This window comes from Ctenocephalides felis, unplaced genomic scaffold, assembly GCF_003426905.1.
Source record: "Ctenocephalides felis isolate EL2017-DRISC unplaced genomic scaffold, ASM342690v1 CF-g0.4_SCAFFOLD_01886, whole genome shotgun sequence".
NCBI lineage: Eukaryota > Metazoa > Arthropoda > Insecta > Siphonaptera > Pulicidae > Ctenocephalides > Ctenocephalides felis.
In genome coordinates this window covers 99,339,882-99,484,060 of record NW_020538040.1, presented here as the reverse complement: position 1 = coordinate 99,484,060, position 144,179 = coordinate 99,339,882, and the positions used below count along the sequence as shown (strand labels likewise).

Sequence of the window (144,179 nt, the reverse complement as noted above, 5' to 3'; positions counted from 1 at the left end):
CAACAATACGATTAAATAACGTATACTTGAAAATTATATTTATGTCTCATAAACTAAACAACAGTGCTCACAACTAAAAAAACTAAGAATGAAAGAAAATATATATTGTGGATTTTTTAACATTGGCGTTTATTTCTTGATAGCGACGTCTCAACTATCAAGGTGATTGCTAGTTATACATCTTTTGCCCTCTACTTTTAAATATATTATTATTAAAAAAAAGTCCTAACTTCACTTACTTTTGAGATATCGGTGGTGGACATTTTTACCCGCGGAGTATTACTAAATAATCATATATTTTTTGTTTCATCGTTTTTCCTCAAAAAAGCAACATCTCTTTATCCATCTACCATCGAACGTTTTGCGAGCGTTAGATTTTGTCGTAATACTAGAAATTTGTAGATACGACATCGAGGGCAGGAAATGGTCCCGGATAGCGTCCGCGTTGACATAGGAAGTGCGGACGAATGACATTGCCGATAACGGACAACGATGCCGTACGACAGGCTATTATACGAATGTTGCACATGGCACAGATAAACCCGAAATCGGTTACGATGACCGAATTCGCTTTTATCGAGGTATAAAACGCAGTCAAACCTCGCCGATCGAATGCTTCTCGTGACGAGTAATTTGACTAACGAACAAAGTTCATTACAAACATATACCCTGCGTTAACCACTTAACAGTGGTTAAAAGCGATGTTTCGTATATCGAAACATAAGCGTGGCTGAGGATAATTGTATCGTTACTATCAAAAATAGGAGCTGATCAAAATTTTGCTTTAAAGGTTGAATTTTATTACATATTCTACAAAAAAATTCTTTAAAAAATCGTAATATATTGTATTTTTGTAGGGTAGAGCGGATCTTAAGGGTCCACCAATATCTTAAGAACAAGTAAAGTATAGATTTTTAACGATACTATTTTAAAGCAGAGAGCAAAAGTTCTTATTTTATTTTATTCTCTGAAATTAAATAGAAACAAATGCGTTGTAAAAAAACAACAAACAAATCTATGTATAGAAAAATTTGATTTTTCTGTGTTTTGATTTTTTTTGAAAAGTTTGAACATTTTTTTCAAGCAATTGCGCTGCATAGCTGATTTGGAGTCGAAATATCAAAGCGCGTATGCGCCGCGTAGCCGTCTAACGTGTAAACATTGGTAATGATTCTATATAAATGTATACAAAATTTATACTTATCATTATAATCGTTAAAAATATCTGATAATATAATGTACATACGTCTAATGTTCATTTCTGGCCGCCCAATAGCATTATTTTTAACTTCTCGTAGGGTAAGTTATAGTAATCGCAAAAAAACGAAAATCAACCGATTTAAATAATTCAAAAAACATTCGATTCGTACTGATAAGGGGACGTGCTGATTAGTTTTTGGCGGAGGCAGGTCTGGCCGTTCCGAAGATACGGTGCAAAAAGTGCCAAAAACGGTAACACAGTTTTTAAGAGAATGGAGCGTTCGATTATAAAAATTCAAAAAACATTTATATTGACAAGATGAATAACTGATTAAATTTTTGGAAAAGCAGGTCTAGCGGTTATGGACTCTAAACAAAAATAAGTCAAAAAAATGCCATTTGGCGGTCAAAAATGTTCATTGGATATATGTACATCAAATTATCAGATATTTTATAGAGATTTTAATAATATGTACACACAGTATGGAATAACTGATTTGAATAATTTAGAAAACATTTGATTTGTATTGATAAGGAAATGTGCTGATTAGTTTTTGGCATATGCAGGTCAAGCCGTTTCGAAGATACGGGGCAAAAAGAACCAAAAAAAGTAATTCAGTTTTTGAGAGAACGAAGCGCTGATTTGAATAATTCAAAAAACATTTTATTTGTATTTATTAAGTGAAGAAGTGTTGAAATTTTTGGAAAGGCGGGTCTAACGGTTATGGACTCTCAATATTTTTTTTAAATGTAATTTGGTGGTAAAAATGTTTACTAGACATATGCACATCAAATTATCAGATATTTTATAGAGATTTTAATAATGTATACACATTTTGTGTCAATTTTTTTGGGTTCCGTAACAAGATTTTTATTTTGAAGTTTATGTATATGGTTCAAATAAATGTCCTCGACATTTTCGACAGTATGGAATAACCGATTTATATTATTGAACAAACATTCGGTACTTGATCGCGAAGCGTTTTTACAAAAAGCACATCCTGCCGTTCCGCAGGTATGGAGCGCAAAGGGTGTTAAAACGGTTTCGTCTTACAGCAAATGAATGAGTTTCTGGTCCAATTTGCATTACCATAAAGATCATCATTTTCAAAATCGGAAAGAAACCTTCATTGAATATGCAAACAGCAATAAAATTTGCTATTTCAATTACCCAAGATCGGGAATGAATACGTTTCGGCGCAAAAATCCAAATCAATGAATTTGTAGATTCATTATTGTTCTGAGTATCTGAACCTATACATCTAATTAATAATTCATCTGACGATAAACAGTAAATTGGTCCAATGGCTAATACATCAGTTTGGAGACCGGGTCAGTAAAATGCCTATATCTCCGAAAATAATTCAAATTTTCAAAAACCTTCTCGTACCCATATTCTTAGATAGTTAAGCTTTGAAAATATGAAACAAAAAAATTGTTTTTTTTATTTCTACACTAGAATACCCCTATAAAACAACAAAATTTAACTCAATTTATAATAAGTCTATTAAACGTCTGAAATCAAAAATAAACTATATATCCGATAACTTTTAATTAAATCAGTGCGTCGAACCATAACATTTCCAATAAATAATTTATTTTTCTCTAAATGATTTTTCCATCTTCTCATTTTCTCGCTTAGTGGTGCATTAATGACTTTTCCGATCGATGCGCAATACGATTCTCCTTTCCACTGGCGATTGATAGAGGAAGGGAAATTGAATTGAAATGCAAAGATTTTCCGATATCCGAGTTAATCGAATTCAAATCGGACGGAAGTCGCAATTAGATTGCTCGAAATGCACATCGACAGATACGGCACTATTGTCAGATGTAAACAATATATATTTGTTTTAATTCAGATCCAGAACTGCATTGTTTTTTTCAATTCCTTCACAAGTACTCGAGAATGTGCTGATAGAGATTTAAAATCTTGATATTGAATCGTAAGTTGTTGTCATCATTGATTATTGGCCTTAAGGCAAATTAGTCCAGCCGTTTTGAAGATATGGGGCAAAAAGTGCGAAAAATGGTAATTCAGTTTCTGAGAGAACGGAGCGTGCAATTTCAATAACACCAAAAACATTTTTCTTATATTGTCAAAATGGAGAACTGATTGAAATTTTGGGAAGGCATATCCTGCGGCTTCGGATATCCAATGAAATAAGTAAGAAAATGCCATTTGGCGGACAAAATGATCATTAGACATACGCACATCAAATTATTAGATATTTACAAATAAGATTTTAATAATAAGTTCAAATTTTGTTCATATTTCCATAGGTTACGTGGCAATGTTTATCCGTTAGACTGCGACGCGGCGCTTTAGCGCTTCGATTCTCTTCTAAAACAGATTGTTTTGAAAAAAGTTCTACATTGCCGAAAAAAAATCAAAAAATTTCAGAAGGTCCGTGAGCTCGATTAGGTTCCAACTGAATGCAAAATAGTGTGAGAAATTATCCATTGCCATTTCACACCGCAGTAACCGAAATCAGCTTATTTTTAATTGGAAATATATTTTGGATCTATATCTTCAAGTGATAATAGACATTCACAATGAAAACAATGAAATGTTTGTCGCTCCGTTCTCTCAAAAACTAAATTACCATTTTTAAATGTTAAAAATGGTAATTTAGTTTGCCCAGTTAATTCATTATTGTAAAACTAGTTTGTTTTCATACTTTTCAAACGTAACACGGTCCTCTTTATCCCATAGGCGAGGTAACATGGGACAGCCAATTGTCCCAAGATCCAATGTCTTATTTTTAATTTTAAAGGAATTTCACGAAATAATAGCTACAATGTTCAACCAATGCAAAATATAAATTTAATAATGAGTATATTTTTACTGAGATAACACTGTATATAACCTTGATCTTTCATTTCGCTAGAAATATTCATCAGCAGAGTTGGAATAACTTATTATATTTACTTATTATAATTCTTATTTTATTTCTTGTAAAAATGCGTTTATTAACTGAATTTACATTTTTATTTTCTATTTTTTATTGTTTACGCCTTTGCTAGAGTTCAGGTTGATCCTTTTTTACCCTATCCACATGTAAGCTTTCACAAAGTTTACAAAATAACTTCTGTTGAATCTAAATTAAAATTAACAATACATCTTATAAAACAATAAAATAACGTACACTTAAAGATTACTTAAAGCTCGCGTGTGCACAACAATAAAGACTAACAACGAAAAAAACACTTTTGTTATAGATTCTCATCGAGAGAATAATACTGTTTGTGTTTTCAAACAATATTTTTTTAAATTATTATATATGAATTTAGTAATTTTGATTTACAAAATTTACCTATTCGGCTGAAAAATAACTCATAAATTCATTTCTTGTTAATATCTTGTTTAGTGAAAAAGTGCTAACATATATTCAAACATACAGGTTATTAATTCAATTTTTGTCATTAACCTATTCTAAAAAAAAAAAATTCCATAACTTTTAAAAAAAAAATTTTATCATTTTTAATATCCTGTTAGATAATCCACTCATTTAATTTTATCATTTTCATTCTGATCATATTATCAAATTTCTGTACATTATTATTTTTTCAACTAATTATTATTTAAGAAAAATCCATTTTCTTTTCTTAAACATATTGTTTGCTTAAATCTCATCAAGATCATGTTTCTTGACAGATGTCCTGAAGATGGAACGTACCTAGTTCCGAAACGTCGACAGTAAATAAATAAATAAATAAAGAAATTGTTTATTAAAAAACTTTTCTTGTTTTTTATTACTTTTTGGATTCTTGTTCGAAACTCTACAAAATATACACAAATCCAAGACTCTACCATTATATATATATATATATATATATATATATATATATATATGTGTGTGTGTGTGTGTGTGTATATATATAATGTATGTTTGTATGCACACATTTATTTCTAACTTTGTGTTTATATTGAATCAATAAGGGTTTTTAATGCGGTAAATACAATATGAAAGCATAACCAGCTTGTATAACTCAAGTCTAGACTAATATTTATGTAAGGTAACGCAAATTTTACGTTATTGTAAATTTACTCCTTTATATTTCATTAATTTTAAGAAATCTAATTGAGGTTAATACTGTACTTTTATATAATATTATATTATAAATTAAGTTTTTAGGAAGTCTTACATTATCATACTATATTAAAAAATTGAAAATTCTAAATTCTTAAAGTTTATCAAACATTATAAATCAAATTACGGTATCGCACATAAGCATTCAGTGTTACATAGATCATCTTATTCAGAAGAAAATTAAGTTTTAAAATATGTTAAAATGATCAAGTTTTTTTATTTATATACTACCTCATCGCGTAGAATTTAAGATAAAAATTAAAAGCACGTGTAATGGAAGTATGTTTAAAAAACGAACTAGTGGTGCATGGCATCGTGCCTTAAGGCAAAATGCTGGAACATTTCGTACCAAAAATTTAATTTTTGAAAAATCTTTATTTTTTTTAACTTTGAAAAAAAAATACATTTTTGAACTTCGGGGAAACATAACCATAGTAGTATAGTACAGTAAGGTCGGAAGGAGCACAAACATCCAATTTGATTTTGAGCAACTATATTATAAAAACCAAACCGATTATATCACAATAAATGACAGATGTCAAAAAAATAACTATCTACTACATTCAGTAAAATTCCCAGCTAATTCATCATTGTAGAAATATGTTTTTTCGCTGTTTTTCAAAAATTTGTCACCTGATCTTTTTTACCCCATAGGCAGTGTACAATAAGACGGTCAAGGGGTAAGCAGATCCAGTGTCAGCAAAGCTGAAGATTTTTATCTTTTTTAATTTTTAAAGTAATTAAATGTAATATGAACGATGCCTGACTATGTCTAAAATGCATAGATTTTGACATATCGTTTCAAAGTGTTAGTTCCAAAGTTATTACTTGTATTGTCAGCTAACCCTTTTATTTAAATTTTTGACTGTTATAACGCGAAATAAGTTAACAAATAATGTCCCCTTCAATTGATTCTAAATTCAGGATCCTAATTTAAATGTCCTAAATAAAACTAATAATATAATATAAAAAATATTTTATAAATGCAAATGTGTATAAATTATACAAATGAATTCTTTAATAGTAGAGAAATTGGAAAAAAATATGATTTGCATAAAGCCAAAAACTTTGAATTTTTTGAAACTTTGAATTTTTCTGGAAAATTTTGATTTTTTTTTTAATTTTCGAAATTTCTAAATTATCTGTAAATGCATTTTTGCACACCATCTACTCAAGCAAAATGTTTTTTGAATTAACCTAATCGAATAATCCGTTTTCTCAAAAACTGCATAACCGTTTTTACACCCTTTACGCTCTATACCTCCGAAACGGCAGAATTGCCTTTTGCAAGAACGCCTCGCAATCGAGTACGAACCAAATGATTTTTCAATCTTACAACTCGGTTATTCCATACTGTCGAAAATGTCGAGGGCATTTGTTTCAACCATATAAAAAAACTTCAAAATTAAAAATCTTGGCACGGAAACCAAAAAAAATTACACAAAATGTGTACACAATATTAAACTTTCTATAAAAAATCTGATAATTTGATGTACATATGTCCAATAAACATTTTTGACCGCCAAATGACATTTTTTTAACTTATTTTTATTGAGAGTCCATAACCGCTGGACCTGCCTTCTCAAAAATTACCAATTGTTCGTTTCGTCAATACAAGTAAAATGTTTTTTGAATTATTAAAATCGGACGCTCCGTTCTCTTAAAAACTAAGTTACCGTGTTTGGCACTTTTTGCCCCGTATCTCCAAAACGGCTCGGCCAACCTTTGCCAAAAACTCCTTATCAATACGAATCGAATGTTTTTTGAAATATTCAAATCGGTTGATCGGTGTTCCCGAAATCGTCGACGAAAATTTGTATCCGCACTCACACACGCACACACACACATACATACACACACACATACATCCATTTTTTCTAAGGTATGCCAAAATATTCAGAAACCTTTGAAACGTAAAGATATATAAAAATTTTCTTGAGGCACAATGCCCTGCACCACTACTAGTTGATTTCAAATTACACACTAGATAATAATTGTGCTTTATACGCTTTGCACGATTTGCCATTCGTGGCGTAAATGTCACTCTTAAATTAAAATTCCATCGATCATCCTTAGAACTAGGTTTACGTATATGAAATTCTTTGCAAAAAAATATTTGCCTTGTATAATTCTATAAAATACTCGACGATTACAGCCTTGAAAATGTTCTCAGTAGAATAAAAATATAATTCAAACTGAAGTGAATTACACGATCACTGTATTAGCTATGAAAAATTAATACAAACGCTCGAAGCATGGAATTGTGAACTCTGATAATACGCATAATTCGCATTATTATTATTATTGTGTGTGTGCGGATACCAACTTATTCGTTGACGATTTCGGGAACACCGATCAACCGATTTGAATCATTCAAAAAACATTCGATTCGTCTTGATAAGGAGACGTGCTGCTTAATTTTTACGAAAGCAGGTCTAGCCATTTTGAAGATACGGAACAAAAAGTGCAAAAAATAGCAGGTTCTGAGAGAAGGCCTATTTCCTAATGTCTCTATTTCACCAATGCTTTCATTCAACGAACTTAAATTTGATTCATCACAAACAGGTGCATGTGGAGGTATAAGCGATAACATTTTCCATATAGTAAGGCCTAAGGAAAATGTCAACTTTATTTGTTTTATTTGATGCTGATAAATATTTCTAAAGAACCAACTCTGCTGATGAATATCTCTGACGAACTACCTGATCAAGGTTAAAATCGACTTTCAGCATTGATAAAATTGATTCAGCATCCTTAAGAACATTATTTTGCAACGTTGAACCTATTGCTGGAAATGTGAACCAGAGAATATTAAATTTCTATCTATATTTCTAATTTGGATCATTTTGATTTGCATTTCTATAACTATGCTTTAGTTTTATCCGGAAAATAAAATGTATTCCATTTTTTTCAGCAGCGTTTTTTCGGAAAAAAAATTTGTTGACTATTCATCTAGTTTTTGATATTTCTACCCTTATTAGAGAATCGCAAAGTAAAATATGTTTCATCTACATGCAATTATGAGATCACTCATATTACATCGGTCCCATAACCACATAGGCTAGGTCCAGGTCTAGGTATCAGTTAACTGGTATTTATACTCAATCCATGACGATGTCGGGAACACCGATCAACCAATTTGAATTATTCAAAAAATATTCGATTCGTATTGATGTGGAGACGTACTGCTTATTAAAATTTAAAATTAAAAATCTTGGTACGGAACCCAAAAAAATGACACAAAATGCGTACACGTTATTAAAATCTCTATAAAATATTTGATAATTTGATGTGCATATGTCTAATGAATATTTTTGACCGCCAAATGGCGTTTTGTTAACTTTTTTTATTGAGAGTTTATAACAGCTGTGGACCCTCCTTTCTAAAAATGTAAACAGTTCTTCGATTAGTCGATACAATTAAAATGTTTTTGTAATTATTAAAATCGGACGCTCCGTTCTCGTAAAAACTGAGTTACCGTTTTTGACACTTTTTGCCCTGTATCTTCGGAAGGGTTAGACCTGCCTTTGCCAAAAACTAATCAACACGTCTCCTTATCAATACGAATAGGATGTTTTTTGAATTATTTAAATCGGTTGATCGGTGTTCCCGACATCGTCGACGAAAATTTGTATCTGCACACACACACATACACACCATCACACACACATACATCCATTTTCTCTAAGGTAGACCAAAATCTTCAGAAATTTCTGAAACGTAAAGATATATAAAAAATTTCACCTTTGATTTTTTTGCGACTACTATAACATACCCTACGGGAAGTTAAGAATGTGATTGTAAGAGATGTCATAAAATAGTTTGAAAAAACTTTGGCCAGTCTCTTTAAAAATGTACACTATTTTTTAGTAGTAAAGGCTTATAATGAATCACATAATCTTTTATTTATAAGAATTTTTGTTGAATTTGCACACTTGTATTAAGTTTCGTTGCTTTAGACCAATTATTCCCAAAGTGGTCCACATGGACCCTCAGGGGTCCATGGCAACTTTCAGGGGGTCCACGGCGACAAAAACAAAATTTGGGGGTCCACGAAATAAAAATGGGGGTCCACGGCAGTGGATTACAATGCATCATGTTAAAATCTATTTATTTACGTTAAACGATAATATAATATATAGATTTTCAATAAATCTTTTAATATAGTTGGCAATATTTAGAAATGGTTCAAAAAGTAAAGAAAAACATTACATATTTATATAAAGTGTGTAAGTTGTAGCATGTAGGCATTTGAGTTGTGGTTAAACTATACGCTGGCTGTTGAAAAGCTCAATTTGGTAAGATTTTTGCCTTTAGAATTTATAAATGCCAAATATAGAGGTTTAAATGGCAATTTAACGAAGTGTGATATAGATACCACTTATTTGGATTCAATAAACAAAATTTTATTTGAATTTTAGTCCCTTCAGCAACAAATTTGGACTCAAGTGTTTTGAACTAAACTTTTAGACATTTAAATTACACAGATAATTTTATGCTTTGGTGGATAGTAAATTACAGATATAGTTTATTTCGGGGTTGGTTATTGAAGAAAGTTGCATATATGAAATGTTTACTGACAAATGTTATAGGTTTGGTAGTGCTTAATGATATTTCTGATTATTATAGCAGTTCTATCGTCATTTGTTCCACGTGGATTAATGTTGTAACTGGTTGCATGGCATCGTGCCTTAAGGCAAATTGCTGGAACTTTCCGTACGGTGAATTAATTTTTTTAAAAAACCTTTAAATTTTTTTGAAAACTCTAAAAAAAAGATTTTTGAGAATTTTAAAATTTCTGAAAAAATTTGAATTTTTTGAAAAAATTGATTTTTTTTATATTTCGAAATTTTTTATATGTACTTTTAATTTTTCTGAAAATTTTGAACTTTTTTTGAAAGCAATCGTGCTGCGTGGCTGTTTTAGAGAAAAAATATCGAAGCGCGTAAGCACCGCATTGCAGTGTAACGAATCAACATTGATACGGAACCCATAGAAATGCCAACAAAATTCATACTTATTATTAAAATCTGTATAAAATATCTGATAATTTGATATGCATTTGTATAATGATCACTTTTGACCGCCAAATGGCATTTTTTTACATTTTTCACTCGATCTCTGAAACCGCTAGACCTGCCTTCGCAAAAATTATTATACTATATATAAAAATGTTCATTTTCGATTTTTTTGCGATTTATTTGCTTAATTTAAAAAAGTCCAAGTTAGTAAAGCGTATTTTCGAAAATAACATATGATCAATATATTTATTACTTAAGTTTTGAAACTAAACTCATTAATATATTTATCTCAGCGAAGTCCATTTTAAATTCATTTTGTTGCTCGATATATCAAGTTGAGCATAGGACGATCTGTTAATAGTATCACAAATAACAAATATAGGTTACGTAGTAAAAAGATACCATTTAAAAGTACAATAAAAAACAGTTAGTTAAAAAATATTTTTTTCAAATTGCAATTGCGGACTTTTCGTAAGACTTTTAACTCGATTATATGTTACAATCATCTTTTACCATGCTTTTATATTATATCTTATATTTTTGAATCTATATGTTTTTTCGCATTTGAGACTTCTATAAAACTCAATTTTCTTCATAATTAACTTGAAAAAATTACTATTGGCTTGTTTGTTTTCTTTTTTTTTAGTTTTATGAAATTAAATTCGCCTTTGGAATTTTGTATTCACCAAGAGATAAAAAACACATTGATTCACGTAATTTATTTGATAAGTAGTTGTAATTTAATTTTAATTAAGAAAAAAGAAATTTTAATTAAGATTCAAACCTATACGGGACAAATAATGATTTTGAAAAAAACCGGATCAAAAGATGGAAACCCGGAACTGTCCCGGACAAACCGACCATAGGGGGTCCATGACCAAACGAAAAATATCGCAAGGGGTCCACGGCACAAACAAGTTTGGGAACCTATGCATTAGACCTTAACAATTATGTTCGTATAATTCATTGTTTTTTAAATTACTCTTCACACCAAAATCCATATACATTAATAGGGTAGGGCGGGGCTAGTTGAGCAAATTTTTACTTAAACGGATGTAGCTCCTCAATGAAAAGTCTCAATAAATTGCTATACGGCTTAATGGATTTGTTGTTTATCGCCTAACAAAAGTGTTAAAACTATTCTTAGGTAATAAGTAAAGTTTAAAAGCTACAGCTGTTTAAATGCAAAAAGTCAAGTATGCTCAATGTACCCCATAGGTGGGGCAAGTTGAGCACTAAGAAAGTATAATGAAATCATAGGTTCAATGTCTATTAGTGATGAAATAAAATAAATTCTTAATAACCAGTTCTATATTTATAGTCTTTATTGACAGAGAAAACAAAACTTATAGTAATTTGCTTTGAATAATTAACGAAAAGTAGAATCAACAAAACAATATCGTATCTTAGGAATTATTTTACCATTAAATTCAGTATTTTTATTTAAAATCATTATTTCTTTATATTATTACTCATAGACTTAGCTTAAATCTTAAAAATAATAATTAATTTCTGGAAGTTAATGGTAATTGTCTTAGTGCCAGAACAAGTTTAGCAACTATGCTCAACTAACCCCAACTCGGAATTTCAAAATAAAAGTGATTTTATAAAAAAACCGTGAGAATTATACCCAGAATCTCTATGCATATTAGAAGTACTATAATTATATGGAAGAATAACATTTACCTGATTAAAAACAAATAACATTTGACTAAACCAGACGAAAACTCGTGATGAATTACCTTTTCACTTTTTGGTCTCAAAATAAACGAAACGCCCGCGAGCCTCACTCATTTGTCCAGCGGCCACTAGCGATCGCGGGATGTTTATTTCTCCCAAACCTCTATCTTTCCGCCATATAAAGCCTAAACGGACGGTGAATAGTTTTCGAGATATTTCGATTGCTCAACTTGCCCCTATGCTCAACTAGCCCCGCTCTACCCTATGAGCGATGTTAAATGTAGAACTGCTTTAAATAAAATGATGTATCTCAATTCTCACACTATATTGGAAATTGAAGTCTTTTAAACGGTATAACAAATTCAGAAAAAATTAATATATAGTATCCGCAATAAAAGTACAATATTACCTAGGATTTTTTCACCCAAAAAATTTCTCCAATAATGTTGCCTATAATTTTTATAATCTCGTACCATATTTTAACGGGTTTTTATCTAAATGTCAAAATTACATTTTTCTAAGTAATAATTTAATATACATTATTACCAAACGCTCCTGGGGTCTTCAGCGCCCACATGCTTTTTATTTTCAATGTCAAACAATGATATGTCGTTTTTTGCAATTATTTCAATTTATTTCTACAATATTGGTATATTTTTATAATCACATACATCCTACAAGAATCCTTTAACAAACTTTATAAAGATTTATCAAAATCCAAATAATCGTTTAGGAGGAGTATATTTAAATACGTAATTACAGAAGAATTTTATATATAAGATAACGGTGTGACCGATTTCATATGAAATTTTATATTCGCAATTTTATTATCAGTATGACCGAGCTTGTCACCCTTAAGACTTTTTTACATTTTTTCTTTATTTTATTCATAATTAAAAAGCACATGGAGCCCTAATTTTTCACCCCCTTACCACAAACTCCTATTTCGTAAAAGTCATTTTAGTTATTAAATAATTTTTTATCCAGTGTGTAGTCAACGAATGTCATTAATTTAATTTTAGTTCAGATTGCTTTGAGTTTATCAAAAGAATTAAATATTACTTACCTACTTAAAAAAATAATTTATTTTTATCAAAAATTGTGCAATTGTTTTAACACTTGTTTTAAATTATGGGGTCAGTTTATATAATTCAGTTGTAATTCAGTTTATATAATTCTTATAAATATTAGCTAATGTTACAGTATAATAATCTATTTGAAGATTCGAACATTTCGTTACGGTACGGGAAGTTCTAGCAATTTGCCTTAAGGCATGATGCCATACACCACTAGTTTCTTATCCCCGTACAGTTCTCTACAGTTGTTATTGATGATTACCAGTTGTCTTTTTTTACAGAACATGACTTATAGCTCGTGCACTATTCTTAATTTTTCACTGTCTCGCATGACAATTGGAAAATGCACCAAACATTTCCATTAAGATTTAATCAACGGTGCGATGACGGACGATAACCAACATATCGTAGTAAAAATTCATATTATGGCGTACAATTAGTAACAGAAACTATCAGCATTAGAAACAAGGTCATTGTCAATGGTTGAATGGTCCATATTATATTCGTCTATTTTTAGCGTCGCATATAATGATTATATTATTGCTGAGTTCTGCAGTTTTGCAAAGAGTATGATATGCATTTACAAGCTTGTCATAGATGCTGTGATATTGCAGTGTTCAGAAAGTATTAATGCAAAAGCTCCTTTAAAATGAAGACAAATTTAGCCTTTTCAGATTAATTTATTGCGAGCATCCTTAAAATTCCCATCCACTATGCAACCAGACAAACGAGCAATTTATGAAAAAATGACCAATAAATGTCGAGTTGTAAAATTTTTCGGTGTCCCAGGCAATCGAACAAAATTTCATTAATTTTACTTGAACATTAGAGAAAAAAGTTTGTGCATTTCGAATGTGTAATGAGATAAAATCGACTTTTGTTGCAAATTTTAGTTCGCTTTAATTTTATTTAAACATTGATTTTTATATAAAAATTATATTAAAATCTTAACATTAATGTTGTGCATTTGCAACAGATGAATTCGGAATGATATTTGTCGCAAATGATTAGCTCGAAATATACATTTCGACGATTTATTATATATATATATATATATATATATATATATATATATATATATTAGTGATGTGCCAAGTCGAATCAAGTGATTCGAATCATTCGAATCAAGCCTTTAACGACTTGATTCGAATCAGATTTTACTTGATTCGAATCAACTCGCATCAAGCCGCGGAATATTTACTGTGATAAAATATGTATTAACTCAAATTTTTCATAAATATAAAATTTTTCATAAATATAAATATAAAAAAATGTTTTAATTTAATTCAATATTATAATAATATAAAAAAATAAATATCATAAATATAAAAAATAAATAATGAATTAAATCATGCGAGCCACCCGACTTTAATATGCTTAAATGTATCAGCCAACTCCAATCGTCTTTGTGTGACTTTAACCGCATTCATCGACTAACTATATCATCCGACTTCATATGACTCAAACCGAATCAAGCGGCGATATGAGTTGTTCCGACTTCATATGAGCCAACTCGAATCAAGCGGCGTTATGAGTTGTTCCGACTTCATGAGCCAAACCGAATCAAGCGGCGTTTCGAGTTATTCCGACTTCAATTCTGATTCGAATCATCCCGACTTCAAGCCGTTCGAGCGATATGAGTTAACCGTATGGGCGATACAATGCGTCGTCGTTCTTGCGTGTTTATTTATTTTACGGAGCGCTGAGAGCGATTTTATTCGTGAAATATCAATACCCAATTTTGATAATAATTAAGTGTTTTAGATTTTAAATGTTATCAGAATAAACCACTCGAAATTATGAAACGAGTTTCGGGAATCTTTCAATATAATTCTCTTTTGAAACAATTACTAAACACCAGAAAGTCAGTAAATAATATGTTAACTTCTGATTATGTAAGTAATGGCAAATTCACATTAATGAAATTAACTTTCAGCTCTCAGTTTAGATGCGATCCTTTACTGATTACATAGTAAAATAAACAATCGACCCATGATTCAAAATATTATTTTATATGCTTTAGTGATGCACAATTGTTTGGTAATCTATTATTGTAAATTAATTTGAAGATATGTTTTAGCCGTCCTCAAAATTACATCATTTTTAATAATTTTCAGAATATACTTTTTGATAGTGATTTATGTTTACAATTTCTACTTTGTCGGTTATATTGGTTAAACTGACAATTTTGATTATAAATTTGGATCACTTTTACTAAATCAATACATCCATGATTTTTTTTTGTCCATATATATACCTGATTCGAGTTGATTCGAATCATGATTCGAATCAGGTTTTTTTCTGATTCGAATCATTCGAATCGGGAATTTTTCGAGTCGGCACATCACTAATATATATATATATATATATATATGTATAAATTGATTTTTATATTCTTATTGTTACATAATTATTTGAAATAAAAAATTATATATTAATCTTATACCATTGAATTCACCGATAGATTTTTATTTTGCAAACTAAGGTGTTAACGGTTAATTTAGAGAATTTTGGGCTTTGGATATACCAGCTTAAATTCATTTGTGAACTTTCAGTTTGAATATTCCTGCTTGTTGTCATTTAGGACAATCATTATCATAAAAAGGATTAATGTTAAAAATGTTACCTCCTTCCAAAAGAAATATACCCAGACACCAGACATTTAATAATATAATTCAAATAATATTATTAATAAATGATGTACCTACTTCATTTAGCGAATAATAATGTTTACCAATGAAATTTAGCGTATTATTTAATAATGTGTAAACTAACAATAATGAAAGTAAAAAAAATATTTTAATTAAAATATGTATTTATTATTCACATAATCTATTGTTAATTTATATTTTGCATTTGAGTGGTTCTTAATACAAATACTTACCCTACATTTATTTAAATATAAATAAATTCTATATATTATGTACAAAAGGTGTAGTTTCATGTCATTTTATAACTAAGGTCTCATAAAATTGCCAATATATCTGGGTAAAATCTGGTTGCTCCGATCTCTCCGCCAAAGCTGCGGACTTGCTTTTGGTTTATTTTCATAATGCTTGTTGAAACAAATATTAGGTGATGTCTTGCGAAATCAAAAATATTGCTTTGGACATCATGTTACATCACTATTTTGTATTTGCTTCTTGCTCATTTTTTCGATTACTTCTATCATAAATGTCTTAGTACATGGATATCATTAGTCAATAATCATCACCATTATGGCATTATGTTTTTTTTTTTTTTTTTTTTTTTTATTTATTTATGGCTTTTAATCTTTCGATCATTTCGCCAGTTACATAGATATATACATTTATTTACAATTCCAAACTTATAAATCAATCTTAATACTAGTTATATACTTATACATAATTTTGTATATGTCAACATTATTGTAGGATATCAACACTTGTGAATTTATTGGGAACACGATTCATTTGTCCTGTAACATTTTATACATGGATTTTCTTTGTTTCATATATTTTTTACAAAAAATATGATCTATCGTTTCTTGTTCTCTGCCACACTGGCACATGGGATTTTGTATTATTCCTATTTTTGCAAAATGGGATTTGCTTCTTGTGTGTCCGAAATTCAGCCTTGATATAGTAGAAATAAATTTTCTGTCCTCTTTTACCTTTTTAAACCACGTTTTTTGTGTTATCTCCATATTTGTTAGAGCGTATGTTGATCCCTTATAATTTAAAGATTTGGAAAACTCTCCTCGTCAAGTTTTTGAACTCTGCTCTTTAACCAGATAATTTAATTCTATTGCCGGCAGCCTCGTGTATTCTTCTCCATTTTGACAAGCTTCTCTCGCCAGAAAATCTGCAGTTTCATTTCCTATGATATCCGCATGTGTTTTAATCCATATTAATGTCATAGAGTTTTCACTATAATTTATTATTTTCATTGTATTTATTATTTCCAAAATTAATTGGCTTGATCTTTTATTTTGCTTTTGTAAAGCCAATATGCTCGCCTTGCTGTCATTGAAGATAATACATTTTGGTATTTTCCTTTTCCCTTTTTTTTTTCTTAACTTCAATATTACTAATACAATTATACAACTAACTTATATTCAATACTATACAAAATGTTATTTCATAACAGTATTTTCTTTACCCTTATCTGAAAAATTTCTGAATGTGTTGTTTATTCAATACATAAGGAATCAATTTCCTCTTTTAAAGCTGTCCATATTTTGTCTGTTTCTTTACTTGTTTTATGTCTTAGTCTTGTTTGTACCTTATAAAATATTTCTCTGATGTATCGATTCCTCCTCTTTTCTTTCTCTTCATTATCGCTATCGTTATCTTCCTGATTATTCGGAGTTTTCCATTCAGTATCGTCTTTGTTTATTTCCCTCCTTCTATCGTAGTATTCTTTCACATTTCTTCTTCTGTGTGTTTCTTCAATTTTTAATATCGTTTGCTTATCACGTGGTATTTCGTTTTTCTCACTCCTGTCGTGTATTATGGGTTTTTGTGTTGTGTTATGATAATTATTTTTGTATCTATTTCGCTCCTGTGCGCTGGGTGGGTCTCCCGTTATTTTGTTGACATTACTATGGTTTGTACTGCTTATGTTATTGTTGTTTTTATATGCCGATTTAGGTACCGTTGTTGTTGGTCTTATGATTTCTGGCTGTTGATATATTTCTGTATATTTTTCTGTCTGTACGTCAGGCAGATCGGGAAATTTGATTTTATTTTTAATTTCTACTTCTGGTCTTATGATATCAGCATATGTTTTATTGTTTAATATCGCCCTGGCTTCCTTAAAACTTATATTATAGTCGGTCATTATATTTTTTATTTTGATGTGATATAAGTATTTACCACATTTTTTGTCTTTTGCCTGATGCTCTTCATTGCATAGTGCGCATGTCGGAGAATTTTCTTTGTTTTCACAGTCCTTATACTTGTGTTCGCCTGAACAATGACTACACCTTGTTTTACCCTTACACTGATAGGTCACGTGGCCGTAATTTTGGCAATTAAAACATTGTGTAATTTTATTGTATTGTTCGACCCTGAATTTGATTGCGTATATCGACACACGATCAGGTAATTGTTGTCCCCTGAAGGTTATTACACAAGTTTTTGTAGGCACTAATTTATTATTTACTTTTTTATTTATTCTTTTTAAATCTAAAATTTCAACATCTGATTTTATATCTTCTCTTATCTCTTGATCTGTCATATCAGCGTCTATGTCGTGTATGACACCCTTCCTAATTAGTAAGAACGTGGGTATATATGCTCGCAATTTGTTTTTAACGAACACCTCGTCCTTAATAATATTATTTGCTATATTATAGTTATTAAATATAATTTTGATTCTGTTTTTTCCTATGGATCTTATTTCAATTATATCATGTTTGTATTGTGGAAAATTTTTAAACATAAGTTTGCCTATTGCCATTTGGTGTACCACTCCATTGTTTATATTTTCGGATTCCACGTAGATAATGAATGGTCCTATGTCTCTGTTTGAGTAAGTCAAATTTTTATATTTATTATTATATGAATTTTTATTTATATCATTATTTTGGCTAATTTCTTTCATGGGTTCAATAATTTCTAAATTATCTTGATCTTCTAATTCTAAATCCATATTTTTGTTGCTATCTATTTCTGTACTAATATTTTCTTCTTCCATATTTTCATCCCAATTTGTTTCCGACTTTTCCGAGATATCTTCACTAGTCTTGTTAAAAGTTTTAACGTTTTCTAGTTTTTTAGAAGTATTTTTTAATCTTTCCGTCACTTTTTTAATTTTATCAGTTTTAACACTTTTAATTGATTTATTTAATAAGTTAATACTAACACTTTTTTTCCCACTATGTAGTTTATTGCCTAAATCACTTAATTTTTTAGAATATTCACTTTTCTTGTTCATTAAACTATTATAGCATTGTTGTGTTGAATTTAAATCTTCATTATAATATGTTTTCATTGCATCAGCAATGCTTGTTCCTAAGTTACTGATTCTATTGATATTGTACTGAGGCGGTGATGACTCACCGTTCTCGCCGTACTCACCACTCTCCATATCTTATCGATGTGCACGCTTCGAATGCTCGAATTGAACTTATGGCATTATGTTAAAAAGGCATATTTTTATATAGTCATTTTAGTAATTTAATCATTTTTAATCCCGCGTTCAGTCATTGAATATTTTTGAAATTTCAGTTTAGATTTTTGAGCTTGAAGAAAAAGCTTAAATCTTACTTTAAAACACAATTTATTTATATTAAGGATTATCAAACTTTTTTTTTTTTTAATTTTGGGATCAATTTTCTTTATTTTAAGTTTTTAAATGCGGGATTGACAAACAACTCTTTTTACTTCAAAACACTATTTATTTTTATCAAGAGTCCGAAGGGTGGACACCTAACATTTTTTTAAATTTTGGGACCAATTTTCTTCACTTTAATTTTCTATCATTTTAAATTGAAAAATACATAGAACTCTTTTTACTTCAAAATATCATATATTTTTATCAAAGGTTGTCGCCCCCTAACATTTTTTTTAAATTTTGGAATCAATTTTCTTTTAATTTTAATTTGACTTATTATTTTACATAATTTTAATTAAGATTTTTCAAACATTATGAAAATGATTAAATATTCCTTAAAAAAAACTGTTTAATGTATTAAGGGTTGTCCAGCCCTTAATAAAAAATTCTTTTTACGAAAAATAAAATTCTTTTTACTTCAATATACTATTTATTTTTAGCAAAGGATGTCCGCCTTTAACATTTTTTTCAAATTTTAGGACTAATTTTTTATTTCAATTTTTTATGACTTGAAATTGAAAAATACACAGAACTCTTCACTTCGGCAAGCTATTTATTTTTATCAAGTGTTTTCCACCCCTAACTTCTTTTTTTATTTGTGAATCTTTGTTTTTATTTTAATTTTCATAATGCGGTTGTGAAAAATGCATGCTACTCTAAATTTTCACCCTCCTTCTACTCATATATGTTTTGTTAGCTGCCCCTTTCACTTTGCAATCAGTTAGTTATTTTCATACTATATATTTTATACTAGAAATATTTTTATGATAAAACAACGGGTTTGTAAGTTTGCCGGGTTAGCGTATATATATATATATATATATGCTAACGTGCGAGCGCACGCCTTAGGGGGCGCCAAACGAGTTTCGGAAATTAAATTTATATTATTTATATTTTTTATTATTTATATAAAATCTAGAATACTTGATAAATTATAATGAGCACTCTAACTGAACTATAGATACGGAGACTGCAATGTGATATTAGTAGAAACAATTAACCTATTAATTACTCTGCAAATGAGTAAATAACAACTCTGTTTATTGCTTAATCTACTTATTCAATTTTTTCTTTGTTTGAAGTTACGGTGGAATCGAAAAAGAAATTATCTATTTTGCCCATAAGCGCAAAGCTGCGAAAGATTAAATTAATTATTGAGCATTATTGGCGAAAAATTACGAGCTGATTTTGTTGAAACAGAACTTGTTAAAAAATATAAATAAATTATAATCGGGAAAATGAAAAATGGGGAGTCATTTCTTAACAAATGGCATGTTTATTCCGAGAAATTAAATTGTAACTTTTGTTTTTGTTGCAAATGTTTCGCATCTGATGAACTTTGAATGTTAAAGACATGCGTGGTTAGAGTTATGGTAATGGAACAAATATGAAAAATGAAAGCAAAATTTACTTTGGAACGAAAATCTTAAGGCTTTTTTTATACCTTGTGGTGTCCATACTCTAAACTTAATAATTATTAACTCTGTAGAAATAATACATATCAAATATAATTAGTTTTTTGTCAATATAGTTCAAGAAATGAGTAATTTCTTTGCATTTTTTACTCATTTTTGGACAATACTTCCAAAATAAAAAAAAATAAAATAACTTTAAAACAACAATCTGATAATCTGAATATAACGAGAAAGCAAGGATGAATACAATTCGGCTCCTACGATATCAATAAGGAGAAGTTTACGACGAAATTTTGGATATTGTGAAAAATAAAATTAAATTAAAATTTAAAAAATCCAATATGAATGATGAGTGTTATGATTGAAAACGACAAGCTAGTTTTCTTTAGCAGTCTTGGCATAAGTTGCCCAATAGAATAAATCGCACAATAAATAAGTAAAATGTTTCAAAACCCAAATATTAATATTGCACATACGTTAAAAATAATTGAAAATTTAAATATATTTGATTAAAATCAACCCGCAAATTACCTTGATTTTCTACATACATTTAAAATCAATGTATTTTATACTCTTTTAGATTATATCTTATTTTTTGTGTACTAAATCCAATCAAATTAAAAATTACTTTAAAAATAAATTGTAAATATTTATATAATTTTAATGATAAACTGTTAAAACAGTTAAAATTAAGGGAATCTCCTCATCATTAGCTTACAAAAAAAGGAATTTTTCAGTATTTTTTTTGAACATGAAAACAACAAGAGAAACAAAAGATCTTTTGCATAGTTTTGAACACATATTTATTCAACAAAATAAAGTTTATTGTATGTCAAAATAAATAAAAATGGCTGATTTATAAACAATCTTGCGCAGCAGCTCGCGATTGACAACTCAAACTCCGTGCAAGGTACAGCCCGTAATTTTTATCTGAAACTAAAAATGGAAATACTTCTTTATTCAGAAGGCTTTTCTGCACATCATAGACTATTATGGTAATTCAAAGTTGAAATTTAAACATTTTTAAGATTTTTTTAAAAAAGTACTGGATTTTTAGGGCTTTTTTAAGGAGTAATTGCGTTAACAACATTGTAAAATGAAAATTTTCAATATATGTTTTTAGTTCAATCTATGGACAATAAAATTATCTAAAAAACGGTGTCTTACTTGTATATGTAGCTTTTATGGTTCATTTTTAATCGTGCACGGAATTTTAAAAAAATCGGTTTTCGGAAAATAAGCTTTAAAGTTTAAAGACGGAATACACTAATACAAACACGCGACTCTACTCGGACCTGTAAATCCTAAACTAGTTTGAGTTGGACTCTCAAACTTTGCAAGAATATTCTTAAATAATAAATCTAACGATTGAAGCAAAAAAAAATCGATTTTTTGAAACTGACTGATGAGGAGACCCTCTTAATAGGGGGGGACGCTAGAAAAAAAGTTGCATGCGAGCGCAAAGGACCCCAGGACCGGCCCTGTATATATATATATATATATATATATATATATATATATATATATATATATTTAACTTTTTAACTACGTTTGTATTAAAGTGTTGATATCATATTGAAGCTTATGAAAATATATTTTTTTTAAATATTAATTGTTTGCCTTAAAAATAATTTGGAAAAAGACATTTTCTATTCTAGCTGCATGAAATGAGATAAAAGACACGCTTTCAATTGACGTAGTTTGAATTGTGATGATTTAAATCATATTGTCAGTTGACACTTAGCAATCATGCAACAATAGCATTCAGTATACATATATATACATATATAATATATATATATATATATATATATATACATATATATATATATATATATATATATATATATATATTTGTGTGTGTGTATGTAAGTATGTGTACCATATATGTTTGTGTGGCTATGTGTATACATGGAGTATAATAAGCACATTGTCAGAGTAATCTAATTGATATTAATCCTACGTGCATTATATTTCAATTATCTGACATTGTCGATGCGTTTGTGAGACTATAATTCTCCCGGACAAGTGCCAAATAGTTGGCAGCTAAATAAACTAATTCTGAAAACCACTATCGTAATAGCACGATGGGATAGCACAAATTGAATAATTTTATGCCAATTATGTGTATAAATAAATATATTGTTTACAATTAATGATAAAGCAATTTATGCATATTATTTATGCATATTGTGGAAACAATTAAAAATCAATGCATGAAATCTCTTATTGAGTAACGCGAGCAATTTGCATTTTCAACAATGAAGAGAAACAAATTTTTGTTGCATTTTATATTAAATAATATTCGATTTAAATAATTTATTTATTTATTTGCACAATAATATGTTTTGTCGACGGCCTACTGACAAACGTAAAAAAAGAAAAAACGCCAACTTTATAAAAAAAAAGTTACGTCAATAAGTATGATAAAAATAATAAATATTATATGTTTTATGCGTGGGAAGTAACTGAATTTAACAATCTACAAAATACTAACAACTATAATTTAAATCATCGGTATGTTAAATCAGTGGTATGAAAGAAATAGAAAAATTTTAGTATGCACATATTTATTATTTGATTTTCACTTATAATTAATCATTTATTTTAAAAACTAATTTAAGCGTATGATATTATTAGAGTAAATTATTTGTGTCTGTTTGAAATCAAAGCTATTAGCAAATAACTAGCTTTAAATCCGATACTTTCAGTAACATCGTATTGGCGAACTAATATGTATAGTACATCGGTTTGAATTGCCAAATATTATAAGTGAACATAAACATATAATATTATTCATAATAACACTAGTAAAATAAACAAATCGCTAATTCATATTGAATACATTAATACATTTTACGTAGACTACATTATTGCGCAGCAAATCTAACTATTTCTGTATTTATTGATAATTTTAATAATATTTAGGTGAAATGTCAAGACCAGAGTTCGAAAGAATTGTTATATTTATAAGCCAAACAGAGTTTTTATTACTATTTACAATTTCCCAACAACATACATTTAACAATTACATTATGTATCCCTATTGAATATCTTATCATACAAATAAAAGAAAAATTCAATTATCGCATAATAATGAAGCTATATATATACATATATAATTAGATTACTATATAATTATATCTTTGATATTATTCAACTTATACCTTGCACTCTGTTAATTTTTCAAAAAAAAAATCAGAAAATATATTACGATTTATCGCAGTTTTATATGCATAACCTTCAATTGTGGTTTACATAGAATTAGTTACTGTTATGACCAAACGTGCATACATTTAACGTCAAACATGGACATTATATTATATTATATCAATATTGAAATGAAAGTTATCAAACATCATAACTCACCTTGCAATCATCGGTGTAGAATTATTTGCAACAATAAGCAACAAAAGCAAGACACAGTGACGGTAAATGCACAATACGTCAGTACAATTGACGAACAAAAATAATAAATTGAGTATAATCAAGTTATATATTTAATACATCAAACACAACATATAGTGGTGACACATAACACATACATAGAAATAATCGATAATAGGCACTGACTTGAAAAAAAGAAGTAATGATATATTCGTCTACTTAAAGAACAGGAAACCTATGAAAAAAATCAGTTAGCTTCGAACACAAAAAATGCGGAAACCGAACAAAAGTAGCGTGCGGCACGCGCGAGGCGGCAAGTCGCTTGCGCGGCGAGACACTGAATGAATGAACGAAGCTAACTGAATGAAATAACCCGAGTGCTTTGCGTAGGTTTACGTAGGGCCGCGTAGGGTGCTCTACTATTTTCACTACAACGACAGACGACAGCGTGCGATGGCCCGTTCCATGCTCCATCCTTGTGGCTTTTTGCTCGGCCCATTAATACTGCACTATGAAATTTGTATATTCTTCCGGGTTCTATAGCCGTAAAGTTCCAAAAAAATCTTCATGTTATGCGTACTCTATTCACTTACCTATTTATTAACTTCCCGTAGGCCAAGTTATAGTAATCGCAAAAAAAATCGAAAATGGAAATTTTTATATATTTTTACGTTTCAGAGGTGTCTGAACATTTTGGCATACCTTAGAAAAAATGGATGTATATGTGTGTATGTGTGTGTGTGTTTGTGTGTGTGCATACAAATTTTCGTCGACAATTTCGGAAACACGGTTCAACCGACTTCAATTATTCAAAAAACATTCGATTCCTATTAATAAGGAGGCGTGCTGATTAGCTTTTGGCATAGGCAGGTCTAGCCGTTTCGAAGATATGGGGCAAAAAGTGCCAAAAACGATAACTCAATTTTTAAGAGAACGGATCATCCGATTTTAATAATTCAAAAAACATTTTACTTGTATTGACAAGATGAAAAACTGATTAAATTTTTGGGAAGGCAGATCTAGCGGTTTCGGAGATCTAATAAAAAAAGTAAAAAAACTAGTGGGGCGCATGGCATCGTGCCTTAAGGCAAATTGCTGGAACTTCCCGTACCGTAATTAAACATTCGAGGAATGAAAAAATAATCAATAATTGTTTTGAAGATTTTCAAATAGATTTTATTTATTTGTATTTTATAAACAACTTATGTGTACGTTTACAAAAATCAATTTTTTTTTAAATTAGATTTTTTTGATAATTTAGAATTTTTTTCATTTTTTTTTTTTTAATTTTCAAAATCACTAAATTTTCTGTAAATGCATTTATTGCACACCTTCTACTCAAGCAAAATGTTTTTTTGAATTAATCTAATCGGATAATCCGTTCTCTCAAAAACTGCATAACCGTTTTGACACCCTTTACGCTCCATAACTCCGAAACGGCAAAATTGCCTTTTGCAAAAACGCCTCGCAATCGAGTACGAACCGAATGATTTTTTAATGATACAAATCGGTTATTCCATGCTATCGAAAATGTCGAGGACATTTGTTTGAACCACATAAAAAAGTTCAAAATTAAAAATCTTGGTACGGAACCCAAAAAAAATGACAAAAAATGTGTAAACAATATTAAAATCTTTATAAATTGATAATTTGATATACATATGTCCTATAAACATTTTTGACCGTCAAATGACATTTTTTTAAATTATTTTTATTGAAAGTCCATAACCGCTGAACCTACCTACCAAAAATTTTACCAGTTGCTCATTTCGTCAATACAAGTAAAATGTTTTTTGAATTATTAAAATCGGACGCTCCGTTCTCTTAAAAACTGTGTTACCGTTTTTGGCACTTTTTGCCCCGTATCTTCGGAACGGCTAGACCTGCCTCCGCCCAAAACTAATCAGCACGTCTCCTTATCAATACGAATCAAATGTTTTGAATTATTCAAATCGGTTGATCGGTGTTCCCAAAATCGTCGACGAAAATTTGTATCCGCACACACACACATCCATTTTTAACTTCCCGAAGGAGAAGTTTATGTTTTCATCAAAAAATCCGACGTTTCAAGCCATTCTGAATCGAATGAGACCAAATTTGGAAAAAGTATGTATGTGTGTGTGTGCGTGTGTGTGAACAGATTTTTTGCCGTAAATCGACGTTTTCTCAAAAACGGCTGGACCGATTTCAACAATTTAAAAGCCATTTGATGTATCTCGATGAGGACTATTGTTTGTCAGTTTTGTGCAACGATCGGCCAAGCCGTTTCTTTATAAATAGCAGAAAAGTGAAAAAAATTCATCTACGTTTTAGCAAGCAATTCTGAATCGATTCTGAAAATTCAAAAACCGTTCGAATGATATTGGTTGAGAATCGTGCTGATTAGTTTTTGGTAAAGATCGACCGGGTCGTTTTCTTGTAATAAAGTTTTAAAAAAAAATTCGACGATTTTTATGATTTTTTTTGGCGGTAGATACCATAGTCTTGTAGATCATACTAAAATATTACGGCCCTACGACAAGTCGTTTAATTTTAAAAACTTGTATCGTTTTTTGGCCTTTGTCAAAATTAGACCTTTGATCGACGTTTTCTCAAAAACGGCTGGACCGATTTCAACAATTTAGAAGCCATTTGATGTATCTCAATGAGGACTATCGTTTGTCAGTTTTGTGTGATGATCTGCCAAGCCGTTTTTTGTAATTTGGAAAAAAATGTTATACTTTTCGTCCACATTTAAGCTCAAACTACCGAATCGATTTTAAAAAATCAAAAACTGTTCGAAAGATATTAGTTGGGAATGATACTGATTAGTTTTAGGTAAAAATCTACCGAGCCGTTTTCTTGTAATTAACTGTTGAAAAAAAAATTTAAGCCGGCTTTTATGGAACTTTTTTTGGCGATATATATCACGGTCTTGTACAACTTATTGAAATATTACGCCCTTACGACAAGTAGTTTAACTTTAAAAATTCACCAAATTTTAAGAAAATGAGTACGTTTTCAGAAGTTTGTTAAAATTAAAATTAGACGATTTACTTGGTATAACGATAGAGTACTTGGTCTTAATGAACATACTAAACCATTATAAAGTCCTATGGAAACTGGTTCAATTATAAAAATTGTTGATTTTTGAAAATTTGCTTTTAGAAAATAATCCAACTTAACGTGTTCGTTCGTTTTCAATTATGTGTAATAAATCCACTCGGAATACTTTTAATGACTCATAAATTAATTGATTTTTATTGATTAAGTCGATTATTTAAACATATCGGGAAGTTCATGTAACTTGCCTCAAGGCAAAATACCAAACCAACTAGTTTCTAAGGTATGCCAAAATATTCAGAAACCTTCAAAACGTAAAGATATATAGAAATTTTCATTTTCGATTTTTTTTGCGATTACTATAAATTGCCCTACGGGAAGTTAAAAATTGCCATTTTGAGGCCAAAAATGATCATTAGACATATGCACATCAAATTATCAGATATTTTAATAATGTGTATCAATTTTGTTTACATTTCTATGGGTTTCGTAACATCGTTTGTCTGTTAGATAGCGACGCGGCGCGTACACGTTTTGATATTACGCCTTAAGGCAAATTGCTGGAACTTCCCGTATCAAAAATTATCATTTTTTTAAAAACGATTAACATTTTTGAATGAAATTCACTTAAAAAAATGAGATTTTTGAGAAATTATAAATTTGTCAAAAAATTACTTTTTTTGAATTTTTGACATATTCTGGAAATGCTGAACTTGTTTTCAAAGCAATCGTACTGCTTCAACTGCATAGAGACGAAATGTCAAAGCGCGTAAGCGCCGCGTCGCCGTCTAACGGATAAACATTGGTACGAAACCCATAGGAATGTAAACGAAATTTATACTTATTGTTAAAATCTCTATAAAATATCTGATAATTTGATGTGCATATGTCTAATGGTCATTTTTGACCGCCAAATGGCTTTTTTTTACAAGCGATATTAGACAATGTTACAGTATTTATTAACTTCCTGTAGGGCAAGTTGTAGCATTCGCAAAAAAATCGAAAATGAACATTTTTATTTTTGGAAGTAAGTATATTCGATTCGTATTGATAAGGAGACGTGCTGATTAGGTTTTGGCGAAGGCAGGTCTAGCCGTTCCGAAGATACGGGGCAAAAAGTACCGAAAACGGTAACTCAGTTTTTAAGAGAACGGAGCGTCCAATTTGAATAATTCAAAAAACATTTTACTTGTATTGACAAGATGAAGAATCGATAAAATTTTCATGGAGGTAGGTCTAGCGGTTTCGGAGATATGGAGGAAACGTAAAAAAATGAGCCATTTAGCGGTCAAAAATGATCATTAGACATTATAAAACTATATCAAACATAACTATTGATTATAAGAAAAAACTAGTTGGTTTGGTATTTAGCCTTGAGGCAAGTTACATAAACTTCCCGATATGTATAAATAATCGACTTAATCAATAATAAATAAATTAATTTATGAGTGATTAAAAGTATTCCGAGTGGATTTATTACACATCATTGCAAACGAACAAACGAACACGTTAACTCGGAGTATTTTCTAAAAGCAAATTTTCAAAAATCATTAATTTTAATTAATCAATAATTATAATTGAACCAGTTTTCGTAGGACATTGATTGTTCACTATGTTCAACACCAAGTACACTCGTTATACCAACTAAATCGTCTAATTTTATTTTTAACAAACGTCAAAAAAACTACTCATTTTCTCAAACTTCGATGAATTTTTAAAATTAAACTATTTGTCGTAAGGCCGTAATATTTCAGTATGTTCTATAGGACCATAATATATATCGCCAAAAAAAGTTTCATGATAATCGGCTTAAATTTTTTTTCAACAGTTAAGTACAAGAAAACGGCTCGGTAGATTTTCACTTAAAACTAATCAGTATCATTCCCAACTAATATCTTTCGAACAGTTTTTGATTTTTTAAAATCGGTTCGGTAGTATGAGCTTAAATGTGAACGAAAGGTTTAACACTTTTTTCCAAATTACAAAGAAACGGCTCGGCCGATCGTCGCACAAAACTGAGAAACGATAATCCTCATCGAGATACATCAAATGCTTTTTAAATAATCTGAAATCGGTTCAGGCGTTTTTGAGCAAACGTCGATGAAAGTTCTAATTTTGACAAATGCCAAAAAGACCATACTAATTTTTGCAAACTTTGATGAATTTTTAAAGCTAAACCAGTTGTCGTAGGGCCGTAATATTTTAGTATAATATATATAATACCGTTTGATTTATTGACTTTCGAATGTATTAATGTTGATAATTTTGAAATGGAAATTATCGAACTAATATCTTCAGAATTATGGTAAACAAAATTGAAGGAATTACAAAAAAAAAACTGAAAGATGACTCTATGGAAAAATCGACAACCATATTATATTGTTAAATGACATTGCCGGAAAAGATTTAATTGTTCAGAGAAAATTGTATGCGCTCTCCTTTCAGCTTTTGGTTCCACATATCTCAGTGAACAAATTTTTTCTCACATGAAACATATTTTGAGTTCACAAAGAAATCGTTTAACAACTAAACATTCAGAATCTTGTGTGAAATTAAAAGTTACAAATTATACCCCGGATCTTGAAATGTTACGGAAAAGGCACAAGGTTCGCATTAAAGTTGTTTAGTTTATATTCAGTGGCGGATTAAGCTTTCTGCCGCCCTAGGCCCTATCTGATCTTTTTAATAAACAATTTTTTACTTTTTTTAATTAAACTATTAAAAATTGATGTGTGTGTATGTATGTATGTTTCATTCTCATAGATAAGAAAGTTCTGATTAGTTTTTGGCTAAGACGGGTTTAGCCGTTTAGAAAATACGGAACAAAAGTGCAAATATTGCAATTCAGTTTTTGAAAGAACCGAGAGGCTGGTTTCCGAATAATTCAAAAAAAATTTACTTGTACTGAAGGAATGAATAATTACCTAAGTTTTTGGGAAGCAGGTTTAACGGTCGACCAATCTTTTTTTTTGTAATTAGTAAAAGAGAGAAAAAATTCGTCAAAGTTTTAGCCCACAATTTTAAGTCGATTTTAAAAATTCAAAAACCATTCGAAAAATCTTGGTTGGAAATCGTATTCATTAATTTTTGGTAAAAACCTGCCGGACAGATTAGGTTTGCAGGACGATCGGACGAGCCGGTTGTTTGAAATTAGCATAAAAAAGCAAAAATATTACGTTTTTGGAATAAAGCCAGAAACCGATTTTTAAAATTGAAAAAAGATTTCTGAAAGATATCAATTAGGAGTCAAAATATTTGACTATTTTAAAAATTCATCAAAGTTTGATAAAACTTCATAATCAAAATTTGTGTTAAAAGGCGCTTTTGTGATGTGATAAATCAAAATTTAATTTTTAAAAACGCCTGAACTGATTTCACAAATTAAAAAGACATTAGTCTAAACTCGATAAATAGAACCGAGATATTCAAAAATTTCGAGTTTTTTTTTTAATTCTAAAGTAATTCGATTATTTGAAAATTTTAGATATTTTAATTTTCTCAAAATTTTGAAACCAGTGGACTTGCCGTTTTGGAAAACTAATCATTTCTTCATATAGGATAGCGATCCTTCTCACGCAGACAAATAATATATAACTGTAACAAATGTAGCTGAATGTACTTTGTATAGCTTGCTATAAAAAATAAATCAAAAAAAAAAAAAAAAAAAAAAAAAAAAAAAAAAAAAAAAATCTTTATATCACTAAAATACCACGAACAAAATATTTTTTGAGTCATTCCAATCGGATGATCTGTACTCTCAAAACCTTCATGACCACTTTTGCACCTTCTGCGCTCTGTATCTCCAAAAATGCTAAACCTGCCTTTGGCATAAACAGTACGCCTCTAAGTCAAAGCCAAGTGAATAGTTTTTGAATCATTCATGATGATTGATCCTTGCAAAGGACAATTAAACTATCTAAGAAGTAAACTTTGAAAATTAAAAATCTTGGTACGAAATGATTCAAAATAATGAAGACAAAATTTGTAATAATTAATAATTTTTTTATAAAAAATCTAATAATTTGATGTCAATGATCATTTTTTATCACCAAATGACACCTTTTTGGGTCACCAAAAACGCTGACCATGCTCTCGCAAAATTTTCGATAGTTCTTATTTCGTCATACGAGTAAAAAGTGTCTTGAATTATTCAAATAGGACGCTCCGTTTTTGAAAAATTGAATTAGCACTTTTTTCACTCTTTGCTCCCTATTCCGAAATGGATGGAACTGTCTTTGCAAAAAACTAATCAGCACGTCTTCCCGAATGCCAATTGGCAAAAAATTGTAACCGCATAAACACATGCATACATCAATTTTTTCTAAGGCATGTCAAAATGTTCAGGAGAACTTGAAGCGTAGAGTTATATAAACAATTTTTTTTATGATTTTTTAGGATTATTATAACTTAGCCTTCCTGAAGTTGAAAAAAAAGCCAATTGGAGGAAGCATACCAAATTGTCAGATATTTTAGTTTAAAATTTAATTTTATACTACAGGCATATTTAAAAAAATATATTTTCACATACAAAAAAATGACATAAATTAATTAACAACAATGAATATATTGTGTTAATTCGCCATTGTTTGATTTAATACCGAAAATAAAACTAGAAACAATCGAACAGTTTTTAAAGCGTTTTAATTATAAGATTCACCTGAACAAAATTACAAAAAACGAACAGTTTTTCAATATTTCTTCAAAAAATCTTATCAGTTTGATAATTATTATATTAAATATGATACATCAAGAAAATATCAATGCGGCACCCACGAATAATAAATTTGATTAGAAAACGCATTACGTTCTATTTCATCGAAAATGATCTCTAAATTTACAAAAAAAAATTTCAGGATCTATCCTTAAAATGAATTGTCGTGTCATTTCATCGAGTTTAAAATATTTACATTTTGAAAAACTTGCCGCCCCCTAAATTATGCCGCCCCAGGCCCGGGCCCAGCACTGTTTATATTAAAAATTCATGTTATTTGTTAATAAAAATGTTTAAAAGATAAATTTGGTTATAATTCTTCTCCCCTAGAACCTAACTATATATTTCAAAATTAAGGTGGCACTCTAAATCATATTGGTAGAGTGGCTTGGCACACTACAGTTAAAAGCTTGCCGACCCCTGTTCTAGATCATACTAAAATATTACGGCCCTACAACAACTCGTTTAACTTTAAAAATTCGTCAAAATTTGCAAAAAATAGTATCGTTTTTATGTGGCATTTGTCAAAATTAGAACTTTCATCGACGTTTGCTCCAAAACGACTAGACCGATTTCAGAAATTTACAAATCCTCTGATGTATCTTGATGATGATTATTGTTTGTCAGTTTTGTGCGACGATAGACCGAGCCGTTTCTTTGTAATTTAGAAAAAAGCGTTAAACTTTTCGTCCACATTTAACCTCATACTGCCGAATCGATTATAAAAAATCAAAAACTGTTTGAAAGATATTAGTTGGGAATGATACTTATTAGTTTTAAGTGAAAATCCACCGAGCCGTTTTCTTGTAATTAACTGTCGATTTTCATGGAACTTTTTATGGCGATATATATCATGATTTTGTAGAACTTACTGAAATATTACGGCCTTACGACAAGTAGTTTATATTTAAAAAATCATCAAAATTTGAGAAAATAGTTTTTTTGACGTTTGTTGAAATTAAAATTAGATGATTTACTTGGTATAAAGATAGAGTACATGGTCTTAATGAACATACTAAACCATTACAGTCCTACAGAAACTGGTTCAATTATAAAAATTATTGATTTGTGAAAATTTGCTTTTAGAAAATACTCCGAGTTAACGTGTTCGTTCGTTTTCAATTATGTGTAATAAATCCACTTGGAATACTTTTAATCATTCATAAATTATTTTTTTATTGATTAAGTCGATTATTTACACATATCGGGAAGTTCATGTAACTTGTTTTATTTGAAGTTAACGTGGAATCCCATAAGCTCAAAGCTGCGAAAGATTAAATTAACTATTGGGCATTATTGACGAAAAACTGCGAACTGATTAAGTTGAAACTAAAATTGTTAAAAAAAATCGATACAAATTATAACATACAAAAATGGAAAATGGTTAATCGGTGCTTAGAAAATGGCTTATTTATTCCGGGAAATTGAATTGTAACTTTTGTTTTTGTTGCAAATGTTACGCATCTGATGAACTTTGAATTTTGCAAAAATAATACAGATACAAATATAATTAGTTTTTTTTGCACAATAAAATTTAACTTTAAAATAACAATCTGATGGGAAAGTAAAGATTGATTCAATTCGGCCCTTACGATATGAATAAGGAGAAGTTTACGATGCAATTTTGTAAATAATAAAAAAATAAAGTAAAATTAAATTTAAAAAATCCAACATGAAATACTAGTGTTATGTTTAAAAATGAAAGGAAAAGGAGATAACGCTTTTACGTTATATCTAATTTTTTATGTACTAAATCTAAATTGATTAAAAATAATTAAATAATTTACGTAAATATTTTTATAATTTTAATGATAAACTGTTAACCCTCCGTCGGTCAGAGTGGTCTGGCCAGACTTTTTTCGACTTCAATTTAAACAAAAAACTTCTAGTAATCCTATTGACTTGAAATTTCTTGACTTGCCCTAAAATTTTATTAGCTGTCGATCAATGAAAAAATCAGGACGAAAAAATGTACAGAAGGATATTAACTTTTTTATACTTCGAACGGTCGGAGTGGTCTTCTAGACCACACAAACATTTTGTATGTTTTTTTTTTATTCAAACTGCGTTTTATATATTCTTTGCTATGTTTTGTAACATGAATGTTAGTATTTGCACGCACACATAGGAAAATGCCTTGAAAACCTATCAAGCTTATTGGTTATCGCCAGGGCCATGCCTGGGTATGTGGCCGCCTGCGTGCGAGCATATAAATGGCCGCCCTTAAAAATAGCATAATAGGAAAATATCCAATATGTTCTCACAAAAAAATTCGACTTGTAATTTTCATGTTTTCTCGACATTTCAAGTCATTCTGAATCGTTTGAGACCAAACTTTAAAAAAAGTGTGTATATGAGCCAATTTTTGCCTTTTCGACAACGTTTTCTCAAAAACGGTTAAATCCAATTCAAAAGTTTAAAAGTAAAATTTGATGTAACTAGATAATTACTAGCGTCTTTTAGTTTTGTGCGACGATCGGCCAAGCTGTTTCTAATCAACAGAAAAATATAAAAATTTCCAAAAAAATGAGCAGCACTTTTTTACGTGAGTCTAAATTTCATCTTTAGTCGACGTTTTCTTAATAATGCAAAATCCTATCTGAAAAGTCGTTGAAATTCGCAAATTCGATAAGCACTCGTGCTGGTTAGTTTTGCCTCATGATCGGCCGAGCCGTTTCTTTAGAATTTTCAAAAAAATCTCAAATTTTTTGTTCACGTTATAGCTTACATTTGTGAATCGATTTTGAAAATTCAAAAACCATTAAAAAAGTTTTCTATTTGAAAATCGTGCTGATTAAATTTTGTCAATAATCGACGAGTCGTTTCTCAGTTATTGATTAACAAATTGCTTTGGAAATTTGGATCTTGTTTTTAATTTACTACAGTTTATTTTTTGTTCAATAATATGTAATTTTTAAACTATTTATAAAAAATAATTCACATTTTTAGAAAATTTGTACAAAATTGAATGATCTGCGATAGGTTTTCACATTGTAATGTACTCATGAATTAATATAATTTTTATTGATAAGTCGATTATTTACACATGTTCGATAGTTCATGCAACTTGCTTTAAGGCAAAGTTGCCACTTACACCAAGTTTATACACTTATAAATTATTTGGAAACAGAGCCGCATTCAATGCGGCCGCCCTTGGCTGATTTTTTCTACGGTACTTTGGTCTTCTAGATATATGTATACAGCGGACTTTACGGCAGCGAATGAGTTCAGCGGACTTTGAATTTGGCCGCTTCTTAATCCAGCAGTCTTTTAATTTGGCCGTCTTTTAATTCAGTGGAATTTTAATGCGACAGCTGTTTATTACGACTACTTTTTGTTATGGCCGCTTTTGAATTTGTTCTTTTTTTGATTTGGCCGCCCCTCGGCCGGCTCAAAACTTACATTGTGTTTATAATACCTCATTATATATAGCATTCAAACAACATATTCTTATACACCTCCGTCGGTCGGCGTGGTCTGGCCAGACTTTTTTGACTTCAATTAAAAAAAAAATACTTCTAGTAATTCTATCGACTTGAAATTTCTCGACTTTTCCTAAAATTTCATTAGCTGACGATCAATGAAAAAATCAGGACGAAAAAATGTGCAGAAGGATAATTATAAGGATATTAACTTTTTCATACTTCAAACGGTCGGAAAGGTCTGTCTAGACCACCCATACATTTTGTATGAAATATACGCTTTTTGATATATGTAAACCAGTATTTTGTCTTTTTTCATGGTATTTTCTATTCAAACTGCGTTGTTTATATTCTTTGCTATGTGTTCTAACATGAATGTTAGTATTTTCATGACGAGAGTTCCTTGAAAACCTACCAAACTTATTGGTAATCGCAAACACTGAAAATCGGATGAATAATGCACACATTATCAACAATTTTTCTACCCGTACCGCGTTCGAAATTTTTTTGGCAAACCTGTAGTGAAATTATTTCACTTTGAGTTTTACAGCTCATTTCAAATGCGACGCACCTCATTTTGTTTTCATTTGAATTTCACATTCATTTCAAAGGCGCCGAAAAAGCATAAATATTATTTTTCATTGATTTAAAACAGAAAAATTAACAAAAAAAGTAACGATTTTTTTATATTTCTTGATTTTTTTATATAATCGTTAATATATAAGACACCAAAAACTCATTTATCCCATATAAATGCATGTAAAATGAATGGTGGTCCAGCCAGACCTTTCCGACCGTTCGAAGGTGAAAAAATATCCGACCGACGGAGGGTTAAAGTATTAACTTTTTTGATTCTCTAGAAATTGTTTAAAATATACTTTACTTATCAAAACAACGTTTTCCGGGTCAGCTAGTATATATACAAATATATATATATATATATATATATATATGTATATTAATTTAAACAAATTTAAGAAAGGTAAAATTTACTTTGACATGCACTTATTGCTAATTAATACATGTCAGATTTGTATTTTACTGAATTCATTACAATCATTATTTTTAATTATTTCGTTTTTTTACTAGGCTTTTTAATAACGAGAAGAAATTAATCAATGTTTATAATAAGTTGATTCGTTGTGCTTGCTTATATAACTGATATCTAGTTCCTTTTCATTTTCTTCGGAAATGCAAAGCGTTCTTATCTGCTGCTTACGTAATTTTTACCTCACACATGCTCTGTTGCACATATTGTGAGATGATAGAAGTTATATCATACTGTGACTACGAACGCAAACAAGAATTGGGTATATCGCAGTAAAATAATTTTTCTCGGTAATTGTTTTTTGACTTGTTTTAACAAAGTCATAGTTTGAAGAAGCTTTTTTAGTATGATATGATATTATTTCCCAGTAAATAAAATTTATCAGATAATATGCAACCTTTGTATCATACATGCAGGCAATGTTTTTTCTCAGAATGAAATGAAAACCTGATCTATTTTAAAGCTAAAATCACCTAGATCTTATTATTACTTTTCTCGGCCACTGTTGTAGTCGATCGGATATTTTAACCGACCATTGGCAAACACAGATTTTCATGTCGTTTAAACTGGTGACGGCATCTACAATATCATTTGTTTATTATTAAACATAAATTTAAAAAATCTTTACTAAATAAAAAAACTAATTTTTATATAGACTCAAAAAGCCTTAAGAACATTGGATCGACACTTTAGCGCCAATACCACCGAAAAAAACTAATAATGCGATACATGTAACTTAACAATAAATTTAAGTTTGATGTCAATTTAAATGACATTTGACATCAAATTCACTCGTTATAAAATTTATGTGTATATAAATGTATATATGAAATACATACATATTTTGTGTCCGTTTATTACATGCAAGTATTGATGTTCTCATTGTGATTTTTAACAAAATGACAAAAATCATACGTGCTTAAACAATAGCAAATTTTATAGTTGCATTTTGTATTTCATAGTTTATGGGTAAAATTATACTCGGTGGAAGTATCTAGTTAAGTATTGCAGATGATGCGGACAAGGAAATCAGCCCTTTTAATCAAGTATTTATAAAACAACCAGTAGTTGATATGCACATTTAAGAAATGAACTTATTCCGAAAGTAATATATATATATATATATATATATATATATATATATATATATATATATATTGTATGATTCTGAATTTGATGTTGACATATGTATTAACAAAGTCTAATAATCGGGCATAACATCAATATAAAACATGAATTTCTTTCAAAAATTTATTTTAAATCCATACGTTTCGGCTATAATCCTAGCCTTCATTCAGTGGAAACTAAAAATAAAATTAAAAACTAAAACAATTGAATTGGAGTGAAAAGAAAAAATAAAATAGTAATTAGTACTTACAATTAGTTGATCTTAGTGTTAATTTGGAAAACTTTAGTAATCCATGGTATTAGGATATGGTAATGCACTACACTATGTATTATAAACATTAACTTGAAATTACACAATATTTTCACAAAATACTGATTTGAAAAAATCACAAATGGATAGTGTGTTATTCGTAGACTGGTTGAAGATGTAATGGAGAAAGACATTTTTCTAAAAAATATTTTTACCAAGATTCTGCACTGTGTGGAACGAATTGTAAAACCTTTGCGCGAACGCTTTTATTGTTTTGTAAGAAATTTGGAAATGTTATCTAAATAGAAGAGATTTGTGTCGCACAGCGTGTTGAGTTCATTCCGTTTATTTATTGTCTTATTGTTATAAATAGTTAAAAAAGATCCCTCTATAATTCTTCGTTTAAATAAATTTTGTTCAAATTGTAGTACAGTCGAATTAGAAAAGTCCATATTGTGTTTTAAAGTGTATATATGGTCTGCAAGAACTGTTTTGAATTGTTTGGGGTTTTTTGAATTGTTTTTATGTTGTTGTAACCGTTTATTGAGGTTCTGGCTAGTTTCTCCTATGTAAATTAAATTACAGTCTAAACCAGTGATTCCCAAAGTGGGCGCCAGCGCCCCCTTGGGGGCGCTGCGGCCATTCTGGGGGGCGGTGATGGGCTTTGGTGTATTTAGGGGGCGATGCTTAGTTGTAAGGGGCGTTTAAAGCACAAAACTAAGTAAATATTATAATATTAATATTATATATAAATAAATGATTAAAATTAACACTGAATTATATAAAGATAATATTTTAGTTAAAGTTATTCAAACATATCTGCATAGGTGTATTAGTAAATACATTCGTTTTAAAGCTGTGCACCGCCAATTCTTGTTTCGCAGAAGGTTTAATGAAAAGAATGGTTCATACGTTTCTATATGTATCGATAATTTGTATAACTTTTCAAAAGCGTTTACCAAATTTTGTAAGAGATTCTTTAAGAGATTTTTTGTAAGATTTAGTTCATATAGTCGTTAGTTAGTCGATATTTGTGTTAGCACAAAGGCATTTATATTTTTTGCAAATGTACCATCTTCATTAAATATTTCTAAATTTGTGAAATTTTTCTATTTCGTTGAAATTCCAACAACACCGTGGAGCTTAAGGCTCGTGGATTGAGATTTAACGCGTAATTTTTGGAATAGCGATTTTGATATTGTATTAATTTCCGAGTCTAAATCCAATATTGCTCGAATTTTAACGCGACTTCCTTTATTACTTTTTGCGAACAAATTTACCGTCGGTACGAGCTCACTCCCGTCATTCCTCTTCCCTCACATTAAAATTATAATCGAAATACATCGATTGGCTTCTAAATTTTTAAAATCGGTTTATGCGCTTTTGAGCAAACATCGTTGAAAGTTCTAATTTTAACAAACGCCATAAAAACGATACCAATTTTTGCAAACTTTGACAAATTTTCAAAGTTTAACTTGTCGTAGGACCGTAATATTTTAGTATGATCTATAAGACTGTGGTATTTCCCTCAAAAAATACATAAAAATAGTCTAAAAATTACTACTACTTATTAATTACTACTACTTATATTAATAAAAACACTTTATTACAAGAAAACGGCCCGGCCGATCATTACCAAAAACTAATCAGGTCGATTCCCAACCAATATGTTTCTAACAGTTTTTGAATTTTCAAAATCGATTCCGAATTGCGGGCTAAAACGTGGACGAATTTTTTTTCACTTTTCTGCGATTTACAAAGAAACGGCTCGGCCGATCGTCGAAGAAAACTGAGAAACGTTAGTCCTCATCGAGATACATCGAATGGCTTTTAAATTTTTGAAATCGGTCCAGCCGTTTTTGAGAAAACGACGATTAACGGCAACAAATCTAAACACACACACATATACTGCTTTCCAATTGTTGGTCTCATTCGATTCAGAATGGCTTGAAACGTCGAGAAAACACAAAATTAGCGAATCGGATTTTTTTATGAAAACAAACTTCTTCTTCGGCAAGTTTGTAAGGGAGGCGCTGAGTAACATTTTTTCTGGAAAGGGGGCGGTAGGTGAAATAAGTTTGGGAATCACTGGTCTAAACAATTTATTTGATAGACGAGATTTCTGAGTCGTTCAATATTAAATGGGGTTTTTGTCTTGGTAAAAATAGTGCTAGTAGTTGTACTAAAATTGGTTACAAGTCGAAGTCCAGATTTATAAAAAAGTTTTTTCCAAGGAACATACAATTCTTTAATGTATGGCAAACATATTACACCAGAATGAGTTTCTGAGTCAGGTAAATCGTTATGTACTGTGCAATTGTCCATTTTATTCAAAAGGTACGTTCGTCTGTTACTAGTTACGGAATTTATAAGTTTTAGGGGATAAGAGTTATCTGTTAAAATTTTTGTAATTAATTTGATGTTGTTGTCCCAAAATGTTTTGTCCGATAGAAGTATTGCGTGGTCCGTTAGATTTATTATAGTACCTATTTTCATTTTGAGTAGATGATAAGAAAAGTAATTAAGGTAGCGTCCGGAATTAGTCGGTTTTTGGTACCAATTTGTTATTAGTTTGTTATCTGTAGTACGTATAAGTTTTATGTCTAAGAAACTGATCGAGTTCATTGTCTCCAATTCCACTGTAAATTTTAATTTTTTATTGACGTTATTAAATTGATCAATTATCATAGTGACATCATCACTAGGGATACAAGTGATAATGTCATCTACATAACGGTAATAAAAAATATGTTTATTGTAATTTTTGAAAATTGTATTTTCAAGGAGTTGTAAGGATATTTCTGCTAGAGATGGACTTGCTGGGGACCTCATTGGCGCCCCAAAAATTTGATAATAGAAAGAGCCATTGAATTCAAAATAAGTATTAGAGACAATGAACTTGACGGTTTCCCTGAACCAGTGTAAAGATAAAGAAGTCAACGGAGAAATTTCATTCCATCGGATTGTTATTGCGTCTAAAGTAAGGTCTAGGGGTAACAACATCAAATTAATTACAAAAATTTTAACAGATAACTCTTATCCCCTAAAACTTATAAATTCCGTAACTAGTAACAGACGAACGTACCTTTTGAATAAAATGGACAATTGCACAGTACATAACGATTTACCTGACTCAGAAACTCATTCTGGTGTAATATGTTTGCCATACATTAAAGAATTGTATGTTCCTTGGAAAAAACTTTTTTATAAATCTGGACTTCGACTTGTAACCAATTTTAGTACAACTTCTAGCACTATTTTTACCAAGACAAAAACCCCATTTAATATTGAACGACTCAGAAATCTCGTCTATCAAATAAATTGTTTAGACTGTAATTTAATTTACATAGGAGAAACTAGCCAGAACCTCAATAAACGGTTACAACAACATAAAAACAATTCAAAAAACCCCAAACAATTCAAAACAGTTCTTGCAGACCATATATACACTTTAAAACACAATATGGACTTTTCTAATCCGACTGTACTACAATTTGAACAAAATTTATTTAAACGAAGAATTATAGAGGGATCTTTTTTAACTATTTATAACAATAAGACAATAAATAAACGGAATGAACTCAACACGCTGTGCGACACAAATCTCTTCTATTTAGATAACATTTCCAAATTTCTTACAAAACAATAAAAGCGTTCGCGCAAAGGTTTTACAATTCGTTCCACACATGTGCAGAATCTTGGTAAAAATATTTTTTAGAAAAATGTCTTTCTCCATTACATCTTCAACCAGTCTACGAATAACACACTATCCATTTGTGATTTTTTCAAATCAGTATTTTGTGAAAATATTGTGTAATTTCAAGTTAATGTTTATAATACATAGTGTAGTGCATTACCATATCCTAATACCATGGATTACTAAAGTTTTCCAAATTAACACTAAGATCAACTAATTGTAAGTACTAATTACTATTTTATTTTTTCTTTTCACTCCAATTCAATTGTTTTAGTTTTTAATTTTATTTTTAGTTTCCACTGAATGAAGGCTAGGATTATAGCCGAAACGTATGGATTTAAAATAAATTTTTGAAAGAAATTCATGTTTTTTATTGATGTTATGCCCGATTATTAGACTTTGTTAATATATATATATATATATATATATATATATATATATATTTATACAGGGCCGGATTTAGAAATTCGTCGCCCTGGGGCACTGGCAAAAATGCCGCCCCATCCCTAAAACGTCACTTAAATATTTTTTATAAATATATCATTTTTTTAAATTAAAATAACTGTTTGATTGCAGAAAATTTATTACGCATTAGATACTATTTGCCTTAACGCACAATAACATAGTTTCAATTTTTTTGTTGGCGCAATAAGATTCGAAGTGAACAAATTTGTCTCTTTTAGAGGCCTCGAGATCTGAAGAGCATATTTTTCTCTAACTTTGTTTACGAATCTCTATATTAGCCACATTGCCAAATTTGATAATAATATATTAACCAATTAAATAATTTTCGTTCGGAGAGCTAGACAAGGCGAAATAATGATTATTAATAATCGGTTATTTGAACCCAAATTTTGTAATGCAATCGTATTATGGTTTGTTAATTATATTTCTTGAAATAAAAATTTTATTAAGAAGAATTAGTTAATTATATTATACACATACAATTATATTTTCTCACTTTCCAAATTTTGTCGCCCCTGAACATTTGCCGCCCTGGGCACTAGCCGCGACTGCCCCTACTGTAAATATATATATTCTTAGTTTATTACAGTGATGCTAAAAAAATGGCTCGGAAATTCTCATCTTTGAAATTTTTACATATCCCATTCTTAGTGTGAAAATTTAAAACCATGAGACATGAGACCTGAAAAAACGTCGCCAGGATTTTGAAAATTACCAACTCACCGCGTTAAATTTGGGATATGAGACCGCACAAAGCGTTCGCCTACCCAGAATCGGCCCTGTCGTCTATATGATTATATATACGTGTTCCGGTAAAAAAAAAAATAGCACAGCTGGAGCTCGAACCGAACTGAAACAAATATGAGAACCGGTTTTTTAAAAAAATATTAGCACAATACCACTGTTATAGGGTGGGGCTGTGCACAAGGTCCAATTTGACATTGAGTAATTATATTTTGAAACACATATCAAACAAGCAACTATCTGACTATGGTCAGTAAAAATTTCAGCTAATTTATTATAGTAAGTATTGTACCTCATAAGCGGGGTAAAACGAGATGGCCAAGGGGCAAACGGGTCCAATGTTTTATTTTAATTTTAAAGAGATTTTAAAAATAATAACTACATTATCCAATCAATGCGAAATATAAGAATGACTATTTATTTAATTATTTCCTGTAAAATTGTTTTTTCTATTTATTTATTTTTTTATTTGATATTTTTTAATTTTTTATTTGTCTTTGCCAGGGTAAAGGTTTAGTTGGTTTCTTTTACCCCACCCTAGTGTAAGCTTTAATAGAGGTTATATAAAAAAACTTCTGAATGTAACTTAAAATTAACAATATCAAGGTCTCGTGAATAAAACAGCAGTGCTCACAACTAAAAAAAAACTAAAAACGAAAGAAAAAAATCGTAAAAATTGAAGTGATGGCTTGATATATCATACATCTTTTTCCCCCTAATTTCAAATATTGCTGTTAAAAAATTCTAAACTTTACTACAGTAAAACCATAGTTTTTGAGATATCAGTGGTGGACCTTCAAGCTTCACTCTACCCTATATATATATATATATATATATATATATATATATATATATATACTGGATGACCCGACAGACCTTATCTTGTACCCACGTCTACCATTCAAAAGTTCCAAATTTTTTAATATCCTATCCTTTACTTTTTAATATCCTATTTGATATCCTACCTTTGTGATTCATTTATGGTCTTAGCATCAGCAGTATAAAAAAATTCAAAAAAAATAATATAGTATTTGCGGTAAAAGAACAATATCACACTTGATTTTACCGCACAACATAATTGCTTCAATAATTTAGTCTGTAATTTTCATAATCTTCTTAATTCAATTTTTTTGAACTGTCAAAATTTTGTTTATGATTAATGTTATATTCAACATGTCGCTTTTTCATTGTGATCTATAATGTTTTGAGGAAGTTTTCGAATCCGAACTAATATGGTAAGCAAACCAAATAAATATAAATTATAAATCTATTTATCTAATAATTTTCATAAATATTGACAAATGACATTTAACTTTTTTTCATGTCAACATTTTTTTTTTTTTTTTTAATTTTTTATTTTCAATAGCAATCAGAATACATGACCATTCTATGAGCTATTTGGCTTATGTCATTCACTCACACACATACACACACACTTTCAAACACACATATAAATTTATCGGATCAATATTACAATCATATTTAGAGAATCACTTCAATAAGTAATTCTACTATTCTGTTCATATAAGGTTGTGGTAGTTTTAAGGTTCCTCCATATTATCTTCGGGCAGCTTCTTCTTCAGTCTTCTTGAAGTTGATATCTCAAGAAGCTGAGTGACTATCTCGTATGGTTTGAATGATGTTGTAGTCAACAATGTCAGCATTTATTTAAATTTAAAAACATTGATTTTTTTAATTAGATTTAAAACTATAAACAGCGATTTTGAATATAGCATTTCATCTAATTTGGATATAAATGTTGGATATATCTATATATGTATATTTTTCTAATTATATTTTTTGAACTGTCAAATATTTTGTTTTTCAAACATCATTAATCTTTTTTTCTTGAATTTGTCGTTTCAGTGTTTTGTTTTTTTTTAGTAAATATCTGTCAAAATTTATTGAAATTTATAAAATTTATACATTTATATTTTAAATTTTTGTTTCAAAATTTCCTATAACCTAATTTGGATATATATGCATACGTTGAGCCAATAAAATTTAAAATCGGTTCAGTAGTTTGGGCGTTCATCGCGAACCAACATCGTGACACGAGGTTTATATATATATATATATATATATATATATATATATATATATATATAATATACATTAACGTTACATTCTAAAATTATTCAACATGTTCAAATATAATAATAGCATCATTTAATTCGATAAACGTAAAATTATCAAATTTCAGATGGAAAATCAAAATTGAAAAGACTGAAGCATCTCATAAGCTACGAAATGATAAAATTACATTTCTGAAATGAATTCGATTATTCGTGGTACGTGTACCAATCAATTACATACATTGCCCCACAAATTTTATAATTTGTAATTTATGTTTAATATTAAAAATTTAATATTAGCCAATAATATTTTTCACACACAATAAAAGAGTTCATAACATTTTTCCCTTGATTTAAAACGAATTTGTTCTAGTTCTCATTTCTCATTTCACTCCGTTTGTTGTTTGTTAAAATTACAAAATTTAAATAAGTGAGATACATTTGTGCCAGAAACATGCCCATCAGTATATATATATATATATATATATATATATATATATATAAACACGTAATATATCATATTAACATATAAGTGCATATATAATATGGTACCTGACTACCTGCTGATGGTATGATATATACGAGGGTCGTTCAGTAAGTACTTAGCCTACCGATGTAAAAACAAAAATTTTGGAACAGTGACAATTTATTTTTTAACATAATCTCATTCGAGCTCGATACATTTGGCGCAACGATGCTCGGACTTTCTCAACCCGTTCAAAAAATACGTTTTATCGAGGGCTGCAAAAAAGCGGTGATGACCTCATCAGTCGGTCCAAATTTATTTCCGGCAAGTGACTTTATCAGATTTAGAAACAAAAAGTAATCACAGAGGTTCAAACCTGGAGAGTAAGGTGAATGAGGCACCAATTCGTATCGCAATTTGCTCAATTTGGCCATGGCCAAAACGAAGGTGTGAGCCAGCGCGTAATCGTTGTGGAAACAGCACTTTTCTTCGCGAAACGGGGCCGATTTTTTTTTCAATTTGACGTCGAATGAGCCCAAAAGATCAGCATAGTATCTTCTCGTGATTATTTTATGCCTCTCGAGATAATCGATGTGAATCACACCTTGCAAATCTTAGACGAGCGTAAACATCACCTTTCCAGCCGATTGAGCCGCCTTCGTCTTTTTCGGAGCACATTTGCAGTTAGAAGTCTACTATTTATGGACCAGTGAATTCATGTTTCGTTGACAATTACAAAACGACACAAAAACTCCGCCGGAATGCTCTGAAAGGGAATTGACTGAAACTTTAACAATAGGCTGATAAAACCTGCGGCTACCTGATGGTGAAACTTTTTCGTTATAGAAGCGTCATCTGGCGGTGAGGCTAAGTCCTTGTTGAGCGACCCGTGCAAAATCATTATATTCTCAATTTTTGCTTTGTTAATTATTCAAACAGTTTAAAAGCAAATTAAAAGTCTTAAAAATTGCAATTTTAATTATTGTACTTCAAATTATGTTATACATAGGGCCAGAGCCGGTCCTGCCTTGCATGCAATGCATGCAAAAAATGCGGGCGCACGCCTCAGGGGGCGCCAAAACGAGTTTCGGATATTAAATTTATAATTTAATATTTATATTGTTTTATATAAAATCTAGAATCATTTATTTAAAATTTACAGTACTCAATAAATTATAATAAATAATTTATCTTAACTTATTGCTTAATCTACTTATTCAATTTTTTCTTTGTTTGAAGTTTACCGTGGAATCGAAAAAGAAATTATCTGGTATTCAATCCCATAAGCGCAAACCTGCAAAAGATCAAATTAAATGTTGGGCATTATTGACGAAAAATTGCGAGCTGATTTAGTTGAAACGGAACTTGTTAAAAAAAAATTATAAAAAAAGGGGAGTCAGTGCTTAGAAAATGACTTGTTTATTCTGAGAAATTGAATTGTAACTTTTGCTTTTGTTGCAAATGTTTCGCACATGTTGAACTTTGAATGTTGAAGAGATGCGTGGAACAAATATGAAAAATGGAAGCAAAATTTACTTTGAAACAAAAATCTTAAGGCTTGTTTTATACCTAGTGGTGCTCATACTCTAAATTTAATAATTATTAGCTATACAGAAATAATACATATCAAATATAATAAGTTTTTTTTTTATTGTTCAAGAAATGTGTAATTTTCTTGCATTTTTTACTGATTTTTGAACAATACTTCTAAAATACGTTTAATTTAAATTTAACTTTAAAACAACAAGCTGATACTCTGAATATGACCATTCTTGCGATATCAATAAGGAGAAGTTTACGACGCAATTTTGGATATTGTAATTCCAACATGATATATTAGTGTTATGTTTGAAAATGAAATGCTAGTCTTTTTAAATATTAAAATTGTACATACGTTGAAAATAATTGAAAATTTCAAAATATTTGATTATAATCAACCCCCGAATCGCCTCGATTTTCTAAATAAATTTAAAATCAATATATTTTATACGCTTTTATATTATATCTAATTTTTGTGCACTAAATCCAGAATAAATGAAAATTAATTTATTTATTTCACTTAATATTCTTGATAATTTAAAGTTATAAAATTTAAGAAATGCATTTATATCAATGCATTTTATATCAAAATAATAAATACTATTTCTGAAATGCATTTCTTAAATTCTATAACTTTAATCTAACAAAAATATTAATTCTTTTGCTATGGTTGACGAACTCATATAAAGTATATTGAATATAAACTATATTGAATATTACTGAAATGTGACATTATGACAGGGATTGTTTTATTTATTGATATCGATAATAATAAATAAATTTAAAATTAATATATTTTAAACCCTTCTAGATTATATCTAATTTTTTGTGTACTATATCCAGAATAATTAAAAATTAATTTTTTACAAAATATGTAAATATTTATATAATTTTAATGATAAACTGTTAGAACGATAAAAATTAATAGGGGGGCGCTAGAAAAAAATTGCATGCGGGCGCTAAGGACCCCAGGACCGGCCCTGCATAGGGCACATGGCGCCCGCATGTAATTTTTATTGTATTAGCGTCCCCGATAATTTTACTTTTGTAACAGTTTGCCATTAAAATTATATATTAAATCATTCTTAGTAATAGCTAACGACAACCTATTTAGCCTATCTTATTGTTATATCGAACGTAGTTCGAATTTCAATTCAGAAAAACTAACTTGTTGCTTGCTACGCTGACACGTAAATTTAATAATATTCTTAAGGCAATTAAAAAGTTAGATTTTTTTTTATTATTCTAATGGCATCTGATATGAATCATATTGCCATAGATAAATTTAAATAATTGGATACAACATAATTAAGAATATCGAATGAATTTTTAATAATAAAATCAATCTTCTGAAAAATATCCTGGAATGCACACATAATGGCTAAACTGATCAATTGCATTTACATCTCATCATACTGTAGCCTTATTTTAAAATAATTTTTACAATAAAAATTACTAGATCGTTACGATACTTACTTTTAAATATTCATTATTAATTTTAAATTAAATATTCAAAAAATCGAAATTCCCAAAATAATCTTGTCGAACATAAGCCACATTTACAACTTCATTCTCAAGAGAAACAAATCGTACAATAATTGTTACTTGTTCTGTTTTACTTGCATTGGGTGTACAATCTAATTTTAGAAGATTGCAAAGGTTTACTAAGTTCTTGAGACGCAAAAAGTTTGCAACAAAGCCATGTTTTCATGCTTTAACTACCAATTTTCCATTTTTCTAGTGTAATAAGCATCTTTTTTCTTTCAACAGGACGCGTTTCAACTAGATAACGTCTCGAGCTTTCTGTCAAAACTGCCCCATTCAGATGGGTTTTACGAATTTTTAAATGCTTTCATTTGTTTAGCTTTTTTTTAGCAACTACAATTAAATATAACTGTTGCATTACACAGAACACATATTGTAGTTTTGAATAATCTTTAGAAAAACCTATGTAAGTACATCACATATTAATTCTAATAGAACTTCAATACAACTCAAAAGAATTTAATTTCTTTAATAAAGTGACTTGAAACCCTTTTTTTAATACTTGCGTCTTTCACAGTATTACACCTTTGGGTTTGGGCACCAGATAATTACCTATTCAGTTCTATGTTTACTTCAAATGCAAAAAAGATAAAATAGGTAAACTAAGCACTGAACAAAAGAATTTAATAGATTGTGCAGTTATTAACTAGATAATGATATCCACTGATATCACATTCCAAACATATATCTCCATATTCATAGTTAGGTCAGATTATTATGATTTAGTAAGTATTTTATTGATTCTATATTATAATAAAATTATAGTATACACCTAAGTCTGTTTTTACACGGTCTTTTTGTACACGGTTTTGATATAACTTGGTTTGAAAATTGAATATTTTTAAATTTTTTACACGAATTTATTCCATTTAGCACGACTTGAAATTTTATGTACCTAAATTTTTTTTGTCAAATTAAATTTTTGCAGAGTATGTTCATTCACAAAAAAGTATTTATGAAAGAAAAAAGTCTGAAACCATCGATAGTATCGATAGTTTGCAAACACTAGCTTAAAGATTTAAGTGAATTCCCCTTTAGCGCATACAAACAATTTTTATTGGTCAAAGCAAATGTGAATAGCACTAATTTAATTCTTGTTCTTAAAAATTCTTGTTTTTCACCAATTTTAATAGGTTTTAGAGATTAGGAACAAATCACCCATTTTTGTATAAGGTCAATGTCTTTTTTTACACATTTTTTTTTTACACGGATTCTTCTGGAACCAATCTCCGTGTAAAAACAGACTTAGGCGTTCAATCAGACACCCATGTTATGTATTATATATACCCTGCATGTGTTGCATGCGATATCCTGCCACGCATATAAATATGTTATATATGCATTCATTTTATAAGAATATTGAAAACACAAATATTAAGATCTTAATTTATTATTTTGAACTTCAAGATATTTACAAATTTGTTCCTATTTCTTCATTCTACTTTATTCTGTTGAAAATTACTCATCAGGTATAACTTCAAGTCCCTGAAAGTGCAAGAATTTAAATTAACTGGATAATTAAAAATAATTTATAATATCTAAACAATAAAGATTATCATGTGCTTACATTGGAGACATAAGGATCCTTTGTCAGCATTTGATCTCTTTGATACAATCTCCTTTGATATCTGTTATTTAAATCTCGCAGGTATGGCTGAAAATAAACAATTATTATTAATATTTATTTTGTATTTAATTTAATTATAGCTTTATCATGTACTAATGTTGGGTATACAAGAATTACGAAGTTCAATGGATTTCGGTCTATACAAAGAAGACTAAAATTTAATCGAATAAAGCAGGAACAAAAGACATCATCTCAGAAATTATATCTAGGTAAATAAATACTTCAGTAATCTAAAGCAACAAACTGAATTTTGAGAACAATTTATCATGAATTTTCTGAAAAGCAATACATTTGTCAATTGATGATATAATCTTACATTGCCATTTACTAGTTTGTGCATGTGGTATGAAGCGAATGATGGTAAAGCTAACGCTCCTACAATGATACCAAAACTTGGCAAAATCTCGAACCACATCTTTTTAGTTAAAGAGAAGCAGTAAAACAATACGTGAGTTTGACACTTCACAAAAATTAGAAGTGCTTAGAAAACTTCGCGAAATTTAATAATACCATAGACGAGCTTATAAATATGACATCATTTGATCAACTTCATATAGTTCTCGTTGATGGCGCTTCTATCGGTTTTTGAGCTTTACTAGCAAGTTGAAAATTCATTTCTAAGAATTATTTAATAAAAATACAAATTTTAACCAAATTATTTGATTTAACTAAATAATCAATTTATAAAAAAAATAGTTACAGTTAACATAATCAAGCACACTATCATACAGAAAGTTTTTGAGAAAGATATACTCATAGATAAATAAGTATAAATATTTGAGTGCATATACTCTTAGATAAATAAGTATAATAACCATTTTTCTTAATTACAATATTTGTTACAACTGAAGTATATTAATATACTCTTTTTTTATCTATGCAATAATTTCTTTTTTAAGAATAAAATAGACTTTTTGCTATTAGTGGGTTCCATAGATTGGTGGGTACGCACGTACATAGATAAATAATTTTTTAATAGATAAATAAGCATAATACTAATAATAATAATATTATTAATAATAATAATAATAATAATAATAGCGCATATACTTGTGTACTCAGCTATACAATAAATTATATTCAAATATGTAATAATAAAAATAAATTATATTATAATGAATTACATTTCAAAAAATATTTTTTATTATTTAAATCTAAATGGGTGATAAATAATGGGTCTTAAATAAATTCATTTTTGTAGAAGAGTTCGGAGCATAGATAGGTAAAGTTTGGAGTTTCGTTCAGTTTCGTTTACGCTTGAATCTCATGGAAATTTCTTGTGACAATTATCTTTTATTTAATTGTTGGTAGTTCTGATTTCTGTCTGCATTGTAGTTTCTCCTCTAGAAGAAGAGATATGGATGTAGAATGACATTGAAAAATTGTTTTTGTCATTTAGTGTATGCTTAAATATGGCTACCGTTATAGAAGGAGACTTTCCTGTCGCCGGTCTTTTGCCGAAAAAAGAAACAGGAGTTACAAATTTTTTAAGCAAGTACCCCGAATTTGATGGTAGAGGATGCATTATTGCGATATTTGATTCTGGTGTTGATCCAGGAGCGGCAGGATTGCAAGTATGGAACTTCGAAAATATTTTGAATTTGTATTAGCTATCAGTTATAAATCATGTATAAGATATATAAATATATATATTTAAAAATTAGATTAGAATGATACATAAACATTCATTTATAATTAGGTTACAAGTGACGGAAAGCCAAAAGTTATAGGTCGATTTGATTGTAGTGGCGCTGGTGATGTTGACACATCAACAGTTGTAGAAGCTAAAGATGGAATTATTACTGGACTGACTGGTCGTAAGTTAAAGGTAAAGAAGAAAACAAAACAAATTTATTTTAAATACTAAGTGTACTTTGATTATATTTGCTTCTCATTGTAAAACAATGATTTGTAAGTTAATTCTTTACTCCTCCAAATATTGATGCATCTATTGTCAGTTCATTTTGTTAAATATTTTTCTCTATTTGAATTATGAAGAAAAAGTACAAAGAGAATACTGATGATCAGCTGTGAGAATTTTAACATATGAAATCTAAATCATAAATTTTATCAATGTGCATATTTTTTCTTTTTATTTATTTATGCTAAATTTAATGTTTCTTTAGTTGGATATTTGTTACTTGAGGAAAGTGTAAAATATTCCGGTATATTAAGGAATGATTGACTTCAAAGCTGATTTTTAGAAAAAGTAGAAAAGTGAATGGACTAAAACTGTTCTATTATATATATTAGGCTCATATGATTATTATAAAACAAACTTTTGCATTGTAGAACGTCATTGTTAGTAATAATTAGTGTTTTGCTGAACCACGAGTTTTTCCCTAATTTTTTGATAAAATTTAGCTTATGACATAATTTCGTACGTCATTGTACATTATTCCATAATAGTGTAAATAACAAAAATTACAACAAGAATAAATTACAAATAAATATGGTTATTGAATATAAGCATTTGTATATAATTTTGAGTGCTTATTTTATTTATTTTTATGAAAATTTTGCTATCTATATATATGCTAGCTATATATATAAGTTGCTATCATTAGTAATAGTTATTATCAATACTACATGTAAAAGTTCATTATCCAAAAATAAATCAAATAAATGATATAAAACAATGAACAAGGTACTATATAGGTTTACAAAATTGATTCTTTATATAATTATAGTATTGAAATCTATCAATCGACAAATAAAATTCAGTCATGAAGCCTTTTCAAGGTTTTTGTGAGCCATTATTATCTTAAAAGTTGAAGAGAATGATGATTGACTTAATTAATAAGAAATCAATGTATTAATTTATGTGTATGCCGAGTTGGTGTAGAGCTTTATAATGCGAGAAACTATTGCAGATTATTCTTTTTTTTTTATTACACAGTATTGAAAAACGAACACGCGCTATGGAATATGTTCTAAAAGCATGGCCGAATAATCCAAATTTTAATTAATTTTTAACATTGATTCACTTTTCCTAGGACTATAATATTTTAGTGGGGGTACATTAAAACCAGGTACTCTATCGTCAGACAAAGTTTAATTAAAATTGTCAAACTTTTTTTTTTAACTAATAATTACGAAAAAAAAAACGGTCCGGCCCATCTTCGTCAAAAAGTAAACACGATTCCCAAATGATATGTTTCGAATAGTTTTTGGATTTTCCAAAATCGATTCAGAAATTTTGGCTAAAATGTGGACTTTTCTGCTAATTGTAAAGAAACGGCTTAGCCGATCGTTTTAAAAAATTAACCAGTGTGAGTACCTATCAAGTTTCATTGAATGGCTTTTAAATTTTTGAAATAAGTTCAGCCATTTTTGATAAAACGTAGCTCCAATTTTAACAAACGCCAAAAAAACGATACTCACTTTTTTCATGATTTTTTGAAATTGAACGACTTTCCGTAGAGCCGTAATATTTTAATACGTTTATAAGACTATGATATTTATCATAAAAATTGTCGAATTTTTTTTTCAGTAGAGAACGATCCGGCCGATCTTTACCAAAAACTAATCAACACAATTCCCAACCAATATTGATTTTCGATTCAAGATTGTGAGCTAAACAGTGGATGATAAACTTTACACTTCTCTGATAATTACAAAGAAACGGTTCGGCCGATCATCTCGCAAAACTGATAAATGCTAGTCCTCATCGACATATATCGAATGGATTTTAAATTTTTTAAATCGGTCCAGCCGTTTTCGAGAAATCGCTGACGAAGGTCAAAAATCGGCTCTATCTCAAACTTAATTATAAGGGTTAAAAAATCAAAAAAGCAACGCTGAATTTAACGATAGTTAAAAACAAAAAACAAAAATATTTTGATTCAACTTTTTGTTATTCCGTGATATGCACGCAATTCATGGACCTGATAATACATATTGTATTATAAGGTCTATGACGCAATTACGCACATTATTAATCTCAGTTGTGTGAACATAATTACGGCATTCATGAAATTGACTATTTCTCTAAAAATATGTTTAATTTTTAGCTATATAACGTATTGCATATTATTTTAATACTGATCATTAATTTTATAGATTGATTAATCTTATCAGCATCAAAATCATCAATCAAGTTTTTTTTAAGCTAACCAACAAACATCCCGTACGGAACTAGAGACGGGTTACGCACCCATAAAAGCTCGATACGGCTTTAAAAAATATTTAAATTCGAAAATCGTGTTATTATATACCGACTATACTCAAATGGTATTTTATAAAATTATTATTTACCGACGCGTTTTCTTATTTTGAGACGAAAATCAAAATTTTACGGAATAATGTACGCTTACCTTAATTTATTAACTTCCCGAACTTTTTCGAATATTGAATCGAATGAGACCAAATTTGGAAAGTGTGTGTGTGTGTTATGTGAACAGATTTTTTACCTTAAATCGAAGTTTTTTTCAAATACGGCTGGACCGATTTCAAAAATATAAAAGCCGTTCGATGTATCTCAATGAAGACTATCGTTTGTCAGTTTTGTGCGACGACCGGCCGAGCCGTCTCTTAGAAAATCGCAGAAAAATGAAAAAATATTCGTTCACGTTTTAGCCCGCAATTCTGAATCGATTTTAAAAATTCAAAAACCGTTCGAAAGATATTGGTTATTGGTTGGGAATCAACCTGATTAGTTTTTGGTTAAAATTCGCTGGCACAAAAGTGTAGAAGTCTTTGTCTACGTTTTAGCTCACAATTCTGAATTGGTTTCAACTCTTTGGGGACGGGACGGTTCCAAGTGAACCATACCGTGGTGCCGAGTCGTCATAGTCATTTAAAATTGCCAACGCATATTTTTGGCACTCTACCTCAAATTCTAGCACTCCAACTTGAATATATGGACTTATGAATGTAGATTTTCCACAGGACAAATAAAATGTTGGTTTATAATCAATTCAGTTTGGTTTATTAACATCGAGTTCCTCGGCCATCGACATGTATTCAGGTGGGATACTTATATGCGTTACTCGGCTCTAATAACTGACTTCGCCAAACGCATATATGATTTTTCTGTTTGATGATACTGGCATTGTATAAAACGCATATATGCGGCGCGCGTCCTCAAAGGGTTAAAAAATCGAAAACTGTTTGAAAGATCTTGGTTTAGAATGATATCGTTTAGTTTTAGGTAAACATTTATCGAGCCGTTTTCTTGTAATTAACTATTGATATTTTTTTTTTTTTATGAAACTTTTGGGTCTCATTGAACATACTGAAATATTACAGCCCTACGACTAGTAGTTTAGTTTTAAAAATTCACAAATGAAAAAATATGATAGTCAAAGTGTCAAGAGATTGCTTTTGTGATGTGATAGTCAATGAAATCAATTAGAAATGGTTTTGGAATTAGAAAAAAATAAATGAACAGCCAACAAAACTTCCCTAGTTTTGTAAAAAAATGTTACCATTCATTTATTTCTCAAAGTGGGCGATATCGCTATCCGGTGGGTGATTGTACTATCCAGGGAAGCGATAAGAGGCCTCTAAATAAATTTTAATACATGCATACACTGTTTTGAGTAGCGTTTTTTTGCTCTCACTGGTAAAATTGTCTAATTTAGAATGTAAGGTTACATCGACTAATATACCACGCTAAAAAAACTAAAAATTATAAATACTAAAATTGAAAAAATGTTTTTTTAGAGATTATATAAATATACAAAATTTGAGAGGGGAGCAGCGCTACAAACAATTTGATCTTCAAAGGGGGCGTTAGAAGAAATAACTTTGAGAAAAATTGATTTAAATCATTAAATAATATCTAGAACATGATTTACGTAATTGTGAAAATTTCATCTAAATTTCTAAATATCAATTTTGATTGATTTTAAGTAAATTAAAATACACCTAGTGAAGTTTATGCAACTTGCCTTGAGGCCACTTTCAACTAGTTTCTTTTCCTTCAATTTTTTTTTTATAATTTTTTTATAAATTGTGAAATTTAATTAGTTGAATGATTGATCTATTAATGGTTTACAGAAAACTTGTCGGGTAACACGATGCTCCAAGCAACCAGTTTAATTTGAAATCAGTTTTTTGTGATTTTTCTATTTGTTCATAATATCATATATATTTTTTATTAGATTCCAACTTCATGGAAAAATCCTACAGGTTCTTATCATATTGGTGTTAAAGCTGCTTCAGATTTATATCCTGTGAAAGTTAAAGAACGAGTAGAAGCCGATTATAAAGAAAGGCTTTGGGATCCACATCATAAAAAGGCTTTTGCTAATGCTATTAGAGATCTTCAAGAATATGAATCCAAAACAGGTAATTTTGAATAATTTATCTATTAATTTATACTATTGACTTTATCTATTAATTTGGAATGACATATTGTTTTAGTGATTTCAATTTTAATTATTTCAATTTTGTTATATATTAATATATTCTTGCATTTATTCATTTTTTTCATAAGAGCATTTTACTTCTAGGGCAATCGGCAACTTTGGCACCTATTGAAAAGCTTTACAAAGAAGATTTGGAGACACGTTTGGAATTGCTTAATGGAATGGAAAAGAAATATTCAGATCTTGGCTGTGTTTATGATTGTGTACTTTATCATGATGGTGATAAATGGATGTAAGTTTTGTTTTCAATATTTGTAAATTAATTATCTGAGTAATTTTGCATTTATTATAAACCATATTGTTAAAATTACTAAACATAAATTTTTTTTTTATTGAATTAATCAAATAGAGCATGCATTGATACATCTGAACAAGGTGACTTAGGATCTGGTGTCATTCTTAGTGAATATTCCATAACCAGAGAATTTAAACCGCTGACTAAAGTTGATCAAGTTAGTGTTAGTATCAATGTTCACGATGATGGAAATACTTTAGAAATTGTGGGCATGTGCTGTAAGTACTAATTTCTGATAGAAATGATATTATCATTAATAATTTTTTATTTTTCAATTTATGAAACCTAGATGTTTTAATTTTTTTCTATAAGAATTATCTATTGATGAACAGCTTTTTTGTCATTTGTTTTCTGATAACTAATTATATTCTCATATATGTTGTTAACAGCCAGTCATGGCACTCATGTGTCCTCTATTGCTGCTGCGTATTTTCCTGATGATCCTGAAAGATGTGGTGTTGCTCCAGGTGCACAAATTATTTCGTTAACCATTGGTGATGCTCGTTTGGGTTCTATGGAAACTGGTCATTCTATAGTTCGTGCCATCATAAAAGTAATGGAACTCTGTCAGAAGGAACAAGGTGTTCATATTATTAATATGAGTTATGGGGAACACGCGCATTTTTCAAATTCTGGGTGAGTTATTAACAGTTCAACAGTTGTATAATTGTATGAGCTATAGTTCAAGTTTATGGTAATATTTAACATGGTTAAACTATTTATTGTTAAATATTAATTATTTAGATTTATATCATAATAATGTAATAACCCAGTAAACATCGAGCAGTGGCAGCAATCTAAAATCCACATAAATTCCACATCAATATCACAGTGCTGAAGACAAGCTTGTGGATTTCAGATTGCTACTGCCTCTCAGGTCACACAATGTTTATTTGGAAAATATGTGGTCATTAATTTATTTTGTATTCAGGCGTATAGGTGAACTGATGAATGAGGTTGTTAATAAGTATGGTGTTATATGGGTTGCCTCTGCTGGAAATCATGGGCCTGCACTTTGCACTATAGGGACTCCGCCGGACATAAGCCAACCTTCACTTATTAGTATGTTTATTAATGTATTATGTTTTCAACATTGGATTTTTTTTAAAATATCATTATATAAATATATACCTTGAGAGAATATTTATTTTTGAATCTTGTAGGTGTGGGAGCATATGTCACCCCTGAAATGATGGTTGCAGAATATGCTTTAAGAGATAAATTACCAGGAATGCCATACACTTGGACTTCTAGGGGGCCAACTATAGATGGTGATATTGGAGTTACAGTTTGTGCACCGGGGGGAGCTATAACTTCAGTTCCTGCTTTTACACTTTCTCAAGCACAGTTGATGAATGGTACTAGTATGGCTGCACCTCATGTTAGTGGATCTCTAGGTAATAAAAAAAAAACAATTCATAAATATTACAGGACTAGTTGAATAAGTCTTTCTGTAAAAACAGTATTAATTTGTTAGTAAAATTACTTATTACAAGGAGAACCTTAGATTTACTTCTCTGGGATTTTGATGAAACTTTGCATGATGCTGGAGTCGATAGTCAAATCAAACACCTTGAAATAATATAGGTCTATGAGAAGTGGTTTAATTATAAAAATTATTAATTAAAGGTGCAAAGAATAGAACCTGTGCAATAGGTACGCGTATAGTGTTCCCTATCAATATTCCTGAAGCACTTGCTCTTACTTTCTTGAATTCGGATTCATAGTTTGAATCCCGTCAGCTTATCATTTGTTTTATATTTTTTTTAAACCTATTTTTATGTTTGATTAATTAAATATCACAGAAATATTAACTAATTTCATATATTTTGCAAATCAAAGCCCATTTTTTAAACAAATCTATAAGTTTATTTAACTATACAGTGATGATTATACTATTATTTATGTTTAGTTTGCATTTTATACATTTACAAAATTTTCTTTACTTTTATTTATAACTATGAGTTCTAAGAAAAGAGCCATATCTTTTAGATTATAGTGTAAAATCATTGAAAAATATGAGGGTGGCAAGAATGTACAAGAGTCATATATATATATATATATATATATATATATATATATATATATATATATATTTCAAAGTAACTGGCAGCCCATTCGTCGAAATAAAAAAGGTATAAAGTATAAAAACTTTTATTTATACGTTTCGACACAAGATGCGTGTCATCATTCAGCAACTACAACATTTGAAAATATTATTAACTAATATGAACAACAATAAAAATTAATTATAGCATAGAGAAACATTATACACATCACAGGACAAAAACACTCAACAAAAATTTATTTTAAAAAATTAAACTTAATAACATATTAGAGAAAAAAACATTTTTTAGAAAAAAATTATGTATAACTAAAAGATTTGAAAACTAATTTTACTAAAAGTTATGAAATACATCATTGTGAAGCTAGAAGCACGCCCATACCGAGCATCTAGACTCGACTGAATTATTTCAATAGGCGTGTTGATAGGAATGGGAGGGGACGCATCAAGGACAAATTCTACGAGGCAAGAGAACGCATCGAATACAGAGGTTGAGCTGGGATTGATCAAAAGGAAAAAGCAAACCAAGTAAAAGTTAAAACAAAAAAACAAAATTGTAAAAAAATAATATAAAAGAAATAAGCAAATTAATTTTTTGTTTTTTTAATAAAATCAATAACTATCTGGTAACTATCATGTAAAAGGTGGGATGAATTGCGTTTGTTAACACAAGAGGAGGAATTTAATGAAATAAAAAAGGATTCAGCAAATTTTCTAAGGTCACTATTTTTTTCGATATAAAGAATAACAGGATGTGTGATTCAGGAGGAATTTAATGAAATAAAAAAGGATTCAGCAAATTTTCTAAGGTCACTATTTTTTTCGATATAAAGAATAACAGGATGTGTGATTCTTTATATCGAAAAAAATAGTGACCTTAGAAAATTTGCTGAATCCTTTTTTATTTCATTAAATTCCTCCTCTTGTGTTAACAAACGCAATTCATCCCACCTTTTACATGATAGTTACCAGATAGTTATTGATTTTATTAAAAAAACAAAAAATTAATTTGCTTATTTCTTTTATATTATTTTTTTACAATTTTGTTTTTTTGTTTTAACTTTTACTTGGTTTGCTTTTTCCTTTTGATCAATCCCAGCTCAACCTCTGTATTCGATGCGTTCTCTTGCCTCGTAGAATTTGTCCTTGATGCGTCCCCTCCCATTCCTATCAACACGCCTATTGAAATAATTCAGTCGAGTCTAGATGCTCGGTATGGGCGTGCTTCTAGCTTCACAATAATGTATTTCATAACTTTTAGTAAAATTAGTTTTCAAATCTTTTAGTTATACATAATTTTTTTCTAAAAAATGTTTTTTTCTCTAATATGTTATTAAGTTTAATTTTTTTAAATAAATTTTTGTTGAGTGTTTTTGTCCTGTGGTGTGTATAATGTTTCTCTATGCTATAATTAATTTTTATTGTTGTTTATATTAGTTAATAAAATTTTCAAATGTTGTAGTTGCTGAATGATGACACGCATCTTGTGTCGAAACGTATAAATAAAAGTTTTTATACTTTATACCTTTTTTATTTCGACGAATGGGCTGCCAGTTACTTTGAAATATGTTTCAACGTCGAAAAAGCTATCGATATATATATATATATATATATATATATATATATATACACTATAATCTAAATCTAAAAGATATGGCTCTTTTCTTAGGACCCATAGTTATAAATAAAAGTAAAGAAAATTTTGTAAATGTATAAAATGCAAACATATATACTGTGTTTAAACAAAAAGAGTTGATAAAGGATATAATTCCAGCTAAGGGTCTTACAATAATTTATAAGCAGCTTTCTAAGATCTAAATTTCATGGATGAAAATCACCCTGAAAAAGTTGCAACAGTTGGTGTTGTTTAACAAAACATATCCAACTCATTTCTGCAATTTATTGATGATTTAATGTTATTGCTTCCACAATTTTATTTTATATAAAAAATTCACCATTTTCTACTTTTCTTAAATATATTGTTTGTTTAAATCTTATCTGTTTAAATCTTATCTAAATCATGTTTCAATGACAGATGTCCTGAAAATACAACGTACCTAGTTCTGAAATGTCGACAGTAAATAAATAAAAAAATGTTTTTTTAAAATTCATTATTGTTTTTTATTACTTATTGGATTTTTTGTTCGAAGCTTACAAAATATTTACAAATCCATATATATATATATATATATACTAGACAATTATTTGTCTTAAATGTATTGTACATATATATGTATTTCACTCAATGTTTTTAGTTTTTATAGACAATAGTATTGTTTACTAAAAAACATCTAGATATTTAAAAAATATTTTTTTTTCTGCATGAAAACTTTAGTTGGTGCCTCTCTCCCCCTCCCTCAGAGTTTTCCAGATTCACGCATCTAAATTCTGGTTACTTCATATACACTATTACATAAATATATATTTTATTTAATATGTATTGAATTATTTACATCTTAAATGTATTAATTTTTTTTAGGTGTTATTTTATCAGGTGTAATACAACAAAATATTCCCTATTCTCCATACAGTGTAAAACGAGCATTAGAAAATTCAGCAATGTATATTAACTCGGCAGATCCATTTGCTCAAGGCTTTGGTTTACTTCAGGTTGAGAAAACATTTGATCATATTCGAAATTATCACAAATGTGTAGAAAGAGATGTTAGATTTAATGTTTCTTGCGGTCATGGAGGTAAAGGCATTCACATCAGGCAGGGTCCTCAAGAATCTTTTAAAGATGTGCTTGTTACTGTTGAGCCTTTCTTTAAAGATGAAAAAAACATAGGTATGAAATATTAATGTTTTTATGCTATTTAGTAGAAAATAACATTTTTTCATGTAACTTAACAATATTTTTTGTTCAAGATGCTAATAGGAAAATAAACTTTGGCATGCGGCTCACATTAATATCAGATGCGACATGGGTGTCGTGTGCATCATACTTAGATTTGTGTAATTTATCTAGGGCATTTACTGTGCGCATAGATGGCTCTAAGTTGCAACCAGGTGTTTATAATTCTACAATCAAAGCTTATGATACGGCTTGTATTGAAAAGGGTCACATTTTCCACATTAATATAACATTAGTACAGCCACATGTGTTTCCCGAAAAAGAAGTTAATTATCAACTTGCATGGAAGGATCAATTCTTTCCCTCAAATTCATTAAAAAGGCATTTTGTTTTAGTTCCTGAACTAGCAACATATGCAAGTAAGTGCCTTTAATAGTAGTAAATTTTTGCTTTTAATAAAAGTTATAGTTATATTCTATTTTATCATATTTATAATTGTTAACAGTACTGAAAATGCAATCAATATCTGACATAAAGGGGAGATTTGTAGTTCATTGTATGCAAATACGTCCCCAACAAAGTTGCAAAACATTAGAATTTCAAAAAATGTTCCATGTGAATCCAAATGGAGAATATATTTTATCATTTCCATGCAAGGTAATACACAATTATATTTTTTTACAATATTTTTTAATGTATTTATTTCACATATGTATTATATGGGTTTTTCATAGGCAGGGTTGATTTTGGAACTCGTAATTTCAAAATATTGGACGCATTCCGATGATCTACCAATGAATTACTCTCTAGAATTTCATGGTATTTCACCTAATGGGTCAAATTTTACAATGCATGGTGCTGATGGTTTATTCCCAATAGAAGTAAGATCCTTGCTTGCAGAAGACATGGTTCCATCTATTTCACTAAAAACTGCAGTACAAGTAATAAGGTGTGTTATAATTACTTTTATCAAATTTATTCAAATTACATTTATTTTTAATATCATTTTACATAACTATACTAAATAACATTTTATTATGGACTTTTATTGAAATTTATTTATCACAAATGTTTTATAGGCCTAATGCCGATTGTAAAGTGCTGCCACTGAGCAATAGACTTGTTATACCTCGAGGTCGACAAATATTTGAATTAATTTTAACTTACAATTTCCACATATATAAAAATTTGGATGTCTCTCCTAATTTTCCTTTGTTATGTGATCAGCTTTATGAATCTGAATTTGAGTCACAAATGTGGATGTTGTTTGACTGCAACAAGCAATTAATGGCAACAGGGGATGCATATCCATCTAAGGTATAAACTAATTATTATATTTTTACAGTATAGTAGTTGAACTGTTGCAAGATATACTGGTTGTGTGTTATAATTATTGTTGCTTTTAAATTAAAACAATATAAGGTTTTTCTCCAATATTAACTTCGTGAAGGAGAAGTTTATGTTTTCATCAAAAAATCAGTTTTGCTAATTTTGTTTTCTTGACGTTTCAAGCCATTCTGAATCGAATGAGACTAAATTTGGGAAAGTGTGTGTGTGTGTGTGAACAGATTTTTTGTTGTAAATCGATGTTTTCTCAAAAACGCCTCGACCGATTTAAAAAATTTAAAAGCCATTTGATGTATCTCAATGAGTACTAGCGTTTATCAATTTTGCATGATCAGCCAAGCCGTTTCTTTGTAAATAACAGAAAATTAAGAAATTTTTTGTCCACATTTTAGCCCGCAATACTGAATCGATTTTGAAAATTCAAAAACCGTTTGAAAGATATTGGTTGGAAATCGTGCTGATTAGTTTTTGGTAAAAATCGGCCGGGCCATTTTCTTGTAATGAAGTATTAAAAAAAAAAACTTTCGACGATTTTTATGAATTTTTGTTTTTGACGGTAGATACCATAGTCTTGTAGATCATACCAAAATATTACGGCTCTGCGACAAGTCATTTAATTTTGAAAATTCGTCAAAGTTTGCAAAAATTAGTATCGTTTTTTTGCCGTTTGTGAAAATTAGAACGTCTGATCCGATTTCAAAAATTTAAAAGCCAATTGATATGTTTTTAAGTGGATTATCTTTTCTCAGTTTTGTGCGACAATTGGCTGATTCGTTTCTTTGTGAATTCAATTCTGGATGGATCTTAAAAAATTAAAAACTGTTCGAAAGTTATTAGTTGGGTTATTAGTTAAAAATAAACAAAAATTTTTTTTTCAACAGTTAATTTCACGAAAACGGCCCGGTAGATTTTCACCTAAAACTAATCAGTATCATTTACTGATTAGTTTTAGGTGAAAATCTACCGGGCCGTTTTCTTGAAATTAACTGTTGAAAAAAAAATTTTTGTTTATTTTTATGAATCTTCTTTTCGCAATAGATATCTTATAAATGATACTAAAACGTTACGGCCTTATGGCAAATAGTTTAATGTCAAAATTTGTCTTTTGTGATGTGATGAGTCAAACATTATCAATTCACTAAAATTTAAAATAAGCTACAGTTTTAGAGCGTACAAGCACGTGTCTGTGCAATATAATTAATATAATTATAGTTAATTTAAAGATGTTTGAGAAAATTCTATTCGAAATCGCAATATCTAAATTTAATTGAAAGCAACAACTTTATTTTTGAAATAAACAGTTGAATATTTTATCTAAATATCTAAATTTCAATTTCGATTGATTAAGTTTTACACATTTCCTTAAGGCTAAATGCCACTTTCAACTAGTTTATATATTATTACATAAAAGATTATCAGGCAGTGTTTCATGTTTTTTACTTAGCAATTTTACAAGTCTGCATGTGAAAAGCGCTTGAGGAAATATACATTTAATTTTTATGCTTGCAGTATAATGTAAAACTGGATAAGGGAGATTATGTTTTACGATTAAGTGTTCGTCATGATAAGAAAGATCTTTTGGATAAATTAATTGATGCTCCCATTTTATTGCATCATAAACTAGCTACTCCAATTGCATTGGATGTGTATCCCAATCAAACTCAAGCTATCACTGCAGGAAAAAAATTAGTATCAATTCAAATGGAACGTAACTGCACAAAAGTACTTTATGTTGCTCCACCGAGCCATGAGAAGTAAATATATTTTGAGTATTTTTATGGTCATGTTATATATATTATATATATATATATATATATATATATATATATATATATGGTTTTACACATTTGATTTTTTATATTAATTTTAGAGTGACCAAAAATTTGCCTGTTGGACAATATATGCTCGGAACCGCTACTTTCACCAAAGATGATTTAGGAAAGAAGGTTGATATATATAGCTTTAAATATATTTTACCAGAGGCACCTAAGAAGAATGGTTCGAAGCAAGATAAAGATAAAACCAAGTGGGAAGAATATTGTGACGCTGTACGTGATACTAAGACCTTATGGTTAGGAAAATTAGGTAAAACACAAATTTAACTAAGTCATCCTGAATTGAATGAGACCAAATTGGAAAAATTTATTTATTATTTGTGTGTGTATAAGAGCCGTTTTTTTTTAATTTTTTCATTCACGTTTCCTCATGAACAGCTAAACTGAATTCAAACATACAAAAGCCATTCTCAATAAGGACTTGCACTCATTACTTTTGCATAATAATTCGCTGAGCCGTTTCTTTGTAACAAGCAGAAAAGAGTAAATGTTTTCATTGATGTTTTAGCTAGCAATTCTTTAATTTTTTTTTTTTTCATTTTAAATTTTATATACAAATTCAAAAACTTTTGAAAGTAGTTTTAGTTTTTGGTAATGATCGACCAGGCCGTTTCTTCACCATCAACTGTTGAAAAAAAAATTTGATTTTCATAATTTTTTTTGTTTATAGAATCATGGTCATACTACACACACTTAAATCTTATGTGTTTGAGAGATAACAATTGAAAATCGCAATGTTTAGTTTTTGTAAAACTTATTTTCAAAATAAACAGTTCAAATTTTCATGTAAATAGCTGATTAAGTCCATTATTACACATTTCGGGAAGTTGATGCATCTTGACATAAGGCAAAATGCCACTTACATCTAGTTTATTCCCTAAGTGCTGTTATCATCTCACTAGAAGCTGGAGATGATGCCAACAAGTTGTATGCAGACCTCTGCTCTGTGTACCCGGATCACCTACAAATTCACACAGCCATGTTGCAATGTTTAGAACCAAATGAACCTAAAAAATTATTACCAGTGCTACATGCAAATGATACAGACAATAAGGGTGAAATTTGTTCCCTTGCCAAAAATATTTTAGAAGTAACATCAGTAATTTTGAAAGGTTTGGACCAAGATAAACTTCTAACATATTATGGAATGAAAACAGATACAAGGGCTGACGCCACTAAGGTTAAGGGGTATGTGTAAATTTACAGATTGATTGATTTATTTTATGTAAGCAAGTGAGAAAACGACTTGTTGAAATGCTATATAGAAAACGATATTTTTTTAGAATAATGGATAAAAATAAAGCAATTTTACTGGAAGCTTTGTGCAAGAGGGGAATAGCTTTATGTAGACTTTACATGTACCAGCAAGATTTTGAAGGCGATGGAGATAATAAAGAAGGTGTTCGTGAGCAGATCACCGCTGTATGGGATGATATATTGAAATTTACAGATCCCACGGATACTAAAGTGAGTAGATCATTTGTTTCAATTTTTTCAATATATAATGTGTGAATTTTTCAGATAATTTATTTCTCTTTGTGGTATGCTTCAATGCACAAACATTATGGTCGAATGCTTAAACTGTTAGGTAAATTATCAGAAGAAAAGCCAGTTAAAGAAATTGATGAAAAGATAGCTGAAGTACAAAGTGAACTGAAATGGCATTATGCATCTCGGCATGTTCTGAGATCATGTGCCAATAAATATCCCCACGCGTATAAACCATTTTAAATGTAATATTTTATGTGTATAAACTTAACCTATAATTTTCATAAGTTTTATAAAAGAACTGTAAAAATAGTATTATCTACCTCTAATTGCATGAATAAAAATGAAATAATTACTAAAACTGTGTTATATTCTTCAACAAGAAGTTCTATATCATTAGTCCGTGTCGGGATGTGCGATCAGTGGTTTAGGACAAATTTACTGTTGCCACTATTGAAGAAGATTGTCATGCATTATGCAATAAGAGCTGTTAAAAAACAACTTCTTTTATTATGACACACATTTTATACAGATGACAAAGTATGCAAAAATATAAATAATTTTATAAATTTAATGTTATAGTGAAAATTGCATTTTTTTCTATTGAAAATTTTTTGTATAATAATAGTAATTTTTATTTTCTCTAAATAAAATAAATTTGAATTATGATAAAGAATAAATATGCTATGTTTAATTTTTCAATACTTTTTAAAAATGCAATTTTGTGCTGTAAATGAATGCATATTAGTCTTTATATAAGCTCAATATGTATATCAGATGATTGAAAATATTTAGTACATTTCTTTTGTCAAATTACAATAGAAGTTGTAAATGAAATCTCGATATATTGCACTGAACAGTTTTTATACATCGTCTGTTTCATATTTTAACCCTTTTTGGTCGTTTGTCCACTCTCAGCCACCAAAGCTTTTTTTACCGTTCCGGTCGTATGTCCGCCTGCTCCATCATGGCAAGTTACTATACGAATTATCTAATGTATGTATTCATACAGCATACAGTAATAATATAACTTTTATACAAAAACAACACCAGATAATGAAATGTATTAAATAAAAAAATATTTAAAGTTCACAAACAATTATTATATCTTGTTTAAACGTCCTAAACTTTGTGTTCTGCTCTACCAACGCAAAATTATTCTGAGTACTACGATACCCATCTCCAAATTTAATTCGACCGAAAAGGTTAAAAATATGATTAAAACAAAATCGACATAAAATATAACATTAAAATTTTTCATATATTGTTAAAATTCTTGACACTTGATACATCTAAAATAAAATAGACTTCTTAATAGTTTATAGGGCTCTTCTAAGTGTTAGAGTTTCAAAATAATAAAATATATTTAAAATAATAAATATCATAGAATAAAACTTCCATATTCATTACTTACCTAATACTTGAATGGCCTTTAGTCATTTTGAAATAAAATATTTCCACATTCTCCATGATTTTAAAAGGGACAAGTTAATAACGTTCAATATAAATATTAAACATGCAATAATACGACATGAATTTGTGGTGACATAACTACGGTGGGTCAGCAAACAATCAATTTCTGTATTGCATCTTAATTTAAAATATTATTGATTGTTTTAATTTTACAATGGTCTTATTAAGTTTTAATGTTACATTGTATTTGTTGGTGACAGTAAATCAATTTTTTCAATCAATATATAAAATAAAACATAAATGAATGAACATAACTTAAAATACACTAATATACAATTATTGAATACATTCATTCACATTTATATGTACATAACTAAAAAATGCATACAGCGTTTTAAAATTCATCTTTAAAATTATTTTAAAACAAAATCATTGTATTGGTCCCTTACATTAGTGATAAAAACGTCAATAAAGTCATTTAAAGTAACTAGTTTTCTCATATTTACATAAATAACTACTAATGTTAAGTAAAGCTAAATTATAAACAACTCAATTTTATCATTTATGGAACCAAATTTAAAATTGCATAAACCCAGTGTTGTACAGCAACACTTCGCTTGCCTTAAATTGACTGATCTGTTAAATTGTAAAATTTCTCACTGCAGTTTCAGATCATTGTTTATGATTTGGTGTGACTGACCTGCTCTAATATGGCGTAAGAAAAGAGTAAGGTCACAAACACATCATATTATCAATTTTAGACAGATTTTTTTTAAAACATAGAAATCATACAAGCAAATTAATCCAGTAGAGATGCTTGCATGATTTCTGAAACTAAATTAATGTGTGATTCTTTTTTTTTACTTCTATATGACTTCAATATCACTTGCGTCATTTGAACTTCCTTGTGATGTGATGTTATCATCCTCAAAAATTGAATTCGGCGAATCTTCTTCCATTAATATTGATGTGGGTAGATTAGATCCTACGTCTTGTAAATGAGTTGTATAAACACCAACAACTAAACAAAAATATAACCCTTAACATCAGTCAAATCACTATACATGACTTAAAACCCTTTCAAAACCCAAACTGTTATTCTATTATTTAAAAAATTTAAAACAAATTATCCAACATAGTTAACTTGGCTTGTTGTAATGCCAGACCTAAATTAATAAATCACACTATTGTATATATCTTTGGCAAACAAAGGATTGATGGATATGAGAACAATTAAATACCTTCTCATTTGGAAACCAGCAATTCAAGTCTAAGAATGGTGTTAGTTCACTGGAGTAAAATGGTAATCATCCTAAACAAATCAACAATTTGTTCATTACTAACAAAGTAACTCCTAGACCCCAAAAGGATTATATGACTCTTGAAGTTAAATGATATGCAAAACTGCACCAAAAAATTAAATCAATGAAAAAATTCTGTTTTAAAATATGTAGGTACTTCCATCCCTTATCCCAAATAACACATATACAAAAACTTAATTTCAAATTTCATATGAACCACCTTTATGCATTCAAGCCAATTTCAAACAATAAAATATTTATATATAATGCACTACCATGGATTTTAACACTGATAGTTTTTGTCGAGGTTTTAGAGGTACAATTATGCATTATGTACCTTGTATATTAGAAGAGTCTATATCCATGGCATTGAATAATAATGAATCATCTAATGTTATTTCATCAGAATTTAAATGCAGACTTGGAGGTGAACTGTCCACTTTTTCTTGTTTTACTGAATTCACAGGTAAGTCTATTTTTTGTAACCTTTGTATGTTGTGTAGTTGAGGAATATGAGGGCGAACCTGAAGAATATAATATATTAATTAGTCTAAAATAAAATCCTGTAGTGGACTTTGTAAATTAAATGAAAAAATATCTATTTGAATGTGTATTTAAGACATTTACTTTAAAGCCATTTGGCCTGTGAGGATTTCTACATCCACGGCATTTGCATTCCAAACAAGGTTTAGATTCCACATAACATGGGCAACGCTGCCCACAACATGTCAGCTTTCCAGGAGTAGGGGTTGCATTACCACAGCGACATCCCTTTCGTTTGTTATTCACTCTAGATCTAGAAGTTGGCTTTTTAAACCCAGACGATGTCTGAAAATAAAAATCTGGTGATATTATTTCTGATGCTAAACTTACTTAAAATGCTAAAATATATGTTGAAATTGCAGACTACATTTGGTATTTGCTTTTCCTTGAAGCATTTGTGAATAAATTTATATAAAAATATATCAATACATATGAGTATATTATTACTTACGACTAATTCCTTTTTATTGGTTATATTTTCTGTTGGAGTTTGATCATTTGTTTTCATATCAGTAGTCTTCCTTTTGATTGTAATTTTATTGCCATTACCTGCATACATTACTGAATACAATAAATTTTCATTATTGCTTGGTTGTATACCTGTATCATTGTTTGTGACTGGGGTATCCGATTTTACATTTGCATTTGATGTTGTTTGGGTAGAAGAATTTGTATATACACAGGGTAATATACTGTAAGCTGACTTTGTTAATCCCGAAGTACTTTTAAAATCATCAGTAAAACCGGCTCCTTCTTGTATAAATTCTATCAAACTAAATGTTGAAGTAGTAATGTTACGAGGTGAAGAAGCATCTACTTGAGCAGCTAATTCTCTATATATTTGAGTGCTCATCAAATATTCGCAAAGTTTTTTATAACATTGTAACAATATTCGTAATTGGATATTCTCAATATATATGTTATAATCGAAGCACCAATTGCAAGAAGGCTTTAGCTTTTTGCGACCCCATTTACATTGCTTGCATACGTGATGTTGACAAGCATTATCGGACGGGGTTTGAGGGTCTATCAATAGATTTTCGCAAACAGTGCATGATAAAGACTGTCTCAAATATGGAACCAAGCGATATAAATCGCACCAAGAAGATTGATCGTCTAAATCCGATTGAATAATAAGCCGACAAGTCGACACATATAAACTCGATGCATTCATGGCCTTCAACAGTTGTTGGATTACACTAATTACGGAATCACAACATAATTACAATTTCACAATCTGCCTTTATTATCTTTTACGTCAAGCTGTGTACTCGCAGTGTTGATGTGTTTTAATTTTTTGTTTTAACGTTGCTATGCTGTCATATTGACAAGTGATAACTTCATCTTTCTTCGACTCTATATGGTTCGATACGAAGTTGGTTGAATTAACGTTAAATCGAATGCATAGTAATTATTTTTTTTGAAAGTATAAACAGGGTATAAACGTTTGTGTCAGTATTTAAAAAATGTAAATATAAAAAAGTTCTCAAAAGCAAGCAGAAGCACTATAACTTTTAAGCCATATTAATTTTATTCTCTGATCCATAACTAAATTTAACCACTGATTCTCAATAACATCGAATACCAAACCCATACCATATAAACAACTTTTAAGATGTAGAATCTGTGATATTTGTGACCGGCACCAATCACAGAAGTCCACGAAATTTGAGAATTTATAGGGTGTTTATAATTTATCACTCATAGGGACGAGTCGAACAAATGAATAATTTATTTTGTTTTATGTCAAGAAAATATAGTTAAGCTTACTAAATCCAAAACGAAACATAATAGTGTTGTCGAAAAAGATATAAATTTATGTTTTCATATGATTTTCTCACAAATTGAGATTGAACTTTAGCGACGTAGACATGATTCGTTTACTATGTAAGTGTTCGTAGCATATCTTATATTATGTATTTTATAGATTTTAAGAAATATGATATTTAATTTCTAACTTACTATCTCACTAATAATTTATTTTCTAGATGTTGTCTTGATGATAGGGGCTTCCACGGCTCTTTATCCTTCCAATAGTGATGTAGTGGACCTAACACCTGATAACTTTGATAAATTAGTTTTAAATAGTGATAAAGTTTGGATTGTGGAATTTTTTGCACCATGGTGCGGACATTGTAAAAATCTGGTACCTGAGTATTCGAAAGCAGCTACTGCCCTTAAAGGAGTGGTACAGGTAGGGGCAGTAAATGCTGATGAGCATAAATCTCTAGGTGGACAATATAATGTGCGAGGATTTCCAACAATCAAAATTTTTGGTACAAACAAAAAGTCACCACAAGATTTTAATGGGCCGAGAACTGCTCAAGGCATTGTTGAATCAGCATTTTCTGCAGCAAAGGATCTTGCTTTGAGCAAGTTAGGTGTTAAATCTGGTTCGAGGGTAAATATATTTTATGTATTGAAGATTCCTATGAATAATATATTAGATATGTATATATATATATATATATATATATATATATATATATATATATATTAACAAAGTCTAATAATCGGGCATAACATCAATAAAAAACATGAATTTCTTTCAAAAATTTATTTTAAATCCATACGTTTCGGCTATAATCCTAGCCTTCATTCAGTGGAAACTAAAATTAAAATTAAAAACTAAAACAATTGAATTGGAGTGAAAAGAAAAAATAAAATAGTAATTAGTACTTACAATTAGTTGATCTTAGTGTTAATTTGGAAAACTTTAGTAATCCATGGTATTAGGATATGGTAATGCACTACACTATGTATTATAAACATTAACTTGAAATTACACAATATTTTCACAAAATACTGATTTGAAAAAATCACAAATGGATAGTGTGTTATTCGTAGACTGGTTGAAGATGTAATGGAGAAAGACATTTTTTTAAAAAATATTTTTATGAAGATTCTGCACATGTGTGGAACGAATTGTAAAACCTTTGCGCGAACGCTTTTATTGTTTTGTAAGAAATTTGGAAATGTTATCTAAATAGAAGAGATTTGTGTCGCACAGCGTGTTGAGTTCATTCCGTTATATTCCGAATTATAGAGGGATCTTTTTTAACTATTTATAACAATAAGACAATAAATAAACGGAATGAACTCAACACGCTGTGCGACACAAATCTCTTCTATTTAGATAACATTTCCAAATTTCTTACAAAACAATAAAAGCGTTCGCGCAAAGGTTTTACAATTCGTTCCACACATGTGCAGAATCTTCGTAAAAATATTTTTTAAAAAAATGTCTTTCTCCATTACATCTTCAACCAGTCTACGAATAACACACTATCCATTTGTGATTTTTTCAAATCAGTATTTTGTGAAAATATTGTGTAATTTCAAGTTAATGTTTATAATACATAGTGTAGTGCATTACCATATCCTAATACCATGGATTACTAAAGTTTTCCAAATTAACACTAAGATCAACTAATTGTAAGTACTAATTACTATTTTATTTTTTCTTTTCACTTCAATTCAATTGTTTTAGTTTTTAATTTTAATTTTAGTTTCCACTGAATGAAGGCTAGGATTATAGCCGAAACGTATGGATTTAAAATAAATTTTTGAAAGAAATTCATGTTTTTTATTGATGTTATGCCCGATTATTAGACTTTGTTAATACATATGTCAACATCAAATTCAGAATCATACAAAAATATATATATATATATATATATATATATATATATATATATATGTTGAAAATGTTTAAATTTGATGTTGAAGTATATGATTGATTTCTTGGAGGGTGTAACATCAAGTAAAAAATAAGTAAAGATTTTTTTAGAACATCTTTATTTTTCCATACGTTTCGACGTAAAATTCTACGTCATCATCAGTGGTTTTGAATTTCTTCGATTATCACTAACAAATATTAATATAACTTGTAAAAATTAATAATTAGAGACAAGCACTAAATGTCAGTTATTTCTTTTTTATAAATGTATATATATATATATATATATATATATATATATATAATACAATTGTTATTGATGAGCCAACTCGAATTATGTCTGTAACCTCTTAACCTGCAATGACGAGTAGAACCAAATGTAAATATTACGGGCATAGCCCGCATCTGATAATCAAATATTGCGTATTACGATGATCGTAAGTATTACAAAATTTTTATTTTTGTGGTATACTGTACATTGTGTGGGAAAATAATAACAAATTCTGCGCAGGCTTGTACATCTTTAGCCAAACGTTTTCGAATCTAAATCGTAAGTTAGGGGCTTACAACTTAATTCGAATGTACTAGTAACAAGCCGAAAAATATTTACTGTGATACAACATGTATGAACAAAAATTTCAATAAAAATTAAGATGATAATTTTGTTAAATATTAAAAAAAAAATTAAATCATGCGAGCCACAAGTTACTAGCTTGGTTCGAATTGAATCGAATCATTCGTGTTACTCTCTTGAATGCGAGTCATTCAACTTCTGAACAGATGCGCAGATACAACAGCGTCTTTGTCTTTCTTGCATTTATTTATTAGACGGAGCGCTGAAAGTGAATTCAGTAGTGAAATATTAATACTTTTTTTTGATAATAAATGTGTTTTAGAAATCATCTGTTAATTCAAAACAGGATTTGTATTGTTTTGTCATATGCAGTATTATGGATTTTAAATGTTATCAAAACAAACAAGATCATGAAATTATAGTTCAAATTTTTCAGTATAGATTCTTTTTGAAACAATTATTAAACACCCAAAGGCCAATTCTCAGCATTGGAGTAATAGCAATTTTTATGGTAGTGGAGTGATTTTTTAGACACGATATTTGTAGGTACTATTATTGACTTGAAATATTAAGGGAATGACTTTACAATCAGCTCTCCTTTTAGATAAATAAAACAAACGTGGTATCATATGACCCAAGATACGTTTGATTATATTTTATTTGAATTAATTTAAAAATATATACAATCGTCCTCAAAATTAAATCATTTTTAATAATTCTTGTAATTTATATTTAAAATCTTTAATGTATTTAATATATAGGTTAAACTCAACACTTTATCATAAATTTCTATCGTGTTTACTGAATAAATACATCTATGGAGATTTTTTTTGTAGGTCCGGTTTTAGGGTCCTCAGCGCCCGCGAGCCATTTTTTTGTAGCGCCCTCCTCCCTATTATTTTAACAGTTTATCATTAGAAATATATAAACATTTATGTTGATTTTAAAAAGTTCTTTTTAAAACTTTTGGGTTTAGTTAAATTTATTTATAAGATCGAGGCAATTTGCGGATGCTCATAATCAGATTGTCTTCAATCATTGTCGCACTACCAAACTATTTTTAAATTCTTATTTTCATTCCAAACTTTTTAGAACATCCAAAAATTTCAGTATGTTCATTAGTGCTTGCAAGAATATTTTTAAAATTTCATTTATCTAACGCATGTGTAATATTAATATTTGGTATTTTACTTATTTATTTTAGGGATTTTATGCAATTTATTCTATTGACCAAATCAGAAAGCAAACAAATTCTAGTCTTTCATTATTAAACATAACACTAGTACTTGATCTTGGATTATTTTAATTAACTTCCCGTAGGGTAAGTTATTTTAATGGGCCGAAAATCGTAATTGAAAATTTTTACATTTTTCGACGTTTTGAAGGTTTCTGAACATTTTGGCATACCTCAGAAAAAAAAGGATGTGTGTGTGCGTGTGTGTGTGTGTGTATGTATGTAAGGATACAAATTTTCAGTCACGTTTTCGGGCGCACGGATCAACCGATTTGAATGGTTCAAAACGCATTCGATTCCTATTGATAGGGAGATGAGCTGATTAGTTTTTGGCAAAGGCAGGTCCAGCAGTTACGGAGATAAAGAGCAAAGAGTGCAGAAAATAGAAATCGAGTTTTTGAAAGAACGGAGCATCCGATTTGAATGTTCTAAAAACATTCAATTAGTAATGATTAGGAGAAGTGTTTTGGCAAAGGCAGGCCCAGCCATTTCGAAGATACGGAACTAAATGTGCAAAAAATGGCAGTTTTTGAGAGAACTAAGCGTCCGATTTGAATGATTCAAAGAACTTTCTGCTTGTTTTAACAAAATAATTGATTTTGGAAAAAAACAATTTTTGTTTCAATTTTTTTTTTCAATTTTTTTTTTAAAAAAAAAAATTTTTTGTATATCAAAAATAATTCAGTTTTTATTCAGTAGTACTACAGCCTCGGGCTCGGTCAAATAAACTACGTTCTCTGTGCAAAATATATTATATATTTCACAAATATTTTACTATGCTCTGTTCAACAAAATAATAATAAAAAAACAAGTTAGTGTATATATAATAGTGCAAAATTATGTGCCTTGCGCTAGCTACTGATGTAAGACCATATTTATATCCACTGATGATGACATAAAATACTATGTCGAAACGTTTGGAAAAATTAAAGATTAACTTCTAAATCTTTGCCTTTTATTTGATGTATGCCCTTGAAGAACTTACTCATATATATATATATATATATATATATATATATATATATTAAGGTGGTCCTTAATATGGTCATTTTTGAATTTCCTTGCTCCCAAGGGCTCAAATGGTTCTAAATTGATAAAAAACAATTTTCTGAAAGTTTTAGCTCTTAATATTAAAGTTTAGATAGAGCGCAATTCAATCAAAGTTTTGTATATATATATATATATATATATATATATATATATATATATAGTTCGCTCCGCTTTAGGGAGGATGACTCGAAACCTACTCGATACAAATGTGTTCTATAATATTTTGTTCATATATCTACGGATTTATTAAGAATTTGATAATTGTTTATTGATATTTTAAACATTTTTGTTCATATTATTATAAGAAAATTACTGTCTTATGCATTTCAATATGTATTTTGGCGATTGAATCAATGATTCATATTTTTTGCAGTGTTGACCAAAGTAAAAACGGAAAACTTGATACCCAAAATCAATTTTTTACTATTACTTTTGAAGAAAAAAAATAGATGAAATATGACCCATTACTATTGAATTTAGGCCGTTCACATTTCAATAAAATTTTGTTGTTCTGTATTTTTTGCTATATTTTTTTTATTTTATGGAAAATACAAAATGGTATTATAGTATATTTTGAGTCATTTTATAATTAGAAATTGCCTGTGAGACAGGAAAGCGACCGCTTCTTTCGATGCAAATTTTTGTATTGGGTAAAAAAAAAGAAGCAAATATCGGTACGTGTTAATAGATATGGGATTAAGTTTAGGGAAGTCGGAAAACCTTCGATACAACTCCGCTCAGAATCGCTCCGAAATATTTTGTCTGACTCCTTTTAATGACACTACTCATGATGGATTTTATAACTCTAAAGAACAAACAAGATTTTAACAAGTTCAATTATATTTTTACATGTTATGTGTTTTGTAAACTCAATTATACATACATTTATGATTTTTATCTAACTAAACTAAATATGTTTTGTTAATTTCTTTTAGTAGAAAATATATGGTTTAAAATAACTAACAAGTATATTTAATTTATTTAGGATGATTCAAAGGATGTAATTGAGTTGACTGATTCAAACTTTGATAAGCTGGTTACGAAATCAGATGACATGTGGTTAGTTGAATTTTACGCGCCTTGGTGTGGTCATTGTAAAAATTTAGCACCGCATTGGGCCAAAGCAGCCACAGAGTTAAAAGGCAAGGTAAACATTCTATTTGTTACAATTCATGTTGTGAAATATTAAGTTTAAGGCATTTTCAATATGATAACTGTTTTTGTATTTTATAAGTACCTGTGATGTTGTATTTTAATAGGTAAAACTTGGAGCACTAGATGCAACTATACACTCGAGTAAAGCTAGTCAATATGGAGTACAAGGATATCCAACAATTAAATTCTTTGCACCAGGCAAAAAGCATTCTGACTCTGTCTTAGATTATGATGGTGGTAGAACTTCTAATGACATTGTTACCTGGGCACTTGATAAATTAGCAGAAAATATTCCTCCTCCAGAAATTGTTGAATTAATTAATGAAGAAGTAGCTTCCAAAACTTGCCTGAAGGCACCTTTATGCATAGTTTCAGTCCTACCTCACATTTTAGACTGTAATGCAGAATGCCGCAATAAATATATTAGAATACTAAAAATTATGGGTGAAAAATATAAGCAAAAAATGTGGGGATGGCTTTGGACAGAAGCCGGTGCACAATCTGAAGTTGAGAATGTTTTAGAAATCGGAGGTTTTGGATATCCTGCTATGGCTGTAGTGAACATTAAAAAGAAGAAATACTCTTTGCTAAGAGGAGCATTCTCAGAAGATGGAATAAATGACTTTTTGAAGTAAGTATTTTGAATCCTAATATAAATTCTATTTTGTCAATCAATTTTGAAATTATCTTTTTAATTAAATTAGTTGAGTTCAAATGAATAATTTTTAATTAAATCACTAAATAAAAATGTAGTTTATGTTTGAAGATTGATTTAATTTTATTAAACAATTCATTTGCTTTATTAGCGATAACATGCAATTTGGTTAAAAATGTTATTCTTTTATCTTAGGGATATATCTTATGGTCGTGGTCATTCAGCGTCAATTAAAAATATAGAAGGGTCTATAATTAATTCTGTAGAGCCTTGGGATGGAAAGGATGGAGTGTTACCTGTTGAAGATGATATTGATCTTTCTGATATAGATTTAGATGAAAAAGATGAGTTGTGAGCGAAAAGACTTATTTGTAATATAAGTATATAAAATTAAATTTGTATGTGATGTAAAATCATTCTAACAAAAGCTTCAGTTGAGGTATTAATTTTCTAAATTTATCTTTTAGTTATGCATTATTATGTACTAATTTAAAGCTTTTTTTCTGGTTTCAAATACTAAATATACAAAGCATTACAAAACGAGAAAAACATGTCAATTTAATGTATATGAAATAAGTTAGAATAATATAAATAACATTTAAAAAAAAATGTATAAAATTTTATTTTTGAACACAAAATTGCTCATACATGAAAGTGATTTACAGGATATTATACTAATACAATTCTGTAAATATAAAATCAGTCTCTGTATTTGTTCAGTCGTGCTTATTGGAATTAAAAACAGTTTATTCTAAATTTTGGAATGACTTATACGGGTACAGGTAATACATTATTATATAAAAATAAATCTTAAGATTAAAAATTTACTTGATGCAAGTCGTAAAATTTAAAATTAAACTAATTATATGTTTATGTGTACATATGTATGTACATACACATATGTATGGGATTATTATGAATACATAGCCATTTTACATGCTATATTAAGATGAATTAGCATATATTTGCAATAATTAGACATTACTTATCGCACGCATTTTATCATAGCGGCGCTCTTTTTTGCACAAGATAGGATAGAAAACTGAAGTGTAATATATGCCCATTATAGCTAATATTCCTCCAACTATAATGCCAATTATACCCCAAGCTGAGAATCCCAAACCTCTTCTGCCTGTAAGGAAAAAATAAATCGAGAATTATTATATATTTAATTGCTATTACGGCATTTAACTTGCTAACAACGTAAGTCAGCATGCTTAGAATGTTTTCCAATAAAAAAAACTTAATTTTTATCAGAGCTATGCAAGTATCATAAGACTGAATAATAATTTTTTTTTTTTCGCTAATCTATCATGCATAATTTGTAAATGTTATGACCTCTTTTCATTATCAATTGTAACTGAACATAGCAATTATATCCATAATGAAATAAAAGTTATGATATAAATTGTTAAAACAACCATAATTTCTCATTACCTATAATGAAAACATAAAAATTGCAATTGTCAGTCTTAGTGACAAAATATTTATTTCGAACTAAGTATAATTTTACATTACCATCAAATTTAGGGCCTAATGAATTTCCTTGAGCACCAGCACTAACATACTTATTATATAAATTTCTACCACCATTGGTGACAGGTTTGGCGTTATTTACACGTGAACCACCCCATCCTCCCTCAATATATTGAAATTGCAAAACTAAAAGGATAGCAAACATAAATTTCACATATAAACGTATAATTTTTTAAACACCGCCAAATTACCTGCTAAAATAAACAATACAAATACACAATTCATTTTGTACTTAATTATATTTCAGGATAAATGAAAAAATTAACAAATCTGACAGCTAAACAAAAGTTGACATTAAAAGACTAAAATTGACCACTGGTTCTTCAACTTTACATCTATATAAAAATATATTATATATATATATATATATATATATATATATTTATATATATATATATGTATATATATGTATATATTCTAATATATATTTTTCTAAGTATATAAATATATATATATATATACGACAGGGCCGGTCCTACCTTGAATGCAACGCCTATACAATATTTTTATATAGATGTAAAGTTGAAGTCATTATTAGTATATTGTCTAGGGTTGAAGTTATTAGGTTGTCAAATTTCTCCCTTTCGCCTTTTTGTATTATAAACCAATAGCAAAAAAGCGGAAGGGAGATATTTGACAACCTAATATAATAATGTTGGGCGCACGCCCTAGAGAGCGCCAACACGAGATTTGATTATAAAATTTTTAATAATAATTTTATTGTACCTTTTATTAATCTTTGGACAATATTTTTAAAATACATCAAAAATTTAACTTTAAAACAACAATCTGGTATACGAGGGAAAAGTAATGAGCTAGAAAAAAAGGCGTGCGGGCGCTGAGGACCCCAGGACCGGTCCTGTATACTCTTCTTTTATCTATGCCTGTTTCCAGTATATATATATATATATATATATATATATATATACAAAAAATGAATAACCATAAATTATAAGCATTTATTTTGTGCTCTTCATACGCATTTGATTCACATAATTATTTTATAACTTAAAAATTATTTTTACCATTTACTTTTTCTTAACATTTAATTTATCTGATTAAGAAACTTTTTTAATATTCAATATTAACCTATTGTACCAACATGCTAAAAATGCCTATTAAAATATAATATGTATATCAATTAAATATTTAGAAGTATATCTACAACTACAACTAGGGTTGAAAGACTAACAATTATTTTTAATCTTTTTGAATATTAATTGCATATTGTTAAAAAAATTAAATTATTAATTTTGATGAAAATGATTACGAATAATTATAAATAGTAATAATATATATAATTTAAAATTTCAGTTTTTTAAAATAAGTAAATAATAAATTTTAATGCAGTAAATATAATTTAATGCATGATATATAATATTACAATTACTATATTATAAAATATGTTTTATTATATATTATATTATATTATTATTGCATTGTTTTGTTGTCATTATTTTATTGGCCGAATATAACTTTATCGTATTAAAGTAACCTAGTTGAAGAATCGTCATGTGGAATCTATGGAAGTGACCTCTTGTCTAAATTTGAAGGTTACACATGATACTACATACTACTATTGTGTTACACGGTGTCATAAATTTTACAAATTTTGCTGGAATATAAAGGTAAAAAAATGTGGGTAATGTAATTTAAACACTAATAGATGTGTTATATTCAATCATAAGTATTTTATGATAATAAGAAATTGTTTGAAATTTTGTCAAATTATAGCTTAAAATATCAAAATGCCTCCAACATCAGCAGTTTTGAAAGAGAAGTTTGAAGAAGAAACGCTTGGAATTCGTGCGATTCTTTTAGGACCACCAGGATGCGGAAAAGGAACTCAGGTCTTTCTATAACTTACTTCAATACTTTTTGAAACAAGTCATTTTTTATGCTTATGTAAGTGTTATTTATTTAAATAGGCGCCCATGTTAAAGAAAAAGTATTGTGTGTGTCACTTATCTACTGGAGATATGTTGCGGGCTGAAATCTCATCAGGATCCAAACTTGGTACTCAACTCAAAAAGATTATGGATGAAGGAAGACTTGTGAGTGATGAACTCGTAGTTGATATGATCGACACAAATTTAGAGAAACCTGAATGTAGTAATGGATTTTTGTTGGATGGTTTTCCACGCACAGTTAGGCAAGCTGAAAAGGTGAGATATGTCAAAATACTTAAACAAATTATAAATATTATTTTACTATGCACTTGCCAAAGATAATTGTGTACATATGCACTACATTACAAAGAGCTTTTCCTTCTTCTCATTTTATTTTTTGTAATGTTAACTGTTTACCCTAACCAAAAAGTTTTTTTTATGGTTTGGGTAAAATATTGAAACTTCAGAGCTTGTGTAATTTTAGGTATTCAATATGTATTAATGTGACATGAAAAATATATTTTTCTTATATTTTCCTAATAAAATAATTCATGTGTTTAATTTGAAGCTTGATGGACTCTTAGCTAAACGAAATACTCCATTGGATGCTGTTATAGAATTTAACATTGATGATTCTTTGCTGGTGAAGCGTATCACTGGCAGGCTGATTCATCAAGCCAGTGGACGTTCGTATCATGAAGAATTCCATCCACCGAAAAAACCAATGACTGATGATGTTAGTAATTTTAATAACAGTAGATTGTAGGTGTTTTTAATGTAATATTTAGGGATTATAAATATCGATCATTTTACAGATAACAGGAGAGCCGTTGATCAGACGTAGCGATGATAATGCTGAAGCATTAAAGAAACGATTAGTTACATATCATGCGCAAACTAAACCTTTGATAAGTTACTATTCATTGCAAGGATTACATAACAAAGTTGATGCATCACAGGCCGCATCAGATGTTTTTGCCAAAATTGATTCAATATTTCTTCGAAAACAAGCTAAACAAGCCAGCAGTTTACAAATATAGTATTGTTCCTCTGATATTCAAACATATCATACATTAGCACAATTTTATATTAGTGTTTATTTAATTGTGTTTTTGAAAAAGTTTAATCGTCTTGTTGGAAGTATGGGATTATAAAGAAACATCTATTATTATATTACTGTAGTTTATTCCAATATGTTGGCAAGCAAAATGAATTTATCTGAAATGTTGGCTTTTTTTTAACTCTTGTATGCATAATTTGAAATTTTCATAAAGCTTTACAAAAAGTTTTAATACAAATTTTTGTAAGCATGATTATTGTTAATTAATGGAATTCAAAGAAATAAGATATTCATCATACAACCCCCGTTAACCACGGTACTTACGTTTCAAAAAAGTACTGTGCTATATGAAATAAAGGACTTCTTAAAAAGAATTCTTAAAAATCACACTACATGTTATATTTTCAAAATAAATAAATATATTCACCCTTTTTTTAAAAAAAAGTAAATACATATTAAATGAAATAAATAGTTTCTTTTTCATAACTAATCGTAAGTGCTGTTAAATATGAGCATTTTCTTTCTGGCTAGATATTCTTATACAGTGTGCATTTATCTTTACAACCTTCTGATCTATGCTCTATTTTTTGTGAAAAATCTTTCATTTTTAATTTCTTACCTTTAGGTAAAAAGATCTTGTAAGGGCCTCAATTTTCAAATTGTGTTGTAGAGAATCCATGTTTTAGAATATTATAAAATTGAAAATACGTACAACATTTAAAATATTGATGATGATATTGTGGAGTCGTTTAAATGTTGAATATTTAACCACAGTGCTTAATTTCCAGACAGAAATATGCTCTGTAACTGAAGTGAATAATCTTAGGTAGTTTGTCTTGACATACATGCCGTAGACATAAGAAATTTGGCATTCGGAAAGGAGGAAACAAATAACAGACTATCTCTACATCAGTTGAAATTTAAGGTACAGTAAAAACAAATCCATTATTTTTGCACGAAATATTTGAAAGGTCATAAAAAAGGCATTTTTATGCAACTGATGAATCGTTGTTTTAAGAATGTAGAAAAAAAATTAAAAAGTCAAAGTTTTAATCCCAGAAGATGATGAAGTGAGAAGTTTCAAGTAATTGGCACTCGACTGTACATATATATATATATATATATATATATATATATATATATATATATATATATATGTAATATAATATAGTATAATCATAAATAATAGTCTGCCCGAAGGCAGGTTCATGGCATGAGATCAATTATTTTCTTCCTCTCCTCTGTTTATTATTTCAATCGTTTTATTACTATCAATTAATGACCATTAATCACTTTATATTCGTTTTATGAATTTTTTCTCTCAAACTTCTGCTTCCATGCTTCCTGGTCCTGTGCTTTGGCTTTCAGTTCTCTGTATTTTTCCTTCTTGCATAATTCATCAAGCATCTGCATTCTTTGTTCTTCACAAACCTTTCAGTCCTTCTATTTTGCCTTCGACTACGTCGTGCAGGAGAAGAGTATCAAGTCGCAGTCTTTTTGACAGTAGCTCATTGTACGGTTGTGCATGTATAGGTGTGTAAGAACACTGCGAAGTTGGCTGTGTAAAATTCAAGTTTGCCGACCATAATTGTGCTTCGCGCATGGGAATATCAAATTTGTCATGTCGTTCTTAATGGCCTTCTCGATCGGTACGAATTTTATTTTTTTCTTTGAGTAGTGTTGTAGATAGAGGTTAGGCCAGTTTTATTATAAGATTTTTATGTGAATGGAGTTTATCAATCATATTATTTGTTTTTTTATCTTATGTTTTTTCGATATAGGTGCATAGGCTAAATGTCAAAGATAGGTTAAATATTTCTTTTAAATAGGTTAGGTTGTGTATTGTTTATTTCACCTTTAAAATTTCATTACAATTATGCATTTCATTGTTTTTGTTTAAATCCCATATGAAATATCAATAATATATCAGTAAAGTCAATAATGCACTGACAAATTTACAAGTCATACAAATTTATGTTATGTTGAATTTTAATAAAATATTCAATCAAACTTGAGAAAAAAATTAAACTGTTTATAAATATTCATACATACGAATTATATATATGCATGATATATTTTATGCAAGTAAAAATCAAATATTATATGACCATTTGTCAATATAATGTTAGGTTAAAAATAGCTTAGATAGCCGCATCAGGCATCATTCTACATATTACTGTTCGTGATTTTTGTTGATCTTTGTTGTTGGTACACCTACATTTTTGACATTTTCATGAATTCTTCTTTCTCTTTCGTTTGACCGTACAAAGAGCAAGGTCACAAACTTCAAAAAGGCTGCGGTAATCCGCGTGTGTGCAGGAGGCACTCTTTTTGCAAAATAGGTTAGATCCAGTTTCAGGATCGTGCTTAGTAGAGTCTTTTCTTCGCCCACTCTTCTTAGGACTGCATCATTCGTTATCTTGTCAGTGCACTTTATCTTCTCGATTCGCCTCTTGCACCACATTTTAAAATTCTCCAGATAGTTCTTGTTGGCTTTTCTTAGAGTCCATGTCTCTGATCCGTACAGAGCTATGCTCCAGACATAACACTTTATCAATCTCTTTCGCAAGTCGAGACTTAGTTTGCTTGTCAGTAGCGTTCTCTTCTTCGTGGACGAAACTAAGTCTCGACTTGCGAAAGAGATTGATAAAGTGTTATGTCTGGAGCATAGCTCTGTACGGATCAGAGACATTTGCAAAGGAGATTTTTCGATTGGAGGAAGAAGAATCGCCACCGTGAAGCACGCTGATAATCTAGTGGTGATATCGAAAAACCAAACTGAGTTGCAAAACAAAATGAGCAGAATCGTCGAAGTTCTGATTCTGCTCATTATGTTTTGCAACTCAGTTTGGTTTTTCGATATCACCACTAGATTATCAGCGTGCTTCACGGTGGCGATTCTTCTTCCTCCAATCGAAAAATCTCCTTCGCCTTCAAGTGCCTCGTTGACGAGCCATTCTCCATAGAGATTGAATAGGATCTGTGACATGCAGCATCCTTGCTGCAGTCATCTCCAGTGGTGTTGTGCTAAAAATTCTTTTGCCGGAACGCTAAAATTAAAAGAACCGGTTCTCATATTTCAAAGAAAAAAATCATTACAAAACCCAATTTAATGTATATTATTTTGATTGGCAATAAAACTATGCAAAAAAAAAACATTTTGTGCATATATATGTTTATTACAATAATTAGAACGTTTCTTAAAAATTGTTAAATCAAATTGTAAAATACAAATAGTATATTAAAATACACTGAATAAATATTTTTAACAGTTTTAACATGAATTAATGTTTTAACATTAGCAGGGCCGGATTTAGAAATTTGGCGCCCCGGGGCACTGACAAAAATGCCGCCCCATCCCTGAAATTTTACGAACTTTGGAACTTTTTTTAAAGCAATCGCGCTGCTTTAGCTGCGAGGGACAAAATATAGAAGCGCGTAAGCGCCGAGTCGCAGTCTAACGGATAAACAATGTTACAAAACTTATATAAATGTAAACAAAATTTATACTTATTATTTTAATATCTTTAAAATATCTGATAATTTAATGTGCATATGTCTTATGATCACTTTTGTCCGCCAAATGTTTCTTTTTCAAATTTTTTTATTATCGAAACCGCTAAACCTGCCCCCCACAAATTTAAGCAGTTATTTATTCTGTAAATTTTTTTGAATGTTATTCGACGCTTTTTTCTCAAAAACTTTGCAAAAAGTTTATAATTTTCGAAAAATTTCAAAATACAAAAAATGTATTTTAGAAGTTTTTTTTCATTTTTCAATAAAATTTAAAGCTCTTTATGAAATGTAATTTTCAGTACGGGATGTTTCAGTAATTTGTCTTAATGCACAATGCCATGAGTCACTAGTTTAAATTTTTTTCGACGCTATAAGCTTGGAAGTGCACAAATTCGTCATTTTAAGAGGGCTCGAGAACTGTAGTAAATATTTTTCTTAAACTTTCAGCTTGTTTACGGATCTTTATATTAGCCAAATTGTCAAATTTAATAACTTATGAACCAATTTGATAATTTACGTTCGGAGAGGGAGGCAAGGCAAAATAATAAATTTTAATAATCGGTTATTTCAACCCAAATTTTGCATTGCAATCGTATTATGTTTTGTTAATTATATTTCTTGAAATATAAAAATGTTGTTAAAAAAATTTGATTATATTGTATAGAATTTTTTTCTCACTATCCAAATTTTGCCGCCCCCAAAAATTTGCCGCCCTGGGCAGTAGCCCCGATTGCCCCTACTGTAAATCCAGCACTGAACATTAGTGTGATGTTTTTTATAAAATATTCCAAATAGGATTATGTTCAGGATCTTGGAGTTCAATCTTTCTTGTTTGGTTGTCATCCGAACGATGAGACCTCAACCAAGTTTTTACATAATTATCTGGATTAGATAATTGTTGTGGTGGGCCACTCATTTTTATAAATAAAAGATTTGCTAAATTTTCAATTAAAATTCCATTTCTCTGTTCATGTAAAATAATATTCATATCGAATCAAAATTTCAATATCTTCAGGAACTGCTTTGCCTCCAGTATCAATATAATCTCTAAACGCATTGATGGATCGCATAGGTGATGTTAAATTAAACCTGGTGCATAAAGACTGGATTTTCTTTTCTTAATAGCCTATTTCAATATCTCTTTCCACTCCGTTGAATCTAATACTCGAAATTCACTTATTAAATCACTTTCTGAATGTAGTCTTCTACTCATATTATTAATGAGACTTACAAGGACTTGATTTCTATTAATAATAGTAATTTTTTCATTATCTGTTAAAGTTAATGTCCCTAATTTCATCACTTGTACAGCCTCTGATGCTTCTGAGTTTGTATCCTTTTTTAACATATTTTAGTGATTCCAAATAGCGAATTGTTCGACGGATTAGTTTATCAGCATATATTATCGTGACATTTTTATTCTGTAACGCTTCAGACAAGATGGAAAGTTCATACAAAACGTCATACATTAATGCCAAGTTAATTATAAACTGTTTAGACATGATATATTTTTTTAGACCCATGTATACACTCTGATCAGTTTTTGAACGAGTTTCATCAGTTTCGGCTTGATGAAAATGTTCAGCAAGAGATTTTAAATCCTGCCAAACTGCATTAACTGTTCTGAATGTTAGGATAGGATAGCTAATGCGCCTTATTCCTAAAACACGTCCTATTTTTGTAATTTCTTCTCCCAAATTTTCCGCACATGAATCTAGTTCGCGTTGATTTTTAGGAGATTGGTGATAAATGGTATATAATTTATCCATAAATTTTTGAAAATGGTTAATACCATTTGCTTCCGCGACAGCATCGTTAACAGAGAGCTCCGGTCGATGATTCAAACAGTGCCACGTGATTATTTTTAGGAATTTATTCAATAATTTTGTAGCCACTCCTGACTTTTTTCCTAACATTACGCTTGCTCCGTCACTGGTAAATGCAATTGAATTTTGTTGCAAATAATTATCGTCAAAGCCATATTTTTCCAAATTATTTAAAAGGCATTCTGTAATGGTGGATGCTTTTTGATCGCTCAATTCTATTAAATCGAAAAAAATGTATCGCGGTTCGCTGATTTCATTTATTTCAAATTTTAAAAATATAAACAAAGTAGATTTTTTACTTAACGTTGTAGATTCATCAATGAGAATCGAAATCTTTCTATTTTTTTTAATAATTTCCGAACAAATTTTTAATTTCATATTTTTTGATATCTGGTTAATTATATTTGCGCAAGTTTATCTCGACCGTAAACCAGGTGCAAAAATTATGCCATTTAAATTTTGCAACTGCAATAAATTGAAATAATCCGAATATGGTCGGTCATGTTTGGCTAAATAATAAGCAGTTCTAAATACTAAAGACGTGCTATTAATTGATGTCTTATTTAAGGCGTCTTTTACATTTTCCATTGGCTGACGCTGTTCGCTGTTTAAAATTTTTTCCGAACTAATATGCGTTGTTGATTTTTCTTTATGACGTTAACTGCGATTTTTTATCTTTACTGTAGTAAGAAACGGATGTGGAACTCTATTCTTTAGAAATATTTAAACCCCGGGCCTTAGATACCCCCAAGTGCTGGACTTTGTTACAAAAAGAGCAACCTAATTTTCCGGATTCGGAAAGTAACCAAGGAAACTGTTTTTTTTTCTAACCATATATCCGCACACCAAATAATAGGCCACGATACTTCTTCAGAATTATTATCATCAAATTAACATGTTGATGTTGGCGTTGATGCTATGGTTGCAAGTTCAACAGATTCCAGTTGATCAATGTTGAAGTTGGTGTTGGATACTTGGCTTAATGTTGCATTTTCCTCGGCGATTGAATCACCTTCGCTGCTAGTTTTTGGTTTCTTTTTGACAAAATCAGTGATGTTACAGTTTTTTCTTTTTTCACTCGGCATATTGAAATTACTAATAAAATAAATACAATCATTTAATAGAAAAACCAAACATTTAGAAACACTATATGAGTAACGTACGGCCCGTAGACTGCTTAAATAAAAAAAATGAAAAAATAATCAGAATTTTTTCTTAAATTCTTTTGCCGGAACGCGTTCCGGCTCAAAAATGATTTGCCGGAACGACGTTCCGGTGCGTTCCGGCTCGACAACACCACTGGTCATCTCCCTATTTCAACACTGTTTGTGTCTCCTTGATTCACTCGAACCTTCATTTTCTGTCCATGTTCTGTCCCATATAAAGATTCTGGATCAACCTGCGGTCTCTCCAATCGATGCCAATAGATTTTAAAATTCCCATAAGTGTATTCCAGTTCACTCTGTCAAAGGCTTTCTGCTATAATCTATGAAGCAAAAGCAGATTTTCTCGTTAACGTCGAGACATCTGTTTGACATTATCCTTAATACTCCAGTGGCGACTCTGGTGCCTCTTCCTTTTTTAAAACCAAACTGGTCTCCGCTTATGTGCTGCCTGATCTTATTTTCTAGTTTTCTCGTGAGGATTTTGGCCAGAACCTTTCCTGTGGTCGCTGCACTTATTTGCTTTGGGCTTTCTCTGAAGAGCTGTCGCTGTGACACCCAGAAAGTTTTTTGGCCATTCTTCCGTTTGGTATATTTGGTTCAGCTGTTTAGTCAGCTTCCTTAATCCGTTGATGCCCAGCTCTTTCAGCAGGTCCGCCGGTATGTCATCATCCACCTCTTTCTCTTCTTCTCGATCTCGATGTTGTCAGGACGATTTTCTCTATCATACAATTTCTCGATGTATTTTTCCCACACGTTGAGAATTTTCTTGTGGTCACTTAGTCTATTTCCATTGTTGTCTTCCGTTTCGTCTGTTTTCCTACTTTTTCTTTCAATCCAGTCTATCTTTGTAGCCTCAAAACATTAGATCCATTTTGTTTTTGATGTTCTAATATCCTGTTGCACGTTTTGTATTTCTCCTTTGCCTTCTCTGTTTCTCGCCTTAAATCATTGTTTATTTTTTTTACATCCACGAATCTGTATTCTTGTACTTTCTGCGCTCATCCATTTTCTTTATCATCTTCTAGAGGTTATCCAAGGCTTTCTAGCTTTCCGACGTAGTCTTCCAGTCTTTCCAGAAGTACACTTATTACCTTATTCCAATCTTTCTCTACAGCCTTTTTCCCATTTTGTAATCCACAGAATTTTGTCTCCATTTCTCTCTTCACTTCAATTCTATTATTTCTCAAGTTCTCCAGATTCCATCTCTGTCTCCTTTTACTCTTTTTCGGATATTCTTCAGCTTTGTCTCTATATCGGCTGTCAGCAAATTATGATCGGAGTCTACATGGGCTCCTGGAAAAGTCCTTTGCGCTATTTCTGAATCTGGTTTTGACAATGGTGTAAGTAGTCAATTTGATGTCGCTGGCTCTCTCCCGGACTTTTCCAAGTATTCTGTTTTGTCTTTCGCTTTTTGAACCACGTATTTGTGATCATCAGCTTGTTTCTGTGGCTGAAATCGATCAGCATATTTTCCCTATCGTTCCTTCTGTCCAGTCCATATTTTCCAACTATCTTTTCCTTTGATCCTTTTTCGACTACTCCATTAAGGGGGGCGATACATATAATCGCCTTAATTTTTACCATTTTTTGAGGACTTTTTAAACTGGGAAGGAATGATTGAATCTTTTTGAACTTTTTTAGGGTTATTTATTATATATTAAAATACACAAAAAAATTTTTTTTTTAATTTTTTTTTTTTAAATGGCTGCCGTAAAAATAAATCTGCCAAGACCCTCTCGGAAAACGCCATCAATTTGCGGGCGTTCTCACTTTTCGTACGGTGATCTGAATTTAAAAAAATTAGTTTGTACGTGTTCATAAAACATATATCTTCTAGTTAAACCAAAAAAAAAATAAAAAAAGTCACAAAATCGTAAATTGGCACACCTTAGAAAAAAAAAGTTCGATTTTTCACCTTTTTTTCAATGTTTTTTTTTGGTAAAAGGGTTAATTTTTGAAACATTTTTTGGAATGTTTGAGGTTTAACTAGAAGCTATTACTGTAAAGTAGATGTGTGCAAAATTTCATTGGAATCGGTTGAGAACTTTTTGAGTTATCACGCCCGCAAATTTCAAAAATGTCGTTTTGAGAAAAACGCGTTTAAAGTTTTGACAGATAAGAGTACAATAACACTCAAGATAAGAGTACAGTTTTGACAGAAACAGATAAGAGTACAATAGCACTCAAGCGTCGAGTTGAGGCGTGGCACTTAAATGAGTTTTTATTGTATAAATAATGATAATTTTGTTTTGAATATTTACAGGCATATTTTTGAGATGTTATTGTAACGATTTATGAAAAAAAAAATCGATTTTTTTTTCTTGTTACATGTATCGCGCCCCTTAAAATCTCCCGTGATCACCACGTTGACTTTCCTTTTCCTTCCTGAGATAGCATCTCGTCTATCTGTTCGTAGACTTGCTCTACCTCCGCCTCGTCGTGGCTCCATGTCGGCATGTACTATCTGCACCACCAGCAAGTCCACCGCATCCGTTTCCAGTTTCACACTCATCAGACGATCACTCACGCAGTTCACATTCAGCACACTCCTCATCGACTTGTTCCTTACCATGACCGCCCCTCCCCTCTCTGATTTGTCTCCACCGGAGTGGTACATTGTACACCATCCGATTCGATTTTACCCTTTCCTTACCACCTTACCTTGCTCAGTCCCACGACATCCACTCTGCACTTGTCCATTTCCCTCTTCTCAAGTTTACCTGCCCTTATCATTGTCCTGACCGTATTTTTATTGCTACTTTAGATGGTTTCCCCCTCCATAGCCTCCACCCAGACATTTGAACGGGAGGTTATTACTCCGGAATATTTTACAGAATTCGATGCAACTTAAAAATTTAATAAAATTTGCTGTAAATATAAAAACAATTTTTTATATTAATTTTATTTCATATTTTATTTAAGAATTTACAAAATTTTCATAATAGATACTTAAAATTACAAAACTACAGAATATAAAATTGAATTTTAAAAATTTGATTACATTAATACAAAAATTAACAATGCGAACAAATTTCTACTTAACCCCTTAACTTAAAATGACGAGCAGAGCCCGCGTGCTATTGCTAGGCCAAAAGTAAATATTACGGGCATAGCCCGCGTACGATATTCGGGCCAGAAGCAAATATTACGCATAACGGGCATGGCCCAGTGTGGTGAACGCTAGTATTACAAAATATTTATACGAAACTATAAAGCACAAAATTATTTTTATTTTTGTGATAAACCGTACACTATGAGGGAAATAGTCACAAATGCCGCGCCAGCTTGAACAACTTTGGGCCGACATTTTCGAATCTAACTCGTGAGTTGAGGGGTTAACAGGATGGAATCAACTGTTTTATTTTAATTATAAAATTTTAACCATTGAAAATAAGTATTGTGTAAAGTTCTTAGCAACCTTTGTTTATCAAATTGAAACCATTTCACTGCTTTCTGTTTGTTAATGTATCTAAAACAGAACCAAACAGGTTAGAAACAATTGGAACAAATTGTTTATTGATAATATTGATTTAAATTTTTTGTTACATTACCTCTAATAATATTCATTATTTTCAAGTTATTGACAGCTAGGCAGTTCTTTCAACAATACCAAAAACATCATATTAATTCTTCATCGAATTATACTTGAGACAATAAGAAGATTTCAATCTCTTAATTTTTAAATATATTTTTGCTATAGTAAAAACAAAAGAAAATTATGAATTGCGAATATTGTGATTATTAATATAAATTGTAACAATACTTCTAATTACCTCTTTCATTATTTATTCAGAACATATAGCAGCTAATTATTTAATGAACATATTGCTCAAATATTGTCTTAATTGTTTCTTGTCAGTTCAGCCGAACTTTATCCACTGACTTCTAAATCATAATTTTGCTAAAACTAAATCATAAAAAATTAACACTAAATCATCTAATCATCTCTAACTACCATAATGGGGTATAGATGAGTGTCATCATTTAATGTTGTAAAAAATGTTATTCTTCTTCAAATAATTTTTCTTGATGATGGTGAATTATTATATTCTAACTTTGCATTCATATTCTTTTTTTGAGCAAATTTCTTTATTATGGAATACTTTTTTGCAGCTGCATTATGTAATGCATAATGACTCATAAAACATATGTTCTATGAGTCATTATTATTCAGTTGAAAACCAATTGTATTAGTTTTTGTTCCTGTTTAGCCGTACCATATTATTGTTACTAAAAGGCTACAAATATTAAATATGTATTTGTATATCTCATTTTTACTGTTTAATAACTTTTTGACTCAACAATAATCATTGAGGTTATGATTTTTTGTAGAATTTAATTATATTTTATAAACATTTGATGAAGACATCTTCAAATAACAAATACGCGAAAAGAATTTCCATTAATGACCAACTATATACTGAAAATAACTAATCATTATCATAATAATATATAGTAAAATTATTTACAGATGTTTTATCTTTATACTTACCTTGATCGATTCCATTTTAAACATTTTATAACTATAGTGCGTGTATATATCAATTGACAGCATCGTGCAATCTTCAGCAACACCTCAACAAAGCTGAAAAATGGTTTTCACTGTGGCGAATGGAGGTCAATAGCTCAAAATCGGTCCATATGTAACATTCACACTATGCAATCAAATATGCCCTGCAGTTAAACTTAACAATACAATGATTCCTCCCAAGGAGTCGGTGAAATACCTTTGCATCCACCTGGATAGGAAATTAAATTGGAAACAACATATAATTAATAAAGAACAGCAATTAGATCAAATCTTTAAAAAAAATTACTGGCTACTAAATAAAAATTCTGAACTCTCAGTTTACAATAAACTGTTAATATACAAGGTGGTACTCAAGCCCATATGGACCTACAGTCTCCAACTTTGGGGTGCAGCAAAAAAAGCAATCTAAACATTATTCAACGTGCTCCAAACAAAATCCTGAGGCAAATATTAAACGCTCCTCGCTACACCCCTTCATGGATCATTCATCAAGACACAGGCAAGCTCACAATAGAGGAACAACATTCAGTGGTTGCTTCTGAATATAAAAATAGGATTGACGTACATCTCAATGAATTGGCCAGCAGAGTTTACCTGGATGGTCAGCCCACCAGACTGAAAAGAAAGTTGCCACGAGACCTCATCTAGTCCAGTTAAACCTAATTACTATTTATTATTATTATTATTATTTTATGTCATATTTGATTGTTTTTTTTTCTTATCGTTTTTTTTGTCTTTCTTTTCTTTTTTTATTTTTTTCTTCTTATTAATATGTTTTATATATACCTAGTAGACACGCCGCTGGGTGTTGCTACTATCTTCTGGCTTATATTGTAAGATAATTATTGTTAGCAATCTCTGCTTAATGTAATTAATCTTCTATATTTACATTATGTGCGTGTATACATATATATACTATTCTCTTCTTCATATATTTTTTCATATTTTATAAGGTCTCTTATGTTAATTCTCATACAAAAAATGTTTGTCTACTAATTACAGCTTAAATCCAAAAGCTATATTTTCCATATCCTTACTTCGTAATTTTTTCGCCGGCCAAAGCGCCACAAAAACTTTCCTATCTCAGTCTTTCAACCAATAACGAAACAGCTCTTCGAGTTTCCTTATCTTTACATAGAAACACACAACACAATTCACTAGTAATTTTTTTTCCAAACATATAACACGTCTCGATGAAAAGAGTTTATTTTTTAAAACCTTTTCATTTATTTTATTTTAATTTAATATTTGTTTTAATTTAATAGTTTTCAAAATTCGTGCTTTGACAATTGTATAGTAATTGGTGCATTATATTTTCCGTGTTTTTTGTTTTTTCTTCAAATTATTTGTATAGTGAGTTATTGCATATTTTTCAATTATTTTAGTTGTGTCTTACCTTTATATACAACAAAATATTTTAGTCTTATAATAAATTTCTTACCATATTGTTAAAAAAGTTAATTCTCATTTTTTTATTTATATCTTCGTATTTTTATTGTACTTTTAACTCTGTAATCCTTTAATGTAGCACTGAAGATGGGTCAAATCAGGACCCGAAACGTTTGACAATAAAACATTTTACTTAAATAAAATAGTTTTAATTAATGGATGGATGCCCAAGAACAACTTTATTATTATTATTATTATTATTATATATATATATATATATATATATATATATATATATATATCTTAACTTTACCGCAAAAACAATAACATAATTACCAATTGGTATCATAAATCAACTTACTCAGGTCGATACCTATCTTTCCTACCACTCTCTCTCTACTGAAATAGACACCATTATCAACTTAATAGATTATGCAATACTATTGTTTCATAACAATTTTTTGAAGAACAACCTCTCGTATCACAAATCTTAAGTAAAAATACTCATCCTCAACATTTTATCCAATTCATAACCAGAAACCGAATTTTATACCTTCAAAACCGCCATAACATTTCAACTGGAAATCCAAACCGCAAAAATTACGTCGGAACTATTACCTTTCCCTTTATAAACGATCTTTACTACTCATGAAAAAAACTCTTCCATAAATTCAATATTAAAGTAGTATTTACCTCAGAGAACACCCTTTCAACATTATTTACTAAATTAAAATTTAAATTCGATCCGAAAATTTTATTGCCAAGGGTTTTTACATTGGCGAAACTAGCCAAAATCTACACGAAAGAATCTCTTAACATAGAAATAATTAAAAAAATAAGAATCAGTATAAAACAATGCTCACAGAACACATAAATAACCTGCAGCATAAAATTGATTTCCTAAGCCCGAGTATATTACATTTTGAAATCAATATATTTAAAAGACGATTTAGTGAAGGTTGTCCAATACCATTAAACAATAAAGCAATCAACAAAAGACTTGACAGCTATTCGCTCTGTAATCGTTACAAGATATTCCTCGACCATTTTTCAAACAATATTATTACTGAATGAAACGTATCCCTTTTTTATTACTTTCTGAAACCACATGTTTTTACCAGTTTGCACATTTTTATAAAATCTGTGTAAAGACATTCATTCAGCGCACAGACTTCAACAACTATGTACACAAATTTAGTTTTTTTACTCTAATTCATAATTAGTTTTAAATGTTTAAACTACTGATAGCTTGATCTTACAATTATGTTAATTAGTGTAGTGTAGTGTAAAATTGTTTTTGTATGGAGGTACCTATCTTTCAGTCCAATATGATGTATCAATTTTCTTTTCTAAATTAATTATAAAAAACTTGTTACGTAAAATGTGTTACGGTGAATGTGAATTCTTGGTAAAAGTGCACATTTATGCTTATTTATCTATGGTGCACATTCACAGGTGAATAGGCGAATATGCACATTTCCCAAAACGCTAGGTAAATGTGAACTGAATAACTGAATGCACATTTACCATTGTGTTTTGGAAAATGTATACTTTTACATTTTAAATATAAATTTAAATATAAATTTGAATAAAAATAATGAATACTTAATGAAGAATAATAAACAGCTGTTAGCAAATAGTGATTGCTAGCAAATAGTGATTAGTGATAAGTGAAAAGTAAATAGTGAATAGTTAAATAGTTAATAGTTAATAGTTAAATAGTTAATAGTTAATAGCAAATAGTAAATAGTTAAATAGTTAATAGTAAACAGTTAGATAGTGATAACTGAATAGTTATTTGTTAATAAATAAATAGTTAATGGTTAATAGTTAATAGTAAATAATAATGAATATTAATATGCATATGACTAAAATAAATAATATAAATATAAATATAAATATAAATTTAAATAATAATAAAAATATAAATATAAATATAAAAATAAATATAAATTAATATTTCACCTACAAGTGTGCCATATTTATCGAAACTGCACGGTAAATGTGAGATCAACTCACATTTACTTAATTTCAATGGTAAATGTAAGTTGAACTCACAATTGCTAAATGAGCCGGTAAATGTGCACCTTTACCGGGGAATGTGTACGGTCACCGAAATATGCACATTTACCGTATATATTACATAAAGTAACATTTAACATATATATTCAGTGGCGTCGGAAGCAAATTTTTGATGGGTGGGCTCGTTTTTTTTTAGATAGGCAGGCAGTGGGTTTGTTTTTTTTTAGACATATCAGCCCATACAATTTTTTGAGATTGATGGGTGGGCTGAGCCCCTGCAACGGTTCCGACGCCACTGTATATATTATTAGTTATAGTTACTATTAAAAAAAAGAACAGTTTTATGGTGATCCTAGTTTGAACGTCGTTTATTATTTACATTTATATTATTTTCATCTACTATGTAATAAAATAAAACTTTTTAATTTATTTTAACTTTTCTTTAATTTATTTATAATTACTATAGTATTACTATAGTATATAGTAATATAGTAGAATAATATAGTAATTACTATAGTATATCATAATTATGAATAAGCATGACAAGTTTCTGAAATTCACATTTATTTTTATAACGATTCTGGCTTGCTTATTAATAGATAAAAAATGGCAAATAATAATAGTCATTCATTATTGCAACAACATAACTAACACTATGTGTAATTTAATGTAACATATATCAAAGGAAAAATGATTAAAATAATAAAAATGATCACAGGAAAATATATTTTTGCCAATCTCGCAAGTCTTGTCAGCTCTTAGTTAACAATTCCGAAATGTTCAATACACTTGCGCAAACACTTGAGTATTTTATGAGCACGGCAAAAATACGTTAAGGTTACACACGTTTCCACTTGCGCATGCATTCTCTTATTTTATCTTAATTACAGGTGCGTCCGGTGCATCCTCAACTAACGAACATTACGAACAAGAAAATACAAAGAAGAAGAAACACGAACACGAACGAAGACGAATCATTCCAAATAAACTTGAACAAACAACAAACGCCTCAAAGCAGCGTCGGCTCGAATCTTCTTTGTTCGAGGATGTACCGTAAAACGTCAGTATTATTTAAAGTGGCGGGAAAGAGAAAAATTATTTCAAGTGATCAAATTTACAAAATATGAATAAAAATAATGAATAATGAATGAAGAATAATAAATAGCAAAAAGTGATTAGTGAATAGTGATTAGCGATTAGTGATTTAGTGATTAGTAAACAGTCAGTAGTTAAATAATGGATAGTGAATAGTAATAATTGAATAGTTAATAGTAAATAGTGATATGTCAATAACAGCTATATCTTATAATAAGCACAACATAAACTAATACAGGACTACAGATATTAACATCAAAAAGAAACAAAAATCTTTGTCTACATTCGTGGTAGCGTCCACATTGCATATACGAGTTCAAACATGAACGAACAATTTTTTTTGATGTACCGACAAGTTGCGGAACATTGCTCGCTATGTTTGTTTGTGTTCGTTCGTTTTCTTTGCGGCGTCCACACTATGCTTGTTGCCATTCGTTCTGGTACGTATGTTCTTGCTATGGTTTGCTCCATTGCACGAATTCGTACGGCGAATTTGTTCGCCAAGTGCGCAGACAAAATTATTGCAAGCAAAAGCAAACCACGCGCACGTTGCGAACAGGGTTTGCCGTGCGCGTTTGTGCAATGGGGCGCACCATTAAGGTGCGCCACACCTAACGAACGAACACGAACGAACATGTCGAACAATAAAATACAAAGAAGAACGAACAGGAACACGAACGAACGCGAATAATTCCAAACAAACGCCTCAAAGCAGTGAGGGCTTGAATCGTTTTGTTCGAAGATGTACCGTGAAACGTCAGATTTATTATTTAAAGTGGCGGGAAAGAGCAAAATTATGTAAAGTCATCAAATTTACAAAATTTGTCAATAACAGCAATATCTTATAATAAACACATCATAAACTAATGCAGGACTGCACATTATAACATCAAAAAAGAAAAATGTTTGTCTACATTCGTGGTAGCGCCCACACTGCACATACGAGTTCAAACATGAACAAACAATTCCCTTTGATGTACCGACAAGTTGCGGAACATTGCTCGCCATGTTTGTTTATGTTCGTTCGTGATCGTTGTGGAGTCCACACTATGCTGTTGCCGTTCGTTCTGGTACGTTCATTTATGTTCGTTCGTTAGGTGTGGAGGCACCTTTACAATCATTTATTTTGTTTATTTCACAATATCTTTTATTCCGAAAGGGCAACACTAGTTACACTCTCGTATAATCTTAATCGCACACTATGGGAATTTATCAAATATAACTCACATTTAGTTTTCTTGAACGTCAATTGTTTAAGTTCTTCTAGTATACAAAATAATAAATGTTTAAAAAAATCAGGCTTTGACCCTGTGATGCTTTCTTATGTCAATGTTTAGCAATTCTTCAGCCTTAGGCGACGACGCCACTAATTTAGGTCTTAAAGTGTCACTAGCAAGAAATATTTCGAGAAAAAGAACTCATTCCGAGGACAGTATGAATGAATTTAGCGATCTTAATAATCTGGACAATAGTACTCAAAAAAGAGCTAACTTTTCAGCACTATCGCAAAATGGAGTTTTTAGAACTAATCCTGTTACAGTTTCAAAACCAGGACTTACTAAAAAATTAATTATTAAAAATTTTAAACGTGAGTATTTATACATAAAATATGTACATTATATTTAATGACTTATAAATTATGTGCATATATATATATATATATATATATATATATATATATAATATGTGTGTGTGTGTGTGTGTGTAATAATTTTCTTCAGATGTGGATAAATATGTTGATAAAACAAAAAACTTGTTAACAGACAAAAAAGAAATCTTTTATATCTGGATGGATATATATATCGTTTGTGCATTGCTAAAAATTATAATTATAGTTTTCAAAACTATCTGTTCATTCATCTGTTCTAAAATAAGTTCCAATTGTGTGATGTTCTTATAGTCAATGTAATATCCAGTTGATACTAAAATTTGTTCATATTTGCAAATTTACTTTCTATAAAGCCCTGTGATTTATCTCATTTTCATTCCCTCAATGTTCATTTATTTACAATCACAATTCTTTTGTTTTCGATTTTTTTGGCATTAATATTTAGTAAGCTAATTTATATTCAAATATCATTATAAACTTATTTTGTAGTGATATATGTAATGTAATTTAGTAAGTAACATTATTTGTAGATTGCCCTCATTTGGCATCATATGTCAGAAAAATCAAATAATTTAATTATTTATATTTTCAATAAATTATTTATTTTTTAAAGGTGTAATTTGATAAGTTTTTGAGGTACATCAAAATGCACAAATTCAGATATATCCTCATGAATATTTCAAACATCACTATGAAAGTAATTTGATATATATATATATATATATATATATATATATATATATATATAATATATATGATCTAGTAGATATTTTTGATGTTAAGATATATGAGTAAGTTTTTGCAGGGCGATTAATCAAAGAATGAAAAACAAAGATTTATAAATCAATCTTTAATTCCAAACGTTTCGACATTCAATTTAATGTCATCATCAGTAGATATTAACTTTGGTAGCTTACATCTAAAGATGTGTACACAACACTAGAAATTAGCCCTAACAGTTATACAACTAACTAGTCATTTTTATCATTTTTGTATATGAAATGTAAAAAGAATAATGATAATTTTATTTGACAAAAATGTGAAAAGTTACTGCCACAATTTGTGTACAATTCACTCCCCGAGGCGCTTCTCATATATATATATATATATATATATATATATATATATATAATGAGATATAAGGGAAGATAACCCGACATCGGGCCATAAAAATACCCATTATATATATATATATATATAATGGGTATTGCTGCCCATTGATTCAGAGAAGAATAGTGTAAAAGATATCCTATTGTCACTTCACACTGAGGTGCCCAAAATGGGCTATTTTTAATTGGAAACATATTTTTGATCTATATTTTCAAGTAAAAAATCGACATCGCTGCAGCCCGATGTCGGGTTATCTATAGGGAGGTTCAAAGTCGCAACCTCTTCCACACGGGTTCGCGCGTTTGACCATTACGCCATGGAATACTCATATATATATATTATATATATATATATATATATATATATATACATAATATGGGTTTCTAATTAGATTTCCATTAAATGTCTATTACCTACCCTAATATATATATATATATATATATATATATATATATATATATATATTAGGGTGGTCCTTAAAATGGCCATTTTCGAATTTCCCTACTCCCAGGGGCTCAAATGCTTCCAAATAGCTTAAAAACAATTCTCTGAAAGTTTTAGCTCTTAATATTAACGTTTAGATAGAGCGCAATTCAATCAAAGTTTTGTATGGAAATAGCATGAAAAAATTTATATAAACCGTATATAAATGTATTTATATATATATATATTTAATATGGGTTTCTAATTAGATTTCCATTAAATGTCTATTCTATATATGTATATATATATATATATATATATATATATGTGTATATATATATATATATATATATATAATATGGGTTTCTTATTAGATTTTCTTAATTTCAGTAATTATTGGAGCAATATTTGTTTATGTTCAACAGTAATTTAAAAAATGGATATTTTTTTAGCTAAACCTAATTTGCCAGATAATTATCAAGAAAAGACATGGGGAAAGCTAAGAGAAGCAGTCATAGCTATTCAAACTTCAAAATCTATTGTTTATACTTTAGAAGAACTTTATCAAGCTGTTGAAAATATGTGCAGCCATAAAATGGCTTCACAATTATATGTTAATTTAACAGGTTTAACTGAACAGAATGTGAAAGCTAATATTGAAAACTTTCTGTCAATGACCATGGATCGAGATATCTTTTTGAAAATGATGAATGAAAGTTGGCAGGCTCACTGTAGGCAAATGATAATGATTAGAAGCATTTTTTTATATTTAGATAGAACATATGTTTTACAAAATCCATCAATACACTCTATTTGGGATATGGGTTTAGATTTGTTTAGAAACCATATCGCACTAAACAATTTAGTACAAAATCGAACTGTTGATGGTTTACTGATGCTTATTGAAAGAGAGAGGCAAGGAGAGTCAGTCGATAGAACTTTGTTGAAATCTTTATTGAGAATGTTATCTGATCTTCAAATTTATGAAGAAGCTTTTGAAGAGAAATTTTTAACGGCAACTGATCGTCTTTATAAAACAGAAGGTCAATATCTTATGCAGGAGTTTGAAGTTCCAGAATATTTATCTCATGTTGACAGACGGCTTCAGGAAGAAAATGAGCGATTATTGCATTATTTAGATTCAAATACGAAGTGAGTATTGTAATAATAGATTGTAAATCATCATTGTGCATGCATATATATTTTCTGGAGATTTTTTTTTGTTAAATAGAGATTATATATATATATATATATATATATATATATATATATATACATACATATTTTTATTTTAGATGGCAGCTTATTCATTCTGTTGAACGGCAACTGTTATCAGAACATTTGACTACTATATTACAGAAAGGTCTAGAAAATTTATTAGAACAAAATCGACTTTCAGATCTTACATTATTATATTCTTTATTTTCACGTGTTAAAAATGGCATGAATGAACTATGTACACATTTCAATTGTTACATCAAGGTTAGTTCATATTTTGTGAAAATGTATATAGATTATGATTAACTTATGCTTACTTTATATTGTTTATCTATTAACAAGTGATTTTAACTCATGTGGGTTTTCATTTTCAACAATAATGTTTGTTAAATTATTTTCAATGTGTGAGTTTGTTTTGTATTATTTTTTATATAATCTTTTATATAAATTATAGAAAAAAGGTCGTACAATTGTGATAGATCCAGAAAAAGATAAAACCATGGTACAAGAACTTCTAGATTTTAAAGATAGAATGGACAATATAGTAAAAACATGTTTTGTGAAGAATGAAAAGTTCATAAATTCTTTGCGTGAGGCATTTGAATATTTTATTAATCAAAGGACTAACAAACCTGCTGAACTTATAGGTTGTTTATGAAAATATTAACAATAATTAAAAATAATTAATACTAAGTTATGTCCATTTTATTATAGCTAAATTTGTGGATTCCAAATTAAGAGCTGGTAACAAAGAAGCTACCGAGGAAGAATTGGAACGAATATTAGATAAAATAATGGTGCTGTTCAGATTTATTCACGGAAAAGATGTTTTTGAAGCATTTTATAAAAAAGTGAGATTATAATAATTTATATACAAAACAGAAACATTAATTGTTTATTAGTTCTGTTTATGAAGTGAATGTTAGTTTCTTATTGTAATTTTTTTGCTATTAGGACCTGGCAAAGCGTTTATTAGTAGGAAAATCTGCAAGTGTGGATGCTGAAAAATCAATGTTATCTAAATTAAAACAAGAATGTGGTGGAGGTTTTACATCTAAGCTTGAAGGAATGTTCAAAGATATGGAACTCAGTAGAGATATTAATATTGCCTTCAAACAGGTATTGAAATATATTTATATATATATATATATATATATATATATATATATTTATGCGTGTGTATTTATATATAAATATATATATATATATATATATATATATATATATATATATTATATATATGTGATAATTTTTTTGGATGATGATAAATATGCTAATAAAACTATAAACTTTTTAAACAAGCATCCATCCAGATAACAAAAGATGAAGAAAACTAAATTTTGTTTTTTGAAAGTAAATTTAATGATCCATGCGTTTCATGTTTCAAGTCCCAATTTGACTCTTCTTCAGTGACAATAAAACAACATAAGTAAATATGCACTAAACACTAAACAAAAACGATACATATAAAAATTTTTACTTAGAGATATGTAAATGAAAAATAATAAAAATAAATATGAGTTGCATTTATAAAATTAATTAAAAAGGAAAATAATAAATTTGAACCTCACATCTCAAAGGACAAACCACAAAATCATATTTTTATTTTTATTAATTTTATTATTTTTTCATTAACATGTCTCTAAGTAACAATATTTATATGTAACGTTCTCGTTTTAGTGTTTAGTCCATATTTACTTGTGTTGTTCTATTGCCAATGAAGAACAGTCAAATTAGGACTCGAAACATATGGACCATTAAACCCACGGATGGACTGTCAAGATAATATTTGTAATGTAAATAATGAAGTAATATAAGACATAGATTCAAATTATAAATAAATCATAACTAAAAATTTGTAATTTTTTTTTGAAGAATTTAATATATTATTAGTATTGTAAAGTTTTCAACATTACAAGATCTATTTTTATACAATATTTCACACCAATTAATAAAATAGTTTGTATTTATCAATATATATATATTTTTATATACTATAATATAAGTTCTTCAAAAAAAAAAATTACAAATTTTTAGTGACGATTTATTTATAATTTGTTTAAATATTACCTTATTACTTACATTACATTAAAATATCACCTTAGAAAATATTTTGATGCATTACATTAAAATATCACCTTAAAAAATATATTTGATTATTCTCATTATATTATTGTTCATATTATTTTTACAGCACATGTGTAGTATCATGGATAAAGAATTTAGTAATATTGATTTGACTGTGAATATTTTGACTATGGGATACTGGCCTACTTACCCTGTTGTTGAGGTTAATATTCCATCCCAATTAGTGACTCTGCAAAATGTCTTCAATAAATTCTATTTAAATAAACACAGTGGAAGAAAATTACAGTGGCAACCTACTTTAGGTCACTGTGTGTTGAAGGCTTCATTTGATCAGGTTTTTCACTTTGTTTGCTGTTATTCATAATGTTGTTCATTACTCTATGACATTATATTAATTGTATTTATTATTTCAGGGACCCAAAGAATTACAGGTTTCATTATTTCAAGCCTTGGTCTTGCTGTTATTTAATAATTTAAATATAACCACATTTGAAGATATTAAAACATCAACAAATATCGAAGTATAAAAATATTTTATTCTTATTTTATGTCTTCTATATTTATTAGATTCATTTTTCATTTTACTTGTTAATATTCTAGGATGGTGAACTTCGTCGCACTTTGCAATCTTTAGCTTGCGGCAAGGCACGTGTATTACGGAAAAATCCAGCAGGTCGTGAAGTACTAGATGGCGATAAATTCCAATTTAATAATGAATTTACTAATAAATTATTCAGAATAAAAATAAATCAAATACAATTGAAAGAAACGGTAAGATTAAACTTAAGAAACAACAAATTACAGAAATTAATGTTTAATGGTTGGAAGTCACCTATCATGTGACAAAAGCTTTAGCGCTGCATTTCGTACGTTACCTGCGAGGTTTAACGATCGAACCAATCAAAATACGCGTTTTATAAAGTTTATTCGCGCACGATTGACTTCTGACCTGTCACTGTTTTACTTAATTTTCAATACAGTAGAAGTTCCTTATTCGTGGGGGATACGTTCCGTAAAAATTCCGTGAATAAAGAATCCGCAAATACAGGATGGCATTTTATATGGAATCATAGGGATATGTTCCAAGGTGACTAAATAATCCGCAAATAATGAAAAAATCGTCAAATACAGGAAGGCATTTTATATGGAATCATAGGGATACGTTCCAAGGTAACTAAATAATCCTCAAATAATGAATAAATTTGCAAATACAGGATGGCATTTTATATGGAATTGTAGAGGATACGTTCCAAAGAACACAATAAAGAAAAATAAATATTGTTGAGAACTATTATTTAATATGCAATATTTTAAATATAATAGATCCCATATTAAAATTAGTTAGTCATAAGTTTAGTATCAAATCTAACATTAATATAAGACTTTATATTAATTACAATATATTAAAATAAAAGTCAATTTATAAAAGTTTTATATTAATGTTAGATATGGTACTAAACTTATTACTAATTTTAATATGAGATCTGTTATACATAAGATATTGCATATTACATAATAGTTCTCAGCAATAAAACAAATATCATTGCACATTTTAATTAATTTTGTTGAAGCTAAGGCAAAGATTTGAAGAACTTTGCAATATTGTTTTGCTTCTTTAATTCTGATACTCATTGTCAGTCACATCAGTAATTTACCTCTTAAAAATAACACTTCATATACAGATCAATGCCCATATAGAAATTGCACAGTTCATTTTTAATTCTTCACTGATTTTTCAAATTAAATGTCAACTTTCTATGGTTGTAAAAGCAGTTAAAGTGAATTGCTCTTCTTCAATGGGCTGGGAATGTGGATTTCATGTCGATTTGAGTCAAATTTTACTAAAAACCTATTTTATTCATTGAGTAATAAATAAAGTCGTTTTTATTCTATTGGTTTACATTAGTTATGTGCCAAATCGAATCAAGCCTTTAATGACCTGATTCGAATCAGATTTTACTTGATTCGAATCAACTCGTATCAAGCCGCGAAATATTTACTATGATAAAATATGCATGAACACAAATTTTTCATAAATATAAAAAAAATGTTTTAAATTAATTCAATATTATAATAATATAAAAAAATAATAATAATAAATAACATAAATGTACAAAAAAAATAAAATAAATGGAGAATTAAATCATGCGAGACACCCGGCTTTAATACGCTTAAATGTATCATTCAACTTCAATCGACTTCATATAACTCAAACCGAATCATTCCGACTTCAAGCTGCTCGAGCAATATGACTTCAATCGACTTCATATGACTCAAACCGAATCATTCCGACTTCAAGCGGTTCGAGCGATATGACTTCAAACGACTTCGGAACAGATACAATGCGTCATCGTTCTTGCGTGTTCATTTATTTTACGGAGCGCTGAAAGCAATTTTGTTTGTAAAATATCAATACCTAATTTTGATAATAATTAAGTGTTTTAGATTTTAAATATCATCAGAATAAACCACTCAAAATTATGAAACGAGTTTCGGGAATCATTCAATATAATTCATTTTTGAAACAATTACTAAACACCAGAAAGCCAGTAAATTAAATTTAACTTCTGATTGTGTAAGTAGTGGCAAATTCACATTAATGAAATTAACTTTCAGCTCTGTTTAGATGCGATCTTTTACTGATTATATAGTAAAATAAACAATCGACCCATGATTCCAAATATTATTTTATATGCTTTAGTGATGCACAATTGTTTGGTAATCTATTGTAAATTAATAATTGAAGATATGTTTGCCTCCTTCTGCCTTCTGCCTTCAAAATTAAATCATTTTTAATAATTTTCAGAATACACTTTTTGATAGTAATTTATGTTTACAATTTCTACTTTGTCGGTTATATTGGTTAAACTAATAATTTTGATTATAAATTTGGATCACTTTTACTAAATAAATACATCCATGATTTTTTTTGTCCATATATATTTTTGATTCGAGTTGATTCGAATCAGGTTTTTTCTGATTTGAATTGAGAATTTTTTGAGTCAGCACATCACTAGTTTACATTCTCAAAAACTTTTAGTTCGATACATACAGTAGAAGTTCTTTATTCACGGGGGATACGTTCCGTAAAAATACCGCGAATAGAGAATTCGCAAATACAGGATGGCATTTTATATAGATTATAGGAAAAACGTTCCAGGATGACAAAATAAACCGCAAATAATGAATAAATCCGCAAATACAGGATGGAATTTTATATGGAATTGTAGGGGATACGTTCCAAGGTGACAAAATAAAGAAAAATAAATATTGTTAAGAACTATTGTGTAATATGCAATATCTTAAGTATAACAGATCCCATATTAAAATTAGTAATAAGTTTAGTATCCAATCTAACATTGATATACAACTTTATATTAATTACAATAATATATTAAAACTTTGGTCAATTTATAAAAATTTTATATTGATGTTAGATGTGGAACTAAACTTATTACCAACTAATTTTAATATAAGATCTGTTCTACTTAAGATATTGCATATCACATAATAGTTCTTAGCTATATAGAAAACAAAAACCATTTTTAATTATAGTTCTTGTACATTTTAATTTGATATGTTGAGACTAAGGCAATGGTTTGAAGAACTTTGTAATATTGTCTTGCTTGGCAGTTTTTAACTGCTTCTTTAATTCAAACTAACACTTAACAGTCACATCAGTAATTTGCCTCTTTAAAATAAGACCATACATAAAATATGCCCATACAGAAATCTCACAGTTCATTTTTAATTCTTCACTAAGATTTTTCAAACTAAATATCACGTTTTTATTACTTGTAAACGCAATTGAAAAGAATTTATCTTCATCAATGGACTGGGAATTTCGTGTCGATTTGAATCAAATTTTACTAAAAATATATTTTATTAATTGAGTAATAAATAAGGTTGTATTTATTCGAATAGTTTACATTCTCAAAAATACCGATAGTGCGAAAACGGCCAAGGCAACGGAGACGGCTTATGTCAAAGATTTCTTTGTTAGTTCAAAGTGGCATTTACGGCATTTACAAAGGATTTTGGATTCGATACATATTGGAATCCGCGAATAACGAAATTTTTAGTCGCGAATATAGAAATTGGGTCACAATTTTTTTTTGTCCGCAAATAGCGAAAACGCGTATACAGGAAGCGCGAATAAGGAGCTTCTACTGTATATTAAACCCAAAAGTAAACAAAGAAAATAGAAGAAATTTTGATAGTTACAATAGCAATTCGTAACATTTTGAAAGTAGTTTAAATATAAGTGTAATATATGTAAATAACATTTAATGAAAATGTTGTTTTGATTAAATGAGATTTCTTACATTTACTGAAACCAGCTATGACCTGGTGAGAATCACATGTGAAAAGCTAGCAACCGATAAGGGCTAAAAAACAAAAAAAATATTTCAATGATCTTACTTTTATGTTACATGATAATTTATGATATCACATTACTTTTTTTCTTCTCTTACAGAATGAGGAACAAAAATCAACTGAAGAAAGTGTTTATCAAGATCGACAATATCAGATCGATGCTGCGATTGTAAGAATAATGAAGATGAGAAAAACCCTAGGACATAATTTACTGATCAGTGAACTCTATGATCAGTTGAAGTTTCCTGTCAAGGTAATTTTACATTTTTATGCCAAAATCATAAACAGTTGAAGAAAAAATCACATTATTTTTAACTCAATATGATAATTGCACAATAAAAGACAGCCCTGCTTACAATTACACATAACAGCAAATTAACATCATTTTATAAAATAATACATAACATTTCTAGTAAATATTTTATCATTTATCTTGTTGCAGCCAGCTGATTTGAAAAAACGAATTGAATCTTTAATTGACAGAGATTATATGGAACGTGATAAAGACAATCCCAATCAATACAATTATGTTGCCTAAATAGCCTAGAATAATATAATGAATTAAAAATTGATTTAAATAACGCTTTATTGTGTTATATAATTTAAATCGAAAGTAAATTTATTTATTTATTAGTTGCTATATCTATTTGCAATTGTAAATACAGTATAAAATAAAGCAGGTATCTTTTTAAATTTATAAATATTGATATGTATTAATTTTGTGAAGATGTCAATTGTGTAATATGTAAATGGTATATGAACCGCATGTTGATGCATGGAAAGCCATACTTAATTTTTTCAAATCACAATTACTTTTTCAGAATCAATATCTATTTTTACAGTGACTTTTATGTGTTTAATATTATAATAGTTTTAACATCAAATTTTTGTTTATTCAAGCAGCAATTTGAACAGTAACATTTATATATTTCTTGAAAGATTGATTGCAAACTGTGGACATTTTACACGAGTGCAATAAACTGTGTTTGTATTTTATTCTCTTTACATTTATTACTAACAATGAGAAGAAAGTAGACAGTAAAATGAAAGTTTTATAATGTTATGATGATATTAAATGTTAAATATGAACAATACAACACTCAGATTTTTAACACACTTTATTTGATAATTACAGACGTTTCGAGACCATGGTATGCCTCATCTTCAGTGTAATTTCAAAAACAGTTATATATATATATATATATATATTATATATATATTGGATATATATATATATATATATATATATATATCAGGCTTGCAACAAATAGTATATTTGGCATGCTCCCAAAACCGAATACCGAATAGTCGGCAACTATTCGGCAGGTTTTTGGCGCCTTAACTCGTTTGTTTTAATGTAATAACTATCAGTAATTGTTGTATTACTAACGCGCTACTCTTTATTATTTGGAATCATATGACCCATTTATACTATTCGGCCGAATATCGAATACTTGAATACCACATATAATGGGGAAATAAGTGGTAAAATTATGAAAGGAACCGCTTTTTACATATATGATAATGTATTTCCTATCAATCCTTATATATTGGAAATGCTTATCATAACAAAATAAGAAATGATCAAAAATATTGTTTGTATATTTTGCGATAAAGAGCCAATAATATCTTATTATTTGGAAATGCTTAGAATTTATATAATGATTGACTTTATTGCATTGATACAACACATTGAATGATTTATATTAAATAATATAAACATGCAACAATAAAGTATCTTGTGAATATTCAGAAAAAAGTTCTTTGCGTAATAATTTTTAATCTCAAATGTCAATAAAGTTTAAATTATTACATATACAATAACGATAAATTTTTCGCATCATATTATATAAATTAAACACTTCCAAATACAGATCCATCGCGAGCTCTTTATCGCATATACGATAAAACACCAACAATGCTGTCGCTGAGCGGCGGCGGCGCCTTTGATTTTAACTACTAGGTATTCAGCCGAATATTAAAAAACATGCCAAATATGCCGAATATTCGGTGCAAGCCTAATATATATATACATATAACTATATATATATATATATATATATATATATATATATATATATATATATTATGAGTTATTTTGATTTGGGCAGTAACACCAAGTAAAAAAACTACTGCAGTTGTAAAAAAGATTTATTTAACCATACGTTTCGGTATTCGTCGAGACCGTCATTCAGTGGAATAGCTAAAAGATTTTATAAATAATGTAGGAGGAAAATGATATAAAGTTATAGAGCTTATATATAAATACATACAGAAAATTAATTATACAAAAATACACTACACTATCTACACAGTAATAAACCAAGCTATTAATAATTGGAACATTTAAACTAATGATTTTTGACAATTTTTAGTTACATTCTAATTAATTAAAATGTTCCAATTATTAATAGCTTGGTTTATTACTGTGTAAATAGTGTAGTGTATTTTTGTATAATCAATTTTCTGTAAGTATTTACATATAAGTTCTATAATTTTTTATCATTTTCCACCTACATTGTTTACAAAATCTTTTAGTTGTTCCACTGAATGACGGTCTCGACGAAGACCAAAACGTATGGTTAAATAAAGCTTTTTTATAACTGCTTTAGTTTTTTTCACTTGGTGTTACTGCTCGAATCAAAATAACTCATCAAAATATATATCAACACCAAATTTACATACTTCAATATATGATAGGATCCTCATATTTGACTTCAATTGAAAAGATCAAAATATACCACATTTTTATAATTTTGAACTTGGCAATGTGTTTTATATGTTCAAATAGATTAGTTTGCTTTTAGCAGTGATATAGATCTCTTGATCTGAGGAACAATAATAAAAAGACATTATGCCTAATAGCAATCAAAACAAAAATAATTATATCAATTTATTTATTTGTTTTCACAACACAGGTATAACTAAATTTACTGTAGTTCATTTAAAAACCTAATTTTTTCAATTTGAATCTTTTTCATATCTATTTCATTAATTAGAGCATCTGCCATACACTTTGGTGTTAGGTCTCTTTTCAGGAAGTCGGACACTAATTGCTTAGATGGTTTTCCTCCACCATGAGCAAGACATTCTTGCCTATATGCTTCACCTTGAGTGCGACTGAATGGATCACTTTCAAAATACACTTGCCATATTAAAGATGCTACAGCTCGAGATACTAGGTATGAATAATATTTTGCTCCATATCCAACTAAGTGACCAAATCGCAATTGCCAGGCCTAAAGTAATAAAAGTATCAGTTAATTATCATCTTGCATAAACTTTTTAAAACTGTTATTAATATATCATTGAAATTAAGATGAAACTTCTGGTTTTCTCACCGTATTATTAACATAAGGTAAACTGTAATAATGTTTTTGAATCTCCTTCAATGCATCAGTAGTAACGCCTGTAAAATTTGCACTATGGTAGTGTTGATCGAGAGCACTATAAAAAACTTGTAATTGCATTTCACTAGCTCCAAATAAGCTCTTAGATGCGCATAATCGCTGCAACATTTCTTGTGGCATCTTTTCCTGTGTTTGAAAATGTCTTGCAAAACTGCTCACAACCTGTAAAATTAAATGATTAACGATTTATGTATTAAACTTACATCAATATTTAAAAAGGATTTCAAGACATATAACCAAAAACGAAGCATACTAAATTAGTTCCCAATCTTTTTTTTCATTCAGCTGCCATTTCTATTTATTTTCTTACAATGTAGATATTTATATCTTACCCTAGGATCAGATGCAAAGTACTCCATAAGAACAGAAGGTACTTCTGCAAAATCAGTACTGCATCTAGTTCCAGTCACATGTTGATATTTGGTTCTTGCAAGCATTGAATGCATTGCATGTCCCATTTCATGAAAAAGATTATCTACCATAGCTGGGCTTAAAAGCGTGGGGCTTGACCATCGCGGTGGTGCCAAATTTAATACAACTACTACTATAGGATTCTAAAAAATTCAAAATAAGTGAATAAGGTGTAAAATATCAGATAGATATAGTAGGTATTTTTCTGCTTGTTTTACCTGATATGAACCATCGGATTTCTGTTTACCACCTTGTATGGTAAAATGGCAATCTTGATTTGGCTTTCCTGGTCTTTCATAAAAATCACAATATATATGACCTAGAGTTCCTTCAGTCTCATGAACAATTTTTAATTTATATATATCATTAGCCCAAGCTTCACCTAAGATATAATTTTTACTTAATATTAATCAACATTGAAAATAATCTCAAATGGCAATAAATTATGATATTAAAAAAAACATAATTAATAATAATTAATAATAATTACCAGGTGCCATTTCTTCAATTACAAATTTAATACCAAATAAAGATTGCATTAATATGTCCAATCCTTCCATACAACCACCAAGGCTAAAATAAGGAGCAAACTCAGATGCTCCAACTTGTAACCATTGCTTCTTGATTTTTTGTGTAAAGTAAGGTGTATCCCAAGCAGCTAACTCCTTATTTCCAGATTCTTCACTTGCTTTCATTAATTGCATTGTTTTGAAGTCTTCACTAGCCCTCAATGAGAGTTTGTCAGAGAGTATGTTTAGAAAATCATTTACGGCTTCTGGAGTTTCTATAGTACTTGCTTTCAAAGCTCTACAAAAGGTAATGACAATTAATATATAGAATTCCTAATGCTCTATAAATAGGCTATTAATCATACTAATAAAAAGGTTAAATTTCAATTTTGTGAATATTGTTGTCAAACAGAAATGAATACCTATGCGCATAAGTTTTAAATCCACATATCTTAGCTAATTCTTGCCGTGCTTTAAGCATTTCACTGAGCAGATATTCTTGATGGCTGTTCGGGTGTAAAAATAATTTATAAGCTGCTTCACGAGCAGATGCGTTACTAGAATCTGCATACAATCCTGATATGACCACATCATCACCTTCAACTATAAAACTAACAAATTATGAAAAACTATAATTCTGAAAAAGAAACAATTATTCATAAGAAATAATTACTATTGCCTAATGTTATCTGGAATTATATTTTTTGGAACACTGCGAGGTTGGACAGCACCATTCATAAATTTCTGTCCGAGTTGTAAAATGTAATCATTCAATTCCACGACTCTTTGCCTTTGAGTTTCAGGTAAATGAATTCCACATTGTTCAAAATCAAACATAAATAATCTAGCTACATGGTTGTCAATCGATGTTGTAGGAAATAAATCACCTTTTGTTACAACACTGTTTAGAGCTGAATACAATTCATAATGTGTGTTCAATCTAAAATATAACATTTGCTGTTATCTTTCCCCATCATATGCATGCATATATATATATATATATATATATATATATATATATATATATATAATACATGAAGATTTGTATAAATATCAAATATACTTCTCTACAATACAGCTAATACTGATACAAGCATCTTCTGCAGCATGTGCATATGCTGCTTTGGGGTGGGCAATCCGAACAAATTCTGCAAGATCGGCTACTTTACACAGATTATCAGACAATTCATCAAAAATCTCTACAATTTTGCGTTTGCGGGTGTTTGATATAACTTCCTTAATTAGATTTTCTGAATCATTCACAGCCCGTTCTTTCAAAGCAAAAAACCCTTCATGAGATTGCAACTCACGCTTCATAAACAATCCCTATAATGCAATTATATGTAACATAGTATATAATAATATTTTTGAAAATTAATGAATGTAACATCAATTTACCAAGAAGTTTAAATAATAATTTATATATAATACAAGAATTTCTGTGCAATATATGCTTGCATTATTTAAATAAATGTCAATACTAATAACATGTCAAATTAAATATTTATTGTATAATGTGTTTCTATTAAAAATCAATTTCATTACCGTATCTTCCCGCAAAAGACTCAAATTGACTTTTGGATTAGGTTTTGTATTAAATGCTGTTGCTAATGCAGACCAAGTAGAAACCCCTGCTCGTCCATTTGAAAAAATGCGCAACAAATACATATCATCAAGACAATTTGAATATAAACGACAAATTAAACTATTATTAATGGATAATCTAATCATTGCGAAACAGAGTCAAATGAATTATATAAATATAAATTAAAAGGTTAGGTCCTGCATTTTATAATTCCAGTTTACTTGGCTGTTATACATTATAAAATAATGATATCTAAACATAAAAAATGTATTGAAAGTGTTCACTAAAATTTGTACATCATAAATTTTTAAACAAAATTTGGTAATAAATCCATGAGTAGCCTGCCTAGACAATATAATAATATAAACTGACAGTGACAGGTCGCAAAGCTATTGCACAGTGCACGTATACGAAACACAAGTCTAGATTCTAGATGAGTGTTTTCGTACGTTTTTTGGTCATTTTTACTTTCCCACAATTAAAACTTTTATACCCATATATTAGGTTTAATCTTCATGATTTTGTTTTGTTTTCTTAATATATAAAGATAATAAGTTTTACCTTATTCATCTTTCAAACTTTATCAATTTTTAAATTACCTGGTAGTAACTTGTAATAACTAAAAAATTTTAGTAATTGGAAATGTTGTTTAAATTTTAATAAAGCAACATAAATAAAGCGGGATATACTTAATTACAAAATGTTGAAATGGGGTATATTTATAATCTTTTAAGAGATAAATATCAATTATATCTTTTTTGCCTTATTTTTAATTTAAAACTACTTTTTTTGTTCTTTAACGAAACATTGAACAGTTCTTACTTTTACATATTCGGCTTTTCATAATTCAATTCGTAGTTAATATATTGTTCTGTCACAGAAACACATTTTTTGATTATGACAATTAAAACTACCACAATTTTAATTTAAAATTTCACGTGGCGCATAATATAATTTTCTACAATCTCATATATTTTGATATTTTGTGTATATTTGTTTAAGTTCGTAAGTAAAGAAACGTTTATTTTGCTCAATTGGTTACCCTGTCAATTTTGTGTCACGTTTCTATGTTGGCAATATACATGGAGAAGTTGATGAGCGTAGCTGTCGCGTACTCGTTCGTTCTATTTCCTTTTCGACTAGAGTTCGTGGACGTCGGGTATGTGTACTCAGTGTAGTGAAATTTGGTTTAATTTATAGCATCTTACGATTGCCGTAAATTTAATACTGTAATCTTAATACTTCATTAATTGATATTTTGCATTATAAACATATTTTTGTGATATTTATCAATAATTCGGTATGATTTGGTTTTTATTAAGAATGTTGGTAGTTTTTATTCTACATTTCAACATGTGGGATCGTTGTGTTAAAATTATAGACCGATGATGTGACTTCAAATCAATTTGTTTGATTTTGTTGCTAGGTCTGTCCACTTCAAAAGATGGGTGCTTACAAGTATATTCAAGAATTGTACCGCAAAAAGCAAAGTGATGTGTTACGGTTTCTTCTCCGTATCCGAGTATGGCAGTACCGTCAATTGACGAAAATGCATAGAGCCCCTAGGCCTTCCAGACCAGACAAAGCCAGACGTTTGGGATACCGTGCTAAGCAAGGTATAAAATTAGACTATCATTCATTTCGATCACTATTTGATTTGCGATATTTTTTACAGGTTATGTTATCTTCCGCATCAGGGTGCGCCGAGGTGGACGTAAACGTCCAGTTCCAAAGGGTGCTACTTTTGGAAAACCAAAGAGCCATGGAGTTAATCAATTGAAACCCACTAGGAACTTGCAATCTGTTGCTGAGGTACATATTGTTTAATAGTCTCATAGTGTCCATATTTACGTTATAATATATGGAGACACATAGTTCCCAACATTATTATTGTTGGTTGTATATGATGATTAGGCATGCACCACTCTTAGTCCTGCTGAAAAATTACCTTTAAAAAAATCTGATTGCTAATTCATAACATACTGCAAAACTTATATTTTGGCATTGCTTACAAAATATTTTAATTACAGGAGCGTGTAGGACGTCGTTGTGGTGGTCTGAGAGTTTTGAATTCATACTGGGTTGCTCAAGATTCATCATATAAGTACTTCGAAGTTATTTTGGTGGATCCATCTCATAATGTAAGTTTCATTTATTTTTGCACCTGACTATGTTTTTGATAATCTAACAGTATTTTTCAAAATATCATTATTTATTAAATATTCCAATACATGATGATTGGGCATGCACCACTCTTAGTCCTGATGAGAAACTATCCCATTTTTTCTGATGCAATTTATAAAATACTACATATATTTACATCGATAACTGCAAATTAAACAAAGTTTTTTCTTTGTTAAAGGCTATTCGTAGAGATCCTAAAGCAAACTGGATCTGCAATGCTGTGCACAAGCACAGGGAAATGCGTGGACTTACGTCTGCTGGCAAATCATCTCGAGGGCTTGGCAAAGGCCACCGTTACTCACAAACCATTGGTGGATCGCGTAGAGCTGCCTGGCTCAGAAGAAATTCTCTACAATTACGTAGAAAGCGTTAAATTTTTTTGTAAAGATGTGTTGATATAAATATACAAGTCATGAAAAATTTTTGTTTTTAATTTTATTTCAGGAGACTTAGATTATTTGCGTTTCAGTTTTAATTTTTCGATAAATAAACGACATATAAAAATATATGTAAAATTTTATTCCGAAACACTTACGTATATTAAATAATTTAAAGTGCCATCTGTTGCGCATTAATAACTTTCATACATCTGACAGCTCCTACTGGCGCCTACAAATTGTGAAAACACAGTATGTTTCAAAGGTTATTTGAAGGACTATTACTGTTAAATGCACTCTAATTCATTATTAATTCTAATGTTCAGAGATAACTTAACTTTATTACCATGTCGACCAAAATTTTGAAATCGGCTATTTCAAAATATTTTATACGAAACTTTGCAGTTAGTATGAACGAGTTACTATGTTAGTCAAGTTTTAACTGTAAAAATGTTTATTTTTACAGACTAAACAAACTTCTGTAAGGATTATAGAAGTGGGACCAAGAGATGGATTACAAAATGAACCAAAAATTTTATCAACAGATATTAAAGTTGAATTTATTAATCTTTTATCAGAAACTGGTCTTAAATCCATTGAAGCAACAAGGTGAATTATTGAATATTTAAATAAAAGTTATGAATTATATTACAAGCACATTATTTATAAACAGAATATTAACATTACATATTTGTTGATTATACATTTTCTTTCGGAATAGATCTTTCCATGATTATTATTTATTTATTTAATCAGCTTTTTGTATATAGTTTTGTTAGTCCAAAATGGGTTCCGCAAATGGCAGATAATAGTGATGTTTTAGGTGCCATAAATCGTCATCCTGGAGTAGCTTATCCTGTATTAGTACCAAATTTAAAGGGCTTTAATAGTGCTGTATGTTAATATAATTTGTCTGCAGAGTTACAAAAGTTTGTATTTGTATGTTGATTGTATTTTTTAGCTGAATTCAAAAGCCAATGAAATTGCAGTGTTTGGAGCTGCTTCAGAAAGCTTTTCACAAAAAAATGTTAACTGTTCTGTTATAGAAAGCATAGAAAGGTATTTATTGTTACATATTAATAAAATTATCTTTGTATTGGGGACTTAAAATTTTTTTACATAGGTTCCGTGAAGTTATGAAAGCTGCAAAAGAGAATAATATCAAAGTACGTGGTTATGTTTCATGTATTGTAGGATGTCCATATGAGGGTCCAATTAAACCTTCTGCCGTAGCTAAAGTTACTGAGGCTTTGTTTGAAATGGGGTGTTATGAAGTATCACTAGGAGATACAATTGGTGTTGGAACACCTGGAACCACTAAACCTATGCTAGAAGAAGTTCTTAAAATAGCTCCTGCTGAATCACTTGCAGTTCATTATCATGACACTTATGGACAAGCACTAGCAAATATATTATGTTCACTAGAGGTGAGTATCAAGCGAGGTTAGATGTAATACTTCAAATCTTTTGTTTTACATATACGAATAACATATAAATATTTCTAAACAAAATGTTATTTTAGTATGGAATTTCTGTTGTGGACTCGTCAGTTTCTGGGCTAGGTGGATGTCCATATGCTCGAGGTGCATCTGGTAATGCAGCCACTGAAGATGTTGTATATATGTTAGAAGGGTTGGGTGCGCACACAGGTGTTGACTTAGATAAATTAATACATGCTGGTAGATTTATTTGTGATGCTTTAGGACGTGAGAGTGGATCTAAAGTTAATCTTGCAAAACGGGGAAAATCTCTTAAATGCTAAATGAAAGTAATATATTGAAATTTAAAACATATTTATATGTAATATTTTATATTTGTTTAATAAAATATAAAACAAAAAAGTAAGTCTGCTTAATATTATTATTAAATGTATTTAATATATAAATCACTGTAAATTTAAATTACTGTAGATATTGTAGGCATTATGTATTGTTTGAAGTCTATGTATAGATCAAAAATTATATGAGGGGCAGTGTTGTTGCCCTTTTAAATGTGCGTACAAGTTTTATTTGTTCCCTTAAGAAAAAGTAAGTTTTAAATTACCCACATTGGAAAACAATAGAAAACGTCTTTCTACCAAAGTAAAAAAAGTAATATTTTTATGCATAGATAAAAGAAGAGTATATATATATATGTTTTTATGTATGTACATATGAATATTAAATATAAAGTTAAAACATAACTTTACAAAATTCATCATATTTGAATAATTTAAAAACATATCACATATGTTTAAGTTAAATAAAAATTATTTTCTTCATAATTAATCATTACGATCAAATCAGTGGAAATATTGAAAGCGATAATTTATATAATATTCGAAAATGAACTATTTACCGCGTACTTTTCCGTTTTCACGTCGGATTAAGGGTGCATTCGACTTGGACGCTTACGCGCTGTGAGCGCGCCGTGAGCGCGCTTTCATCGTTCGACTTGGCGCTGTGAGTGTCACATAAGTACGCTCGTAGCACCATCGTAGGATGCTCGTAGCACATATTTTGCGCTCACATACGCTCACGCCACAGAGGTAGGGCAGCGTGAGCGTGAGCGTCAGTTGTTTTTACTATCTGTCATTTCATTTGTTTATTAATTGTCAAATTCTTTATAATTCCGCAAAAATGGCAAGCTGTATGTCACAATTATTTTTTAATATTAATATTGATATTAATTAATTTTAAATTTAGTTAATTTTAAATTTTAATTTTAATATTACTATTAATTAAGCATGAGCTGACCAAATTTCATTTATTTATTAATTGTTAAATTCTATATAATCCCGCAAAAAATGCCAAGTTGTATATCACATTTATTTTTTAATATTAATATTAATATTAAATAATTTTAAATTTTAATTTTAATATTACTATTAATTAAGCATAAGCTAACCAAATTTCATTTATTCATTAATTGTTAAATTTTTTATAATCCCGCAAAAATGCCAAGTTGTATAACACAATTATTTTTTAATATTAATATTAATATTAATTAATTTTAAATTTAATTAATTTTAAATAATTTTTAAATTTTAATTTTAATGTTAATATGAATTAAGCATAAGCAAACGAAATTTCATTTATTTATTAATTGTTAAATTCTTTATAATCCCGCTGAATGATCCAGAAAGTAATAAAATTTACACAATTACCGTTACCGCCAGTTGCCGCCATTTTGATGCTTATTGACGCTCACAGTTTCCAAAACGAACGGATTTCAGTTATCGATTCTGAGCGCTTATCGGCCAAGTCGAACGCTAAAAATTCGTGCTTATAAGCGTGAGCGCTCACAGCGCGTAAGCGTCCAAGTCGAACGCACCCTAAGCTTCACATGGTAGCGTTTTCCTATAATATCTGACGCAATTGACATCTGTCAAATGCTTTATATTGTATAAATTATTTTATTCGTCATGTTTTAATATATTTTGTGCTTGACGTTTTAACAAAGCAAGATATGTAGTATGTGCAAAATGTCAATCGAGGATAACAATATTCATTTCGCAACTGACGCTCAATCTGAGCCCCCTAGAAGTAAATTATATCCAACAGCACCACAGGTTGGATTTTAACTAACCATCGTTTTAAATTATTTCTTGTTAATATGTTATGCATTTTAGAAAATCAATAATGAATCAGGTGTTACGAATTTAGTACAAAATAGTGATAATGATGATGCTCCAGTTAGGCCAGCAAGAAAAAAACAATCAAATAATAAATTAATGAATATTGAACAGAACATTGGAGAAAATGATAATGTGAATGGTGAGAATAGTAAAATATACATATTATACTTTATTGCTCAAAGAGTACAAATTCATTGCTTCTTTATTGAAATATCATATCTTTAACTACTTTTTCAATTCTCATCAAGAGAATATTAAATTGTTTGAGTTTAAGAATTCAATAATCAGTTGTTTAGATACTTGTGGCTTTTATTTGTCACCAGGGCATGCATCTGACATCAATATGGTATTACTTATGAATAGTCTGTTTCGATTTTAAAGATTTCTTGTTTAAATTGAATACATTAAAAATTAGTATTTAAATTCAGAAATAATTTACAGGTACAGATTTGTTTACTTAATATTACTTATTTTCAGCTTCAGGGGTAAATAATGTAATAAACATAGTAAATTCAAAGCATGTCCATATTGGAGGTCTAGTTAATATTAATGTCAATGAAGGTGATGAAAAATATAAAAAAAGAAAAAATAAAAAGTATCGAAAAAGTAATATAGCAACCTCAATACAGGAAGATGAGACTGTAAAAGCTCTCATGTCGTCTGATGAAAAGTGCACGAGGGTGCACATGGAAATCATAAAAAAACATATAGGAAAGAACTGGAGGAATGTCTTTAGAAAACTTGATTATTCAAATGGAGAAATAGAACAGCTTTATATAGATTATATTAATGAAGGCATTTCAGAGGTAATTGCATGGAACTGCATCACATTTTGCACTTTTTTGTATAATAATAAATGCGTGTTCTCCTGTGAGCTGAGTTAAACTCTAAATCGATTTGGGCAATTTTATAGTGATATATTTTTCCGGTTCTTACAGGAAATTTTCTAATAGAAAAAAATTGATACACTACCTTATTGTACCAACTACAATATTTATATTATATTATATATTATACAAGATTTATGATGTGTGTTTGTCACTTTCTTATTTAAAGTTTGAGCATGTGTAGATTTTTGAGTTAGACATTTGAAATTGTGATATGTCTTATCTTCAGTGTGCAATTAAATTATTTTATAAGTATATAATTAAATTATTTTAGTTATAAGAGAGAAAAGAGCAAACATTTGTCACAAAGGTTGACACACTTCTGACTATATGAACTTACGTGCATCTATAAATGTACTTGTGTAAATCTATAAAACTCCAGCAATAATGATACATATATATTATATTAAACAAAGGATTTAAAGTAGAGTTTTAATAATCATTTATTGAAAATTGTTTTTTTTTAATTGACTTGTTTTAAAATTTATAATTTATATTAGAAATGGTATAACCATAATTATGTATTGGTTTTAAAACTTGGCTATAATTATATTTTAGGTAATCCATCAGGGCCTAGTAGATTGGACCCAAAACAATCCAGATGAGGCTACTTTAGGTAAAATCTGTACTGTTCTCTGGGAAGAAAATTGTTGTGATGTGATTGAAAGGCTTATAAATTAAAATTTTTATCAAAATGTGTAAGTAATATTTTAGTGTTTATTAAAAATTTGATCTCTTGAAGATGGTGTATAATCCTAATGAATGATGTACTAATGTGAAAATCTATTGTAATGCATGTATACATTTTGTTTATTGTTAATTTCAAATTATTATTATTATTTTTTTTTAAATATCACTGTTATTGTATAAGTGTTCAGTTAAGTGATGGCAATAATTTTAGCAGATAAGTATTAAGTTTAAAGAAAATAGAACATTTTGAACTAATATTATACAAATACATTATAAGTAATTATTATTATACATTACAATCAAATATTCAAAATTATGCTATTATTATATTTAAGAGAAATATGTTTTATATTTGCATGTACATAACATGATGAAAATATTAATGTAAATAAAATAAACCAAAACACTTTTCTATTTATAATAAATAATAAATAATTTGTAAATGAACACGAAATAATGACAAAAAAATGTAATAAATATGCCGTATTTAAAATTTTAAACAAAAAATCTTTCAATTTAATATAATTTCATTTAGGCTATATGACACATTTTTTTAAAATGACAAGTGCCCGTAGATAGATTCAATATTTATACTTGTTAACTTCCCTTATCGCAGGTTATAGTAATCATAAAAAAATCGAAAATGAAAATTTTTATATATCTTGACGTTTCAAAGGTTTCTGAACATTTTGGCATACCTTAGAAAAAATGGATGTGTGCGTGTGGATACAAATTTTTGTCGACAATTTCGGAAACACGGATCGACCGATTTGAATAATTCAAAAAACATTCGATTCGTGTTGATAAGAAGACGTGCTGATTAGTTTTTGGCGTAGGCAGGTCTGGCCGTTCCGAAGATACGGTGCAAAAAGTGCCAAAAACGGTAACTCAGTTTTTAAGAGAACGAAGCGTCCGACTTTAATAATTTCAAAAACAGTTTACTTGTTTGACAAGATAAAAAAACTGATTAAATTTTTGGGAAGGCAGGTCTAGCGGTTATGGACTCTCAATAAAAATAAGTTTAAAAAACACCTTTTGGCGGTCAAAAATGATCATCAGACATATGCACATCAAATTATCAGATATTTTATAGAGATTTTAATAATGTGTACCCATTTTGTGTAAAATTTTTTGGGTTCCAAACGGTACGGGAAGGTCCAGCAATTTGCCACTAGTTTATCTATGAATAGATTATTAAATATGATGTTAAAAGTAGCAGTTGCGCTTGAATTTTTCAACAGCAAATAAATCACCCTCGCAGAGCCGCTGATCACGAATGGTTTACGTGGTTTACGTGCGTGATACTGTGCTGTGATACTCCTGTGATACTGATATTTTGATACTGTGACATCAACTAATAGTGATAAGACCACGTGTACATGTCGCCGGCCTGTCAAAACATATTTTGACGCGACTGTAAATCGACGATAAATTTATCACAATATTAAAATAGAAATAATTATTTCTATAATAAATAAAAGGACAAATTATAATTGTTCTTCTAATTCTTAATATTTTAGAAAGATTTTTATATCAATTTAAGTAATATGAATCTAAAGATAATTAGCTTTGATGTTAAGGATATAAGGTTTCCGACTTCTTTACGTCAAGATGGATCAGATGCCATGGTAATTTAATAAAAACAACTAATTGTATAGCTTTTTTACAATTTAATACTATAGTTTCTTTAAAAATATATCTGTGTAGATAATTGACATTGAATTGTAGACATTATCGCGTAAAATATGAGAAATTTATCGCTCGTCATGTTGATAAGTAATAGCTAATAACAACTTCTTTTAACAATTTTGTTAGATTAATATGCCATGTAATTTTTACATTTATTAGAAATGGTTTTTACTGAACATTAATTTTATATTACTATATTTTGAGAAAATTTTTATTTATAATTATTTTGCAGATTAAATATAAATATTATGTGCTTATATTTGACAGTGGTAAATATCCTTTCTTCTAGTCCATTTTTTAATTTAGCATGCAGATCCTGATTACTCTTGTGCTTACGTAACTTTAACAACATTATCTGGCCTTGTTGGAAATGGATTGACATTTACTCTTGGTCGAGGCACAGATTTGGTAGTGCATGCAATTCAATTGATGAGATACCAAGTCATTGAAAAAGATGCGCGAGACATATTCAATAACTTCAGTTCATTTTGGAGAGAAATAACAAGCAGTTCACAAATGAGATGGGTATGTATGTGCTAAATGAAATAAAATGATAAAACTTGCGCTAAATGAATTTGAAATGTTTTAATAAAAAATAATTTTATTTTTATAACTTATTGTATAGAATTAATATTGCTTGCAGATCGGGCCTGAAAAAGGAGTTGTGCATTTAGCTGTTGCCGCAATAATTAATGCATTATGGGATTTATGGGCAAAATGTGAAGAAAAACCATTATGGAAGCTTTTATCAGAAATGGATCCTGAGGTCAGTTATATTGTCAGTAGATGTTAAACAATAATGCACTGCATTATTACGTATATAAACTAGTGGTACTTTCCATACTGAAAAGAAAATTATTTATAAAAGCTTTAACATTTTTTGAAAATTTTGAAAAGATTAAATTTTTGAGAATTTGGAAATTTTTGAAAAAAATGTTTTTTTTATATTTTGAATTTTTATGAAAATTTTGAACTTTTTGCGAAGCAGAGCGATTTTAAACACAAAATATCTAAGCGTTGCAGTGTGACTTAAATCTCTATAAAATAAGTTGATGTGCATGTGTTTAATGATAATTTTTGTCTGGCAAATAGCATTTTTTTATTGGCTCTCCGAAATCGCTGGGCCCCAAAATTTAATCAGTTCATTGTTTTGTGAATACAATAAAATGTTTTTTTAATCATTCAAATTGGACGCTCTGTTCTCTCAAAAATTAAATTACCATTTTTGGCACTTTGGCTCCGTATCTTTGAAACGGCTGGGGCTGCCTTTGTCAAAAACTAATTAGCATGTCTCCCTATCAATAATAATAATTCAAATTGATTGATACATGCGCCAGAAATCGTGGACGAAATGTTGTATCCACACAAAACATACATACACACATACTTCTATTTTTTCTAAGGTATGCCAATATTTTCAGAAACTTCTGAAATGTAATGATAAGCAAAAATTTTCATTTTAGATTTTGGGATGATTACTATAACTTACTTAATTTGTAAATTCTAGGAGTTTGAGTGGAATATAGTAATCATTGAAGAGTTGCCTTATGTTTCCCAAATTTTATTATACTATTTATGTCATTCAATGCTATAATATAACATATATAATGCTATATATATATATATATATATATATACATATATATAAATAAATATAATTATATAATTATATATAATTATATTTTGTAGGATTCTGAATTTGATGTTGACATATGTATTAACAAAGTCTAGTAATTGGGCATAACATCAATAAAAAAAACATGTATTTCTTTCAAAAATTTATTTAAAATCCATATGTTTCGGTTATAATCCTAGCCTTCATTCAGTGGAAACTAAAAATGAAATTAAAAACCAAAATAATTGAATTGGAGTGAAAAGAAAAATAAAAAGAGTAAATAGTACTTATAATTAGTTAAGCTTAGTGTTAAATTGGAAGATTTTAATAATCCATGGTATCAGGATATGGTAATGCACTACACTATATATTACCAACATTAAACTTGTAATTACACAATATTTTCACAAAATACTAATTTAAAAAATCACAAATGGTTAGTGTGTTGTTCTTAGACTCTTTGAAGATATAATGGAGAAAAGGCTGTTTTAAAAAATATTTTTACCAAGATTCTACACATGTGTGGAACGAATTGCGAATCATTTGCGCGACGTTTTTATTGTTTTGTGAGAAATTTGGAAATGTTATCTAAATAAAAGAGATTTGTGTCGCACAGCGTGTTAAGTTCATTCCGTTTATTTGTCTTATTGTTATAAATAGTTAAAAAAGATCCTTCTATAATTCTTCGTTTAAATAAATTTTGTGCGAATTGTAGTACAGTCGGGTTAGGAAAGTCCATATTGTGTTTTAAAGTATAAATATGGTCTGCAAGCATAGTTTTAATTTGTCTCGGATTTTTTAAGCCTAACTAATTGTAAGTACTATTTACTCTGTTTATTTTTTCTTTTCACTCCAATTCAATTGTTTTAGTTTTTAATTTGATTTGTAGTTTCCACTGAATGAAAGCTAGGATTATAGTCGAAACATATGGATTTTAAATAAATTTTTGAAAGAAGTTTATGTTTTTTTATTGATGTTATGCCCGATTACTAGACTTTGTTAATATAATTATTTGTATAATAATTATAATATAGAAACTTGTGTCTGTGATTGATTTTCGCTATATCTCTGATGTCATTACACCACAAGAAGCAATTGAAATGTTGAAGTCAATGGAAGCAGGTAAAGAAAAGAGAACTGAAGAACTTCTGGTTAAGGGTTATCCTGCATATACTACACAAATAGGTATATAAACTGTAATAAATATGAAGTTCAAAGAATAAACTTGTCAATGGAAACCAGACATATTATAAATGCTACAGGTTGGCTGGGATATTCTGAATTGCATTTTAGAGAATTATGTCACAAATATTTAGACCAAGGTTTTACTGCATTTAAATTAAAAGTAGGAAGCAATATGGATGATGATATTAATCGTTGCAGGATTATTCGTGAGATAATTGGTTGGAAAAATCAATTGGTAACATTATTTATTTGAACCACAGATATGAAGTATAAACTTCTATGAAAATTATATAATGGTTTAGATGTTGGATGCTAACCAAATGTGGGATGTGAACGAAGCTATTAAGTGGATGGAAAACTTAAGTGAATTTAAACCATTGTGGATAGAAGAACCTACATCTCCAGATGATGTTTTGGGCCATGCAAATATTTCTTCTGCATTAAGGTATCAATTACAAGTATTTGTTGAAGAACAGAATGCATGCATAAATTTGTCTAGTACACATACACAGACACACCTATATATATAATTTCAGTAAAGTAGAAGTTTTCATATAAGCCGAATGAAGTCAGATGACGGTTCATGACGATCGTATTAGTCGATTGAAGTCTCGCATGACTTATATCATTTTTTATTTTTATATTTAGTGTTATTAATTTTTTTTTGTTTATTCAAATTTTTGTTCATGCATATTGTATCACAGTAAATATCTTTTTACTCGATAATGAGTTGATTTAAATCAAGTAAACTATCATATCTATCTGTCTATCAGACCCTTAGGAATTGCAGTTGCGACAGGAGAAATGATAGCAAATCGTGTAATGTTTAAGCAATTTATGCAAGCTAATGCTATGGAGTTTTGTCAAATAGATTCTGCCAGGATAGGAGGGGTTAATGAAATTTTATCTGTGTATTTGATGGCAAAAAAGTTTAATAGTAAGGATTTTTATATTTGTTAATTCAGTAACATCAAAATTATTTCAAATCATCATAATTTTTATATAACACATGAATTTGGATTTTTATTTGATAATTAATTCATGCACAATCAGATCATAGAATATAAATTGAAATAATAATTATTATTTGTTACTCAGTTTTGTTCTATATAATTATACAGATTTTATTTTAAATCGGAAATTCTAGGTAAATATATATTTTTTTAAATTCATTGTAGATTTTATTTATTGCAATGATTTATTAGGATAACATGATATTTTTGTATTTCTAGCTTAATCACAATTCATGCTTTTCTTTTTTTAATTTTGTACATCATATGACAGAATAATGTTACAGTTGAGTTCATAATTATTATTTTTGTTAAGTTAAAGTTTGTCCTCATGCTGGCGGAGTTGGTTTGTGTGAAATGGTTCAGCACCTACAAATGTGGGATTATGTTAGTTTATCTGGAACAATGGATGGGCGAATGATAGAGTATGTTGATCAACAGCATGAACAATTTATGAATCCTGTTGTGGTATTGAATGCTAAATATATTGCACCATCGGTAAGTATTTATGGTACTCTCCATTTCTATTGGTTACAAAAAGATAGTTTCTTTATATATTTAAGTTTAATTGATTTCAAAAATGTAACATCAGAACTGAAATGAAATTGTATTTGATTCACATTATTTTTTAATTTTATTGAATTTAATTTCAAGTTTTGAACTGCACTTTCCACATAACCGTAGTGAACTTTTTTATTTTCAATTAATTTAATTGCAGATATTACTTGTTTCTATTTGTTTAGATGCCTGGATATAATACTGATTTAAAGGAAGATGCTATTGAAATGTATGAATATCCAAATGGAAGCCAATGGGTCCAAATGTTCAAGGCAGGTATATTTCCAAAACCTACATAAAATCATTGGAAAATATTGCCACAACTACGGTAAAGTTTTACTGGAAATGATTAATTCAAAAGTATATAAATATCAACATTTTGTAATTATATATAAATAATACAATATTACTATTACTATTGAACAATAATAATGACTAAACTCATAATAATGAGAATTTAGTCCAGTTAAAATTATGCTTTATTATATGCAAAGGCACTTAGTTTTGATTGTTTTGTATTTGTGGGCTGGTTTTCTTGGTCATCAGATAATTTCCTTTTGTTGCCTCTACTTTTGAATAATCTCATAGCAAGTTTTGTCAGTTCACCGCTGGATTTATTTGGAAATTCATTCTCCAAATTTTTCTTCTCTTTGTTGAACCAACTCATAAATGTTTCATTCTGGAAAATTAACAATTATTGATTATTCAATAAAATTCAATTCATTTATTAAAAATGAAAGTCAAATACTTACCACTTCAGTATCACTTTCAACAGATTCATTATTTATATCTGTTCCATGTGTAGGAGTATTTGAAGTTTTGAAACCAATGACTTTATCAGTTAAGTGCTGCAATGGATTTGGTGTTCCGAAATTTGGTGTTAAATTACACCTGAATGGGTTACGACCTTGAGAAAATGATTTAACTGCTAACTGTAAAAATAATTCAGAAAGTAGTATACAATATATTGAGATAACTTTTAACATAACAACTTTCAGTACTTACTGGTGCAACTACAACAGGTGTGATATTTTCATTAGTTGTATTCTTTGTTAACAAACTGTTATTGTGAATATTAGGTGTTCCTATATCTACAGAGACATCATTTTGTTGTTCAGCAACCTAAAATATATACCAAGTAAAGACCATGTCTACCTCTCATTGCATAGGTAGCTGAAATATTCTAAACATATTGGAAAAGATGCAAAAATATGTTTACCATTGTTGGTGTTTCAGGTCGCTCTTCCATATTTCTTGCTAGCATTCCCAGCTTATCTGCTAAGTGCATTCTTCCAAGTTTACTTGCATATTTAATAGCAAGATTTAATAATTGCTGAGAGCCAATTAGTTCTACCAATTCTTGAGCTCTTTGTTCTAGTTCACTTCGACAAGCCAACTAAAAGAGTATATACTTATGAGAAGTCTGTATTAAAAACAATACATCCATCTTAATAAATGTACCGCAAATAATTTAATAGCAGTCTCTTTAAATTGTTTTTCATCTGGATCTGCATTCCACAAGGACCACCTACATATCTGTTCTTCCAAACGTGATTTATCTGTCTCCGACTCGCACATAGAAAACTGAAATGTTATATATTAATTGCAGATTAATATATCAAATTAGCAATATTTATAATAAAACTGTACCTGCAATGGCAATTCACTAACGACAGGTCTTGGTGTTGTTTGTGGATACTTTGATCCCCTGCATAACACTGCATATACAACCTGCTTTATTTCACTTACTTCAATGATGAAGAATCTATCAGACACTCCTTTAACCTTAAAAAAAATATTCATCCATGCATGTAAGTCAACTTTTAGAAAATCAAGAAAATTTAAATATACTTCTCATAAAATCTACTTTTTTTTCTTTGCACTTTGATATAATATCAAAGAAATATGAGTGCATGAAAAATATTTACATGCGACGCGGTATCACACAAAGGCATCCAAACTCCAGACGTCGTAATATATATTTTAAGACTTCCATGTGAATCGAAAAAAGCAGGAGATCCTTTGTCTGTAAAGCCCAACCATGATAGTTCAGCAGTCGGACCCAGTGGCAATCGCATATCAATACTTTTCAGTTTAAGTCCTAGAATTACAAATAGACTTCTAAATCTTTTATCTCCTATTCATTTATTTATTATTTCTGAACTTTACCAATGGCCTGTATAAACATCATATTTATATTTTGATCACCTCCAACTAATGCTGACGAGTTATGATAAGCAACTAAAATTTTATTTCCATAACCTGCTAGGCATATTATTGGACCAGGAATTGCAATAACCTTAAAAATCATATTTATAATGAATATTATACTTTGATAAATATAATCAACATAGTACTTAATATGTACACTTTTTAGTTCTTTACAACAAAGCCTCAAAAAAGTAGTGGTTGTACTATATGCATATGCATATAAATATATATATATATATATACACCTAAGTCTGTTTTTACACGAAGATTGGTTCCAGAAGAAGCCGTGTAAAAAAAAAACGTGTAAAAAAAGACATTGATCTTATACAAAAATGGGTGATTTGTCCTGCTCTCTAAAACCTATTAAAATTGGTGAAAAACAAGAATTTTTAAGAACAAAAATTAAATTAGTGCTATTCACATTTGCTTTGACCAGTAAAAATTGTTTGTACGCGCTAAAGGGGAATTCACTTAAATCTTTAAGCTAGTGTTCGCAAACTATCGATACTATCGATGGTTTCAGACTTTTTCTTTCATAAATACTTTTTTGTGATATGAACATACTTCGCAAAAATTTAATTTGACAAAAAAAATTTAGGTACATAAAATTTCAAATCGTGCTAAATGGAATAAATTCGTGTAAAAAAATTAAAAATATTCAATTTTCAAACTGTGTTATATCAAAACCGTGTACAAAAAGACCGTGTAAAAACAGACTTAGGTGTATATATATATATATACATATATATCAGCATCAAGCCGAAACAAGGTGATTGACCTTAGCTGTCCCGAAAAAAATTAAGAAAAAAAAATTCTCTCATTGTTTGGAAGTTATGAGCATTTAGTACAACCAAGAGCTTTGGTAAAATTATGACCATTTTTCAGTTATTAAATTAAATGTTATTCAGTGAATAACATTTATAGGACCAGAGCAAATTTAATTTCATAAACGCCCCAAGTTTTAAACAATTAAGATTTTTTTGTTGAACTATGAATTTAAAATTTTTAAAATTGGTCAACTTTGAGTGACAGTTAAGGCCTAGGACACCCTGGAAATGAAATTGAAAATTCATTTACTTCTCTTTGAGTTCCAAAAACAGTGAACAGTCTTAATATCCTTTGGTCAGTAGCAACCGCTACCAATTTGTCACCTGCCCCAATGGCTAATATTTCTTCATCTTGTGGCATTTCGGTAGACCATTCTCTGCCAGATGCTCCCAATGTGATACAAACAAGTTTGCTAAATTGAATTTTATTTTGATATTCGATTTTAGTGTAATATTTTTTTGATAACAAAATATATAGTAGGATACAAATAATGAAGTATATTTAATAAGAACCTTGGAGTTTCACAAGCCATTGCTAAAACGGAATTTGACAAGCTGGCCATCGTATGACCCAAATAATTATTCATATGAATTCCATGATGCGTTAATGAATCATGAAATTCGACTTCTATTGAGTTCTCAGATTCAGATATGTGAGATCGAACAATTCCTATACCATTCCAAACCATATATCTATGCTCTAAATGCGCAGGTGTTGAACCTGGTTGAAATGGAGGTTGCAATGGAGTTATCGGTAGTACTGGTGATTTTCTATGAACACTGGCTGAAGATGAAGCTCTATCTAAAAATAGATTAAAATATAATATATATTAACATGTTACAAACATTTCTTCCATAATATGAAGTTCAATACAAATATGCATAAAAAAAACATACCAGTGTCCAAAGCAATTGTTTCTGGTTTAAGGGTTTCATTTTTAATTTTTTCTAATGATATCACATTCTCATTGTCATTTTCATCTTCCTCAGAAAGTTCTAGAAATGTTTGAATTATATTATTAAGCGTTATAAATAATGCATGAATGGCAAGCAATTTATTTCAATATCATATATACCTAAATTGTCCTCGAAGTCCAAATCATCATAGTTATTTAAAGGACTTCGTTCAGGAGCAATATTAGACCCATAACAATCTTCAATAGTTCCTAATTGGCCAAATACATCACAAAATGCCAATTCTCCATTTCCCGATGGGTTCCAAGCCAGTGAGCAGACATTATATGAGTTTGGGTGCTCTGAAAATACCTTACAATTTTGAGTTGAAACATCCCACACACAAATTTGACCAGTAGATGTTGAACCAGCAATGTGAGTTCCGCATGGAGAAAATACACATATTGAGAAGGGGTGATCAACCTGTTCGAAGAAATAATTTAAAATAGCAAATCGATAAAAATTTTATTTACTGACGTTTTCTCTAAATGAATGTGAATTAAAGCCAAATCAGGTATTATCTCAAAAGGAGGTGGTTGAAAATATACCTTAGTATGTGAAAAAACAAAAAGACGTTCCCATGATGTTGTATCCAATAGCACAATTTCTTTACCACAAGGATAAGCTAAGTATTTTCCACTAACTGGTTCAAAATTAGACATTCCTACAAAAAGTGCTTATTATTGTATCTGTATATCAAGTTAATGTGAATAAAAAATCATCACCTAAAACATTGGCAGCTGCAAAATTCTTCGCTTTAGGTAGAGAATTGAATAAATGTATTTGACATTTATCCTGCAAGGCCCAAATTCTTAATGTTCCATCAGTAGAAGTTGATGCAACATATTTTTCAGTTGGACATATCGAAACAGATAATATTGCTCCTTCATGTCCTGATAATTTTATAGATTGACCTCCGGTTTTTGGAACAACACTTATTTCAGAATCTTGAGCTCCAGCTACAAGTAGCTAAAATGATAATTGCACTTACTATAATGATTTCATTTTATAAATGATATGAGTATTATCTGCACTGTGTTATTTAATTATTTTGTCCTTCCTTTGTTCAATCATAAGAACTCTTCTGATCTGATCTTAACACTTGCGTATACCTGAGATCCAACAGCCAGATGCGAAGCAGGAGCAGTGAAGCGTTCGAGAACTATATCTTTATCACAGCTTGGATAGTTATAAGATTGAACTGTATTATTATCTAAAGCCACAAATAATTTATTTTCCTTGAATACTATACAAAGTGCCCATTCTCCAACACAATGTGAAGTAGGATCATCATCTTGCAGACCAGCCCAAACTCTAAAATCACCATCGCTACCACAGGTCATGATATGACTGAAATTTCATTCATAAGAACATTATCTACAGAAAAATATATTATAAATTATATTCAAAGTTTGTATTTGGTAAATAGGCCTTGGGAGTTAAATTGTCATTTTTATTTTAAAACTTAGTAGAATGTTGTCATAAGTATGAAATAATACTATGTAGAATTTTTGCAATTTAACCTATTCTATGAAATTAAAATATTGTAAACATACCTTCCATCATCAGAAAAACAAACAGAGGTATGACCTTCTGCGTGGGCATAACGCATATCTTTCCTCTTAAAACTCATTATCCTGTACACTTAATTCACAATTGTAAAATTAATAACTAAATATTAAAATGATAGTTTATAAAATACTCTCAACGAAGTTAGTTTAACATTTATATGTTAAATGTTACATGTCAAAACAATCAGACATAATGTAAAAAAATTCTGAATAAATATTGATAACATTAATAGCTGATACTGCACTTTTATTTAAAAGGGAAGACACAAAACGTAATATTTTTAACACGCAGCCCAACGACCAACGAGTGTATTTAGGATTCACGTTTTCCCGCCTGCTGAATGACAGATCTCAGTTGACAGTACATTACAAGTTTACATTACAACAGATGACAGATCGCAGTTCCCTGAATAAAAACAAAAATGCCTATCGCATTTGTTTAGATATTACTTTATTATTAATTTAATTTTATTTTTTTTTTTGAAATCGTGTTTGTTCTCTAAATGAAGGAAATAATTGAGCACTAACAGTACGATGGAAGAAGAAACTAGTTATGAAGACAAACTGCTCAAACACTGCGCTAGCCTGGAGGTTGCTGTGGACGATTTAATAAGGTATAAAAATTTTTACTTTGAGCACCATCCAGTGAGCGAAGCACACTTAAAGAACGAGAGAATTAGATCAAAAGTACAACAAACAAGTGAACTGTTCAAAAAATATAACGATGTAGTTTTAGAAAGGACACTTAAAGCCAGCTATTTTTATCAACAGGGAAGAGCTTTAAATGTTTTGGATGAATTTAATCCTGTAGCTTTAGAAGTTCTGACACAAGCAATTAAATTAGATTCAAAGAATATAGATGCTTGGAATATACTAGGAGAATTGTATTGGAAAAACAATGACTTTGTAGATGGTATATCATGTTTTGAAAAGGCTAACGGCATTAAGAAAAATAAAGAATCATTAAGAAATCTTTCTATGTTGTTTCGTCAGTTACCTCAAGATATTTGTATGAGAAATATAGAATCGATACCTGCCAAGAATAGTGATAGAGTCTTGAAAGCACTTGAATATGCACAGGAAGCATTAAAATTAGATCCAACAGATGGTACAAGTTGGGGAATATTGGGTAACGCATATCTTGCAGAATATTTTGCTTTTGAACAAAACACTGCTTTACTTAAAAGAGCATTGTCTGCATATAACCAGTCATATAAAGATCCTGTTGCTAAGTTTTGCCCTACAACAACCTTTAACCATGCCATGGCACTTAAATACTTTGAGGAATATTCTGATGCGGTATTGAAATTAGAACGTGCTATTGAATTAGAACCCACTTGGGAATCAGCAAAAGATGAATTAAGTAGCCTTTTAAGATATATTCATAACCTTCAAGACTTATATACTAACAAAGGCAGAATAAAGCAGAAAAAACTAGTTGCTCAAATTAAAAGCTTAAGTCCCAATGATCTGGGCCCTTTAAAATCTGCTGATTCTCAATACAAGCTGATTTCCTTAGCAGATTTGAATATAGGAGAAAACAAGGATTGTGTAGTGCTAGGACGATTAGTGGGAACTATATTTTACAATGATGCAGTGCCATTTGTTTTTGGTATAGTGGATGCATCAGAACTTTGTATATTATTCACAGTCTATAACTTGATTAAAAATAAACCATTTCCGATAGGCGCTGCAATTGCAGTAGCTAACCCTCTCATGGAGATTAAAGAATTCAGTATTAAATCCAAATCATTTTATTTCAAGTCTGTTCGAGTTGATAACCCGCTAATGATTTTGATAAATGGTGAACAAGTATCAAAAGATAATTTATCATGCATTCATGCAACCTTTAGTAGTACAAATGATATTGATATGTCAAAGAAGACTCATTTTCATGAAAAATAAGTGTGCAGTAAAATTTGAGAACTTACACGGTCAATGTAAACTAAATTATTTTGTTTTTGAATAAGTTTTCATTTGTATTTTAGAAGTTCTTTACTTATATTTTGTATTTTTTATATTTTAACACAGTTCATAATTTGTTAATCATTTTAAATTTATATATATCTATATATTTAATCCATAGATTTGTATATAAAATAGTATAATATATTTTTCTAATATATTTCAATTTTGGTTTTATTATTGTAAAGAATAAATTTTGCCATTTTTATTAAATATTAAAAATTGTCATTCTTAATACAGAAATTTTTGTATTTGTATCACAATGATAAAAAAATCCTACATATCTTTAAGGGCGTCTGCGTATATGCTCTCTATTGTATTCTACTACCAAAGAGTGGCACAGCATGTCATAACATGTACGATTATAACTAAAAAAAAATATCACAAAAAACATTGGAAATAACATAGCTAGTAACAAATTTTTCACAATGGATCGAGCAAGAGATACAAGAACTCCTAAATTTTCTGCTGGATGTACCAGAACAGTTTCTACATCCCTTCCTGGTATTGGTACAAATGCTGTGGCATATATCACTCGCAATCCCATTACACTTTTGCCTGGTGTGGCACCACCAATACTTCCGTTGGCACCTCTTTGTAAATATATTGCCTAATATGGAGTTCAGTTAGAGAATTGTAAATCGATAATTGTATATATTATTTCTTACCTCAAATATACAAACGGTAATTCTATTTAAACATTCAAGAAGAATTAAATCAGATGTAATGTTTATTACATTGGAATAATCAGGTTTAAGTCTTTCTCGAATATTAGACATATCAAAATTTTCAAAGTCACTGAAACAAGGAATATAGGTAAAATATTTAAATTACTGTGAGATAATCTGAATACTGGTACGTACATAATGTTGAACATATCTACAAGAATATATATCAAAGATAACTTTATAAAAAACAATATCAAAAAGTCTATTAATTCTGCCACTAATCTTTTCCAGACTGGTGGTATAACATATTCAACTCCTCCAAGACGGCTAATAACTGTAAGAAAATACTTTATTACAATAATATATAAGAATTATTTCGCCATATATAAACTGTACTTTCAAAGTCACTGCCTTGTTGATCATTGTTGGGTCGTTCAGTTTGACGGGGTAGATTTGCCGGATGAGGGCCATTTACCGAAGAATCAATGTTATTGTTAGTAAACATCTGAGGGTAAGTTGCCATCAAATAATAAGGGAAACAATTATTTATACGTTCAACAAATTTCATCTGGTTCAACCATTTATCTAAGGCTTGAAAATACTCTTGTTTAGACATAATGTTATTGTCATTCAATATGCTAGGTTCTGTTTTATGTTTAAATTCTTTATTATTATTTTCGCCTTTCTCCATATTTCTCTAATGTTTATTTTCTATATTTTATCAGTGGTGTATGGTCTAATGTCAAATTATAATAATTTAAATGAAGTAGGTAACAGTTCAGACATAGCACTTCAGGTTTAATATATTTTTGAAAATCATTGAATATTTAACCTAAATATAAGCCGATTTAAATTTAAGTTTTCGAATGATTCGAATGATTCGAATTTTATTATTATTAGTTACTTTAGGAATATTATAATAATAACAAGTGCATCATTGCTTAAAAGCCGATTAATGATATTAAAATAATCTTATGCGTTTCTTTTCATTTTTTGCTTAATGTATGTTACAATGTATTTTCTTTTTTTTCTTATACTTCCTGTATTTTCTCAAATTCAAAGATCGTATCTGATATAGTTATTTTTGAACACAACCGTCGCAATAATACTTTATGGAATGTTTGAATTAGACGCTGTTTGTTTTTGTATTATAGTTTTTTCTTACGCGACTTTGTAACATATTGTAGCTGTATTTAAACAAAATGTTTTTTCCGCTTTATCATATAATCGACAGCGACAGCCAATGCTTCTTTGAACAATCACTTTGTTGCACCCATCTATTTATTTCACCACAATTGTATTATTTTACTCCGTTTCATGTAAATACATTTTGCAATTTTATTTGCGAATATTATAATTTTGATAACAATAACAATAAAAGATTATGTGCAAGTAAATTTTATTATGTGATTATTTTATTAAAATAAAAAAATAGAAAATTAGTGACATAATATTTATTGCTACTAGATTTGAATGAGATCTTGTTAAGTGCAATTAGTAATATTTGAGTATATTGAATGGTAGATTTACATTTGGCAAAATACATTCAGAATGCCAGTACAGTATACTTTTCTTCTAACCATCTTCTAATTTATGATTCCCACGTATGCAATGCAATCTTCTATCGTTGCCTATTCAATGACTCTTCTGTGCCCTTGGTTCGGCGCGCACACGCATGAAACGTGGCGGCGCTAGTCATTAGTGACAAAAGTGAAGCCCGTGAAGGAGTGGCTGTGCTGTCAAATTCGTAATTCCAAGTGTTTTCTGTGATAAAATTTGTTTAAAAATTAGAACAACTAGTGAAATAAATTTATCGACATGTCGTCGTCAGGTGATTTTGGCAATCCATTACGGAAATTTAAATTGGTGTTTCTAGGAGAACAAAGTGGTACGTATATAGTATTCGATATTGTTCTGTCAATACTTATGGGGGATTAATAGAATTAGGAATTTCGCATATTGATATCAAAAAATTATGTCAAGAGATTGGATAATGTTTGAGTGCATACAAATGTGTTTATATATATATATATATATATATATATATATATATATATATATTCTAATAAATACTTTCAAAATAAGTACGCTCTTTAATTTATTTTTAAGAAAATTTATTGCCCTTACTGATGATGTAAATATGTGAAGATAATTCACATATTTACAATTACACATGTAATTATTAAAATTGTATTAATACTTTTTGCAACTACCGTACTAGGGAAAGAAGTAATGATGAAATTTTTTAGTTTTATTAATAACATTTAAGAATAATATCTATAATATATAAATAATATATACACTTACATGTGTACATTTGATATTTTTATTAATTGCGTGAATTTAACTTTATATTTATTTTTACTAATTCCATGAATTTTTATCAATATCCATATTTGTATATGACAGTTTATGTGTATTTCATATATCACTTAGATTTTCATCTAAATAGTTCTTGATTAGAATAAACTGCGATTTATTTTTATAATTATTCTCAAATTTATGATTCATTTTTGCAATTTATCTTTAGTGTTTGGTATCTGATATAAAAAATGCGTTAGTAATTATTTCATTTTTCTTTTTATTATTTTTCAAGTAATTGGGTTAATTTCTTCTTCCAAAATGTTGGATTAGTTTACTATTCATATGATCACATTGTATAGTAAAATTACGTATTAAAATGACAGGCCTTTCATCTTATGTTGTTTATTTAGTTAAAAATGTATTTATTATTTCAGTGGGCAAAACATCACTAATTACCAGGTTTATGTATGACAGTTTTGATAATACATATCAGGTTAGTAAGGTTAATCATTTTAACTTTAATACACACACACACACAGATATATATATATATATATATATATATATATATATATATATATACATACAGGGTGTCCCAGATCTTGACGTCAAGCCTAAATGGGGCGATAGAATTGACCTTAAGTGTCTTGAAAAAAATTGGTTGTTTGAAAGGTATGAGCTTAACCTACAGCTCTGGTGAAATAGTGACTATTTTTTGGCTATTGTGATTAATTTTTACTAATTTTGTTCATTTAAACTTTGGAACCGAAACCGTGAATAACACCTCTAGGATCAAAGTTACAAAATACCACAATTACCTCAAGTTTTCAAGAAATAAGACTTTTTGTTGATCTATATATTTTTTTAAATTGGCTGTCTTTGAGAAACTCCGATTTAAAATAAATGTACTAAAGTGTGTTAGCAAGTTTTATTAAAACATTCTTTTAATCAGGATTGTAAAATAGTAAAATACTCGATAAATTCATTATTGAAAAGTTTCGAGTAAAAAATGAAAACCTTAAAATGATATGTTTTTTGCTGGTACATTTTACTCAGAATTAGTTCAACGCTTATCGTACGTGCAACTTATTTTACCATCGCAAGAATTTTATCATTTTACAATCCTAACTAAATGCGCCAACTTTAATAAAAAGAATAAAAATTCTTAATTCTTGAAAACTCGGGACAATTATGGTATTCTTTTTACTGTGGTCTTAGAAATGTTATTCAGGGTTAATCTTCCAAAATTTAATTAAACAAAATTAGTGAAAATTAACCACAATAGCCCAAAATTAATAACAAATTCACCAAAGCTCTATGTTGCACTTAAAAGCTCATAATTTCCAAACGAAGTGAGATAATTTTTTTTTTAGAACATTTAAGATCAAACTCCGTTTCGGCTTGACGTCAAGTTTTGGGACACCCTGTATATATTATATATATTATATATATATATATATATATATATATATATATATATCATATTCAATCTTCTTATGTAGCACAGATAAAATGTAGTTTGTATTTATGGTTTTATATTGCAATAATAATTTAATGATCTGTAAAAAAAAATTACCCTTGGAGATATGTTTATATAAGTATATTTATCGTAAGCTTAGTTATCAGGATACAACTTTTATTCTCATATTATCGGTTGCGTCGATAATAAACATTTGAAATTATTTTAAAGCCAGGGGTAATAAAACCGTTCTTGAAAGAAAGAATTCAGTTATTTAATACTCGTTAATTGATTTAATTACATAACGTTTCATATCATATCAATATATTGTTCTTCCACGATTGATTCGTTTTTCTTTAACTAATACCGAGTACTATCAACCATCTTTGCATTTAGTGAAACACCGCATGTTGATTTCGTTTAGTGCAGATCAAGCTTGTAGCCTGTGATGTCAACGGATTCTAATTTTTGTTTTACTTACACTTTTTTATTTACATATAAATCAAAATGTGTCTATAGATAGACGTTGAGTAATTGGTTTGAGACTAAACAGTTTGTGTACTTACGCATTGCACTCTATACTTGATCAATTTTGCTTTAACCCGACATATGTACCAATATCTCAACCTCAAAAAACATTTTACTTGTATTGATGAATTGAAGAACTAATTTAATTTTTGGAAAGGCAGGTCTAGCGGTTTCGGAGATAGAGAGGAAAAATTAAAAAAAAAATTGGCGGTAAAAAATTATCATTAGACATACTCATATTAAATTATTAGATATTTCATAGAAATTTTAATAATAAGTATAAATTTTGTTTTTATTTCTATGGGTTCCGTATGAATGTTTATGCGTTTGACTGCGATGCGGCGCTTATGTGCTCTGATATTTTGTCTCTAAAACAGCTATGCACCAAGAAAACTAGCGCGATTGCTTCAAAGAAATGTTCAAAATAAAAAAAAATCAAAATACAAACACATTGAATTTTCTCAAAAAAGTCTTTTTTTCAAAAAATTTTCAAAAATCTAAACTAAATCGAAGTTTTCAAAAAATTCTAAAGCTTTTTTAAAAATTTAAATTTTTGGTACGGGAAGATCCGGAAATTTGCCTTAAGGCACAATGCCATGCACCACTAGTTTTTAGAATATGTATGGTTTTTATCAATCATCCCACACTTGTCACATTTCTCGCATCCATAAAAAGTCGGTTTCGAATCCTGGCGCGACCGACCGCAACACGTCTGCGTGCGTGCGAGTTGCATGTGTACGACGATTTTGCGAGCACATCGATCCGTAGTCGTGGGCCAAAGCGTTGGAAATGAGTTAGACCAGGGGTTCTTAAACTCATGGTTAATCAACAAACTATTTCGTACATATAATCTGAAGATCATCTTCATAATGGTTACATATGAATTGCCAATTTTTGCACATTTTGCCCCATAGCTTCGAAACGGATTGACCAGCTCTTGCCAAAAACTAATTAGCACGTCTCCCTTATCGAATGTTTTAGAATCATTCTAATCGGTTGATCAGTGTTTTTGAAATTGTAAACGAAAATTTATATCCGAACGCACCTACACGCACACATATATTTTAATTTTTATCTTAGGTATGCCAAAATGTTCAAAAGACCTTATAATGTCAAGATATGAAATATTTTTACTTCCCGGTAGGGTAAGTTATAGTAATCGTCCAAAAATCGGAAATGAAAATTTCTGAACATTTTGGCATACTTTAGAAAAATGGGTGTACGTATGTGTGTGTGGATACAATGTTTCATTCACGATTTTGGGCGTATGGAAAAACTGATCTGAATTATTCAAAAAACATTAGATTATTACTGATGGGGAGATGTGCTGATTTGTTTTTGGCAGGACCGACTGTTTCGGGGATACAGATCAAAGAGAGCAGAAGTGTAGAAATTAGTTGAAATAAATTTTAAAGTATATATTTTTTAAAATATCGAAAATGATTTGGATTTTTTTATTCTAGCTAAAGTTCTAAAGGTCACTTATATACTTGAAATAAATTACTTCAACTTTGCAATTCAGTTTATACAATTCTTAGATTTATGAGATAAGGATTTTATTCTAACTCCGTTTGATTAAGTTTTGTCCATTTACTATTCATGTAAACATACATAAACATCGTCGCCAATTTATAACCTCTTCTATTTTGTCTATAAAATAGGAATATTGAAAATACAGTATTTATAATAATCTATTTAAAAACATTTAAAATTCCTCGATTATTTAATTACGATACTGGAAGTTACAGCAATTTGTCTTAAGGCTCTACTCATTAGTTTTCGATTTTTTTTGCGAGAACAGATGCGATGTTTAAAATTGGTTAAATATTTATAAGAAAATGTATAAGTATTCTAATTGACAATAAAACGTGTTTGCAGGCGGTTGTAAACTAATTGTATATGTACCTAGTTTACTCCGAGTTTAATGAGACTCAAATATGTTCGTACTTTACATTTTTCAACAACCACTATTTTCTTCGATATAAACACCAATAAAACACTGAAAGAAATATTACATATGTATTATCAAATTCCATATGGTATGAATCAAATGTATGATCAAAATGTTTCTAGTTTTATGAACATTTTTACATAAGTTCAATTATCTGTGGATTTATTGGCGACTTGGTTTTGGGGAGGTGCGACGCGACCGCACGACGCCGACGTTTTGCTGCGATATGTCAACCGCCACGCGACCTACCCGCGAAAGGGAAAGAATCCGTTGACCTTCTTACTTTTTATTTTAAACTTATCGAATCGAATCTTTAGTACGGAGTGGAATGAAAATTAAATTTTTAACATAATATCTTTTATACCAGTTTCGTTTGGTAACACGAATATTCGTGCGGTTATTTTTCTACTTATTTAATTAATCAATTTTTTTGTTCGCATTTACTATTTATCAATTATGTTTGCAGTCACACATAAGAACTATAGTATTGTGTATCATGTTATTGCAATTATCGGCATCTCTAGCGTGTCGCGCAATAAATGTATTTGCGATAAATCAAAACTGACTCGTTGGCGACCCGCGCTTTTATAGCGAATTACTCAAGGTAGCATATTCTATTTCACTTTAGGTTCAACTGATGCAATTCGAATTCGTAGCTTGTTAAGGGATGATACTTGTTAAATATATATTAGATTTTATCTTAAGTGATTAATTTTATATTTATCAAAGATTATTATTTCTCATGTATGTTCATTGTATTTTATTTTAAGTCACTTAAGGTAGGGAATTGCATTTTATATGGATTTAATTGATTTTTTGTTAAAGTTGTAATTGATATCTTGGGAGCATAATGAATAGATAAAATAGTCAGTTTTTTTGTAAACGGTGGTATATTATCGAAGAACCTTGTAAAGTGCTAGTCGAATTTGCGTAGTGACAGTAATGAGTTGCATTTATTATCAATATATAACTTTGTTTTAAGCGATCCAAATCTATAGGCCAAACACTTTCTAAAGGCCCATGGAAAGCGAAAACGACTTCTCTCGTATATCTAACATATAGATATCTCAAATATCATCATATTTTTTTTACTAGAGATGCATGGCATGCCTTCAAGCAAATTGCTGAAACTTCTTCACGAAAAATTAAAATTTATAAAAAAGCTTAAATTTATTTTAAAACTAAAAAAAGATTTTTGAGAATTTTGATTGTTTTTATTTTTTTTTTATTATATCTGAAATATTTTGGAAATTTTGAACTTTTTTTTTCAAAGCAATCGCGCTGCTTGAGCTAAATAAAGACGAAATATCAAAGGTTACGGAACTCATAGAAATATAAACAAAATTTATACTTATTATTGAAATCTTCATAAAATATCTAATAATTTAATGTGCATCTGTCTAATGATAGTTTTTGACCGCCAAAT

At 29.3% G+C, this 144,179-nt stretch overlaps 16 protein-coding genes across 20 annotated transcripts in view; 10 read left to right on the top strand and 6 right to left on the bottom strand.

The window, feature by feature from the left end:
* Nucleotides 1–49,666: 49,666 nt before the first annotated feature.
* On the bottom strand, nt 49,667–50,429 carry LOC113378282 (NADH dehydrogenase [ubiquinone] 1 alpha subcomplex subunit 1). Its single transcript, XM_026618808.1, has 3 exons — nt 50,249–50,429; nt 49,873–49,959; nt 49,667–49,790 (listed from the first exon to the last, which is right to left on the bottom strand). The coding sequence occupies exons 1-3, from the start codon at nt 50,345–50,347 to the stop codon at nt 49,764–49,766; spliced, it is 213 nt and encodes a 70-aa protein (XP_026474593.1). The 5' UTR covers nt 50,348–50,429; the 3' UTR covers nt 49,667–49,763.
* Nucleotides 50,430–51,285: 856 nt separating this feature from the next.
* On the top strand, nt 51,286–66,459 carry LOC113376614 (tripeptidyl-peptidase 2). The gene is made up of 18 exons (XM_026616601.1): nt 51,286–51,506; nt 51,632–51,760; nt 56,040–56,226; nt 56,391–56,538; nt 56,656–56,819; nt 56,991–57,237; nt 57,533–57,663; nt 57,765–57,998; nt 61,146–61,454; nt 61,535–61,879; nt 61,966–62,117; nt 62,195–62,409; nt 62,540–62,777; nt 64,317–64,561; nt 64,678–64,892; nt 65,545–65,830; nt 65,926–66,109; nt 66,164–66,459. The coding sequence occupies exons 1-18, from the start codon at nt 51,345–51,347 to the stop codon at nt 66,371–66,373; spliced, it is 3,801 nt and encodes a 1,266-aa protein (XP_026472386.1). The 5' UTR covers nt 51,286–51,344; the 3' UTR covers nt 66,374–66,459.
* Nucleotides 66,460–67,980: 1,521 nt separating this feature from the next.
* LOC113376613 (E3 ubiquitin-protein ligase MSL2) lies at nt 67,981–70,688 on the bottom strand. Its single transcript, XM_026616600.1, has 4 exons — nt 69,839–70,688; nt 69,472–69,672; nt 69,182–69,368; nt 67,981–68,564 (listed from the first exon to the last, which is right to left on the bottom strand). The coding sequence occupies exons 1-4, from the start codon at nt 70,559–70,561 to the stop codon at nt 68,410–68,412; spliced, it is 1,266 nt and encodes a 421-aa protein (XP_026472385.1). The 5' UTR covers nt 70,562–70,688; the 3' UTR covers nt 67,981–68,409.
* Nucleotides 70,689–70,818: 130 nt separating this feature from the next.
* Nucleotides 70,819–78,272, top strand: LOC113376657 (protein disulfide-isomerase A6 homolog). Its single transcript, XM_026616656.1, has 5 exons — nt 70,819–71,274; nt 71,376–71,788; nt 76,910–77,071; nt 77,184–77,710; nt 77,930–78,272. Exons 1-5 carry the CDS (start codon nt 71,259–71,261, stop codon nt 78,087–78,089), a joined length of 1,278 nt encoding a protein of 425 aa, XP_026472441.1. The 5' UTR covers nt 70,819–71,258; the 3' UTR covers nt 78,090–78,272.
* Nucleotides 78,273–78,594: 322 nt separating this feature from the next.
* On the bottom strand, nt 78,595–79,815 carry LOC113378480. Its single transcript, XM_026619013.1, has 4 exons — nt 79,750–79,815; nt 79,462–79,605; nt 79,253–79,396; nt 78,595–78,866 (listed from the first exon to the last, which is right to left on the bottom strand). The coding sequence occupies exons 2-4, from the start codon at nt 79,493–79,495 to the stop codon at nt 78,709–78,711; spliced, it is 336 nt and encodes a 111-aa protein (XP_026474798.1). The 5' UTR covers nt 79,496–79,605; nt 79,750–79,815; the 3' UTR covers nt 78,595–78,708.
* A 953-nt stretch (nt 79,816–80,768) lies between these two features.
* On the top strand, nt 80,769–82,601 carry LOC113377211 (adenylate kinase). Of its 3 annotated transcripts, none has more exons than XM_026617442.1 (5): nt 80,769–80,898; nt 81,005–81,120; nt 81,199–81,435; nt 81,728–81,895; nt 81,975–82,601. In XM_026617442.1, exons 2-5 carry the CDS (start codon nt 81,019–81,021, stop codon nt 82,197–82,199), a joined length of 732 nt encoding a protein of 243 aa, XP_026473227.1. In that variant the 5' UTR covers nt 80,769–80,898; nt 81,005–81,018; the 3' UTR covers nt 82,200–82,601. The 3 variants fall into 3 exon arrangements, with proteins under 3 accessions (XP_026473227.1, XP_026473229.1, XP_026473228.1); XM_026617444.1 differs by having other exon boundaries at nt 80,844–80,908; XM_026617443.1 differs by lacking the exon at nt 80,769–80,898 and having other exon boundaries at nt 80,927–81,120.
* A 16,335-nt stretch (nt 82,602–98,936) lies between these two features.
* Nucleotides 98,937–109,266, top strand: LOC113376577 (cullin-4A). The gene is made up of 11 exons (XM_026616543.1): nt 98,937–99,352; nt 101,359–102,058; nt 102,202–102,388; nt 102,579–102,771; nt 102,839–102,975; nt 103,079–103,243; nt 104,319–104,546; nt 104,626–104,733; nt 104,813–104,983; nt 108,690–108,842; nt 109,032–109,266. The coding sequence occupies exons 1-11, from the start codon at nt 99,088–99,090 to the stop codon at nt 109,125–109,127; spliced, it is 2,403 nt and encodes an 800-aa protein (XP_026472328.1). The 5' UTR covers nt 98,937–99,087; the 3' UTR covers nt 109,128–109,266.
* A 981-nt stretch (nt 109,267–110,247) lies between these two features.
* On the top strand, nt 110,248–117,108 carry LOC113376918 (60S ribosomal protein L15). Of its 3 annotated transcripts, none has more exons than XM_026617018.1 (5): nt 110,248–110,265; nt 115,949–116,120; nt 116,180–116,316; nt 116,535–116,645; nt 116,867–117,108. In XM_026617018.1, the coding sequence occupies exons 1-5, from the start codon at nt 110,251–110,253 to the stop codon at nt 117,059–117,061; spliced, it is 630 nt and encodes a 209-aa protein (XP_026472803.1). In that variant the 5' UTR covers nt 110,248–110,250; the 3' UTR covers nt 117,062–117,108. The 3 variants fall into 3 exon arrangements, with proteins under 3 accessions (XP_026472803.1, XP_026472801.1, XP_026472802.1); XM_026617016.1 differs by lacking the exon at nt 110,248–110,265 and adding an exon at nt 115,556–115,663 and having other exon boundaries at nt 115,931–116,120; XM_026617017.1 differs by lacking the exon at nt 110,248–110,265 and adding an exon at nt 115,667–115,804 and having other exon boundaries at nt 115,931–116,120.
* On the bottom strand, nt 111,499–114,845 carry LOC113376917 (mitochondrial intermediate peptidase). The gene is made up of 9 exons (XM_026617015.1): nt 114,465–114,845; nt 113,983–114,245; nt 113,593–113,859; nt 113,342–113,530; nt 112,901–113,217; nt 112,629–112,792; nt 112,332–112,553; nt 111,931–112,161; nt 111,499–111,828 (listed from the first exon to the last, which is right to left on the bottom strand). Exons 1-9 carry the CDS (start codon nt 114,648–114,650, stop codon nt 111,520–111,522), a joined length of 2,148 nt encoding a protein of 715 aa, XP_026472800.1. The 5' UTR covers nt 114,651–114,845; the 3' UTR covers nt 111,499–111,519.
* A 222-nt stretch (nt 117,109–117,330) lies between the features above and the next one.
* Nucleotides 117,331–118,828, top strand: LOC113377515 (hydroxymethylglutaryl-CoA lyase, mitochondrial-like). Its single transcript, XM_026617866.1, has 6 exons — nt 117,331–117,469; nt 117,532–117,674; nt 117,836–117,959; nt 118,027–118,124; nt 118,189–118,492; nt 118,588–118,828. The coding sequence occupies exons 1-6, from the start codon at nt 117,413–117,415 to the stop codon at nt 118,825–118,827; spliced, it is 966 nt and encodes a 321-aa protein (XP_026473651.1). The 5' UTR covers nt 117,331–117,412; the 3' UTR covers nt 118,828.
* Nucleotides 118,829–120,419: 1,591 nt separating this feature from the next.
* LOC113378002 lies at nt 120,420–122,323 on the top strand. Its single transcript, XM_026618491.1, has 4 exons — nt 120,420–120,615; nt 120,676–120,820; nt 121,159–121,487; nt 122,127–122,323. The coding sequence occupies exons 1-4, from the start codon at nt 120,520–120,522 to the stop codon at nt 122,247–122,249; spliced, it is 693 nt and encodes a 230-aa protein (XP_026474276.1). The 5' UTR covers nt 120,420–120,519; the 3' UTR covers nt 122,250–122,323.
* Nucleotides 122,324–123,771: 1,448 nt separating this feature from the next.
* Nucleotides 123,772–128,637, top strand: LOC113377695 (mitochondrial enolase superfamily member 1-like). Its single transcript, XM_026618089.1, has 9 exons — nt 123,772–123,886; nt 124,254–124,472; nt 124,591–124,713; nt 126,597–126,747; nt 126,825–126,982; nt 127,050–127,192; nt 127,521–127,684; nt 128,074–128,255; nt 128,501–128,637. Exons 1-9 carry the CDS (start codon nt 123,806–123,808, stop codon nt 128,612–128,614), a joined length of 1,335 nt encoding a protein of 444 aa, XP_026473874.1. The 5' UTR covers nt 123,772–123,805; the 3' UTR covers nt 128,615–128,637.
* Nucleotides 128,638–128,781: 144 nt separating this feature from the next.
* LOC113377814 (WD repeat and HMG-box DNA-binding protein 1-like) lies at nt 128,782–134,189 on the bottom strand. Its single transcript, XM_026618239.1, has 16 exons — nt 133,864–134,189; nt 133,420–133,657; nt 133,033–133,276; nt 132,856–132,971; nt 132,430–132,730; nt 132,251–132,349; nt 131,867–132,155; nt 131,604–131,766; nt 130,485–130,614; nt 130,244–130,416; nt 129,966–130,100; nt 129,777–129,899; nt 129,535–129,711; nt 129,321–129,437; nt 129,068–129,247; nt 128,782–128,994 (listed from the first exon to the last, which is right to left on the bottom strand). Exons 1-16 carry the CDS (start codon nt 133,938–133,940, stop codon nt 128,788–128,790), a joined length of 2,769 nt encoding a protein of 922 aa, XP_026474024.1. The 5' UTR covers nt 133,941–134,189; the 3' UTR covers nt 128,782–128,787.
* An 85-nt stretch (nt 134,190–134,274) lies between these two features.
* On the top strand, nt 134,275–135,809 carry LOC113377815 (tetratricopeptide repeat protein 5-like). Its single transcript, XM_026618240.1, has one exon. The coding sequence runs from the start codon at nt 134,413–134,415 to the stop codon at nt 135,781–135,783; it is 1,371 nt and encodes a 456-aa protein (XP_026474025.1). The 5' UTR covers nt 134,275–134,412; the 3' UTR covers nt 135,784–135,809.
* Nucleotides 135,810–136,045: 236 nt separating this feature from the next.
* Nucleotides 136,046–137,235, bottom strand: LOC113378045 (protein FAM8A1). Its single transcript, XM_026618555.1, has 4 exons — nt 136,908–137,235; nt 136,707–136,845; nt 136,512–136,641; nt 136,046–136,453 (listed from the first exon to the last, which is right to left on the bottom strand). Exons 1-4 carry the CDS (start codon nt 137,200–137,202, stop codon nt 136,130–136,132), a joined length of 888 nt encoding a protein of 295 aa, XP_026474340.1. The 5' UTR covers nt 137,203–137,235; the 3' UTR covers nt 136,046–136,129.
* Nucleotides 137,236–138,210: 975 nt separating this feature from the next.
* The window catches only part of LOC113377111 (ras-related protein Rab6), a 35,687-nt gene continuing 29,718 nt past the window's right edge, over nt 138,211–144,179 (top strand). Inside the window, exons 1-2 of the mRNA XM_026617313.1 lie at nt 138,211–138,399; nt 139,250–139,308. Of these exons, the coding sequence (XP_026473098.1) occupies nt 138,330–138,399; nt 139,250–139,308 (129 nt within the window). The 5' untranslated portion in view covers nt 138,211–138,329. The remainder of the gene's footprint in view (nt 138,400–139,249; nt 139,309–144,179) is intronic.

Coding starts and splice junctions, on each gene's coding strand:
- LOC113378282 (XM_026618808.1), bottom strand. CDS start 50,347: ATGTGGTTCGAGATTTTGCCAAGTTTTGGTATCATTGTAGGAGCGTTA. Junction 49,960..50,248: donor ACAAACTAGTAAATGGCAAT/GTAAGATTATAT, acceptor GTTTATTTTCAG/CCATACCTGCGAGATTTAAA. Junction 49,791..49,872: donor AGGATCCTTATGTCTCCAAT/GTAAGCACATGA, acceptor TTGCACTTTCAG/GGACTTGAAGTTATACCTGA.
- LOC113376614 (XM_026616601.1), top strand. CDS start 51,345: ATGGCTACCGTTATAGAAGGAGACTTTCCTGTCGCCGGTCTTTTGCCG. Junction 57,664..57,764: donor AAGCCAACCTTCACTTATTA/GTATGTTTATTA, acceptor TGAATCTTGTAG/GTGTGGGAGCATATGTCACC. Junction 62,410..62,539: donor ACTGCAGTACAAGTAATAAG/GTGTGTTATAAT, acceptor AATGTTTTATAG/GCCTAATGCCGATTGTAAAG.
- LOC113376613 (XM_026616600.1), bottom strand. CDS start 70,561: ATGAATGCATCGAGTTTATATGTGTCGACTTGTCGGCTTATTATTCAA. Junction 69,673..69,838: donor CCAATAAAAAGGAATTAGTC/GTAAGTAATAAT, acceptor TTTTATTTTCAG/ACATCGTCTGGGTTTAAAAA. Junction 68,565..69,181: donor AGACTCTTCTAATATACAAG/GTACATAATGCA, acceptor ATTTTTGTTTAG/TTGTTGGTGTTTATACAACT.
- LOC113376657 (XM_026616656.1), top strand. Junction 77,072..77,183: donor CCACAGAGTTAAAAGGCAAG/GTAAACATTCTA, acceptor GTATTTTAATAG/GTAAAACTTGGAGCACTAGA. Junction 77,711..77,929: donor GGAATAAATGACTTTTTGAA/GTAAGTATTTTG, acceptor CTTTTATCTTAG/GGATATATCTTATGGTCGTG.
- LOC113378480 (XM_026619013.1), bottom strand. CDS start 79,495: ATGAATTGTGTATTTGTATTGTTTATTTTAGCAG. Junction 79,397..79,461: donor TGTATTGTTTATTTTAGCAG/GTAATTTGGCGG, acceptor CTATCCTTTTAG/TTTTGCAATTTCAATATATT. Junction 78,867..79,252: donor ATTAGGCCCTAAATTTGATG/GTAATGTAAAAT, acceptor TTTTCCTTACAG/GCAGAAGAGGTTTGGGATTC.
- LOC113377211 (XM_026617442.1), top strand. CDS start 81,019: ATGCCTCCAACATCAGCAGTTTTGAAAGAGAAGTTTGAAGAAGAAACG. Junction 81,121..81,198: donor GATGCGGAAAAGGAACTCAG/GTCTTTCTATAA, acceptor TTATTTAAATAG/GCGCCCATGTTAAAGAAAAA. Junction 81,896..81,974: donor AAAAACCAATGACTGATGAT/GTTAGTAATTTT, acceptor ATCATTTTACAG/ATAACAGGAGAGCCGTTGAT.
- LOC113376577 (XM_026616543.1), top strand. CDS start 99,088: ATGTCAATGTTTAGCAATTCTTCAGCCTTAGGCGACGACGCCACTAAT. Junction 102,059..102,201: donor TATTTAGATTCAAATACGAA/GTGAGTATTGTA, acceptor TTTTTATTTTAG/ATGGCAGCTTATTCATTCTG. Junction 102,976..103,078: donor TTGAAGCATTTTATAAAAAA/GTGAGATTATAA, acceptor TTTTGCTATTAG/GACCTGGCAAAGCGTTTATT.
- LOC113376918 (XM_026617018.1), top strand. Junction 116,317..116,534: donor ACTTGCAATCTGTTGCTGAG/GTACATATTGTT, acceptor TTTTAATTACAG/GAGCGTGTAGGACGTCGTTG. Junction 116,646..116,866: donor TGGTGGATCCATCTCATAAT/GTAAGTTTCATT, acceptor TCTTTGTTAAAG/GCTATTCGTAGAGATCCTAA.
- LOC113376917 (XM_026617015.1), bottom strand. CDS start 114,650: ATGATTAGATTATCCATTAATAATAGTTTAATTTGTCGTTTATATTCA. Junction 113,860..113,982: donor ATTAGCTGTATTGTAGAGAA/GTATATTTGATA, acceptor GTTATATTTTAG/ATTGAACACACATTATGAAT. Junction 111,829..111,930: donor TACCTTATGTTAATAATACG/GTGAGAAAACCA, acceptor TTATTACTTTAG/GCCTGGCAATTGCGATTTGG.
- LOC113377515 (XM_026617866.1), top strand. CDS start 117,413: ATGTCGACCAAAATTTTGAAATCGGCTATTTCAAAATATTTTATACGA. Junction 117,675..117,835: donor AAATCCATTGAAGCAACAAG/GTGAATTATTGA, acceptor TTTTGTATATAG/TTTTGTTAGTCCAAAATGGG. Junction 118,125..118,188: donor GTTATAGAAAGCATAGAAAG/GTATTTATTGTT, acceptor TTTTTTACATAG/GTTCCGTGAAGTTATGAAAG.
- LOC113378002 (XM_026618491.1), top strand. CDS start 120,520: ATGTGCAAAATGTCAATCGAGGATAACAATATTCATTTCGCAACTGAC. Junction 120,821..121,158: donor AGAAAATGATAATGTGAATG/GTGAGAATAGTA, acceptor ACTTATTTTCAG/CTTCAGGGGTAAATAATGTA. Junction 121,488..122,126: donor TTAATGAAGGCATTTCAGAG/GTAATTGCATGG, acceptor ATTATATTTTAG/GTAATCCATCAGGGCCTAGT.
- LOC113377695 (XM_026618089.1), top strand. CDS start 123,806: ATGAATCTAAAGATAATTAGCTTTGATGTTAAGGATATAAGGTTTCCG. Junction 123,887..124,253: donor AAGATGGATCAGATGCCATG/GTAATTTAATAA, acceptor TTTTTAATTTAG/CATGCAGATCCTGATTACTC. Junction 128,256..128,500: donor CTAAATATATTGCACCATCG/GTAAGTATTTAT, acceptor CTATTTGTTTAG/ATGCCTGGATATAATACTGA.
- LOC113377814 (XM_026618239.1), bottom strand. CDS start 133,940: ATGAGTTTTAAGAGGAAAGATATGCGTTATGCCCACGCAGAAGGTCAT. Junction 130,417..130,484: donor GATGTTTATACAGGCCATTG/GTAAAGTTCAGA, acceptor TTGTAATTCTAG/GACTTAAACTGAAAAGTATT. Junction 128,995..129,067: donor TTGAAAGTGATACTGAAGTG/GTAAGTATTTGA, acceptor TTAATTTTCCAG/AATGAAACATTTATGAGTTG.
- LOC113377815 (XM_026618240.1), top strand. CDS start 134,413: ATGGAAGAAGAAACTAGTTATGAAGACAAACTGCTCAAACACTGCGCT.
- LOC113378045 (XM_026618555.1), bottom strand. CDS start 137,202: ATGGAGAAAGGCGAAAATAATAATAAAGAATTTAAACATAAAACAGAA. Junction 136,846..136,907: donor ACAAGGCAGTGACTTTGAAA/GTACAGTTTATA, acceptor ATTTTCTTACAG/TTATTAGCCGTCTTGGAGGA. Junction 136,642..136,706: donor GTAGATATGTTCAACATTAT/GTACGTACCAGT, acceptor TCCTTGTTTCAG/TGACTTTGAAAATTTTGATA.